Source organism: Epargyreus clarus, unplaced genomic scaffold (assembly GCF_041222505.1).
Source record: "Epargyreus clarus isolate Ecla_fem2 unplaced genomic scaffold, WU_Ecla_fem_2.2 ptg000009l, whole genome shotgun sequence".
Classification (NCBI taxonomy): domain Eukaryota; kingdom Metazoa; phylum Arthropoda; class Insecta; order Lepidoptera; family Hesperiidae; genus Epargyreus; species Epargyreus clarus.
The window spans coordinates 3,887,345-4,031,523 of NW_027332217.1; the positions used below are offsets into that span (position 1 = coordinate 3,887,345).

General features: G+C 34.7%; 4 protein-coding genes and 1 long non-coding RNA gene across 7 annotated transcripts; 4 read left to right on the plus strand and 1 right to left on the minus strand.

The window, feature by feature from the left end:
• The first annotated feature begins 2,424 nt into the window (after positions 1-2,424).
• On the plus strand, positions 2,425-7,750 carry LOC140744643 (uncharacterized). Its single transcript, XM_073076262.1, has 5 exons — positions 2,425-2,546; positions 3,420-3,470; positions 4,257-4,343; positions 4,554-4,787; positions 7,658-7,750. Exons 1-5 carry the CDS (start codon positions 2,508-2,510, stop codon positions 7,685-7,687), a joined length of 441 nt encoding a protein of 146 aa, XP_072932363.1. The 5' UTR covers positions 2,425-2,507; the 3' UTR covers positions 7,688-7,750.
• A 10,644-nt stretch (positions 7,751-18,394) lies between these two features.
• LOC140744784 (uncharacterized) lies at positions 18,395-20,501 on the plus strand. Its single transcript, XM_073076443.1, has 4 exons — positions 18,395-18,466; positions 18,997-19,116; positions 19,263-19,487; positions 20,271-20,501. Exons 2-4 carry the CDS (start codon positions 19,030-19,032, stop codon positions 20,358-20,360), a joined length of 402 nt encoding a protein of 133 aa, XP_072932544.1. The 5' UTR covers positions 18,395-18,466; positions 18,997-19,029; the 3' UTR covers positions 20,361-20,501.
• A 1,244-nt stretch (positions 20,502-21,745) lies between these two features.
• LOC140744786 (uncharacterized) lies at positions 21,746-23,606 on the plus strand. Of its 2 annotated transcripts, XM_073076446.1 has the most exons (5): positions 21,746-21,881; positions 21,981-22,046; positions 22,467-22,598; positions 22,936-23,169; positions 23,466-23,606. In XM_073076446.1, the coding sequence occupies exons 1-5, from the start codon at positions 21,834-21,836 to the stop codon at positions 23,550-23,552; spliced, it is 567 nt and encodes a 188-aa protein (XP_072932547.1). In that variant the 5' UTR covers positions 21,746-21,833; the 3' UTR covers positions 23,553-23,606. The 2 variants fall into 2 exon arrangements, with proteins under 2 accessions (XP_072932547.1, XP_072932548.1); XM_073076447.1 differs by lacking the exon at positions 21,981-22,046 and having other exon boundaries at positions 21,776-21,881.
• On the minus strand, positions 23,590-119,066 carry LOC140744785 (uncharacterized). 2 transcript variants are annotated; one of them, XM_073076444.1, is made up of 5 exons: positions 118,858-119,066; positions 57,028-57,072; positions 28,729-28,824; positions 24,958-28,291; positions 23,590-24,767 (listed from the first exon to the last, which is right to left on the minus strand). In XM_073076444.1, the coding sequence occupies exons 3-5, from the start codon at positions 28,812-28,814 to the stop codon at positions 23,937-23,939; spliced, it is 4,251 nt and encodes a 1,416-aa protein (XP_072932545.1). In that variant the 5' UTR covers positions 28,815-28,824; positions 57,028-57,072; positions 118,858-119,066; the 3' UTR covers positions 23,590-23,936. The 2 variants fall into 2 exon arrangements, with proteins under 2 accessions (XP_072932545.1, XP_072932546.1); XM_073076445.1 differs by lacking the exon at positions 57,028-57,072.
• On the plus strand, positions 106,702-112,595 carry LOC140744783 (uncharacterized). Its single transcript, XR_012102584.1, has 3 exons — positions 106,702-110,175; positions 110,269-112,049; positions 112,390-112,595. It is a non-coding gene; the product is annotated as an uncharacterized LOC140744783 (long non-coding RNA).
• Positions 119,067-144,179: the final 25,113 nt, after the last annotated feature.

Below are 144,179 nucleotides of genomic sequence, written 5' to 3' on the forward strand. Positions count from 1 at the left end.
AGTTCTTAATTTCTCAGAAAATATTTAGGGTTTATCGATGCTGAGTAGTATACGTCCAGGCGACCTACTTATTACCGACTACGGTAAGGACGGATTAAGGTAATGTTTTCCGAGATTATGTTTGTATGTATCACTCATTCCTTAATATGCCTAAGTCGCTTACGAATTTCAAATATGGGGTGTCCTTTTCTAAATTATGGAATGTTGTTACCATAATAAATGATGATAGTATTATCAATAAGCTATCACAAAGCTTTTGGGCGATGTTCAATATTTTAGAGCACTCTCTACGACACTACTCGAACTTTCCATGAAACAAGGATTTCGAGCTTTATCTGCTTTACTTTCAAAACAAAGCTTAAAAGCTCGCATCCCGTTCAGCTCGGAAAGTGCACAAATGTTTTTATTTCATACCTCCGAACTCCATTTTGTATCACTCAGCCGGTTAGTCTATATATATATACTACCTTTAACTCACCGGATAGTAGCCATTTTAAGTTTTCACCTTTAAAATTACAATGACGTTAGTGCTAATAAAATACATCTGTGAAGAAGTCTTTTTGAATCAGGCGTTGTTGCTTTCACTTACGTAATACAAAAGGTGCGATGGTATTTGCGGTTTGAGTACATGTCATAAAATAATATAAAATATTTCATAGCACAATTTATTATAAATAAAAATAATAGCAAAACTTTTTAAAACAAACAGACAAACTATTCATTCATTTTATAGCCAATGGCTATTACCGGGTACCAGGCGAGCATAATGCAAAAGATGTAAGTTTAAACGTGTATCGCTATAGTCGCTAAGCGTGGGTATGCAAATGGGCCTTTGTATTGGAGGAAAGTTTTAATGGCCCACCTAACACTAGTTTAAAAAGTTCTCTTATTCTCAGATACTTCGCGAATTTCATCACGGCATCGTTATTTTATACTGCGCTTAGATGCTACAATACAATAAGTATACTTTTATGAATTTAGTACAAACAACCTATATTTTTTAACTTTTTCAAAGGCAGCGTTATTCGATTTTAAATTAGTTCATAGACATTTTATTGCACTCAAAACAACTCAAGTTTAAGGCTAACATAATTATTCTAGGAGTACTATAACTGTTAAAGGGAACAGTTATGTGGCGAGGGTATCATGAACACTTGTAACCCAAACACATAGTTGCGATATAGTCCGCGTAAAACTGCTAGTCCTCTCTGAATATAGAAATGAATCGCGTTGCCATAGCAAATTGTATGAATACACCTGCTAGCAACAACTTTATAGCGGACTAGCGTTGTGATTAATCCCAGATAAAAAAATATTTCTGAGGTCGACCACATATGCGTTGATACTCCTGAGTTCTAAGTTGAAACGCTTCAGAAAACTTTCTCCTTACAACACCCTACCAGAATACAGCAACGCTAAGACTGCTGTTATGGGGCAGAAATAGATAAGGCGGTGGAGCATCCGGAGTCAAACCACAAAGGGTTTCCACCATCACCTGTATTATATCATATTATATACTACCACCATGCTACCATGGAGTTGGTAAACAAGGTGCCTAACTGCTACTCCCAAAACGTAAATAAGTACATTAATATAATTCTTAAAACTAATAAATTAATAACAATGTTATTAAACTTTCCTTGTACGTCAATATCAATGTCAGACCTATATTCCGAGAATGTTGCACTCTGACTCCGAGATACTGTTGTTTATAACGATATCAGTTAATGCACTTCACGAAGGCACGTGATTCAAGAGAATAAATGCTTTAAATGTTAGTAAATAAACATTATCAAAGGGGCCTTCGTGAAATGAACTACTAGTTTACTTTTTACTACGAATGTTGTAGGGATGTGCCTTACTTACAAATTTTAACGAAATCAACCTAGCAAATGAAATATAACATACAGTAAAATAATTTAAATAATTTAATTGTGTTATCATTTAGCTTATGAATATTATATATTAAATACATTTGCATTTTGCGCCAATTAGAAAATGTATTGACATCTCAATATTCTATTATTTTATTATTTTGTATTGTTCATAATAATTATGAGCTTGATAATTAAAAACAATTATCTACGCGGTTCAATTCATATAAAAATATTCCACAAAATAGCTACTGATATAAGTCAACCAATATTTACTTGCACATTACTCAAATAAAATGAATATATTGTTAAACACCTATATATTTCTCAATATTTAATAATACGAATATAAACGATCTACTAAGTAGTGTCCTTTTACTCGTATCTTTATATTCAAGTCAACTGTACTTTCCAATATCCTGAAAATCAAATAGCGCATATCAATTAAAATCTACGATTAATGTATGTTTAAGAGTTATTCTTAACTTTTATGATTCAAAATTTATATTAAATCTAATCCTGAATTCCCTGCATCGTGAACCCTAGTACGTGTATAAATAATAGTGGTGATATGTTCCTTTCTGTTTATTTACCGAGACCTCAAGTGAGACTATCGAAAGGGGATCGTACAAAATGTTTCGATTATTATTTTTCATCTCATTGTTTATTTTGGTAAGTGTTTGTATCATAATTTTTTGTTCAATATATTTTTGTACATTTTCTTGATAACTTTATAAACATACGTGATTTTGTATACTTTCTCGATCAGTTTATTTTTGCGTGAGTGATAATAATAATATATTAATGTTAACTTGCAATTAAATGCATTCGTATCATTAATTACAGAGTTATCAATGTCAAATTATATATTGTTTAATAGATCTACATCTCTCTTCCCTTTATTAAATTAATAAGATTAAATACTGTATCGTTTTTAATATTTTAACATTATATTTATTTATATATTTTTACAAATTTACTTCGCTAGAAGTTTGTTTCTACCTGTATTAACGAAATACTTCGCCGAGGTGTAAAATGTTACTCGTAGTTTTGGATTTTACTTATTGGTATGTGCGTGCATAAGATTCGAACCTCGGACCTCCCGATTGAGAGCGTGCTTCCAACTATTAATTTATCTTGTGTCTCACACAGTAAAACCACAGCAATGGTCTGTGAGTGAAACATTAACTGGGTTGCAGTATTAGCTTTATTATACATCATAAATATTAAGTCTATTTATTTAAATGTGCTTTAAGAGTTATTACTTATAGTATATATTTATTTATTTATTTAAACTTTATTGTAAACCGATACAAAGTGGTTACAAAGGGCGAACTTAATGCCTAGTGGCATTCTCCACCAGTTAACCCTTGTTGATAAAGAAATGTTGTGGTGGGTGTTACGTTAAAAAACAATGAAAAAAAAACAAATGCAAAAAAAAGAGAAATGAATATATATATACGAAAAATAAATACAAATATCTATCTATCTATATTAGTAGTAATAAAGATAAAAACATTTATAATTTTTATTTATCTTGTTCAGGGAACACATAGTGACCTCTTATTGCAAGAAAGAAGTAGAGGCGCTACATTGGTAAGTGTTAATTTATTATTAAATTAATAGTTAAATATAATAAGCTTCATCCAAATTGTTGTCTCTAATGTTGTCTTAATTATAAACAGGAATTATTAGGAATCAGGATTTTGGCTTCATGCAACACCGTCCAACAACTTAGGGTCAGTGTTAGACAATACATCATTTACCATTGCTATCGGCTTGCGACTAGGTTTACCTTTAATTCATCCACATTGTTGCCCTTGTGGAGTTCAGGTAGACCATTTGGGACACCACGGCCTATCTTGTCGTCGTAGCGCCGGTCGCCAATCGCGCCATGCTGCCCTCAATGATGTCATCCGCAGGGCTCTTGCTACCGTCAACGTACCGGCACAATTAGAGCCGAACGGTGTTGTACGAGACGATTATTAAATTAGAGAATTATTATAAAAACAAAAAAAAATCTTAAAAGTATACCTTTGCCACTACCACAATTAAGTCGAATCTAACGACACCTCATACTTTATTAAAAATTCGCCAAGTCATTTGGCACTCAACCAATTCTAATTTTGGTGTAAGTAGCGTCATCTGTTGACAAATTCTAAAGTTTTAACAAAGGATTGAAGGTGACTGCAGACGAAACCGTACTGTGAAGCTGTAAATCTAATAATTGACGATTAAAATCATGTGGTAAAAACCGTTACAGCAATATTATCTGATAATTAATATCGACTAATATATTTTTTTTCATTTTCAAATAAAATAAAATCTATAGATATTATAAAAAAAGTAATTTCACATATGTATTGTTAATTTTGTTTACAGAAACCAATATCAGCATGCTGTGATATCCCAGAATTAGGAGATAGTAAGCCCTTGGCTGAATGTTCAAACCCTAAACTGCCCGGCCCGGTAAGAACATAGAAAAACATTATTGTTCATTTAACTTTTTTTGGATTCTTCTGCATACGATTTCATGGGTACCATGGAATTAACTCTTATCAAAATTCATAATGTAAATATCTGTCAGCCTGGGAATCGAACCCAGAACCCTCTAAGGCCTATGGTGACCGTTAAACAACGCGGATCGTCAATTTAATAAAATCAATAAATCAATTTCAGTGCAACGACGTCCAATGCGTCTTCGAGAAATCGGGTTTCCTCACAGACCGTAAAACATTGAACGTAGAGGTGTACCGGAATCACTTGCGTAAATGGAAGGAGACTCATAAGGGCTGGGACCTCGCTATCGACAAGGCGATCACGGATTGCCTCCACAAGGACCTCCGACAGCACCTGGACTATCCGTGCAAAGCGTATGATGTCTTCACTTGTACCGGGATTGCTATGTTGAAGGTAAATAAGTTTATTCTTATTATTTAGTTCCTAGGAGTTAGAGAGCATCTTTTTTATGCGTCTGCATAGTCAAGTTTAGGTAGATCAACTCTTTCGTTGAGCGTTGTAATCATTGCAGTGATGCCATGAAGCCTAATATACTAAAATTTATGAGAAATTTCTTAGTCTTCAGGTACTCAGAAAAATCAATACTCAGCTAGGCCAGCTAATATCATGTAAAAGCAAAATTAAATTTAAATAAATATAGTTAAAAAAACTAAAAAACACGCTTTTATGATAAAATCAACTAAAAAGTAGAAAATAATTTTCAATCTAAGAATCAATTAAGGAACAGTAAATTGTATAATTGTGAAAAAGCGTGGAGTGCTCCACTTATTAATTTTCGAAAAGCACCCCACACTTTTTCCACAATTATACAATTTACTGTTTACAAATTATTGTGTAATAATCGTGTATTGTCATCGGTTTTTGATAATTCTTTAAAATTTTGAATTAAACTGAACGTTCAAAGTGGATAAAAATCGGGCTCAAAGATTCCGTTACTGTTACATACATACATACAAACGTACAACCCAAGCTAATAAAAGCGTGTTAAAAATAATTAGGAGATATTAATTCATTAATTTATGAAGGTTAATATTTTTGACATTATAATATATCACTTGTCAAGTCTTATCAAGGCACTAATGGGCAGTTTGTAAACATAAAAATCTTTCCTGCGATAATAAAGATTTCAGATACAAAGGTAATATTACTAGTGTAAACTGCAAATAACTGAAGATTCGATTAAATATACCCCTGAGAGTAATCCTGCCTTAGAGTGGCCTTACTCGGGTCCAATTCATAGCTCTCAATAATTCACAGGCGCTAAATGTTACCTTGCGGGTTTTGAGTAGACTCATTAATAAAGACTTGGTTTGACCTGTAAGTTCAATGTTGCCGTATATGATTTTAGACTAAAATTATCGCGGAATTGTGACATTTTCATATGTATGATAAGCGGTTTATTTTCTTTATTGGCGGTATTCGTTATGTTGTCACGAATGTTGCAACCAATTTCTTCAATGTCGATAACATTATGGTATAATTTTGTATGTAATATAAGATTTTGATAATTCCCTAATGTAAGTGTAAGTTTATGAAATTATATTCATGGCTTTCAACTGGCTTTATAAAGAAGCAAAATACCACACATGGGGAGAATAAATGTCAAACACTTACTACCGATTGGTAATAAGTCGGACTGTCTTATAATGAAAATCATCCATTAATTAATTATGAAACAGGATGAACATTTTTGAATGAAATTTTCTAAATATATACTTATTTATTCCTGTGATTCATAGCAAAGAATTAAGATTTAAGACAAATTTTAAAAGAAGAAAAGTTGAGAAAATACTGATATCTATTTTTTTTAGCGAGTTTTTTAAATTTAATATTATTCTTATATATGAAATTAATATTATTCTTATATAGAAACTCTTACCATTACCTTACCATCACCTTAGAAAGCTTATTATGTGTACTTGGAAATTATAAAGAAAAAATATAACAACAATTGTACTAATGCAAAATAATTAACATAATATTCAAGTTCAAGAGTTAGTATTCAAATTATTAATTTTCAGCTACACGGTGATAATTTCAGTTGGTAATCCCACATCCCAATATAAATGCTAATAGCAATCCTTTAAGGTCCGCGAAAGGAAATCTCACGTTGTTTAGATGCAAACGTGGAACACCCAGAATTAATGTGTAATTAAACATTAACATGAGACCATTTATGTATCATGCTATTTAATTATGAAACTGGGAAATGTTTTTTAGTTAATTGTATCAGGCGTTACTTTGCGGAAATCCATGCTATTAAGTTAGGATTAAAACTACTCCCCATCAAACCAGAACACAGCAGCTACCACCTTCAAATCATATATTATTAAATTTTAATAATTTCTTAATTAGTTTGTTATAATCTTATAATATAATTCGTTTTTACCGAGGATACCAAAAAGAAACGGATTTTCGCAATGTCTTAGAAGGGCCTTGGTTCCCTTATAAAAGTGATTAGGTCAGGTGTTACTATTCTACCTTATAACAGTGTTACGTTAAGCACCTTAGAAGTAAAAAGGTACTTACATACACCAAGACTTAATAGAGATTTGTGATGCCCAGTTAAAGAAGTCACATCGAAATAAATAAAAAATATATTGTTGCAACTTGACACTTCCTGTATGTAATTTACGTAAACGAGCATACAGCGAACACGATGGTAAATGACTTCCACCCATGGTCATTAAAATCAAATCAAATCAAATCAATTTTTTTTATTCAAAATAGGTTCTTTACAGAGCACTTTTTGAATGTCAAACTACCACCACTTCACAAGGTGTTTCGTTATGGAGAAGACGCGGCGAAAGAAACTCCATAACACACATCTTTAAAAAAAATGGATTTTACAATGTTAAACTTAACCTAATGGTACATGTGGAGCTGGAACTACTTCAGACCACACCGTTTTGTCAGTCAAATAATCACTTAGTTTATAGTACGCTTTTTTACATAGCGTTTGTTTAACGACATGTTTGAACTTTTTTTCTGTGAGATTCAAACCAACCAACTCCATTACTATGGGATAGATAATATACTTATCACTCTTGAAAAATTGGTCGCCACATATGTACGTCAGCCTCTTCTAAATAGGCGAATTCGATATGTTCCATATTTATCTATGTGGTAACAGCAGTTGATAAGTAAGTTTCAAGAAGATACACGCAGTGTTCCACTAAATTAAGACACCTAAGTCGTCGGGATTTGATTAAAATTCTACTACTAAAACGTTTCTATTATTAATATGTTATTATTTGTTACAGAAATGTCCACCAGAAGCCTGGAAGTGCTAACGAGAACGCTAATCGTCATTTGACTCTTCCGTATATTGTAACTGAATAAATATAACTACTTAATCGTTGAGTTAATGTACTAATCACCGGACTTGACCTACGTTGTCTGCGATGTGCATACAGGCGTCCCTATAAATATTAATTGCTGTATTGTCTAACGGCTTGATGGAGATCTAAGAAGGAATGCTGTTTAATTAACTCGTTGGCACAATAGCGATTAACAATAGAAAAGTTTTTGTTTTGCTATTTTGTTACGGCGGCCTTTCTTTATATTCTTCTTTATAGATACACTATAAGGCTAGGTTTTTAGTGTCTTTCTATTTGAATAACAATCTGAAAATATAAATATATTGATGGTAATTTAAATATTAACATTATCATTAATTACCTATGCTTTCACAGTCGGATATAAGTGTCCTCTCAAAAAAAGATATCAAGGAAATTATAAATTAAATTCAATGATGTACAGATCTAATTTCATGACAACATTATTTTTAGGATAGAATTTTACAAGCTATGTAGTATATAGAGACGTATTTAAGTTAGAAAAGACTCAAGTAATTTTTATATTAACGTTATATGAACCTTACCTATTTAAAAATAAAACAGAATATTCTTGCTATAAAATAGTACAAAGAGATGCTACGTTATGCTTTAAGGGTGTGATAACGGATCTCCCTGAGGGAGGTTAGCTAGATAAAGATCTAAAGAATAGCTCGCATTCAGTGTAATACAAGGAATTCCGAGTTAGTCCTCCGGATAACAACAAATCAATAGCAGATGTAAATACTATTAATGAGCGGCAGTTACTTATCTTTAGCATAGATAAGTATCGATATCTCACCGCCTTGTAATTGAAGGAAGCCATTAAATGACTTAAACAGCTGACAATTCTGTCAGCCGTTTAATGGTTGTCATGGTGTAATTTACGCGGAATAATGCCAAAATGTGCAGTTAAGACACGAAACCGAAGCAGAAGTGCGAAGAAATATCGTTTCATTCGTAAGCGATCTAAAAACTACATTTTTTTTAATTTTTTTCAAACACGAAAATAATTGACAGTGACAATTGTCAAAAGGTTACATTTTCTTGTTAGGAGCAAGTAATCTTTACTAATCTATGATCTTTAGGTGGACTACCTTACCGACACAGGATAATGTGGGATTCTTACTGCACTAAAACTCCTCCGGTGACCGTCCTTGGCATTGCGAAGAGGACTCCGGGATCTCCAATGGAACACAAAGGGATTCCTCTGAACGCGTTGCCCCTTCAGGCTCCACTCAGATGAGCACAAAATTCGCCACAGTTCATTTTGTACCTGGAAATACAAGTCCACCTTCCCGTTTATTAACTAAAATTAGCTAACTATAAAGCTTAGTAGATAGGTACTAAATATAACACTTAACCTACATATTCTAATACTTCGTTTAATGCCACACTAGCTACAAAATAAGCTTATTATGAAACTACAAAGAAGTGAAGTCTATAAATAATTATCTTATATTCCTCAGACATTCTCACATTTCATAGTTATTTATAAACGTGACATTGATTTTATTCAGTTTTCTCCATAGCCTCGTATCGTAGGAGCGGACGTCTTTTATTCAATAGTTATTATCCATTGTTGAAAAATAGGGCAATATACATAATGTTATGTGCACAAGAATTAGAATAAAGTGACCTAGGTATAGTGATCCATAAATTGCATTCAGACCTTGAATGACAAACGTGTTTTAATGTTATTGGAATGGCTGATGCAGTTCATCTGACAGTAATAAATTGAACATTATTCATATAGACACACTATTTTTTAGGCACATATACACTATTTAGCGGCAGTGATAGCTTAGTGGTTAAGAAACTCGGCTTCTTGATCGAGGGGTCTGAGGTTCCAATCCCAGGCACCTCTGATTTTCCAAAGTTATGTGCGTGTTACAAATGAATGATCACTTGCTTTAACGGTAAAGGAAAACAACGTGACGAAACCTGCATACCTGAAAATCTGTAAAAAAATATGATTATATAAAGTATACCAATTCGCACTTGTCCAGCTCGGTGGTCTATGGCCTAATCCTTTTCATTCTGAGAGGAGACCCGTGCCAAACAGTAGGGTAGTAATGGGTTGAGGATGATATATATTATTTGTTATCATGTGGACTATTTATGGTTTTACTGCAGATACGAGTACACCGTCACCACGCATGTTCCTAAGATGCAAGGTTAAACGCTGCTTTGAAAGGTGCAGTAAGTGCATTTTAACTTAGTTCTCAAGCGTAGTAACATGTCACTTCCCGACCCAAGGTCACCAAGGCTCTTTAGAGTTGGTTACATGTGTCCACTTACCATCGGGTATGCTTTTATCCTCATTTATTTTAACTGTGTAGGAAAAGATAGCGAGGAAACCTGCATCTACCAGAGTGATTAAAAAAAAACAGTTCGCAAAGGAACGTGAAGTCTACGTAAGTATACGAACTTCGGACACGGCGGACTATGAACTCCTCTCAGTATGAGAAGGAACAAGCCGAGGTTCCGGGTTCGATCCCCGGCTAGGTCATATGATGAATTTAGATATCTGTTCTGGGTCTAGTGTTTGTGTCGCCTTTGTGTCGTTTCATGGCATCTACGACATACAAAATTCTAGTGCCCCACACCCTGTATCTGTAAAAAACCGTCTTTTTAATGGTATACATTATATCATAAAAAATATATCTCATTGGCAAATTGCTAAAGCCAGCATGCACCATAAATGTGAAAACAAACATATATTGATGTAATTAGGTGCATATAGAGCCATTCATACTAAGCCTAATATCCAGGACAATGAACCTCAATTATTCCCTGAAGGTTCGAGAGGCACTTGACACTGATTCACGCACCGTGATGCCGCCTTGGACGCCAACAATTACACGCTTACCTACGCATACAGCCTTCGTTTGACTAAAAACTTATGTTGGTCTAGCTATTCGTGTCTAGTTATAGGCGTAGATATAGCTTTGTTAAGGGGGATCCAAAAATATCCAAAAATATATAAATATTGATATTTATCGGATATATGATATAATTGATGATAAGTCGATTTCTAAAATTTGTCCACCAGAATAATGTTGAGCATTTGAAGAATGATTTTTTCGTCGTCTGTTAGGGGTGGGAGAGCCCCCTTTCCATGACAGATATCATATTATTAGCTGTCGCTACAGCATTAGCGTTAGGAGAGTATATACGGATTTTGACAGAGTTAGTAGTAGTGGTCAATCCATATAGGATATTTTTAAATAGTGCAGCTTCTCAAGAATGCGACAAAAGCAGCCCTTCCAAGCAAGAACGCAATAATCGAACTTAGGCACCAATGGTGACACATCCATTTGTTGACTGCACCCGATACCCTTTAATATTGTAAGTCACTTACAATTTATATATAACGCAGGGATATGCACACTTCTATATGCATGCGCATATTATGTTAGAATAATTACAATGTTATATGAAAGATTGTATTTAAATCGTAACGAGTCCCACGCAGTTACACGATAGAGGACAACCGCCATACTTCTACCTCACATTATACAGCCCAAGGTTAAAATGTTGAACAATTTGTCCTTTACTATGACTTAGCTTATAATCCTTAACTTTGTAACATTTCCGACCATACACAATAAAATTGAGGAAAAGATGCAGCAAAGGTTGAACAATAAAATTTAAACTACCTGAAATAACGTCATAACAGTAACTAGTTTGATGCATATCGCATTAAATCAGCTCGAAATACCAACAAAACAAAAACATGATTTATAACCCGTGAAAATTATCACAATAAGTTTGCCTGTAAAACTCACAGTATGCCGTAAATAAGGAGGCAATTTGATACATATTTACGCTGTTTTTTAGGGTACCGTACTCAAAGGTTAAAAACAGAATCCTATTACCAAGTCTCTACTGTCTGTCCGTCTGTCACAGGGCTCTATCTCCTCAACCGTAACATATACCACCATAGACCACCTTCTAGCATTTGAGTCTTTCGATCTTTTATACTTAGCATATTTTTGATTTATTCTTGTTTTGTATATATTTTATATATCAGGATTATTGTTTATATGTTTTTTATATATTTATTATTGTTACTAGTATGTGTATATGTATGTGTATATATAATATATTACATTTTATTTTACTTTTGTGTAAATGCCTACCACATAATGTCGCCATCGCCCAGGGTTGACTGGCAGAGAATGCCATTAGGCATTAAGTCCCCCCTTGTTACCCTTAGTTTAAGGTGTTTCAAAATTAAATAAATAAATAAAATAAATATAGACACTTGAAATTTACAGAGTACATATAACGGTGGCCGCTATAATAATAAATACTAAACATAAAAAGTTGAAAATAAATAGGGGTCGCCATACAAGAAACCGCTATTTTTCGGCGTTTTACGATTTATCTATTGAACCACTATTTGCAGATCATTGAAATGTAATTCTCCTGTTATGACAACAAATACTAAAAATAAAATCTCAATAAAAAAAAATGATGCGAAACCCTCCGTTTGCTAGTTCAATTTACACTTGCTAATTTCTGCAGTATTTATGCCGTTTGTCCGTCCGTGTAAATGAACCGTTTATCTGATGGTAAGTGAACACTTCCGTTCATAGTTCTGTAATCATTCCTAAACAAGATTGAACCTACTTTATATATTGCTACCTTTGAGGACTACGTTGGGACTCCTTATGTACTTAGCCCTTACCACGCCAATCAAAACAACGTTTGACGTAGCTGTTATAAAGGAGAGTTCTTAAAAAAAGGTGGCCAATATCGTGGTGGTACATAGTAACTATTTATTAATCTGTGCCAATATTATGAAAGTATCGATACGCGCTTGGCCAGCGTGGTGGATTATATCCTAAGCCTCTCTAACATTGAGAGGAGACCCGTGCCCGAACTAATGGGACTTCAATGGGTTAACGATGAAGAATGGCTTGTGATGCGATATAAGACGAACCATGGGATGAACATATTAGCAGAATGTATATTGTTCGTAATGTTTAGTGTTATCAAATTCTATTTGGGGTTAATCAAATGATTACAAATAACAATAATATGGAGCAATGGCTTACATCGACTGGACATGCTCATTTAATACCTTTTTTATTTATTTTTTAAATGGGACTAACAGACGAGCATGAAGTCCACCCGATGGTAAGTGACTACTGCCGCTCATGGACATCTGTAAACAACCACAGATAGGATAGGATTACATATTCCTACCTGAGGTCGGCTACAGATGCGCCGCTACCTCTGATAACTGAGCTGGACCGCGTCGGAAAATGTATGCCTTACCACACCCTTCAAACCAGAAAACAGCAGCGCTTGGCACTAGTGTTAATAGGCAGAAATAGGTGTGGCTGTAGTGCCGCCGGAGTTGAACCACAAAGGATTATGCCACCTTAAAGTGCCACCCTTCTTCTAATTCATGAAAAAAATGCCAATCTCTAATTTGTTTATATAATCATACAAATTAATAAGTATATCAATTAGAAAATAGTATTGTCATCACTCCAAACTTCAAGTACTGTAGGACTACCATGAGTTTACAAAAGTATTACTCGCTAGCGACTGCGTAAAATAAATGTATGAAAAATTGTACAGCGCCTCTGGTGGTTACTCGTAGAACTAAAATCCGTAGTGACGTAACTCGATACGTAAAAAACCTATCGAAATCAAATCGCTAGCGAATGTCATTATGATCTATTGCCATACAAATTCGGTCCCATGAGTCATTAATTTGACAGACGTTGACAAGAAATACCGTAACGATAGTAGTTATGTTATTCACTAGACAAAATGACAATAGTTTTCTATTTACCATTTCTATAGTGGCGTTTCTATGCCAACTCATGGTAATGCTACTGATCCACTGTCGCAATTAGTGTAGTAACTACATTAGAATATAGATCACGTTTCGCCAGCAATAAGCGTTGCCTTAACGAGGATGCAGCTAATGACTCATTAACTGCGTCTCAGTTGTGCAAATACTACTGAAGGACTGCATTGTAAAATACAAAGATGCGGAACATAGAACATAATAATATAATTATAAGTGTAAACACATATTTTTTGTTTCGCTTTGTGTTACAGAGAGGTAACAATACTAGCGACAGTCCATGTCGTTGCCGATTGTTGCTGATTGTTACCATTTCTACCCAATAAAACAGTGTTACGCACTGCTGTGTTATGATTTGGAGGGTGTGGTAAGGGAGACATACTTTTTCGAGGCGTTCCAGCTTTGTCCTCTTGGGTAGCGGCGCATCTGTGGCCGACCTCAGGTAGGAATCTAATGCTGTCTGTGGTTGATTACAGATGTCAATGGGCATGAATAGCAACTTAAGACTAAGTAGACCGAAAAATGTTGTAAAAAGATAAGTAAGTACGTATGTTATTATCAAGTAAAGTCCACAAGTCAAAGCAAAAAAAATTCTTAGAAAATCCTCTTAGCTGTCTATTAAATATTTATAATTATAACTAAGTAGTAGAAAATCAATTTCCGTGACTTAATTAAATGCGACAAGAAATGTACCAACTTTTATACTCAAGTAAACTGTCAAGTAATTATTTCTCGGTAATGAAGAGCACGACTCGTATAATGATAGCTAATCTATTATTTACTTAAAATATAGAACTGTATACTTTCTATATACATACCTACTTGTAATATACCGTTGATATTTACACCTGTTATTCATATTATCAATTTATTCAATTGTTGCCTTCGATCACTAATAAGAACGTTGCCCACTAAAGATCAAAATAAATTTTCTAGTGGGCAGAAATAGTCAAATGTTCATCTTTGTCTAGATTATCATAATAAACGCTTTCTACACTCACAGCCCCACACTAGGATTCCCTGTATCGTGGGTGCCATGGACACACACAGACAAATACACAAACACTTAGACCCAGAAACAGACACCTAAATTCATCATTTAGATATCTGTCTGGCCGGGGATCGAACCCGAGACCCACTGCGCGTCAGACCGGTATGGTTACCACTCCGCCACCCGGGTCGTCATGGGGCCTAGATTACAATAACGGGGCTAATGGGTCTTAAGTTACAAGTCGGGAATGAAATAAAAAAACAATGCAATTTACCTGAACTACATGGTATAACTACATGGTGTAATGATTGTTCAAATGATTCACCATTTTAAAATTACCTATTTGCTACAATGGTGAAGGAAAATATCCTGAAGAACCTTAAATAACTGAGTTTTCCGTTTATATTCATAATGATGTATGACATTCAATAGTAAATGATCTCCTTTATATTCTTTGTTTTCTCTGAAAGAAGACTAATGTTCAGTAATTATACAATAATAAGATAATTTTAGTATCCAATGTGTTATTGAATAAGTTATTACTAAGTACATATTTTTATGGAATTAAATACAAACGAGTATGCACTCCACCTTTTTAATACGATTAAAGTAATAACAAGTAAGTAGCCACTGCCGCTCATACAAATATGTTATCAACCTCAAAACGAACGAATTGCTACCTGATCTCGGCCACAGATAACTTGTTACCTCAGAACGGAATTGACATGTCTCGCCTCTCTCTTAGTTGACCCTCCAAACCAGAATGAAGTAGATCGGAATCGAACCACGCAGAATTCTACTTTTGAACATAACTTGAAGATGACAGAATGCATTGTCATTCGACTCCAGAGGCACCATCCCTTGGTATAGTTTTTGCCTAATAACAGCAGTGTTAAGTGCTGCTATGTTACACTTTGAAGGGCGTTGTTATGGAGATATACTTATCCGAAGCGTTCCTTAGTCCTCAAGGATAGCAATGCATCTAAGGCCGACTTCAGATAAGAATTTTATCTCATCTCGTGTTGAGTCGTCCATGGGCGGCGGTAGTCACTTAGCGACAGGTGGATACTTGTTAGCTTAAAAAAAACATTTTAAACTACATTAAGTACAAAGTAATGCACATAATAACTACCATAAAAAGTCGACCACAAAGCGTGGTTTCACACCTATAATGGTTTATGAAGTATTGTGAGCAAATAATATACTTTTAATACAGGTAAATAGTACCCATGTTACTGTGGTTCTCATTGAAAATATAATCTTTTATCTATTATGAACAATTTTGCGTGGTTATAGAGATTTTAGCAACGATATAAGTGGTACATAATAATCAGGTATAAACGATACTACCTACTGGAATTTTCCTGTTTACTTTAATCTAGATATTTTAATATGTGCATTTTATTTATCAAACAGGTAGTTTATATATTCTCACTTGCTTACTGTTAACTATGTAAGAAAATTTACATATAAGTGTTCATATAAATCCAATTGCAGTTAAATGATCTCTTTAGCCCGCATACAAGTAACCGTTGGCCCGCGGGCCTGTACCCTTAGTATGAGTTTTTACGTTTTTACAAAAATGACTGTTTTTGTATTTGTTTACGTATTTCCCATACATTTCCAATCAGTTTTGATACAGTCCGCTGGGGGCACTGATTGAATGTATGGGCAAATACGTAAACAAATACAAAAGCAGTTATTTTTGTAAAAACTCATTCTAAGGGTATACAGGTGGCCCGCGTAGGAGTGTCAGCCTAGGATCCGGCCCGCGGTAGGATTTAGGGTGTGTTCAAATTTCGTATACTTATATAAAACTGGAATTATTGTCTTGTCGACTAATTTCCTGGGCAGCAAAATTGTACTCATGTACGTTTAGAAGACGGGCAAAAACATTTTGGTTTTGTTTCGTCGACTTATTTTTATAGAGCACCTATGTTATCCCTTATGCCAGGGGCGTATAGGCGATCAAAAACTTTTTGTCAACCTTTTTCATATGGTACAAATCTGTCAGTACCTTTCTTAAAAAAATAATAAGGTTGCCTAATATCGTTAGCCTATGGACGTCCATAATTAAAATACACTCAAAAACAAGAGTATAAGATGAAATTAATTACAAAAACGTTACCTCCCTCATTGATAAATTAGGAATGATGGCTTGATTGTAATAAAAGAAGTTTTGAAAATAAGTAACAGCATATCCTTTTATCTAAAATTATATACGGCACTACGCGAATTTCCTTTTCAATCGTCAGTCATAGATGAAAAGTTAAAGCACAAGTCTAATTAGGTACTTTATGTACACGAATACAGAAATTTTGAATGTTCGAATGAAATATATGTATTATTATTGTGTTTACTGAATGTTCATTTTAATTATGATAACGTGACTTCTGAGGAAACCATCTCAGGCCTCGGGAGTAGTAACTCATCAATGATCGGCTTTACGTACAACTTATGTTATATGTATATGAAGTTGGTTACAGATATCCGTGGACGGCAGTAACAGTAACTTACCATGATATGCTTACCATGATGCTTAAAAATAGTCTATATCACTCTTACAATTAAGAAGATAAAATACGTTGTCATTCTGGCTGTAGGGCATGCCAAAGAATGAGACATACATACAACTTGCAACGTACAACTCGAAAAAATATTCCCTCGGCAGTCAAGTAAAAAAATAACAGCAAAATACGAGTAGGCATAAAATCATTTCATATTGTGTTCCTCTCTACATTTGGTCTCTCTACATGTGATCTCTTCTTTGGTCACACCTTGATGGCTTCCCGTGCACTAGTCACGGACGCTGGTCGCAGTTATAAAACCTATTGTGGTCTACGTCACACCATCATTGCACCCTCGTTTCTCCTGAGATCAGCATCATGTTCGGATTCGGTGCTTTAGTTTTGATTGCTACTGTTTTTCAAGTGAGTAAATATTTTAGCTTAATGAATGTGGTTTAAAGCTTTTCCTTATTTCAATTTGTTTGTTTTTGGTAATTTAACACATACTTTTAAACATTTTCCGGAATTACTGTAGTGATTGTAGAATTTTAATTTTCTAGTTAAGATGATAGTTAAGTTTTATTGTTCCTCTCTAATAAAAATAATGTTGTAATCGGGTGAGCTTCCGTATCAGGCAGGCAGTGATAGCTTAGTAGTTAAGAAACTCGGCCTCTCGATCGAGGGGTCCAAGACTCAAATCCCAGGCACGCACCTCTTAATTTTCAAAGTCATGTGCGTATTAGAAATTATTATAATTATCACTTGCTAAACGGCGAAGGAAAACATCGTGAGGAAACCTGCATAACTGAGAGATTTATAAAAAAAAATCTCAAAGGTATGTGAAGTCTACCAATACGCACTTGGCCAGCGCGGTGGACTATGGCCTAATTCTTCTCATTATGAGAGGAGACCCGTGCCCAGCAGTGGGACAGTAAAAGGTTGATGATGATGATGATGATGAAGTTTCCGTATCGATGAAGCTTTACCATGCTCACTATAAATTATATACCATCAAATACTTGAAAGTCTAGCACGCTTTTGGCAGCACGTCTAGCACGCAGCAAGGGAACCTAGGACCATATGACAAAAAGAATAATCTTGGCAATGTGGGTCACATGAATGTCCTATGGGGCGTTTTTAATGGGTTTATCTATTCATTTGTTTTATGAATATAATTACTCATGAACCAGATTATTATTTAAAGATTATATTTGTATTTGTTCTATTAATATTATTTATACAATAAAATTCTTTTACTTCCAAAGATTTTCCTTGTAAATATAAAAAAATTCGCAACCTTTTGAAAGTAATTATTTAAACAGAAAATATATTTTCAGGTAATATCCGCACAACCACCACCGCCACCCAATATCCCAGCTCATTGTAGAGGACCACCGCCAGATGTAGTGAGTATCGATAAAAACTAGTCGATATCGATAAAGTCTAGACTCATAGCCCTACACTTGTCGTGGATATTTTAGACAGGTTTGAAAATATCATGCCTTAGAAACAGATATATAAAAAGAGCTCTCCTTCAAATCCGGCGATGCATTGGCGACTCCTCTGGTGTTGCAAATGTCCATAGGCGACGTCACTACTTACCATCAGGTAGCACGTCTGCTTTATCGTCAGGTTCAAATATAAAAAAAAAAGATATCTCAATCCATTCTTCGGATATTTACTGGGAATTGAACCCGGAACCCTGTATTTGGTTAAAGTATTTTAACCACAGTACCTTATAATCGTCACATTTAAGAATGTTATTAGCATACGTACGAGTATTTTGAGAATTTAATACTATAAATATCGAAAAGTAATTTATTTATATCAATATTATTTATGTAAATCTTAGGATCTTCGGGTAGATCTCAGAATTGACCGCGGTTCGAGATTTTACATTTGCTTACTTTACAATATATCACTATTAATTTAACAGGAAAATCCTCAAGAATGTTGCAAAATCCCATCGATGTTTGCTGATAAAGACCTCGAAGAATGCGGTATACCGAAGATTGAAGAAAAACCTGACTTCAGCAAGGTTCGAGGACCTCCTGATGTACGTATGATCTTCTACCTCCGATTACCCCGAAATAGATGTGACGCTGGTGCCTTGTCATTGTTTCTCATAATTACCACATATTTTCATTAAAATTAATTAGAATTTACACCCAAATTCAATTAATTATATTCCTAATTTTTCAGTGTACAAAACAAAAATGTATTTTGGGAAAATACAATTTGCTAAAAGATGAAAATATTGACTTTGATGCTGTGAGCACTTTCTTGGACAAATGGGCAGAGAAGAACCCAGCCTTCAAGCCGACCGTAGAAACTGCAAAGAGCAGATGCTTAGGAGAGCTGCCAGGACCACCCCAGATTTGTGAAGCCGACAAAATGGTGTTCTGTATTGGGACTACGATGTTTGTTGTGAGTACCATACATTATTCTTAGTCTACACTACACTAGGGCTACACTATACATACAATACATACATACATATACATACTATACATACAATAGGGATATGGTGTGGTAAGGGAGACGGACTTAGTCTTCAGAGGTAGCGGCGCATCTGTGGCCGACCTTAGTTAGGAATATCTAATCCTATCTGGGGTTACAGATGTGCATGGGCGGCAGTGACCCCTTACCATCACTAAGACTTTATTACATTACATGTAGTGCCATCTATCCACTAACTTCTATGTATTTTCAAGAGATAAAGCGCCATCTATCAACATTCTAAAAGTACTACTATTTCTATTCTATTTAGTACAAACATACAAACCTAGTGACTATTTGGAGATGATTTGATGTCTGCAATTTTGTCATACTGAAGTCAAACTTTTTATAAACTGATTTTGTGACGTATTATTCCCCCAAATACTTTTATGTATTATATTTTCAGTACATACAGCGCCATCTATTAACAAATTCTGAAAACGCGACTGTTTGTATTTAGCTTAATAGAAGGCGCTATTGACTATATGTAGTCTTCAATCTTATATTTTATATTTTAATGCTGAACATTTTTACAAATTTACTTCGAGAGACAGGGACTACCGATACATCAAATAACAGACAAGTCACCATTTGTTTCTAAAATACTGAAAACAGTTCGTTCTTCTTTCATAATTGTGATAAAAATATATAATACAACAAAATATAATACAATAAAAATATATAGTATAATAAAATAAATTTATTTTCCAGGAATGTCCAGCGTGGGAGGATAACGAAAACTGCACAAAACTAAAGAACCACGTGGAGTCCTGCAAAGCGGCCATTCCTAAACCTCTTTAAACATTGCATTTACTATAATTATTATAAATATTATTTCCTGTGCAAAGGCAGTGAAAGAAAAAATATACTATTATATGAATATTGGCAACATATAGTGTATGTAAATTTAAGTAGGTAACCATTAAAATGTTTTTGAAGTTATTTCGTTTTTATTTCTACTAAGCATTAGTACGATTTGTGAGTCATTTAGTAAGAGACAATCTTAAATCAATTCAATTCAATATTTTTGATAAATCTTTTATACCTAAATGCTAAGTACACAAAGGGTGATACTTAGTTCTTTCAAGTCTAAGTCTATGTACGTACGGGAGTCAGTCAGAATGTATAAACATACACAATACAGATAGAAACCACAAAAAAGAAGTGTTTGTAGTGTAGTTTTTAATGGATGCAGTCCACCTGATGGTAAGAGGCTACTGCCATCCATGAAAATCTGTGGCGGTGGTTTCTCTGGAGTCAAACCACATAGGGTCATAACATCTTTAATTGTAGCAGTAGTAACAATAACACTACGAAGTTACTATTTGGTAAATCGTATAATCACAATTTGAAATTTTGGATTGTTTTAAAAATTATTAAATGAAAGTGAAGTGAAGTGAAGAATGAAGTGCTTTAAAAATTCAAATATTAAATGATATAAATAAAATGTACCTATGTGCCAAGTATAAATCTCTGCGGCATATAATCTCTTACCCTCTCAGCTGGTACAGAATAATAATCAAAACAAATGAATGTTGTTATATCAGTTCATTCCGCCATCGGAAATACGGAACACTAATCAAGAAAATAAGGAAAGAAATGAATAACACAGGACAAACAGTTCGTATGTAGTATTTTCTAAACACAGTACCCTTACCAGGAGTTTTCAAAACATCCCACAATTTTTCGTTACGTTTGCTCAATCCATTATTATGTTCCATTTGCTTAGTAGACTGAGTAAACCTAACAATAAGTAAGTGCTCAAGCCTTTTTATCTACCTCACATGTTCGCAAAAAAGAGAGACAAAACATAAAGCGCCATTTTGTCAATCTAGACATTTAATGTTAAGTTACTGACACTATAGTTCTGATACAATCCGCCAGGGGCGCTGATTGGAAATTGTATGGGCAAATACGTAAATAAATACCAAAACAGTAATATTTGTCAAAACGTAAAAGCTCATGGTAAGGGTACTGATACAGAACAATAATCAAAACAAATGAATATTGTAACATCAGTTCATTTCTCCATCGGAAGTAGGCAACACTAAAAAAGAAAATAAGGAAAGATATGAATAACACAGGACAAACAGTTCGTATGTAGTATTTTCTAAACACAGTTCGAATTGCGAGGACGTAGGTGCCGTAAACCTATAATATACTGAAATCTACAAGTTACAGTTCCACTTTTACTCAAGAAGTATAGTGCAATGGTGCTGGTATACTTTTTTTAACCAGTGTTGAAATTATTCGTTAAAAAGCTAATAACGTAAGATGAAAAATATTGTGATTATAACAATATCATTAGCTGTTATTTCTTCGGTAAGTTTTTGTGTTAACATATATAGTATCAGAAAAATGAACATAATATCATACTTTAAATATTATAAACGTAATAAAAAAGAATTTTACTTTAATCAGGTGAATTGTCAATTTGAAAGACCATACATAAAGCCTGAAAAATGTTATGGTACAACAGAGCTACTGGTAAGTAAACAAACTCTTATATTATTTAATATCAAAATATAAAAAATAACTAACAATCATAAACTGATAATCATAAAAAACTGCGTCGTTTATAAGCTTCTTACAGATTAACTTATTTGATTGTTCCATTTAGAAATTATTTGATTTTGTTGCTTGGTTTACATAATTATAGAACTCTTTCCTTACCCTATTTTGCTCCAAAATAGACATTTACTTGTTCGTGTTTATTTATTTCCACTTAATTTTACCGTTTTTCATCCATTTATTGTGACTTCACTAGTTACTAAATATCCATAAATTGTAATCATTAATTTACATAGTATCAAATACTGTTATTTTGTGGTTAATTAATTTGTGTATGAAACGCACAAATAAAATGGAATGAAAATATTTAATGGCTACATTTTCTCAAAATTTCAGTCAAGACAATGCTGCATATTTCCACCGTTCTTCAAGCGAGAGATTGCCAAAGGATGCGGTGCTAGATTCGCTTTAATGTTTATCAACAACGGAGCCAATGTCACTGGTTACCGCCGGGAAACCAGCGATCCTGTTAGTAAAGGAGAAGTAGTAAGGAGTTAAGGTGGTAGAACCCTTTGTGATTCGACTCCGGCTGCACCACCGCCATATCTATTTCTGCCTCATAACAACAGTGTTAATCGCTGCTGTGTTCTGGTTTGAAGGGTGTGGTAAAGGAGACAAACTTTTCCGAGGCGATCCAACTTAGTCCTCAGGTGTAGCAGCACATCTGTGGCCGACCTTAGATAAGAATATCTAATACGATCTGAGGTTGATGACAGATGTACATGGACGACAGTAGCCACTTACCATCGGCATGCTCGTCTGCTACTCATATGTTATAAAAAAAATTAAAAATACTTTGTTACAGTGCGAACACTGGCAATGTGTTTTACAAGAATACGGTTTAATAAATGCTGAAAATAAACTGGACGATATCAAGTTTTTCACACATCTCGACGAATGGGTTAAGCTCAATCCAGACTTTGAAACCGTCATGATAAATGCGAAAATTCATTGCAAGCATATGTATAGGATATATATGCCCCTTACGGCTTGTGAATTTTATTTTCTTCAAAGCTGTATACGGAACTACATCAATGTGGTATGTGTTTGTACAAATTTGTATATTCAATATTCATATCTTAAAATTCTTTTGGAAGGCCAGAAGTGACTAAAATGAAAATATTAATAAAGTACTTAATTTTGTTACTTGCATTGTTTACCTAATATCATAATTTTATGTATTCTATTCCAAGCCAAGTTCCATGTTAAAAAAAGTTAAAAAATACTTTATAATACGCACATGATACTATCTTCATACGCCTGACAAAAATGTAAAATATATTTGTGCTAAATTAATAATATTTTTCTTTTATGATATTTTTATTACTTTTACAGTATTGTCCGGCCATAATTGATACCGTGGAGTGTAAAGAATTAACAGACTTTTACCAAGAGTGTCGAGAATTCTACGTGAATAAGTGAAGAGGAAATTAAAAATATTTGATATTAAAACATCAAATTTATTCTAAACTCGAAACTATATTAACGAATATTGACAATGAAATGAAATATGTTCTTCATGCACACTACATTACAGTTTATGCAGATATTCGACTTTATGTATCATTAGCGTTCCTTATAATTACACACGTTTCATTAACATTAGTATAGAGGTACGTAGCGCTGTACAATATACCGATGCATGTACTTGCTGAACTACTTCATACCAACACACTAACGAGTAATACTGTCACGTAAATGCTCTTTGCGATCCACTTTCAAATATCACACGCGCCAGTATATCTTATCACTTTCCTTTCAGGAATATAATTAACTAAACTAATCTAACAGTCTTTTCTAATGCCTTCATGGCAAAAGCCTAGGGTTGTACCGGCCGACGTATAAGATCATACCAGAGGGATTGTGTCTTACGAAGAACAGGAATGGTCTGTCGAACTTTAATCGTGCTGGCTGCGCATTTCTGGACGGCAGACGCGCCTGTCTCGGTCTAAGGTGCAGTGGCAAGTGCATTGCATCGCCAACATCGTGTGGATCATGGAATGCTCTTTGATAATCACGTGGCTCATCCCAGCCTGTAACCCATCTCGCTGTTCGTCTTCTCTGAGTTAAGTCGACTGTCTCCGGATATTCTTCTATATGGTGCTGTTCTGCGATTACGCCTTCTCCACAGGTAACAAACATTGTCGTTTGAATCATATCTGATAAGTACAGATCCTTGGATGGTCCGTTCAGACCTCCGAGATCAGCGTGTTCTGCATCAAATAAGTCTTTCAATCCCATTCTTCTCAGTGTCGAAGATACGTTGAAAATTGATTTGTGAGAGAATCTCGGGATTTGAAGCTCCAATCCAACACGAGGTAAAAGCGTACGTAACAGGCGATTCCAGGTAGGCGTAGTGGGATTTGAATCCAATAAACGTTTCTCAAGAGCCTCTAAATCTTCAGCATGAACCACATTACCTTGTTGGCCTGGCATTAGGAACAACGTGCTGATGACAGAGTTTGTGTTCCCTAAAGCAGCGGCTGTTGCATCTAAGACTGGGTCGTAGCCGGCTAGGAAGTTGCTTCTGTACACGACAGCAGGAACCGGCACCAATCTTCGTTGACGCACGTTGGGAGACACGACGAAGTACATCTCGCCATCTCTTCCCTCCACAGATGAGCTCGAACAATCAGTCTGGAAATTGACAACATATTTTTGTTAGCACCAATCTGTATACTTGAAGGTCTATACACAATTGTAATGCAAATAAAATATTATAATTTATGTTGATTTTAATTAATATTATTTTAGAATCAGCTACCTTTTCTTGTATACTTAGTTTAGATAATAATATATTTATTAATACAGTAAAATAAGTAAGTACCTGGAAAATATTTGCAGAGAAAGCTGCCAGAGGAGGATGCATAACAATGGTATTTGTCTTCATATATTCAATAATTTTACCCCAAGTATATCTCTTTACTAACAAATTGGTCCTTCTTCTAATGATATCACTGATTAATTTGAAATTTATTTCTTCGACATGTCCATTGTAGAAATGTTGAGACCTCTCTTTGTAGAAGGTTAAAATTTTTCCTTTACTTTTATCGCTATAAAGTTCTCTTATGAAGGCCGATATTGCTACACCTGAACCAGGACTTGTTTCAATGGAATCTGAAATATTTTTGAGTGTGAAATGAGGGTTAAATGTTACCATATCATCTAGTTTTAGTATTTCATTCATTTCTCCTGAGGTTGCCCCTCTTGCTCCCATAAACATCATAGCCAGCATTGATGTAATAGAATAAGGCGACAATACGAAACTCCGTTTTTTATCTATGTCTTGTACAATATCACCCCAGTACTGGAAAGCTAGCTCATTACATAGTTCGGTAAATTGAGCAATATCTTCGCCTAAATCTTTAGTAGTAACCTCTAATCCTTGATTTTCCTTCGAGAAGTCAAGAATAATATTTTTGTCCTCGTTTGTTTCAGGAGCAATTCCATCACTTTTGTGTTTGTCCTTGCCTATATCATTAGCCTTAGGTGGAGAAACAGTTGATATTAGTTTCCAAGAATTATTTCTTTCGTTGGCTAGTTCCTTGTCGTCGATATTTACTTTTTGAATTTTTTTCTTAAATTCATCCACCTTAGGATAAAGCAAAGGTTCTTTTTCCTTATAATTTGCATTTGATAACCTGTTTTTCTCTGAAGGAATCAATAATTTATTTTTCTCTGTATTATAAGGAATACTACCACTCTGTTGCCTGGTTGTTGAGCCTTTGACTGTAGTCGAATCCAGTTTTGGCAACGATTCGGTAGAGGTAGACCCTACTTTATCTTCAATGACAGTAGTGGAAAACGGTTCTGTTTTATTTTCAAGAGATACTATCTCAGGTTTCTTAGTATGATCTTGTTCAGGAACACTTTCTAATTTATTTATTTTATTTGGAGACTCAAGTACGTTGTTTTGATTTTTGTTTTTCAGATCAGCAACTTCAATATTTTTATTTTCCACCATACTTGGCTTACTGTTTGGACTATGGTCAGCGGTATTTGTTGGTAATGCTTGAATTTCATTTGTGTCATTAAGAGACAGTTTTATTTTATTCATATCATCAGTTATTGATGAAACAATTGGGACTTTCAACGTACTAGATTCAGATTTGATTATTGTAGCAGTTGTTGTTTCTATTTTAGTCATTGGTTTATTTGCGTTGTTATTCGTAACTATTTGAACATGTTCTTGTTTCATTAAGTCCGAATTTTTATCAGCACTAATTATTGACTCAGGTGCTGAATGAACTATCTGAGACAGTAAGTCTTCCATTGATTCAGATAAAATGGGGTCTATTGTCGTAGAAGTTGTAGTGGTAGTTGTAGTGGTACTCGTGGTAGTCGTAGACGTCGGTACACTTTGTGTTTGCGAAGATTCATACTTCACATTACTGTTTTTCACATCTTCATCTGTAACGGTTTTGTTGCCATTTTTTTCATGTGGATTGAGTGTTGATATTTTTATAAAATTATCGGAACCAGTACTGTTATTTTGGGTTTTATCTTGTTCATTATCAGCAGGTATTTCAATTTCTAAGTTTTCTTTGCTCTCTAAGCCAATATTGCTAATCTTTGTGGTCTCTAGTAAATTAGAAGACGTCGGCAGTGGTGCATAGTTTCCACCTAAATCCGAAGCTATTTGACTTATACTTTGGGCTACGTCAAAAATTGGTATATTAGGTTCATTATCTTTTTCATCATTTGGACTGTTTTCGCTTTGAATAGGTTCCTCATTCTTAATATACTGGTCGTTTGGTTGTTTATTAATTGTTATAAACTCTGTAGATGATACGGTAGTTGAAGGTGATACTGATTGTGTCGTTATTGTAGTGGAATTGATTTTATCATATTCCTGTTCATTATCCGCAGAAGTTAAGTACATGCTTGTACTAGTATACGGTTTTTCTGTGGTAGATGAGACCTTAGGAACTGAAGTTGTACTAGGCGATGGTGTTATACGCTTTGTAGTAGTAATAGTAGTAGGAGAAGTTATTTTAGTCGTGACTAAAGGTCTTCTTGTAGTTCTTTCCGTGATATAACTTGATGTGGAAACAGGAACAAAAGTGCTCACTTTTTCATATTGTACTGGTTTCCTTGAATCCAAACCAGCACCAAAGCGTAAAGGAATCGTATTAGGAACTTCACTACTCTCATTATTTACATGTGGTTTGGAAGTAGCTGGTCTTCTTGTTGGTACCGCATGTGTAGTTGATTTCTCAGTCGATGGTAAGATAGTAGTTGTAGTAGTAGAAGTTGTTGTTGTTGTTGTTCGCCTATATGGTGTCGGTGTGGTACGTAGGGGACGACTGGTTGTCGTCACAGGTTTACTTTTTGTTGTAGTTGTGGAAGTTGTTGGTTTAACCGTTGTAGTCGTTGTTGTGGTTGTTGTTCTTGGCTTTGTTGTTATTGTAGTGGTTGTAGTGGGTACACGTCTTCTAACAGGAGTTGTTGATCTTACTGTTGTTGTTGTAGTAGTCGTAGTAGTGGTTGGTTTTCTAGTGGTTGTTGTTGTTGTACTTGTAGTAGAAATTGTTGACCTATCTGGCATCTTCTCACTATCCGGTTTTTTATCGACTTTTTCATATGCTTCTGTCGTTGAACTATGAGGAATAAGATTAATGCCTTCTTTGCCAAGAGAATTTTCATCATAAAAATTAGAAGTATCCAATTCAATGGTTTCCGTTTCGGGGGTAATAAATGACTCTGAAGTTTTATCCGGTATGATATCAACACCAGTATTTCCGAATATTGACGGTAAGATTAAACTCCAGGAGTCTGAAACATCAGGAGTATCCAAAGGTGGCTGAGTATGAGGTCTGTTTTTATGAGCCTCCATTTGAGCTTTAAGAACATTTTGGACATTTGTGACCACATTATGCACTTTGGTGTAAGGCGGTTGGCTAAAATTGAAAGCAATGGTAGGTTGGTTATCATTCGCAAATGTTACTAAGCCTTCGGTTTCTTCGCCTGCGGCTACGATGGCTTGAATTTCCTCTAAAGTCATTAATCTTTTGACCAGTTCACCGGATTCGTCAAAGGTGTAGAATTCATATCTGTCTGGGGTAAGAAGATTTACTGGACTCCCAACGGTAGCTGGTACATTGGACGGTGGTGGCAGTTTGTTTCCAACGGCATCTGCGATGAACGGTAGCTTGGAGCGCCTGGAACGTGATAAGAGTATATATTAATTTACTAAAATGTTACTTTTCAAAGATTAATTATAAATATAGTAATACTGAAACCACATACGAGTAATATTCCAAGGAATATTTGTCAAGACTTTATCCTCCGAGTTTTAAGTGCTTTTAGAGTCGGAATAAAACTATAACATGTTGCGTAATCAACCTCATGCTAAGTGATCAATTTTTAAAAGCATCTTTAGCCAATATCAACACTTCATTCGTGTCGTTGCAGACACATTTTTAAGCGAAATACATTGTGCCGTTTCTAAAGATCAGAAAGGGGTATTCAGCATCGTTTCATAATTGTGCACATTTTTCAAGTTCACAAACTACTAGCGGATCTAGTTATTTAGATAGCACTGCACTCGTTTCTTATGTACCTACAACTTATTTTTAAGATTATCTTTTATAATTACCTATCCTGATTATCCTCGGCGAACGCCCACGCGGCTAGAATCAGCACGCACACAGGAACCCGCATCCTGCCCCATACACTCCTCATTCACCTGAAACTGGTTACAACGTTAATTAGCTACATATAAAGTATAGGTACATCTTTGTATAATTATAATAAGTGGACAGGTTAGCGAAAATACCAATTGAACATTGTATAATAAAAAGAGTATTAGTCGGTAAAATACGAGTATGTCATACTAGTTTTTGCCCGCGGCTTCGCCCGCGTTTAAAAGAAACTAATATAACATACTAACATACATAAAACTGAATATTCGTACCTTCAACTTTGCTAAAGATCATCACTTGATCAAATGCATAATTTACGTTTCAATTCTTACTAATATCAATTAAAATAATCGATGTTTTGGACCCAAAAGATCGATTCTCCGATTAATCGATCTTAGATCGCCATCCCTAGTTCCCGTGGGATTTCCGGGATAAAAACTATCCTATGTCCTTTCTCGGGCGTCAGACTATCTTTGTACAAAATTTCATTAAAATTGGTTCAGTGGTTTAGGCGTGAAGAAGAGACAACCAGACAGACAGACAGATAGACAGACAGAGTTACTTTCGGATTTATAATATTAGTAAGGATTACAATAACGCTTTTCAAACTCGCAAATCCACGAGCTTTTTTAAATGTGTTTTTTAATACTATAAGACATTTCGATGCAATAAGTATTTTACTCGTATAATATTTTAATTTTCGCTATAAAATCTTGAGTTAAAAGTGGTTTCAAGATCAATCTAAGTAAATAGACAAGAATGAAGGCTTTAAAATTTCAAATAAACACTGAACTTTTCATACTGTTTCAGTAGCGTACATATGTATACTACAATATAATATAAAACATAAAAAACTGCTATATTAACCCATTAACTATATTAATGAATTATAGGTACTTTAAGTAATAATGTAAGTGCTCAATCGGTCATATGATATCTGTTTTTATTTAAACCTAAAGTCTTGTCCGTTCATAACACGGTTACGGTATCACAGCGTAGTAAGTTCATAATTCGTATAAAACATATAACACCGTTAAACCCGGAAATATCAGGAGATAGTTCCAAACGTGAAGTTAAAAGTTGGCAAATGTCCAGCGAGACTTCTAAATTCTAGAAGCGTTGTCGACACCAAAAGATCACAGTTTCGCACGTCCAAAGAAACACTTGGCACGTTGGGTTTACACATAAGATTGTTCTAACGGATCTGGTTCGTAAAAAGAGAATAGAAACACAGCTCAGAAAACAGATATTTTGATTCTAAAAGTTGTTCACTACACAAATTGAAATGTAGAGTTTTTATGTTGGAGTAAATGGTGGCAAAACACTTTGGGGTTGTCTCCAGTAGCAACACTGAAACCCCTGCCAAATAAGCGGTAGGTACTAATTTTGACTTATTTAAAAGGTGTGAAGGGAAAGACATTTATACTAGGAATTCTAACTGTCCTGAAGTGTTACAATGTGTGGTTGACCTCGATAGGATTTTAATCATAGGATTAACAAACATATAGATGTGTTTGATAAACGGTTTATATCACAGTATTAAACCAAAAATTATAAAACGAAAGTACATAAACTCCAAGAATTAAGACTCATTTCTCAGCCATTCAAAAAGTATCTTTTTACGTGCTAGGTAAACGGCACACACTTCTCGTTAGTTCTACAAAAATACCTGGGCAGTTGGCCTAAATGTTTTAAACAGGTCGCTGAATTCGTAAGATCACCTGAACATGTCTTAAAGGTTCGTAAACGAGACACTCCGTAAAATACCTGCATGAAATAACTGACCTGTGTTCGTTATTCCAGGTTAAGATTTACGCTAGAATGGGAGCATTCCCGGGATATAATCTTGTCTTGAATACGAATTTTCATTTAAATTAAATGAAATATAGTTATCTTGTATAGGGCTGCGGAGGCTCTTACATTAACCTTAAAGTTAAAGAAACACGTGTTTATAAAATATCAAATTAAATGAAATTATAAGTCATAAACGAGAATGCACATAGGTATCATAGTTTTTTTTATAATATAGGAGTAGCAGACGAGCATGCAGTCCACCTGATGGTAAGCGCCTATCACTGCTGTTATTAGGTAGAAATAGGTGTGGCGGTAATTCCACCGGGTTTCGAACCACAAAGGGTTCTACCACCTTCAATATCATAGATATTTGTAATCAATTCCAAATAGGATGAAGTTCTATCTGATCCACACAACTTGATCCCGGAGACTAAGTTAAAACGCCTCGTTTAAATAATGGTTTGAGTGGTATGATAAGATATAATCTTAAACAACAACAGCACTTAATACGACAGAAATAGGTGTAGCAGTGATAATAAAACGAATTAAAAATCTACCAATCCACGCTAACTTTTTATCCATTGCATTTTTAAAACGGTTCAAACAATTCAAGATCCTGTTTTTAATGAAGATTATAAATACACGCCACCTGCTTTACTTAGAAGATCTAATAAACGTGTTATTATTAACTTGTTTCTAGCCCTAACGGTGTTCATACATAGTAATGTCATTTAATGTTTATTACAGATCATCAACCGATATTTTCTCGCATCAAGGAAGTGGTGAGAAAACGTAATAGTTAGGTGGATCGCCCATTGGCTACGGCCGATTAAGCAACTGTTAGGTTTAGTTATGAGAATTAAGTAAACGCGATCGTAAAAAGTGTCTCGGAGATGATTTAGGACCTTATACATGTGTTTTATTATAATATAAGAATAGCAGACGAGCATGCAGTCCACCTGATGGTAAGTGGCTACTGCCACCCATGGACATCTGCGGTCAACCCCAGATACGATTAAATTGCTAACTTAAGTCGGCTACAGATGCGCTTCTACCCCTGAAGACTAAGCTGGAATGCCTGAGAAAAGTGTGTCTCCTTTACCAAACCCTTCAAACCAGATCACAGCAGTGGACTGTTACTATTGCGCATCAGGTAGACTGCATGCTTGTTTGCTACCCCAATCGTATAATTCTTTTTCGGAATAAAATAAAACTAACTTGAATAAAATAGAATGATTCACATCGATCGTCGGTCGCTAAAACAACAAATTGAACGCCCAAGTGGCAGCGGTTTAAGCAAATGCTCAATAACGACGATAAGCGATAAGCGACAACGTAGCCTACACAATTATCGTTCAATTTATAGTAGCTCATGGGCAATTAATAGCCTGCCAATATTAACTTAAACGTTTTTGCAACGGATCGTCACCATGACACTTACCACAGTGAGAGAAAATGAAGGAAATTTATCAACTCATCTCAGACTTTCTTAAAGCTTCTCGTTTATATCGCAACTATAGGATGCCGTTGGTTTGGTTAGAAATATTTTGAACCAGCTTACAATGTTTGGCCCAAATAACACAATATTTGGTATCATACCAAATATTGTGTTATTAAATATTGTGTTATATTAATAAAAAAATGTTATAATATAAATTGTTATATGAGGCCAATAAACTGAACCCACTCTATAACTATAAGTTATTTATGGACATGTCTTTATGCAATCCATATGAAGGGTAATAATTCATAAATTTATTAATAAGTTTCTTAAGTCCAGCAGAGAGCCGCGGTCACAGCTAGTGTCGTATAATACGAAATGAATTAATTAGTTACCCTCACTAAGTCATTTTAGACCTTACCCTTTTCAGTCTAAGGCCCCTGAAGGGCAATATACTTAGGATTTAATACTCTGAAACTTGTTGCACTATTAAATAAATTATAAAAAGTACGATTTGATAAATAAAGTTTACTGTAAGTACGTATTAGAAATGTTAAAATCTTCAAGTTTTATTTCAAATATTATTTCTTTTAGCGCATAGTAGTAACATTTCTGATAATAAATTTCTTTATGTCTTCCCGAGTATACTGTAGTTAGGTACATAGATACAGAGCACAAACTTCTTTATTAACTTTCTTGTAAAAGTGATTAGGGATACGGATTGTATCCAGCTCCGTTTTAATAAGATGAAACTAAGAGGCGTTCGGATGTCCGTGCACTGAATAATTCCGACTCCATCGCAACTTTGTCCTGTTATGCAATCTTGCCGAATAAATTATTCAGTTCTATTCCGAAATGTCCCATTAATCAATTATATTATTTTAATTAAATGATTACCTTTTAATTTGGGGTACGAAAAAGAAACGAATTTTCAATTCAGTTACAAGTTTCGTTCAATAATGATTAATTATTTGAACGGAAATAATAATATAGTTTTACCCGATTTCAGAGCATAATATTTTTTTAATCGTATGTACTTACGTATATAGTCTTTTTTGGCAACCTTACAGCTACACGGCTTGACAGATTTTAACATACGAGTAATATAAGGTCACAGTATAAGAATCTATATATGTGTACCGTGATAAGGTGATTCCTCTAAATCGTGGGAGTAACATTAACTATTTTAATAACGAAATAAAACATAGAACCACAGAAATTCCGTCATATGTTCATAGTAATTTAAGAAATATGTGTCCTACTATTACAACCGTATAGTGTGTAACATTTAAAGGTTGACTAAGCACTCATTGCTTAAACGAATTGAAGGTGGTAGAACACTTTGTGGTTCGACTCCGGCGGCACCACCGCCACAACTATTTCTGCCTAATAACAGCAGTGTTAGGCGCTGCTGTGTTCTGGTTTGAAGGGTGTGGTAAGGGAGACATACTTTTCCGAGGCGTTCCAGCTTAGTCCTCAAGGGTAGCGGCGCATCTGTGGCCGACCTCAGGTAGGAATGTCTAATCTTATCTGGGGTTTATTACAAATGTCCATGGGCGGCAGTAAACACTTAACATCAGGTGGACTGCATGCTCGTCTGCTACTCCTATATTATATAAAAAAAAGTATCTTCGCCAAGCCGTAAGGCTGCAAGAGTCGATAGAAAGTTATTTTATTGTTTATCTTAATAAATAGAGACGTAAAGCTATTCAAATCGTCCGTGCTCGGAATAATTCCTACATCGGGCTTCCTTTTAACTCCCGTATAAATTATTCAGTTTTATGCGGAAATTTCTCGTCTATCAATTAGTTTTGATTCAATTATTTATATGAAGGATTCCTTAAGTTATAATCGAATTTTATAGTATTGCATAAATAAATAGAAAAGGATAATTTTGTATTGTACCTACTGTTAGAAGAAGTCGGTTAAAATCAGTTCAATTTATTTTCTGAGACAAGAAAACAGATAAGCATTACACAGGTATCCATAGGGATTATGTAATAATTTCTTAATAGAACAGTAGTTTACTAACTTAAGCAATCGATCATGCAGTCCATCTGATGGTAAGTAGCAACTGCCGCCCATGTACATTTATAATCAATTCCAAATATGATACCACCTTTTTTTTGTTTACTAGGGGTAATCCTTCAAAAGGTACCCGGTGCCGTGGGAGCGACATAGGGTTATGTGGGATTCTTACCGCACTAAAACCCCCCCGGTGGCCGTCTTCTACGTTGCCAAGAGGACTCCGGGAGACGTAGGAGACCTACGTAACTCAACCGGAGTCCTCTGAACGCGTTGTCCCTTCGGGCTCCACCCAGGTGAGCTCCAGGACTCGCCACACCGTCTGATGTTTACGACGGTATGCGACCACACACACCGCCGTCCTTCCCGGAGTTGCTTACCGGACGGCTCGACCTCCCAATCTTGCCGCCCGCAACCCCCGGAAGCCCCCTTTTAGTCGCCTCTTACGGCAGGCAGGATACCGTAGCCCTATTCTAGTCTCGGGACTACAGGTACAAAATATGATACCACCTGAGGTCGGCCATAAATGCGCAGTTACTCCTAAGACAAGTTAGAACGCCTCGTATAAGGACCTTGTTTACCATACCTTTCAAACTAAAGCACAGCAGCGCTTAACATAGTTTTTATAAGGTAGAAATAGCTATGGCGGTAGCGTCTCTAAATTTCAACCACGAATATTTGCAATATTCTTAATTCCTTTGTAACGAGTTGTGACGTTTTAATAAGTTGCGAAAAGCAAGCAATCGTTCTCAGAATGCCGCCCAATGCTAACTTTGTTTCATAATGTACGGAACCTTTTAGCTGTCGAATAAATTATTCAGTTGTATCCGGAATTTCCTCATTGTTAAATTAATTAGTTTGTAAGAAGGTTTTAATGGCTTATTTTACGGATTGGATTAGAATCGGATTTGTTTTAAAATTTTGATAACTAATTTTTTCTAACAATACACGAAGAAGTTTGTTAGGTCCATGTTAAGTTTAATAAAATAAAAATAATATTATCCATTATTTTCAATTATAATTGTTTTATATAACATTTGCTTGTGTTTGTTGAACAAATCTTCGTATTTTGTTAATAGGTAATTGTTGACTTTACATAAAAATCTTTAGGTATTTATTATATATCTTATAACCATACATATTAGAATGTATTTATTTAAACTTATTATGCATATGTATATATGTTAAGAAATCTATCTAGATTTATTATAACGATTCAATTGTTTGTATTTCTGTCAACTTTTTTACATAAACGAGTATTTTTGTCGGTTCCACAATATTTTGTTTCATTTATTTTGTGGTGTACGATTACTGTAACGTTACCATCTGTGTAATTGTAACATACTGTACATTGTCAGCAAATGAAAACAGGTTTCGTGTCAATTTACAATGGCAACATAATTATTGTCATTGTCTCTGGCAGGATAATCACTTTTTACGGAATTGAGAGGGCAAATGAGCGTAGTCTACCTGACAGTAAATGGTCACTTCATATTGACTCATATTAACCTTTAATAGGATAAACATTTGTTTGCCGTTATCAACAGATGTGTTGTTAAATCTCAGAATTAAGTTGGATGCTTAAACGAAATCTTATATATAAAATTATCGTGTCACAGTGTTAGTTACCGTAGGTACTCCTCCGAAGAATAGGGCTACTAGAATAGGGCTACGGTATCCCCTGCCTCTCGTAAGAGGCGACTAAAAGGGGGCTTCCGGGGTTGCGGGCGGCAAGAGTGGGAGCTCGAACCGTCTAGTATGCTACCCCGGGAAGGACGGCGGTATGTGTGGTCGCATACCGTCGTAATCACCAGATCTTGTGGGAGGAGCGAACGCTCCCCTAGGGCAGAGCCCGATTCGGGCATCGCGCTTGGAGGACTCCGGTTGTGTTCCGTTGGAGATCCCGGAGTTCTCCAACAAGCGCCGAGGACGGCCACCAGGGGGGTTTTAGTGCGGTAAAAATCCCACATAACCCGACGTCGCTCCCACGTCGGCGGGTACCTTTTGAAGGTTTCCCCCTCGAAAAGAAAAAAAAAAGGTACTCCTCCGAAACGGCTTTACCGTTTTTCACCAAATTTTATATGCATATTCGCTAGGTATGAGAATCGGCTACTATCTATTTTTCATACCCCTAAGTGATAAGGGTTTGTTCATCCTTAACATTTTTTTTATTTATAAGGCAACACAACGTTTGCCGGGTCAGCTAGTATTCATATAAATGTCTTTATATTAGCATATCGTCAAAAACAATACATAACAGCGTAATTAGGTAGATATTGGCGGTAATGCTTACAGAACAGAGCCATTAAGTGATCAAGTATGATTTAATAATATAATTTAGAAAATAAATAATAATTATATACGCTTAAACAAGCGGGGGAGCCTATACTTAAATAGATATATTCCACTTATCAAAATTCCCCAAATTACTAAAGGAACTAAAAAGTAATTTTATTTTAACCGAATACAGACAGTTAATACAATAATTGTTGAATAATTTAAAACGAAGAGCTTCATTAAACCGTTCGTCTTAATTGTTCTTCAGCACTAAATATGCAGGTAGAAGTTTAGTGTCGCCTATAAATTCACCTACCCAATTTTAGCTTCCGAGATAACATCTATTAATGAGGGTTTCTGAGAATATTTCATCAAATATGATGCTATTTTATTATTTTAACGTACTCGAAACGTTAATATCTGTGAAATATATATGTCGCTTTGTTATTATCGTGATGTTACCTAATTTAGGTATCAAATACTTGTTAACAATGATTAATATTTTAAAACAAATTAATACTAGATTTTAAAATCAACAAAGTGTAGAAATTACCAAATTTATATTTATTTGAAAAATAAGATATAGACACATAGATAGGTATACTACTAAGGAAGTAGCGCGAGTTGTGCTCAGGTTTGAAGAAAAATACACGTCGGGACTATGTTTTTGGGTAGATCCTCTTAAATATAATAAAAAATCACTAAATGACAGCCGATCTTAGTCTTATCCTTTTCTCTTATGACTCAGTAAAAACGAAACCTATCCCTTCTCCAAAAACATCAAGAGAAAACAATAATGATAAAATCGATCGTTACACAACGGTACTCAGATACGAAAGCACGTAGATTTGAAAACGAAATGTCGTGTTATGCGAAAGTGCAATGTGACGTAATGTTGCATTTGATGGATTGCCGATGAGACGCTGTTCTGGCAAATTTCACATGATCACTATCGCAATTCAGGGTATGTTCTTACAGAATGTGATCCAATTTTGTGATCATTTTTAGCTCATATGGACTTTACTGAAAAATATTTCTAGGCTACATTTTTTTAGATAGACTATCTTTTTTTTATGTTTCCGAGGTGGAAACCTTCAAAAGATACCCGGTGTCGTGGGTACGGGGTTATGTGAGATTCTTACAGCTGCGTACCCGGGGCCGCTGGCTGGGCGGTTCAAGCTCCCACTCTTGCCACCCCCAACCCCGGAAGCCCCCTTTCAGACGCCTCTTACGACAGGCAGGGGACACCGTAGCCCTATTCTGGTCCCGAGACTACAGGGACAATCGATAGGCTACCTATCGATTGCTGAACCCATTCCCAAAACCGGCAATAATATATGCGAAATTCACTTCATGACTGTGCTGCTTTATGAGTTGCGACTTATCACATGATTTTTGTGTAAAATAAGATAATTATGGTAGGTTTCGTGTGATTTAAATCACCAATCCCTCCCCAATTGATTTAAATAGAATATCACTGTTACTTGAATCTAAGATATATGTTGATTCATACTTATTACAACTTTTATGTAAGCGATCACGGATATCGATCACGGATTAATTGATACTACCTTTGAGGTCTAAATAATATAAATAAATCAGTCCTCAAAACACAACAGGACAACTACAGTGAGACAAAATCAGATGTGACGATGGAAATATATTAATACTCTAAAACATTCGGCTAGCCGTAACAAGAGACAATAAGCTATTTTAGAATTATATATAGTTTAGACAATAGAAAACAAATAGTATATACTCCTAGCCATTCATAACTATCGCAGTGATAGCCTAGTGGTTAAGAAACTTGGCCTCTCGATCGAGGGGTCCGAGGTTCAAATCCCAGGCACGCACCTGATTTTCAAAATTATGTGCGTATTACAAACTAATTATCACTTGCTTAAACAGTGAAGGAAAACATTATGACGAAACCTGCATACCTGAGAAATTAAAAAAAAAAGTCAAATGTATGTGGAGTCTACCAATACGCACCTGGCCAGCGCGGTGGACTATGGCCTTATCCTTTTAATTATGAGAGGAGACCCGTGCCCAGCAGTGGGACGATAATGGGTTGTTGATGATGATGATTCATAATTATTAGCAGAATCCTCTACCCAAAAGTACATAAAAAGACTTGCATCCAATACTCTACTACTATCTACTATTTTCGAATAGTAAAGCCAACATGCAGATGTGGTACGAGGCGAATTACGTAACATTAGCATTTTGATGGATGTCTGTCGATATCGGACGTGGCTTCGTGTCCACAGAGTATTACGAGGTCTGACGTTTATTTATTATGGATGGAGATATCTACGTAACAGGATCTATAGATTTTAGATTCGATTACTCATATACAATCGGACAGCGCAGATTATAACAACACACGGAGGATATATGGATTATTTATTCTATTTTAAATTGGTACGGAACCCAAGTTGTACCAAGTAACACACCTAGATGACCAAATACCATACATATAATAACTAAATGTCTAAGGTTCGCAGCAAAGCAAATGATATAAGAGAGGGAAAAGGTTTTAAGAATTTTGTAAATTAAAAAGCAATATTGCCTGTTTATTGTAATGAAAAAATCGAATATTAAGAGTTACATACCGGTACGCTAAAGCAGGTAGGACCTGTATCATTCTACCGAGAAGGTACCACCGTCACACCTATCTCTAGTGAAAAGTTTCAGGGAAAAGGTGACCATCTTAGACCTCAGGAGTGGCAATATATCCGTGAGGGAGGTGGTCACAAACGGTTGACAGTAACCACTTACCATTCGGTGGACTGCAAGCTCGTGAGTGGCAAAGCAACGAACCCCTGCTCTTTATGGAGCCTATGTTCATAGCACGTCATCAAACCAACGTAGAAAAAACAGGAATCCAAATTCAACATTTAGATGTCTTCCTGATTGGAGTTAGACCCGGAACCTTTGCGTGTTAAACCAGTCAGTTACGCAACACGGGTCATATCAAGTCACCTCACACGAATCGTCTGCAATACGATAATTGGATGAAATATGCAAACAAAGTAAATTCAAAACTTAAATAAACAAAACTCGAAGGTTCTTACTTCCTATTTAGTTTTGTATCATCATCAACCTATGGTCCCACTGTCCTCTCAGGGTACAGCTGGGTACCGCTGTCCTCTCAGAGTAAGACGGTTTAGGACATATTCCATTGCGCCTTTGTAGACGTTTTAAGTCACGTGAACACAAAATAATTTACCTATAGGTACATTTACAACCTATATCTACGTACCTATAGTATAGTATTTGCATAGTAGCCCGAGAGTGGTAAAATATGATACGTGAAGTCTAAGTATCAGTAAAATGTGTGTGGAAACTGCCACACTTGGTCAGCATAGTGGATCTCATTATAAGACGAAACAAATGCTCCACAATAGGAAACAATTGGTTGTTTTTTATGCTATAGGTAGGTACATAAAAACACACTTATTTAGTACTTAGAAGTTGTAAGGCATCTGCGATCAGCGTAAGGTCCCCAGTCCCGGTCCAGCGTCCCTTTTACTACTCGTATCATTACTCAGTCATTACAGGAGTCCGTGGAAGTAATCACTTACAATCAGGTGAACTGCATGCTTATTTCTTTAAAAAATCTTATAAAAATAAGCCGTTAGAGCAATAGGAAAGTAGTTGTCAACGATGATTATGAGTCATCTTGATGTCTCTATTAAAATGAGATGATTAGTTTGACACTCTCTACATAACGAGACACCACAAAAAGACCTTGACATAAACATCGGAATAGAACCTGTCCGTTACTGTTACAAATAACAAATAAAATGTTCCGAAATTCCGTTCAACGATCTATACCAGTTGTTCTCAAACTTTGCTGTGGGAATCTGTATTATATGTAAGGTATTTATTATGACTCGAGTTTGCCCCATCAATATGTGATCAAAAAATAAATGTATTTATAATTGCCTGTTTTTTTTTAATAAGTATAATGATTAACACATATCCAAGATTTTAGTAACGCAATATTTTAAAACCCATTACCTGTTAGCTATGTATGTACCAAATTAATGAAATTAATATTTACTTGTCCTAATGTACATAAAATATGCTGCGTAAATATGGTAGCGCGTACAATAAATTGCAAGTGTGCATAATTATAAATTGTTTATTACGTTAATTATAGAGCAGAGTTAATTATTGTTTTACGAATACCATTAATCGTGATCTCAATTGCACATTATGAAGTGGAAACAGTTTTTAAAAACAAGGAATTCAACGGCGTGAATAAAGAAAAGCAAACTAAGAACGGTTTTTTAACTTTTTGAAATTTCACTAGTCCTACAAAAACGAATCATATGTTATGTTAATATTCTTAAGTGCATTATAACTACATTCTAAAATATATCTGCGCAAAGATACAATAGTCACTGCCTATTTATTTATAGTTATTAAGGGAACCCTTAACATTTATTATTAGGTACACTTCAGAATTATTGTAATAACTATTTTTTTTTATTTTTGTACTAAAATTACCCAAAAGTTGGGTAACGCTGATCTAGTCTCACAGAAAGTAAACGCGAAGCGGGTAACGGTAAAAACGATCGCGGCTCGTGACAACGAAGGTCGACGACCTATCTCATTCTTGGTGTTTGCGGAAAAAATGATAATCGCGTATCACCATGTCCGCTAACCATTTACGTGTTTAGGTTTACCGTTACCCGAGATGTAGGACTGGGCTAAGGTTGGACAATCGCGACTTTTTAGGCAGCACTCACGTAATTTTTGTCATAAATATTATAAATTTGTCTTTTTTACAAGTTTATCTGGAACGAGCTGTGAAGCTACAGCTCTTCATACTCTTCTCAGAATCAGTATATTTATTTCAAGGTATCCTTTTTGCAATCACTATAATGTTTTTAATAGATAAAATAGCATGATTATATCAATGATAAATATTTTCTTTGATAAATTTATTTTTTTGCGTCCTCTTGGTATCCTAGATGCCAAATAATTATATGTATTTGTAATCCTCTCTATAAAGACACAAAAAACCCTCAGCTTTTTCTAAGATACACTTAAAATAATTATCTTAATAAATAAATTATCTTTATCTTTAAACCCTTGCAAGCAAAGACAAAAAAAAAACAATTGCAAACCATTCGTACAAGTCACAATTACCTATAAATTCATAAAATGGCAGTTATTTCAAATAAAAACGGATACTTAAATTCTATTTACGTTCACACATTACTCCCCCGACTACTTAAAGCATTATTTATGGCAATAGACCACATTAACGCATAAAGGTTCGATCGCAAACCCTTTTAATCTCAGCATCGTAAGTATTAACTGTTAATAAAGGTTTGATATCGGACAGTCCCATCGTATGTGGCTGTAAAGAGACCGTAATGATCCACTATCACATTACAAAAGCCATTGAGATTGTATCTCTTACGAGTCCTGCCGGCGACGTCGGCTCGTACTGTTATGGAGCATTTTATTGGACAGTGATTTTGAAAGTGTGTGCGTACACTTGTGGGGTTGCAAAGGGGTCGAGGGATCAAGATGCATCAGTCAAAAAACAATACATAATCCAAAAAATGTATCGTATTTGACTGATTCTAAATTTACTTATTAATCGTATTTGGTAACGCAATCGATGTTGAATTTGTTTAATTAAAGTGATTGAAAACGTCATCAATTACACTAAGATATATACTACTATATTACACTTTATGGGTGGTACCCCTTGTGGTTGTAATACAATGGTTTCATCGACACACTTACTTTTATAGCTGCTTTTATAATGCAGCTGTGTTCTGGTTTGAAGTAATAAAGACTTATGAGTAAGGCGACACTTTTTTTTTGTTTTTTTTTTTATTATATGAGAGTAGCAGACGAGCATGCAGTCCACCTGAAGGTAAGTGGCTACTGCCGCCCATGGACATCTATAATCAACCCCAGATAGTATTAAATATTCCTACCTGAGGTCGGCCACAGTTGCGCCGCTACCCCTGAGGACTCAGCTGGAACGCCTCGGAAAAGTCTATCTCCCTTACCACACCCTTCAAACCGGAACACAGCAGCGCCTAACACTGCTGTTATTAGGTAGAAATTGGTGTGGCGGTGGTGCCGCCGGAGTCGAACCACAAAGGGTTCTACCACCTTCGACACTCCAAATAAATCCTCAAGAATACCGACGCACCTGGGGCCAACAATAAAAACCAATACTATTTGGATTTGATTACTCGGGGTTTATTTTTTCTGATATACTTTTGTCTAGCAATGGGATAATATTGAGTACCAGTAAAGTTGTAACACGAAACTTTTAATTTTCATTTTAATCTTGCCATTTGAAACCGACCTCAGGTGTTACGTCTGCTTGAGGGAATAAAGAAACCTAATGTAAAAATACGAAATAACCTAAAAATACGAAAACGAAATGATGACTAGAATTCAAACTATAGGTATACATTTTTACAAAAGCAATTTTCAAATCTAAATTAAAATTAACGGCAATCTTCAATCTACATTTCAATGTTGAAAATGTACTCTTACAAGATATAACCACAATTCTGCGAAAGTAAACGACGTTCAGCTTTTAATAGCATTTCGAAATGGTCTCCAGCGCTAAGTTTATTAACCAAACATGAAAGTAATTAACGCCTACGACTTACTTCATAATTATTCATCTTACGTAAAATGACCTAAAATATAAGCGACAGATTCTCAAAGGTAACATAAATTGTAACTTAGGATTAAGAAGTTTTAGAAACACTGCCTAAAGTTCTCTATAATCTAAATTAATTAAATAAAGTTTTTCAAATAAAATATTACTCATACTGTTGGACGGACGGACAGCTTAATAACAGGTTACCTTTCGTCTACGGAACCCAAAATGCATACATATATTGCACTAGCAAACGTTTTGAAGGTGGTAGGAACCTTTTTAGTTTCACTTCGGAGGCACCACAACCACACCTTTTGCCTAATAATATCAGTGTTAAGCACTGCTGTATTACGTTTAGAAGGGAAACATACTAATCCGAGGTGTTCCAATTTACTCCATGATACTACATATGTGGCCGACATCAGGTAGTACTTACTTATCTGGGGCTTATACAGATGTCCATGGGCGGCATTAGTCTCTCTCCATGAAGTGGAGTGCATCCACACCGGCTACTTCTGTGTTTTAAAAACATAACTTACCGAAATAAAATGTTACACTAATGTAAGTTAAAGAATAAAATACGAGTATCAAAATCTTGTCCAAAACATTATCCTGTGTTCATAAAATTCAAGTCAACAGCTAGTTTTTGCGAAAATGTTTACAACTAGAAATGTGCATTACGTGTGTGTCGGATGTGAGTAAGTGAACTTTGTTTCTATTTTTCTAGAATTTAAGAGGATGACTCGTGCGGAATGCGAGAATTCCTTTTACTTAACGTTTGTTAGATAGTGACCGGTGGCGTGTAAACGTAAACAGTTTTAGGTTCGATTCCCGACAACTTTTTTATTTTATATTATGAAGTTTTTTTTTTCTATTTTAGTATTTATGCTTTTGTGTAAAGTAGAACGCTTTAGCAAAAATATTTTTGTTAGCGCATCAATGAAATAAATTGCACAAGTGAGGAACAGTTTTTTTTAACAAATTATTTTTGTTACTTTGTATTGCTTTTATAATTTAACCTAATGGATTGAATATGTCTGTTTTCTATAACTATAATCTTTACATGATATGTAGGTACAAATCCTTTAATACTAAAAGCCATGGAGTTTAACAAAAAACATGTTTCAAGTTGCTACATAAATTTTTAAATCATTCAATGTGCGGTTATTTCTCACCGAAACTCGTTTTTAGTACCCTTAGTATGAGTTCTAGCGGACTGTATCAGAACTGATTGGAAATGAAATGGAATTTCCGGATTTGGTGCTAGTTACACTAGCTGAAACCGAAACCGAATCTTCGGTCGGTCCCTATTATTAATTTATTTATATAAAAATCTGAAAATACCACTAAACATACTTAAGCCGTAGAGTACCATGTGGATGCGCAATAAGAATTTATTGACGGCGCAAGGCTCTTACGTCATAAAATTTTAAAAGTATCGCCGTGTGCATCGCGGTACTCTCCGCTCGTAACTAACTTTATACCTAGCTTATATGAGATTATCGTATGTGGAACACTTTTTAAGGTTCCGTAGCTACATAGCAAAAACGGAATGTGTAAGTATACGGCTGAATATCACAGACTTTTTACTTAGAGATTTATGTAAAAAATATAACAATACTACTAACAGATACTAACAGTAGTATGCAAGATGAGGTTATATGAAATAGTTAACAGACAACCAAGTAAATGTAAGTAAGCCCTGTGGCAGGTATGTACCCTTACCATGAGTTTTTACGTTTTGACAATTATGACAAATATGATTTCCTAGTTCTGACACAGTCCACTAGGGGTGCTAATTAGACTTTGTATGGGCAAATACGTAAACAAATACCAAAACAGTCATATTTGTCGAAACGTAAAAACTCCTGGTACGTATTCGTTTTGTACCCGAGGTCTGTGAAGTAAGCTTAATTTTAGTCAGAAATGTAACTAAAAGACCGCATTTTGCTTCAGGGCTCGTGACTATCCGGCATTACAGTAGAATCTCCAGAGAAAACTGGAAGATGCAAGACGATTTCTAAGCTAGGAGATGAATGCAACCTCGATCATTTTACATTTTATTTCTTAGTAAGTATAAAAAATAACCGCTTAAATTCTACTAATATTTAGAAATACCGTGAGTCAACCACAAATAGTTTTAATTTCGAGTACATTCTAGACTAAACTAAACTGTCATAAAACATGAAGATGGTAGAACCTTTTGTGGTTCGACTCCGGCGGCACCACCGCCACACATATTTCTGCCTATTAACAGTAGCGATAAACGCTACTGTGTTCTGGTTTGAAGGGTGTGGTAGGGGAGACGTCCTTTCTAGCTTAGTCCTCAGGGGTAGCGGCGCATCTGTGTCCGACCTCAGGTATGAATATCAAATCCTATCAGGGGATGATTACAGATGTCCATGGACGGTAGTAGCTACTTGCCATCAGGCTCGTCTATTACTGCTTTATTATTAAAAAAAAGCAACTTAACCGTATCTCAACAATAAACAGTACTACAATATTGTCATTGCAAACTGACACAGTTTCCCGCATATCACAGTAGGTTATTTACCATGCACGGCAATGACCTCTCGTTACCATACTCATTAGCAAAGAAAGCCTCCGAATCGTTAGTTGCTCGTACAACAATGACCGGAATTCCGATGGAAACTGTGACAACTCTATCAGATTTGTACTACATAAAGAATGACACGTTTATGAAAATAGACTTAAATAAATGCTGTTAAGTTTTAGTTGTAAAATAATGTATCTGTATAGTTGTTATAAATTTAAGTGTCTTTATTTCAAAATATGAAACTATAAAGACCCTAATAGATATGTGTACTACATAATGAATGACATGGTTATGAAAATGAAGGGTCTTGTAGGTTTGAAGGTGGTAAAACTTTGACATATACCTACCTGCAGTGACTCCTTCACACTTAGGGACATCTGCTGTATTACGTAAAATACATTCACCTATTTATATTAGGGAATTACATCTTAGCTGAAAGGTAGAACTAGTACAGTACCCTTACCATGAGTTTTTACGTTTTGACAAATATAATTGTTTTGGTATTTGTTTGCGTATTATAATATAAATAAAACCGGTTTTCAAATTTCAATGACAAAAATATCTTATTTTTCAAAGATGTAGTTATTTTAAAAGTCATTTAGTAGTCATTTTAAAATTTCAGTCATTTAGTAGTCATTTTAAAATTTATAAGTATTTTCCCCTAAGCTGCTTATACTCGTTTACGCAAAAAATAAAGCAAAACACAATATTTTGCTACTGGATATGACGTGAAACTCATCATAGTAATGAGACACGGACTTTAGCGCGATCCACGACTCATTAGCAGTTGGGATCACAAAGCTCTGTTAAATAACGAAATGCCCATATCACTGTATTCTAACTCTTGACACCAACATACCCAAATGTTGTTAATAAGGATTTTTTGCAAGAAACTCCTGATATAAAAAGGTTTCATGATATAAAATTATTGTCTTCTCATTTGCTTATTTAGTTTAAACATGTGTGTGAAAAATTATAAGAATTTCTTAATAAAAGCAGTTTTTCCAATGACACACAATATATGTGTATCGATTACACCCAGACCCTAAAACAAAACACGTGTAATAATTACGTTCATTCCAAATATTACGTAAATGTCTACAGAACTCATTGTCGTAATGATACACACGCTCTAACGAGCAGTAACGACTCATTAGTCCATTCTGGACCACAACGCACTCCAAATAACGAAATGCCCACATCGCTGTATTTTGACAACGATTCTCATGTCCCTAACATGCCTAAATGTTGTCATTATTATAAAATTTTCGCAAAAATAATCCTAGATGAACATGTATTTCCTGTAACTTATTTGGTTGTGAAATCAAACTCGTCTTGAAGGTCTTGAAGTCATGTAATAATATAGTCACATAAACGGTACAGAGTAACGATATAACAATTATACGTAAGTAAGTTCACACTAGTGATTAAAAGTATTATAACTACACAAGTATCTCCGTTATTCGACTGCTCTTGCTGAAGTCTCCGACCAGAATGTCGCTCTCTGTTAATTCGAGCGCCGCCAAGGTGTCGTCCCCACTTCACCTACCCGCATCTGTTTTTAAACTGTAGTATCAAATGAGTCACTTATTACTTTAATGTAACGTTATAAAAATGTGATATCGTTAATATCCAAGCTTCTTATTAACGACGATAACATTCGGCCGTCCTGCTCACACGTTCGTCCTCGATCGTGTATGGTCTGATGCAAGAGCTGCAAAAGAAAACCAGTTGTTTAATGCCTAAGTCCAGAAGAGTTACACATTTTCTTGTAATACCGACTCGCACGTAAGAGGCCCGAAATGTTTATCAAAAACATGGCTTTAACTATACGCATTTTCTTGCAATACCGACTCGCATGTAAAAGGCCCGAACTGTTGATCCAAACCAAGGCTTAAACTAGGTGATGTTCATATAGAATCACACTAGTTGTGTATTACCTAGGTTATAAATCTGCCCCAACAGTGTTCACCACGGATTTCTGTTGCAGGCATAGTTCATAAGGACTCTTTACATAAATGTCATATGCGCGACAGGTATTGAAGCGAATGCATTAGACCATTGTTAAATATTAAAAAACACGGTTATAACTAGGTGATGTTCATATAGGATCACTCTAGTCATGTATCACCGCAGTTTTTATACCTTGCTTACGATAACATTCGGCCAGTGCTCAACTCAAATTTACTCTAAAAATGCAATATTCACTTAATGTCTTCAAGGTACTCAATGCCTAATGCCTAACCTAACCCAACCATATGAATCACCAAGAGACACCCGCGAACATCACACTGCTCGAGGCATCTGCACTAATCCATTTTAACTCCAGATAAATAAAAATCAAACCACAAAGTTTCCTACACCTACAGTAATGACAACATCTAGCTGCCCACTTTATTTATGCCTGGATTCTAAGTCTAATAGTTAAATCTCCAACAACTATTGATTCGATAAAGTTACGCATCAGAATAACGACGTTTATCTTATTAGTGCATTTCGGAATGCTCAACAACCTGTTCAATAACTGTTATACTGATAGATAGATAGATCTATAGTTGGCCACTAAATGAATCTGTGAGACTCAAAATACTATTATAACATTATTTTATTACTACTTAGTACTTCTTTTAATTATTACAATGTTATTTTATACAAATAGTTGCCTTTCCAACGTACGTCTTTTATCAACTGATGAAGCAGTATCAAAATAATAATATATCGTTTATATTTGAAATGAATTATATCAAAGTTAAAGACTAAATAATGGTAAACCAAGAATTCCACACAATATAACACGTAATAAGTTGTATGAACCCATTTTTTTTTTACGTTATTTATCACAAATTCAAATTATTTCTTTCAAAGTAGGGCTACATAACCCACTTTTGAAAGTCAGAAAGAAATTTCATTACATTAAATTGAATTTATATTCAGTTATAATAATACATACTATTACATGAATTTCAAAATTTAATTAACAAAGCTTAACGGACCCATGCGTTCACGTCAGCGACATACTTGTCAATTGTGCAATAAGCTTAACTACTTAACTTTTTTTTTATTTCACCAAAAGTTTTAAATTAAGATTCCCATAAGGAAATTATGGTTTGGGCTATTTTATTGTAAAAGTTATGCATTATACTAAGAAAGATTTGCTAGACAAATATCAAATAATGTTATGGAAAGAATAAACACATTAAAATGGTCCGATAATCTAAACGGAGTTTAAACAGAGCTTGTCTTACATTGAGTTGCTTGGAAGCGGATTTTTTTTTCCGTAGTTATCAAACGGATAGTGTTATTGAATACATACTCGTAAACTACCTACCAAGAAAAATGACTTCAGAAACCGGCCATTATTTAACTATACTTATTTGTGTCTACAACTGATAAAAGATTTTTTTTTAAACACGCTTTTATTTTTGCCACGCTTTTATTAATTTGACCTGTATGTATGTAACGGAATATTTGAATTCGATTTTTACCTACTTTGAACGGTCGGATTTATTTAAAAACTTTGAAATACTTTGACATGACATGATTTTAATAATCTTGTCCAATTCTAATTTTGTCTCATCACGATCGTCAGATTTAAAACTATAACTGTTTTACATAACATGTGGCTCCTTATCAATCACAACCTAAAATTTCTATGACCTGAAAAAGGTCTATTAAAGTTGATCATGATTTTATACCAGCCAGCCAAACAAACAGTTAGTCAAACTATCTTATGATACACCTTATTACCGAACAATTCATATTCATTATATATATTTCAAACGCCTCGGCTTCACCTGACTTTTATATAGTTTGTAATAAAAATTATATTAGTGCGTAATATCTGTATAGATTATATTAATATAATATGTATCATTTACAACCAACACTCTCAAGGAGACGCTCGATGTTTCTATAGAGAAAACCTAGACATGACGCAATTGTGAACCGTATGAAATTTATATGAAAAGTAAATTATTGTATAAGAAAATCCCATCGAAATGTACCTATGGTTTTATTTGATTACATTATTAAACAACATTATTATTCATTTGGCTATGATATACATATAATAAGAATGATATCTTCACGTGTTTACATCGAATATATTTGAAAAAGAAAAAATTTTGTCTGTCGGTTTGTATGTTTGAAAATGCATTAAAACCAAAACTACGAAGTTGATGTCAAAAGTATACATTTTTTTTTAAAAACATTACATGACCAGGTAATGGAGAATTCCAAATTACCAACGTACTCCGTGATCTTGACAGAGGGCATTGTATAATTCAAATTATATTTTGAATCCACATGAACAAAGTCGCAGGCAAGACTCGTTTTAAAAATGCAATTCAAATTATATTTTGAATCCACATGAACAAAGTCGCAGGCAAGACTCGTTTTAAAAATGCAATTCAAATTATATTCTGAATCCACATGAACAAAGTCGCAGGCAAGACTCATTTTAAATATGGTATACAAAAGACTATCTAAATTTATGTAGGCTTCAGTGACCGTTTCTCACTTAATACGTATAATAACTTAATTGCTGTAACTTGTAAATAGAACTAAGCTCAAGTTATAAAAGCATCAATTTATTATTATTATTATTATTTTACTTATAATAATTTATTCTCAATCCCATACAAAGTGGATCCCGTTTATCATTTCGTAAGTGGCTCACATAATTGATAATATCGATAGTCTAAGCGCCTCAACGTTTAAGGTACAAACTTCATTTACCAGTATTTGATAGTGCCCAAATTTCAAACCAAAAGGACGTGTAATGTGTCAAATTCAAATTCAAATTTAAAGGTTTAAAATTACGAGATGTAAAGAAATATTAATACAAAACGAAACGTTGCATACTAAATTTAAAACAGACATTTAATATTTAAGACCGCTGCGCATAAGTTTCTCAGTTTTCTCATAGATCATTAACTAATGTGCATTTATACTTTATGGGAGTCAAAACACAGTAGTACACAGTACTGCGTGAGTTCGCCTAGAATTGATGGAAAGCTAAATTTGGCAACGTACGTATGCTTCTTTCATAACAATTACGTATCAAGTATATGAAATCAAAAGGAAACTTTCATTGATTTATAAAATGAAAATGTGAACAATGTAGATGTGAATTTTCAATGTATAAGTTTATTTTTAAATATAGTCAATTAATATCCAAAAAAAAAAACAATAAACCTTAAACTCATTTACCATTTCCCTCGTGGGTACACTCAGCCACTCAATACCGTGGTCGTGATACTTATTTGCAGGCAGTTAAATATGTACCACGTAGATATTATACATTTCTGTACAATTATGAATAATCACAATTTTGCAACTTAATAAACGTGTCACTTATATCAAGTAGGTATACTGTACTCTGTAACTGCGTTTGTTGCTACCGCATAGTCCCTTCCATACAATAATAACAAACGCATATACGTAAACCCAGTTTGAAACATTAAAAGTTATCAAAAATAAATTCAAATCTAACCTGTATGCAATTTCTGGCGTACATTAGCCTATATTAACAACCATTAGGTTCCCACGTCTATAAAGCCTGACATTTAAGATTAAAGATCCTTAAAATATTTTCATAAGTACGTGTATTTCTATATATTTCAAAGGTGTAACTTTAGAACAATTAGGATTTACTTTTTATACCACAGACTTTAACCAAATGGACAGATTTACCACAAGAACTGCCTTGCAAAATTACTTTTAGACACTTCTTCACAGAAAATGCACTTATTTTGAAGTAAACACCTCAGTATACAATGTTAACAAGTAATTTGATAAGAGTAAAGTTTGTTCACAAAATTTATGTATATCATTTTCAGAGGGTATTAACATTTCATTGAATTACTAGTCTCAATCTATCCATTTTCTTAATTCAAATGAGTTTGCCCTTACATCAACGACATTTATCTACCCCCATTTTTACTTATTCTACCAAGATGAATTCACATATGACAAAATAATGTTTTAACTCACGGTTTTTATTCCTGTGTCAAGTATGTTCGTACTTACGAATCGCCGTCCATGATTGTGAGCTGGTTCTTGTACACTTCTGATGAAATCAAACTCGTCTTGAAGGTCTTGAAGTCATGTAATAATATAGTCACATAAACGGTACAGAGTAACGATATAACAATTATACGTAAGTAAGTTCACACTAGTGATTAAAAGTATTATAACTACACAAGTATCTCCGTTATTCGACTGCTCTTGCTGAAGTCTCCGACCAGAATGTCGCTCTCTGTTAATTCGAGCGCCGCCAAGGTGTCGTCCCCACTTCACCTACCCGCATCTGTTTTTAAACTGTAGTATCAAATGAGTCACTTATTACTTTAATGTAACGTTATAAAAATGTGATATCGTTAATATCCAAGCTTCTTATTAACGACGATAACAGTTGTTTGTTTGTATGAATTAAATATGTATTTGTGTCTATAATAAAATATGCGTAATAATTACGTTCATTTCAAATATTATGTAGAGGTCTACAGAACTCATTGACGTAACTATGCACATGCTGTAACGAGCAGAAACGACTCATTAGTCCATTCGGGACCACAACACGCTCCAAATAACGAAATGCCCACATTGTTGTATTTTGACAATTCTCATGTCGCTTATATGCCTAAATGTTGTAATAATTACGGAATTTTCGCAAGAAATTCCTGATATAAAATAGATTTTCTGTAATTTATTTGGTTGTTTGTTTGTATGAAAATGTTATTTTTGTATGTATCTATAGTAAAATATGCGTAATAATGACCTTAATTACAAATATTATGTAGAGGTCTACAGAACTCATTGTCGTAATGATGCACACGCTCTAACGAGCTTAAAGCTCAGTAGTCCATTCGGGACTACAACGCGCTCCAAATAACGAAATGCCCACGTTGTTATATCATGTCCTAAACATGCTCAAATGTTGTCATTATTATGAAATTTTCGCAAAAATATCCTGATAGAACGTGTATTTCCTGTAACTTATTTGTTTGTTGGTTTGTATGAATTAAATATGTATATTTTGTGTCTATAATAAAATATGCGTAATAATTACGTTCATTTCAAATATTATGTAGAGGTCTACAGAACTCATTTTCGTAATGATGCACATGCTGTAACGAGCAGAAACGACTCATTAGTCCATTCTGGACCACAACACGTTTCAAATAACGAAATGCCCACATCGCTGTATTTTGAGAACAAATTTGGTAACGCTATTATTGTTCTTGTCTGGATTTAGAACTTAAACAATTTTCGGATATTATAAATATTTCGTGTATTACAAAATATAAGAAGTTTCATTATTTTTTGTTAATTTTCTCGTAACTGCTAAATGTAATGTTGCGTGTTTATAACACCCAGAACTAGGACAACAAAACAAAACAGAATAATTATGTTCAACACCAAATAATACGTGGTCTACGGAACTCATTATAGTAATGAGTGAGTACGCTGTAACGAGCAGTAACGCGATCCACGGCTCATTAGTGCACTCCGGACCACAAAACGTGGTCCAAATAACGAAAACCATATCGTTATATTTTGCCAACGATATTCGTATCATCGGTATCGCTTATATGTTGACCAAGATTATTTCCCAACTAATTCCTGATATGACAGATACTTCACATTTAAAGAAAACGAAATTTAATTGAATCTGGTTAATTCTAGTAACAAGCTGTGTTTTCTGTGGATTTAGGATACCCAGAATTAGAAAAGAACAGAACATAATTGTGTAAAATATGTCAAATACCAAATAATACGTGGTAAAGGCTCTACTGAACTCGTTATAGTAATGAGGCACACGCTTTAACAAGCAGTAATGCGATCCATGGCTCATTAGTTCACTCCGGACCACAAAATGTTGTCCAAATAACAAAAACCATATCGTTATGTTTTGACAACAATATTCGTATAACCGATATTGTTGTTGTCGTGACTTAGGAAATTTCGCAACAAATTCCCAATTATTATAGGCATTATTTGAACTTGTGTTTTTAACGAATAATACGTCGTACCTATACTGTAAATATATAATGCATAAAGTTAAATAAAATGAAATAAGTAACGAATGTAAATAAATATACTGTAATACATATGGAATATGGATTATATTACACAGTTATTCTCTTTGTTGCATATATCTATAACACTCAAATGCGGCACAGTGTAAAACCATTTAATTTAAATTTAAGTAATAATTACGTCTAAAACATACAAAATGGCCATATTAGTTGACAACAATTTCAGTGTCAGTAAAATCGGCGTTATAGTGTTAAATAATTGTGGAACAAATTCCCGATATTGACAACATCCGCTCCGGGTGATGTCAAAGGCTATACTGGTTTAACACGGAGGGTTGCAGGTTCAATCCCCGTTCAAGATCAGATCTAAACGATTAATATTTCCGTCGGTGTGGATGTTTCTGTATCCGTATATGTATGTATTTATATTTACAGTACAGGAAAGTAACTCATACTTTGACCAGAAAGTGTTTCATAGAAGATTTTTGGTAAGTCAGTTTACTGAATTCGGCGTTAACATATTTATCTGACTAACTCAAAAAAAAACGATAGTGTTTTATATCACAACCGAAAACGCAAATTAACTAAATAAAATATACTTTAAGGCATTTAACTTACTCCTATACTCGTACTACAGATATCCGTGGTACAATATTATTGGAAATTTTCTAAAGAGGTACAGGAGATTCTCGCGATAGTAAGACATGACCTGTCGGCACGCCGCTCCTGCAGGTCAATCAAATTACAGTGCGGCAACCGATAACCGTCCTTCCTATAGGTATATACTAAGATAGGTTGTATTCTGATAGGTACTAGATATATTTAACGTTTTTTAGAAAGCATATTTCTTGTGTCTTAAAATCCTTATATTTTCTGGATTGTGACAAAGACGAATATACAAACACTCAAACTCAGAGAATTCGTAAAATATCTGTCTGGCTGGGAATCGAACCCAGAACCCATTGTGTATCATACCGGTATGGTGACTACTCTACCACGGAGGTCGTCAAAGAATACTATTTAAGAACACTCATTAAAAACAGTAATTGCAAAAAAGACCTCATAATCAATTTGGAAAATATTCATGCTATTTTTCCTTCTTCAGGCTCTTAATATGATGTATACAGTTGGTATTAAAATAGTAGAGATGATGAAAGATATCGAATACTGGTTATTAGATAGAAAACAATAACAAAATATCTCACGAAAGTACGTCAGCATTGCCACCCTTGGAGGTCAATCAAATTACGACCCTGTCTCGCGACCCCTTCCTTTCCAAAAATAGCAAACCATCCCCTTTCCTGTTACGCTACTCGAATACTTCGGAATTTAAATCTACTCTTTAGATTTGATGGATAAAACAGATTTAAAATATTACACTCCTTACGCCTGTTTGGTATATTCAATTTAAGATCATCGTTCACATTTTACTGACCCACTGCTGGGCACGGGTCTTCTCTTAGAATGAGAAGAGTCCTAGGCCATGGTCTTTCGCGCTAACCAAGTGCGTATTTGTGACTTTACACACCTTTGATAATATTTTTGAAGCTTCCTTCACGGTGTCTTTCGTCACCACATTTAACAATACATATTTAGATATTTTCTATTACAGACATTACTTTGACAAATCAGAAGCCTGGGATTCGAACCTCGGACCTCTGATAAGAGACGAGTTACAACTACTAGGCTATAACTGTTTATAATTAAGTATTCGTATTATCAAATTAAGATCAGGTAATAATCAATATTAAGCAATATGGCGTCATGCAATATGGCTGCCTAACTTTGACATTAACAAATATAATATGGCTTCAGGTAGAATGTAGCTACAAATTCTACGTAATATCGCGTACAGGCGAACTACCTCTGAGAGGTAAATTGGACAGCATGACTGCGTTGCCACAGAATATATAATATCCAGCTCACCAGTAATCCTACACCTTCAGAGAACACAAGAAAAGCATAATAGATGGGCTAGGGCTTTCCTGTAACATTATTATTGGATGTCTCACAGCATATAAAATGAACAATAACTTTATTGTTTTAGAATAGTCATTGATTGGGGTTAAAAAATACCACCTTAATCCCACATTTTCTGATACTTCCGAAGCTTTAGGAAAGCAAAAGCTGACCGGACCCTTTAGTCTTTTGGGGAATTTATAGAGAAACTTATAAAGGTTCGCAAATTAAAAAAATAGAGTGGTCGTAAAACCTGTCGTGGTTAGCGTCTGGAGGCACCACCGCCACAGCTATTTATATCTACTAACAGTTTTAAGCGCTGCTATGCTAAATTGAAGAGTGTAGCAAGGGACCTATCTAAAGAGTTTCATCTTAGTTCTCAATGGTAGCAACGTATCTGTGGACAAGTTCTTTTTTTATAATATAGGAGTAGCAGACGAGCATGCAGTCCACCTGATGATAAGTGGCTACTGCCGCCGATAGACATCTGTAATCAACCCCAGATAGGATTAGATATTCCTACCTGAGGTCGGACACAGATGCGCCGCTACCCCTGAGGACTAGCTGAAACGCCTCGGAAAAGTCTGTCTCCCTTACCACACCCTTCAAGCCGGAATACAGCAGCGCCTAACACTGTCGTTATTAGGCAGAAATAGGTGTGGCGGTGGTGCCGCCGGAGTCGAACTACAAAGGGTTCTACCACCTTCAAGTTCATCTAAGACCCTGATATACTCTGATATCTGGGATTGATTACAATCAATACCTGTTTGTTGCATTTAATATACGATTACTCTTGAAGACTCTTTAATCTTGAGAAAAATATTCATCGATCTTGCTAAATATATGAAAAATGTATCAAGCATACTGTAGAGATATACTATGTGAATGTGAGTACATCCGAGCATATTTTAGTAACGCATTCACATTCAGATTTCTCTCGAGGCTTGCAGAATAAAATATTTCGTTTACGGATTCTCAGGTACTTTTGTGCATAATATGAATCCCAAATCGTACCAATGTTGACTATGCATGACAAATACCCATGAAGGCAATTTTTCTAGAACGTCTCGTTTAAGAAAATCTACCGCATTACCTCAAATTTAGAGGTAGAACCCTTTACGGTTCCACTCCGGCGGCACCACCGCCACATTCTACCTAATAACAGCAGTCTTGAGCGCTGCTTTGTTCTGGTTTGAAGAGTGTAGTAAGGAAGACATACTTTTCTTAAGCAGCTTAGTACTCAGGGGCAGCGGCGTATCTATGGCCGATCTCAGGTAGGAATATCAAAGCCTATGTGAGGTTGATTACAGATGTCCATGGCGGTAGCCATCAGGATTTCATGCTCGTCTTCTATTCCTATATTATAAAAAAGTCTAAAAAAAACATTTTCCCATATAGCATGCGAAACATCAATCATACAATTCAAATTCAAAAATGAAAAATGCATTGATGATATTTGCGCAACAACTGTTAATTACCACGCGTGACATAAAAATAACAAACCTGTTATGTTTTGTATATTTGATTTTTATGGCGTTTGAGCTTTATCTGAAACAAGAAAAAAATACCTTTAATATTGGAAAACGATATTTGAACACAATACTTATATTTTTTATATTTTGATTTACAGATAGCTATTGCTTACGTAAATTATTTTTACTTCTTCTGTTACATTGTTCTTTCTCTCTGTACCTTCTTGTCTGACCTGTTACAAATTTAATATAACTTTTCGTTATACTTCTTAAATGTTTAAGTACCTACATATAACAATATTTTTTGATATATAGATTATTACAATATTTACTTTTTTGGTATGCCCATGTTTAAAAAGTACAACATTTTAGAACTAATAATTTAAATGTAATAAGATATCGTCAACATATATTAATACTAGTTTTTGCCCTCGGCTTCGCCCGCGTTAATAAACATAACATACTAACATACATAAAACTGAAAATTCGTACCTTCAACTTTGCTAAAGATCATCACTTGATCAAATGCATAGTTTACGATTCAATCCTTACTAATATCAATTAAAATAATCGATGTTTTGGGTCCAAAAGATCGATTCTGCGATTAATTGATCTTAGATCGCCATCCCTAGTTTCCGTGGGATTTCCGGGATAAAAACTATCCTATGTCCTTTCTCAGGTCTCAGACTATCTTAGTACAAAATTTCATTAAAATCGGTTCAGTGGTTTAAGCGTGAAGAAAAGACAACCAGACAGACAGAGAGACAGAGTTACTTTCGAATTTATAATATTAGTAAGGAGTAAGGATAAGGATAAGGATTTTAGCAGAACAATCAACTTTTCTTAATTCAAATCGCATTGCGAAATTCATTTACTAAGAAACAACAACATGAAATTTACTTCACTACCTTACACGAACCATGTATACATTGTTCGACAAATTGAAATTTGCTGCACACAATACAATGTATAGTTTACTGCGCAACTTCAAAAGCTATTGCAAATTACGTAGCAGAAAGTGCCGAGAGATGAAATGCCGCTTTCCCGTCATATCTTTATTATTGAGGCTTAGGTTGGATTAAAGTCATATAATCGTTTTTAAAGGCAAATCATTTAATGAAGAATGCAAAAGAAATTTGTTTTTTTTTTCTATTCAAACATGTGTTTAGTTGTATGAAAGAGAGAATAATAAAGTGCATGTTTGCGTGTTCCTATGTGTGTGTGTAAAGGTCTGTTTAGGCGACACTTGATACTTTATATTCTTAATATTCTATTGCATTATATTCTTAATATTTAGGTTTTTTAAGCTTTATTCATTGGCATATTAATACATCTTATTCAAATCATTTTAAATCTAATTTATCTTTAATTTGTGGTGATAATGGTATTTAAACTTTTATTTGCGATTTAATTAGGTCTACAAAATTACCTACTTCCTAAAGTATATTTAAGTAGAAAGCAGATTATATTTTATCGAATGATTCTATCATGTTGTGACGATATTGAGTGCCTACTTCCGGAACGATAGATCATTTTGATCAGACCAAGATATGTTCCACAGATAGCTGCTAATAGGCGATCGATATCAATAATATACTATTGTATCAGTAATTAAACTTGGGTAATCATCTCTATTTAATCTTAGTGCAAGTCTTTCGTTATCTGATCAAATTAGACAATAACTTTGTTGTTAAACAAATTATCTCGAACCAAATGTGTACAGGAGAGAGTTGCAAAAGTAATTATTTTTATAAATAAATAATATGTTTCTTTTTAAAATTGATAATCAAACATTTGTAGTCACTGCCCTTGGAAATATGAGATCTACTACAAATAGATTTGCGAAATCTACCTGTTGGCGATGCAGGCTGCTGGTTTTATATATTTTTACCTTTTTATACTATTTTTGTATTTTTTAAAGAAATATATTGGATGTCACTTCTGACTACTAAGACATAATAGAACGTTTTTTGTTTGTCCGACTTCCTAAATTAGTTAATAAACCTCGATATAGTTCAATAAGGCCTTTGCCTTAAGCATCGCATGCGAGCCTCCGGAGCCTTACACTACCTAAAGCATTGCTACGTTTAGAACTAAGTCGGGACGTCAAATGTAATTGTTACGTCCTACAAATAAAAACTAGAATACAGCAGCGTCTAACTCTGTTTTTATAAAATAGAAATAGATATGGCGATAGGTATTGTCAAACTACGCAGAGTTTTACGACCTTTAAACCTGAAATAACAATTGTGTCCATGACTTAGATATGTCTTTTACCTTTTTAGGGGGAAACCTTCAAAAGGTACCCGACGACGTGGGAGCGACGCCGGGTTATGTGGGATTTTTACCGCACTAAAACACCCCCGGTGGCCGTCCTCGGCGCTTGGTGGAGAACTCCGGGATCTCCGATGTAACACAACCGGAAGATATGTCTTTTACCTAACTTTAAGTTTTTAATTTATATATCCGATGCTATTAATACCAATATTATTATATCATTTCCGATGCTATGCTACAATTAAAAAAAAATCACGATTTACCGTATTCCTATATAAAATTCATTGTTTTAATTAATTACATGTCTGTCTTAGAAGAGTCTTGAAAACTGCTTAACTGATTTACGGAAAGTTTCCCAGGGAAGTATTTTTATCGCTGAGGGGCACGAGATAAAGTTTAAGTCGAGAGGAACTTATCCGTAATGAAAATTGAAGAAACATTCTTCATTTATCATTTACAGTTTACCTCAATTGTAACGACCTGCGTGATAGAGTCACGATACCGGTCTGACACATAGAGAGCTCCAGGTTCGATCCCCGGTCAGACAGATATCTTAATGATGAATTTAGATTTATGTTCTGAGTCTGGGTGTTTGTGTATTCGTCTATATGTGTCCATAGCACCCACGACACAGGGAATCCTAGTGTGGTGGCTTTAAATGTTTAAAGCGTCTATTTTTCTTCTTTAGTTATACGATTATTCAAAGTCTCTCGCTTTATCATACTTAAAGATAAATAAAATGAATCATTTTACTTTATCTAAGCGAAGCTTGAACATGAAATTCCACTTTCATTTGTGCCATTCATTCAGGTTTTTGCGACAGATCTAATCGTTTTTGTCATTAGAAATGAAACCGCAGATTGACTGACAGTCTTGCTTTATTTTATCTGACCGTGAACTGACGGCTTTAAATTCTTGCACAAAATAATGTATTATTCCTAAGAACCACATTTATATAGAATGAGCTATATGTACCATATATACACACAAACACAAGGGCGAACACTCAGACCAGGAACAAAATCTAAATTAATTATTTATTTTAAAATCTGACTGGTCATTTTCAGCAGCAAGACTATTCCCTCACATACATATGAACAGCCAAATCAAGATTTTATTTTAAGCTTATAATATCGCCATATCGCCATATTTATTTGCATTATAATAATTATAATGCCCCACGGCGCCTCGAAACAATCAAGCTACCTCGAAGCAGGCGATTGGCAAAGCTTCTTAAACTATTTAAGGTTTAATAACGAAATACGGCTCAAGTTGAGGAATGGATTTCACGAACTGTGTAATTTTCCCTTCTAGCTTTAATTGAGTAATAAAGATTGTTTCAGGATGAATCTGTAAGTAATCTGGGTAGGTGACAGTCAACTTTGATTTCAAAGTATTTAGATTATGATAGACATTTTCCAATATAATTTAAAGTTGTCAGAAGTGTGGTAGTGCGGTAGGGAAACCACGTTAACGCCTATACCAGCTTTGTATGTTTGAAAGTGTCAGAAACGTGTGTGATTGTACGGCAGAGAAACTACGTTTAAACCTATACCGGCGTTATAACTAAAGTATTAAGCGCTAAATTCTACTTTGAAGCAAAGTCAGAGACGCTCACACGAATCGTCCTAGGTTAGACGTTAAGAGAAGTCCATAATTAACTTCAAGTAAGGCTCCAAACTTATTTGCGATCAATTACAGAGATCCATCGTCTACACTCACTTATCATCAACCCATTACTGTCCCACTGCTGGGCACGGGTCTCCTCTCATAATGAGAAGGATTAGGTCATAGTCCATCGCGCTCGCCAAGTGCGTATTGGTAGACTTCACATAACTTCGAGTTTTTTTTTTATAAATGTCTCAGGTATGCAAGTTTCCCCACGATGTTTTCCTTCACCGTTTAGCAAGTGATAATTAATTTCTAATACGCACATAACTTTAAAAAATCAGAGGTGCGTGACTGGGATTTGAACCTCGGACCCCTCGATCGAGAAGGCCGAGTTTGTTAACCACTAGGCTATCACTCACATTTCACATATCATTCACTTCTTAACATCAGATCAATTGCATACTCGTTTGCTAGTTCAAGTTCATACAATATCATGCTCATTACAAACGTAAGACTTAGAACAATCTAAGTACGTGCCAGGAAATCCAAGGTACAATTTATACAAGTTATTATACGAGCGACATTAAAATATCATCAACTGTAACCCAACATCCAGATATTTCTTGCTACAAGACACTAAAGTTACGAACTGAAGTTAGGACAACAAAAACGCCGTGAGGGTCTCAAACAAACAAAACTATAGAATCCACGCCAAGCCATGCCCGAAGCCCATTAGGAGCGTAGACGGAACCCATTCCGCTTAGGGTTGTCACGACCATAAATTATAAAATCATTATCATTTCTATTCTACTACTCGGCACGGATCTCCCTTTAAAGTGTATATAGTTTAGGCAATTGTATAGTAGATTTCAAACACCTTTGAACTGTTTTAACGAAATCTTAAGCATGTAGGTTTCCTCTGGTCGATCCTCTGGTTCCTTGCAAGCGATAATTAATTTATATTTAATAAAATTAAATTATTTATTTTACAGTTTAATTATAAATAAACCACCTGTTAAAATAGCAATATTTATTTGTTAGTAATTATATTTTTCACTTAGTTATTGACTATTGGGTTTTAAAAGTACCTGCACACTAATAACACTATTTTGTAAGGTATTCTAGCCACGGAATTGAAACTGTGAAAGAAACTTAATCTTTTCTTAAGAATATTTCTTTATTTAAATTATTTATTACCGTGCTTGTTTTACTGCTGATAAACTCATCCACAACTTGTCCGACAGATTAAACACGCCGTCTATTAAGTAAATTGTTGATAGGCTATCGGGCAGTTTATCGGCAAGTGGTGAGACCGGTCGTTTATGAATAATCACTTATTTTAATCTCTACTCAGTTATTAATCAAACACTCTATCACAAACACCGATAAACACCGTATTCTACTTAGCAAAGTTGAATGGGCTAAACTTTTACAATCTGTAGTATTATAGAAAAAGTGTGGAGACTTCTTAATGATTTATGGTCATTGCGGTATCAGGAAATCAATCATTCCAAAATCGTTTTACAGTTGTACTTGAAGCGTATGAAGTATGAACACAGTTTACAGTCTTAACTGAAGTGGCTCATAGGCTACCTTTAGACTAAATTAAAACGCCTCGTATAATGTCTCTGTGCTACATCTTTCAAAAGATAACACAGTAATACTTTTAAGAGGAATGGTTGAATGAATGAATTCACACATACGATACTGTATGTATTATCTTATTTTGTTTTGAAATTTAAGGAACCACTCTGCCCCTATTGGGAATGGCCTGTAATGGTAGTTGTAGATGACGTTTTTATAACTATGCTGTTGTATGGTTAAAGAATTAGATAATAATGAAGCTTCTCCACAAACTTGTTCTTAAATTTAATTGTTAATATTTGACTCTATAATTAGTCTAAAAAGTCAAATATCCGGTTCAAACCGGCTCCGCGACACCCCTAATCCTTCGTCCTAACAGTCCATTGTATGCGACGTACGTTCGTCAGTTAAGTTCACGCCGACAGGGCTCGCTAATGACCTCTTTGTCAGTCATCTGTCTGACCACCTTCAGTAACTGCGTCAGGTAACATAAACATAACTAAGGACCTTGCATATGGAAGTATTTTTATAATTGAGGGATCATAAGCAATCCATAATGACAACTGCTTTTGCCACAACATTATTTGTTACAATTTAAATTAAGAAGTTTTCTAAAAAATATTTCATTTTTCTTTGATTTTGTTTACCATAAATTGTAACGTTTATAGTTATATAAATATCCGGTTCAAACCGGCTACATGCCAGCCCTAATCCTTCGTCCTAACAGTCCATTGTATGCGACGTACGTTCGTCAGTTAAGTTCACGCTCCGACAGGGTCCGCTAATGATCTCTTTGTCAGTCATCTGTCTGACCGCTGTCAGTAACTGCGTCAGGTAACGTGAGCATAACTCAGGACCTTGCATATGGAAGCCGTTTTATAATTGAGGGTTCGTAAGACACTCGATAATGAAGACCGTTTATAATAAATACTCGTATAATAAGAAGGTGATAAAACCATTTGTGGTTCGACTCCAGCGGCACCACCACCACACCTACTTTTTCGAGGCGTTCCAGGTTAGTCCTCAGGGGTAGCGGCACGGACGACCTCAGGAAGGAATATATAATCCTATCTGGGCTTCATTACGGGTACATAGGTGGTAGTAGCCACTTACCATCAGGTGGACTGCATGCTCGTCTGCTACTCCTATATTTTAAAAACCTTTAGTTGCATACAATTATTCTTTACAATTTAAATATAGAAGATTTTAAAAAAATATGCTTCAAAATTAGCTCTCTTTTAAAGCTAGCAATGTATTTGTGAACTTGTTTCTTTTCGCAAGTGAATGTGACTTGCTATTAATTGTTACGTTTATAGTGCGGCGACACCACAACATCTATTTGTGGCTTATAATAATAGTATTAAATGCTACTGTGATCTAGTTTTCAAGTTTCTAGTAAGGCAGAGACATTTATACACGGCGTTCAAACTTATCTTTGAGGGTAGCAAAGGTGTATCTCTTACTTAGATACGAGAGACTTCAATCTTATTTGATGGTTTACATGTGTCTATGGGCAGACATGGCTAACTTAAATTTTACAAAAAAAGAAATAAAACAAATCTGTTAGTCTTATTGCTATAAATAAAGATAGGGGTAGCAATGGTAGACTATCGCTTACTTAGATAGATACGAGACACTTTTAATTGGTGTTAATAACATGTGGCCATGGCCAACCGTAATAGGAATTAGAAATTAATTATCACTTGCTTAAACGGTGAAGGAAAACATCGTGAGGAATACCTGAGAGATTTATAAAAAAAAAATCTTAAAGGTATGTGAAGTCTAACAATACGCACTTGGCCAGCGCGGTAGACTATGGCCTAATTCTTTTCATTCTGAGAGGAGACCCGTCCCCAGCAGTGGGACAATAATGGGGTGCTGATGATGATGGACAACCGTGACCACTCGCCAACTGTAACTAGAATTTTCCAAAAAAGGAAAAATATAGATTTGTCAGCCTTATCGTTATAAATAGAAAACTCACAGTCCACATTCCACTTTTACACTTAACTAGTAAGTTGTACGAGTACATACCATAGTTCTCCAACGCGATTCCCTTAAGGTTTAACTATCTGAGCCTTCAAACTACGTTTCTAATCTATCCTTACGACGATATATTAAAAACGTGATCTCTCTCCGGTCGGAGTAGGCCACGATGTTCACTCAGCGATTTCACTTCCTCTTACTGTAATTTAACAGGAATATACGATCGGATAAAGAGAACACCTACTTTCTTTAGCTCCCTATGTACTTCTGCTTCGTACTTTATTTAATGGGATCAAAACATTAAATATTTTTGAAGGTGGTAGAACCCTCTGGGTTTCGACTCCGGAGGCCGCCGCCACACCTATTCTGCCTTATAACAGCAGTGTTAAGCGCTGCTGTGTTCTAGTTTTAAGGGTGTGGTAAAGGAGATATACTTTTCCGGCACGTTAGAGCTTAGTCCTTAGTGGTAGCAGCGCGTTTGTGAGATCTCACTTGTCTAGTCTCATCTGAAGGTATCAGTACGAATCTAATCTTACCTGGAATTAATTATAAATCTCCATGCATGCTCGTCTGCTACTCTCATATTATAAAAAAGTTGACAGTTTTTATATCAAAATTATTGAAGACCACAAAAACTTTTATTTTTCTGTCCACAGTTCTTACAGAATCTCTGCATTTTACAATTAGTCAAGAGCTAAGCCTCTTATGGCTTAAGTACCTTTACAAAGTTGAAGCTTCGCTTTGAACAATTGGACGTTAAGTTAGACTTAAACCGACGTTTGAATAGGGATGGCGATTCTTTTCGAAAAAAACGATTCTTGAATCGATTCGAATCGAAGAGTAATAAATCGATTCACGATAAAATCGAGGCCCAAAGAATCGACTCTCAAAAAATCGATCTTCGATCTTTTCAGCTAAAAAAGCGAAGAATCGAAAAAAAAGGTCATCAGGACCAAACAAGCACTGAAATACGTATCCGTCAGCAAAAATGACTAACACATTCAACCAACTTCGCAAAGCTTCACTAAATCGATTACAGGAGATCGATTATAAAATCGATTTTTTTGGCCCAAAAGATCGATTCTTCTATTAGTCGATCTCAGATCGCCATCCCTACGTTTGAAGTGGCCCAATAAAGTCGGTTCACCGTAAAAGCGTTTCAACTAGCCATTGAAATACTTTCTTATGGGCTTTGCCTTACAGATGCACGCAATTTATCTATAACATTTATGAACTGGAACAATGGTATCTGATATGGCGAATGAAACCCATTTGAAACCTGTGGCAATAAAAAAATTGCTGTCAAAAACTTTACAACAAAAATGTTCGCTAAACAGGGACGTTAGTTTTACTCGTTATTAAAAATATACATACTTAAGATTTGGTAAAAAAAGAAATTCAATATTCAGCCGTTTAAGTTATTTTTGATTGCTTCAATAACGAAACCTAATTGTCAAATAACCAAATCGTTTGATAATTTTCTAGCATTATGAAAATTTCGCACAATGTCCTTATCTCTTCCTTCAATTACAACTATTATTTATAAACAAAATAATTTATAATTTTAGTGATGGATCAGTTAAATTCAGAGCTTTGAAGAGACTCAGTTCAACAAATCTATCCCAAGACCCAGACATTAAGCATTTGAATTAAACAAAGTACACTTCGCACAGTCATAGAAGATAGGTATTGTTCTACTAATGAATCGATATTGTATCGAAGTGTCGACAAAACAATGGCCCAGGTCAACAAATAAATTGGAATGAGTGTTGAAAGTTGTTTTGTTCGTCTTCCGACGTCCGACGACATCATTCCGGTATTTTATGTTAGCTGTCACATGTACAGTCAGCACCAAAAGTAGAGGAACATATTACGGTTCCAATATCTATATACCCAAGCGTTCATAATAACTGAATACAACTAGCACCATTAGATAAACGTCGTAAAGTTTCAAAAGTAGATGAACACTACAGAGTCAAAAGTAGCTGTACAATGACATATTATATTAGTGGGGTTAGCATTATTTAATATAGGAGTAGCAGACGAGCATGCAGTCCACCTGATGAGAAGTGTTTACTGTTGTCCATGGACATCTGTAAACAATCCCAGATAGTATTAGATATTCCTACCTGAGGTCGGCCATAGATGCGGCGCTACTCTTGAGGTCTAAGCTGAAATTCCTCGGAAAAATGTCAAATCAAATCAAATCAAATCATTTTTACACATATTGGTGTTCAGCTTCATCTAATTTGGACCCTTTATGATGTTCATCTAATTATGATACGAGTGGCTACTGCCAACCATAGACATCTGTAATCCATCCCTGATAAGAAGCAGCGCTTAACACTGGTGTTATTAGGCAATAGATGACGGTGGTGCCGCCAGAGTCTAGCTAAACAGTCGAGAAATGTAAGTGATGAATTTAATTCCAGTTCTGGGGTATCTATGTACTCTTATATATGTTTCTAATGCATTAACGCCACGGGGTATAATAATGTGCAGATTTAAACGAAATGAACATCATTTTCATTTTGCCCGCGGGATACGAGTTACCTTTTAATAGTTAATTAAAACCGTTATTAAATAGCATCAATCATACTATTCGTTCTTTTCAGGCTTTTATTTCGTAAGCTTGAATGAAACTATTTTGATAAAGAAATGTTTTGGGTCGCTTAGAAAAACAATCTACTTTAATCATTAATTATTATTCAACGAATTTTACGTAAAGATTGAACTTTATTATTATGAAGTGCGTAGTAAAAAATATCAAAAGATACGAGTTTAACATATCCATTTAATTCTAAACATTTATCTGCTTTCAATTGTAGACTTTTATATGAAAGACTATCCATCAATAGATATTTTCTCTATAAAAACTGCATATCAAAACAATTTATATCTAGCGAACTCCCGCGAGCTCTATCAATGCCTTTGAAATTTTACAGAAGCACTCAGCGTTAGTTAGAGCAGTGATAGCCTAGTGGTTAAGAAACTCGGCCTCTCGATCGAAGGGTCCGAGGTTCAAATCCCAGGCACGCTCTGATTTTTACAAAAATTATGTGCGTATTAGAAATAAATTATCACTTGCTAAACGGTGAAGGAAAACATCGTGAGGAAACCTGCATATCTAAAAGATTTATAAAAAAAATCTCCAAAATACGCACTTGGCCAGCACGGGGCACTATGGCCTAATCCTTCTCATTATAAGAGGAGACCCGTGCCCAGCAGTGGGACAATAATGGGTTGACGATGATGATGATGACTCAACGTTAAACTACTATTAAAACTATAATGACAAATTCTCAATGAAGCATTTTCTTTCTTTCCGCGTCGTTTCAAGTAAAAGATAAAATACAGCGATTGCAGACGGCTTAAACATACAAAAGACAGTGGAACTACTAAGAGGGAGGATTAAAATTCATACTTTCCTGTTTAAATTACCTTCTCAACTGAAAAGTTACCCGCCTTTGGCTAAGCGGTATTGAATACGAATAATGTTCCGTTTGCATAATGAAAATTCAAAGCCTTAATTATTATTTTATCTTTTGGAACGAATCTTTAAGGAAACTTGGTCTGCAAGCAAACTCTGTTTACCCCTTTTTATCTAATAATTGCAAACGAACTTGCAGTAAACTTTACGTTAAATGGCTTTTGAAAAATGGTTAAATAGACACACCGCACAGCATAGTAACCACGCATATTTCTAATGTGGAGCAGTTTTGTGGTTCGATGGGTTTGGATGTCTGATTTACATATGAGGCAAAAATCAGCCTCATATGTAACATGGTTCAGGAGTGGCAACGCCTGTGATAGGCTTCAAGAAGTACCAGTTTTATATGGAGTTGGTCACAGATATCCACGTTCAGAAATTTCATTTTCTATAAACTTGTATAAACCTGCATCAGTTAAGCGCTGCAGTGTTCTGGTTTGAAGGGAGACACACTTTTCCGAAGCTTAGTCCTCAGGGGTAGCGACGCATCTGTGACCGACTTCAGGTCCATCCATCCATCAGCCTTTTTAAGTCCACTGCTGGACATAGGCCTCCCCTAATTTGCGCCACTTCACGCGGACCCGTGTCCCTTGAAGCCAACAGTTTCCCGCCGTCTTCTTCAGGTCATTGGTCCACCTGGTCGGGACTTCAGCTAGGAATATCTAATCCAATCTGGAGTTGATTACAGATGGCCATGGGCGGTAATAGCCACTTACCATCAGGTGGACTGCATGCTCATCAGCTACTCGTATATTATAAAATAATAAAGATAATAATACACTCAGTTATTATGCTAAATCTTCATAAATCAAATTCTCGGAATTATTCCATTGATACCGTCTACAGTGACGTATTCGATTGCCAACTTACGATAAGCTTTCGATAGCAATCGCATTCAATTGAAAGAGCTTTCAGTAAACAGGAAATGCACGTTATGATTTAATCGCAGGAAGCTGATGACGTGAAGCTTAATAACTTAGTTATAAATTTAATATCAATTAAGCTTTAACATATCACTTATTTGTATCTATTCTAACAACTAAGATATGGGTAACATAAATTGATGAATTAATTTGAATAGAATTAGAAGATTTATTTGTACAAGTTATATACATGAAATTTAAAGTAAAAAAAGTAATAAATTAAACTATAAACTAAAAAAAAAGAAATTATTTACAAATTTAAAAATTATAAGTGAAATAAGCCATCTAAAATTGCCGTGTGAGGCATGGTTCCCAAAACGCTGGCGGCGTTACCTTGCTGCACGGCAAGACTTAACCTTTGTGCAAAGTAGCCGCCAGCTTTTTCGTCACCGGAAGCAGTCACAAGCCTGGTCAACATATCTGACATGAATTTTTTCACATCAGATTTAAAGATATAAATATTTATTTTTGTGTCACTGTAATAAACCAAATATGCTTTAATAAATTGGTCGGTAATTTATCTTAACTTTGACAACAAAAATCGTAACTATTTTACACAGAAATAAAATAATAATATTGTACTCTCAGCATAAGAGAAGACGAGAAAAAATAGTACTATACTAAATATAAGGTGTCTAAAAGACATTAAAACTTTTTTAACTAAGACAAACTTTTTAATGTAATAATTTTAAGAGTTTGAATGGGGACCGTGTGTGGCTCTACTTTATTCTAAATATCTTACTCTCAAAGGTAGGAAGTAATCTACAGTTTATGAAATAAAGCTTACTTTCTTGCTTACTTTAAGATACTTGCGAGAAAATACAACCGCAAAAGTCTGTTCTTTCGAAGATTCTAGCGCTTTTAAATTAAAGCAATAAATCTTTTAAAATTATCTACCTTATTACTTTAAGAACTTTCTTAACTGCGCTGCAATGTCTAGTAAGTCGGCCAAAATAATTACGCTATAATTAACCGTCTAATAGGTACTGTAATAGTGCCATAAAGTCTGGATAATATTGGCGTTCCATAGAAAGCTTCATCGCTTAAAGTAATTATAAAGTATAGAGCGAGCCTACTTAGGTACGAACACTAGGCACACGACAGAACACCATCACTGCACGCGACATGACTGACTGACCTACACACTGACCGGACTGATCAGCTGACGAAGATGCCGAGAAACCGTTGGATTAACAAGAGAATTATTATAAAAACAAAAAGCACAACTGCTTAAAAATATAGCCTATGCCTATGCACAGGATATATATTTTTAGTAGGATTGGATTGGACACCTCATATAAAAACCTACAAGTCATTTGCCAAGCTGCCAAAGAATGAATGTACATTGTACATGTATATGCTCGAAAAACATTACCCTCCGCAGTATGGATGAATGATTGCACAAACCAACGATTCCTACCAACGTATTGACACGCACTCTCTGCTAATTATTATTCTAAATTTAAACGTAAATTAAATTTTTTTGAAGACCAGTACTAATTTATAACGGAACAGAAATTAATGAACATTTATTTATGATCTACGCCGTACGATTTTAATATCTTCAAATTATTTTTAGTCGAAGGCGAGCTTACAGTTGATTAAAAGCTAGCTTAAGCTCTCGACGGGCATATGAATTATATTCGAACATAACTTATCGGTGAACCTGATAAATAAAAGGTGAAGCATAAAAAGTGAATGAAGCCATTAAAAATATTAAAGTGATTTATTTGCAGTTTTTAAATAAAAATGTGTTGGCATAATGCAGAAAAAAGGTTCTGCAGTTTATAAATAGGTACAGCCATTCAATTGTAGTAGTAATAGACTGAATATGAAAAGAAAAATTAATCAAGGAATTACTTGAATTACCAATTGGTAAATCGAGTTGAAATATATGTCATTTGTCAATAATCAATAATGTTAGTGTTAAGCGGCATGAATGTTGTCAAATTGTCAGGTACAATATTTTTCTTAAACTACTACCGGATCGGAACGTGACCTCTACTGAGAAGATCCGGTAAGAAACTCAGTGGGTTTGCCTTTTTTTTAAAATAATAAATTTAATGCCTTTTTTAATGCCATCATTTTTACATATAATTAATAAATTAATATGAAAATCTTAACAATGTTTTCTCTATAATTTATTCTCTGCAATTAAGAGTTTTTAAGAATTGTCTTGAGTAGAAAATATGAGTAGTAATATCTAAAGTCATATTGTATGAAAGATGCATGCTTATTGAATATTCTTCATACTTTTAAAGAATGCATTCTTTCAATTTTCAAACAAAATTGGTTAGCTATATATAACCAAGAGTCTCAATGTTGAATAGCTTAATTAAAACTCGGTCATTGCAAATGTATTGTATGAATGCCAACAAAAATAGCTTGATGCTACTTGACAAGCAAATTGGTCGTCAGTGTCACCAATGCGGTCCGTTAGCTTTGTTCTGATGTGGGCTACTGGCCACTGTGACAGGTTATTATCAAGGGAGATTATGTCATCCAAATACGATATACGATACATACCAACTTTTATAACATATTTCTATTTTTCATTACATTGATAGATTGAAATAGTAATGCAGCCTACCTAATAGGCCATAGCTGTCCATGGATATATGTAACCAACTACATATTGACATGAGGTTCTACCTAAAGACGATCACTCATGCGTTGCCAGTTCTTAGAACTGAGACAGTCGCCTCGTATATATGTTAGCCGGCATTTACACGTTTTCAACAAGGTGAGGTAATCTTTGGCCGAACCATACTGTTTCTACCATTTTTTAAATACGAAGTGTATAAATTTTTCAAACAAAATTAATTAATTGATCATAATCTAGACTATCAATTTCAAAGGCTTTATAAATCCTTGATCTCTATTACAAATGAAAAAACCATAATTAGTAATGTGGACAGAAATAGGTGGATTCTACTTGACAAGCAAATTGGTCGTCAGTGTCACGAATGCGGTCCGTTACCTTTGTTCTGGCTTTGTTCGGGCTACTGGTCACTGTGACAGGTTATTATCAAGGGAGATTATGTCATCTACATAGAGTAGAGTATTGTCAGTACATACGTTTTTTTTATTTATAAAAAGTAGCAAACTAACACTTCACTTGATTTCTCCCTATTAACAATGGCGTTAAATACAGATGTTTTTTTTAATAATCCACCTGATGGTAAGTAGCTACCGCCGCCCATGGATATCTATAATAGCCCAGATAAGATAAGAATTCCTACCTGAGGTCGCCCACTATGCGCTGCTACCCCTGAGGCCCATGCTGGTATACCTCGAATAAGTACGTCTCCCTTACCACTGCCGTTATTAGGCATAAATAGGCGTGGTTGAGAACTCTCTGTGGTTCGAATCCGGCCGAACCGGCCGAACCGAGTTCTACATACTTCAATCTCACAAAAATATAATTATGCCCCAGTGAGATACAAATGGGTTGATGATGTAGTATGCTGTCAGTGTCAGATCATAAAGGGAAGTGAGGCTTTTTGTTCTGAATATAGGCCGCTTGACGACTGCGTTGCGACAGGTTACGACCACAGGGAGTACGCTGTTCTGATAATGGTTTTAGTAGTGAATAAATGGTAGAAGCTTCCTTTATGTGTTTCGATGTTTTATTTTTAACCCGTTGCTGCGTGGATTTAATTAATTATATATTGAGCCATAGCTTAAGAAGGGTTACTTAACTATTCGATAGTAGATATCACATTATGAAAGTGGAAAACCTTTTGTGGTTCGACTCCAAAGGCGCCACACATATTTCTGCCTAATAACAGCAGGGTTAACCGTAACTATGTTATGGTTTAAAGGGTGTCATACGGGAGACACTTCTCCGAAGCATTCCAGCTTAGTCCTCAGGGCTAGCAGCACATCTGTGGCCAACCTCAGGTAGGAATCTAATCTTACCTGAGATTGATTGCAGAGGGCTTTACCACATTTAAACCAGCACGCTGAACAAGTGCGACATATTGGTAGATATCACAAACCTTTGACATTTTTTTCATCTCAGATAGATTCCCTCATGATGCTTTCCTTCGCAAATAATGTAGAATACTTGGTACTAATGTATACTTAACGTATCATAGAAGTCAGACGTTTACCTATTTGAGTAAACCATTAAAATATACTTTGAGAGTCATAATAACCCAACCATTAAGTTGTAATGACGATTATATATGTATAAAGAAAATTTGGTCAAGTGTGAGTCGCCCCCATGGGAGGTTCGATACCACCAAAGTTTTAGTCTTTTTATATTTTAGTCTTTGTGTTCATAGCAGCCATAGAAGTGAATGCATTGTGAAAATTTGAATTATACATACATACTCGTATATCTATTACAGTTCAATATATAAAGCTAAAAATAGCCGTTTCTTGCGTGGCGACCCCCATATATTTTTAAGCATTTTTTTTTTAATTTATACTATAGCGATCACATACTCTGGAAAAATTAAGTGTCTATCTATTACGGTTCAAGAAACAGAGTCCTGTGACAGACGGACAGACAAGAGGCAGACGGAGGCTTAGTAATAGGGTGCCGTTTTTACTATTTGGCTACGGAACCCTAAAAAACAGTTGATCAACTTCGTGGTACTTTTACTATTGTTTACATTACACGGTCTCCGGTCTAAACTTTTATTGTTATTCGCATAATTATATTCAGACGCTCGGACTAAATAGGTTTTAAACATTGTAGAACTCTATGCATAACAATGGTTCTAAGCATACTAAAGGAGGTACTATATATTTTTTTAAAGTATACGAAGATTTTATTTATTATTTCGTTATAATACTATTCTGTTATATCTCATACAAACAATAATGCGATTTTAAGTAAATCCAAATCTACTTATTGCGATTTAAAAAACGCAATTATTTATTGATATATAAAACATTATTAAATAAATTAAGATGGTAGAACCCTCTGTTGTTCGACTCTGGCGGCACCACCGCCAGACCTATTTCTGCCTAATAACATAATTGTTAGGCGCCACTGTGTTCCGTTTTGAAGGGTGTGGTAAGGGAGAGATAGTTTTCTGTGCGCATCTGTGGCCGATCTCAGGTAAGAATATCTAATCCTATCTGGGGTTGATTACAGATGATTACAGATGGGGTCCATAGGTGGCAGTAGCCACTTACCAACAGGTGGATTGCATTCTAGTCTGCTTCTCCTATATTATAAAAATATGTTAACTGTGATAAGATTAATTATTATTATATCAATGTGATAAAATTAATTTATTAGCATATCATGTCCTATCAACCTTTTTACTGAGACAAAAGTGGAATAAACTTATCATAATATCATCGTAATAAAATGAAATTGTTAATCAGATTACTGTCAACTTCAAACCTTCACGAATCTTGATACAAAAAACTGCGTAAAGCAATATAATTTCGTCATATAAATATCCAATTCCCCTCAATCTCATCATGTCCTATTGAAATGAACTAGGTCTAGTCCACTTTGTACCATAAATCATCACGTATTACCGTTACGTACCGCACCCTTATAACTCATAACCAGCAATAAAGGGACTTAACAGGTTTAGAGCACTAGTTTATTAATTGAACAGTTACAAATCATTATAAATGGGAGAACGAAATACTATTCGTCTTGTAAATTATAACAGCAGTAGCACTACCATGAGTTGGCATGGAAACGCCACTATAGAAATTGTAAATAGAAAACTATTGTCATTTTGCTAGTGAATAACATAACTACTATCGTTACGGTATTTCTTGACAACGTCTGTCAAATTAATGACTCATGGGACCGAATTTGTATGGCAATAGATCATAATGACATTCGCTAGCGATTTGATTTCGATAGGTCTTTTACGTTACGAGTGGCTCACACTACGGAATTTAGTTCTACGAGTAACCACCAGAGGCGCTGTACAATTTTTCATACATTTATTTTACGCAGTCGCTAGCGAGTAATACTTTTTTAAACTTATGATAGTGCTACAGTAGCATTACCATGAGTTGGCATAGAAACGCCACTACAGAAATGGTAAATAGAAAACTATTGGCATTTTGCTAGTGAATAACATAACTACTATCGTTACGGTATTTCTTGACAACGTCTGTCAAATTAATGACTCATGGGACCGAATTTGTATGGCAATAGATCATAATGACATTCGCTAGCGATTTGATTTCGATAGGTTTTTTACGTATCGAGTTACGTCACTACGGATTTTAGTTCTACGAGTAACCACCAGAGGCGCTGTACAATTTTTCATACATTTATTTTACGCAGTCGCTAGCGAGTAATACTTATGTAAACTCATGGTAGTCCTACAGGTGATGTATGGTATTCGTTAATTAGGTACGAGTATATGATTCAATAACTTTATGTTAATGTCCACGTTTAGGTTAATTTCGAAATTGATTTTACTGCATTTGTTTTATATCATGTACCTTAGTATTATTTGTCCTATGAAGTAGATAATGTGTGATCAAAATAGTATTGGAGTCCCAGTTAAGATTGGTCACAAACGTAATGCGCGTGTAATAAAAAATATACTTCAATATACTCCTGAAACAAAAAACTTTTTATAAACCAAATATAGTAATGACGTCAATAACGCCGCAACCGAACTATAAGGTTTCGTTGTCGTTGACAATTTGCGTTGCGGAGCGACTATTATATCGATCTGACGTGGAAAGGTTCGATCCCCGGCCTGACAGGGGTATTAATTACCAAAGCTTTTGTAGTATTAATTATAAAATTATGTGCTCAACAAAAATACATCACCTATTAACATCCAGCTCTTAATCACGGGTCTCATTCAAATGAACATAATAATGCGGACTTTGTACAGAAAAAATACACTTTATAGAGAGATTTTCTACCGTCAAGATATGAGATTTTAACCCTCTTTCTTACATTTTGCGAACGAAAGCTTATACAGTAAAGTTAGCTTCGCTACGTGAAAAGCATTTCTGAAGTCTTTGACGGTAACACGGCTGAGGCGTACACGCTTCTGTATAAAAATCAGGACACCGGTAACTGTTGACTTTAACGTGTTCACACTCTTAAACGATGTTTGAAAGAAATTGCTTTTGATTTTAAATGTCCCTTTTTGATTCAACTAAGGTAACAAATGCACCACATCTTTTTCTATCTTTTAATAGCAGTGTTTAGTGCTGCTATGTTCTGGTTGTAAGGGAGAGACAACACATGGCATTAAATAACAGCAGTGTTAAGCGTTGCTATGTTCCCGGTATTCCCGGAGCGCTATGACATGGGGCTCTTCAAAAAAGGTGCAAAAAGAGCTCTCATACAAAGCCGACGCATTGGCGACTCCTCTGGTGTTGCAAATGTCCATAGGCGGCGTTGACTACTTTCCATCAGGTAGCACGTCTGCCTAATCGTTAGGTTAACTATAAAAAAAATCGGTATGGTAAGAGAGCAAGTGGACATCATGCTCGTTTGATTCTTCAGTGTTATAAAATGCAGTTTCAATTTATACTTCAGACCCCTGTGAAGTGGATCGAGAAGGGTCGCGCAGGTATATCAGATTTTTGTTTTTACTCTCGTGTGTGTCTCACGCGACATACGTGGTTTGCAAGTAATTACTGATCGGAGAGGTTTTATTCGCAGTGGCCATATCTAATCGCGGTACTACGCTCTAAACAAACCGATGTTAAAAAAACATATTACTCAGGGAACGATGCTACTAGCGTACCCATGGTCCCGACAAAGGGAGTCCAAAGAAACACCATGGGGTTTTAGCCGATAGAGGTCACCCTCCTATTATAATGTTTACTCATTTTAAGATTTTCGTTTTACTTTTGCAGTAACCGAAAGAAAAATATGAACCACTTTTGACACAGAATATAAACGTCGTGGGAAACTTAATACAGCCTAAAAAGTGTCAAATATATTATCCTTACGTTATTATGAATTGTTATTACAGTCGCAAAGAAACAGAATTACGTTATGAAATAATATTATTGCCCTAATACCTTACCAAATTTAATCGTACCCTTAGCGTTCATGAATAATAAGGGGTTAAGTCACTCAATTATTTCGTAAGGTAATAGCTACATGTATTATTAAAGTGATTCCATTTTATTATATTAATAAAGCCAAGTAATTGCTATTGGCGGTATATGTATCATTGTTTATGTTTTGCTATAACAGAGCGGAACGTAAAACTTTTACTGTTAAGTAGTCGTTATGAAATAGTTTTTAGGGTTCCATACTTCCATACATAAGAGTAAAAACGGAAGTGTAAAATAAATAGAGGTCGCCTTACAATAAACCGCTATTTATTTCTTCAGAAATGCTATTTATATTTTACTTAGTCGATTGGTCCGTAATTGGTAGATAGTTCAAAGTTTTACAATGCATTTATTTCTATGGTTGTTATGTTAACAAATACTGGAAATATTATTATTATAAAAAAAATGGTACGGAACCCTCCGTGTATGAGTTCGACTTGGCCAATTATTTTATATCATCTCCTAAAGTTACATTCTTGATAATATTACATTACAATTGTTATTTCTTTTTTACGTTCCTCGCTTTTTCTCTCTTTCTTTCTATCATACATCTCCACGGATATCAATATAAAAAACCTTTTTTACCCTTTTTATTTCCAGAAGACATCCATGCCCAGAAGTGGAACTTAACAATATGACGCCACTCGTATCTCTATTGCACTCGAAACATCCAAACATTCAATGGACAAAAGATACAATGCCCTCTTATTTAATTTCAGTAAAACCAAGCCCATTGTTGAATGTCGAGTGACATCGATGCAAGCAAATACCCCTGTATTGTTTACAGAATGCTGTATACTCTGTTTAAATATTCAGTTTGTAGAACCACTGAAGCGTCATGTATTTTTTAAAATAGCAATTGTTAGAAAAAGATACGAATTATTTTATTATACTCATAATACTATTTAATTAATTATTTTGTGTTATTTTCCTGATGTTATTTTTATAATAATAGATTCTCATTTAAATAATCATTGGCTGGATGATTGTATGAGTTCGGGTAAAAAAGAAAAAGAACGCGTCTTGACGTTGGAGTTGTATTTTGAGCGGGAATAATAAAAGTTGTAAATTCGTTGATGAAATTGTTTTATTCTTTCACAATGAAACATATTCCACTTAACGACAATAACGACAACTTTCATGGCTTAAACTATTGTGTATTTAACCAGCTTTTGTTATAGAATTTAAGTTTTATCGTTACAACTGTACTTGGGAATCTTGGTTCAACACACTCGGCAAATTGTTTGTTCTTAAACCGGATTCGAAACCGAGTTATGTTTTTATTTGTGTGCAAACTTTAAGGCATACAGTGCACATTTTAACTGGTATAGTCCGCGTAAAACTGATAGTCCGCTCTGAATTTAGAAATGAATCGCGTCGCCATAGCAATTTTTATGACTACACCTGCTCGTAATAACTTCACAGCGCCAAACTGCTAGTCCGCTAGCAGATTGGCGCTGACTATACTTTGATAATAAGTGAGTAGTACACGTCCTTTTAAACCAGCCTTATATTATTTGTTTGTTGCTAAATACATGAAAGATAAGCAATAAAAAATCGAAAATTTAATTTTTTTTGGATAGGTTAACATAATTTGGGATGTCTCCGTAAGTTTATGTAAGCCTAAAGTAGAAGAGTCCCACTTCTTTGTAATTCTACCATTTGTGTTTTAGGTCTATATTCTGATTGGATATTCAAACGAAAAAACGAGAGCAACACATTTAAATATAAATGTATATAGTATATAGTAACAGGTACTCACTTTTAATTTCTTTATCGCCGATATATTAAGGCGAGTGTGGCCCGTTATATATTTAAATGTCTCAATTTCGCCATATATATATTGGTCTAAAATATCAAAAAGGGCAAAAACAATTGAACGGTTATAGAAGTTAACATTTATTTTCAAACATTACATTAGATAAAACTGGTTAATTGGAGACACATAATATAACCAAAAGCATAGACGTGTTCTTTACAAATTTAACCTCCAATTTCAAAAACTATTGGCAACAAATAGTTTATTCTTCGTCGGCAATATTTCAATAAACGCAATATTGCCATCGACCGTTTCCATACCGGAATTTATATGCAAAATTGTCAGTTCAGAGTATTACGTGTCTCTACAATTTTGTGCAATATTTATATTTCCAAATTTCAGAGTAAACTATTGATGTAACAGCAGATATATAATTAATATGAACAATGGTTGAGTTACTAAGCGACAACTTTTGGCGTAATACTTTGGCGTTTCGGTACTTTTTGTGAACTTATTACCTACTTCATCTGATATTTACTCGTATTTATTACTAAGTCACTTGAAATATTATGAATCACAGTATTAATACACCCATATTAAGACATTACCAACTCGGCAGTCGCACCAACCATCAAGTGGGCTTGCTATTACTTCTACACTATAAAAATTTGAGACTATTTTACGTACAATGTTTATAGTTCCAAAAGTTTCAGAGTAAACAAATACTTTACCGTCTTCGCGCCAGTAAGCATAATAATACTATCGACAGCTTCCATCCATATTGAAATTTATATGCGATACTGTCGGGACAGAGTACACATGTCTCTCGTATGCTACACTGATCCTTGAATATTCTTTCTGAAATTCAAATTGAAATAACAAATAATGTTTACTCACTGCTGTACACTAGAATGTTATTTGGAGTGATAGTGTTCCATTTCCATACAGTACACAAGAATGACATAAACATGCGCACCCAGAAGAACAACTATTTACATCAATTAAACTGTCTGACCTGAGATCGAACTTGGGACTATGTATTACACCGGTATACCAACCACTGTGCTAAGCGCATCGTCGTTTGTTAGACGTTGCAAAGAACACTATCTGGCTCGACAGTAGAAAATATAATAAATGAGGTCTTATGCCGATTTTATTATTTAAACACCAAATATTCTAAAAATACATACTCCCTGTTTTAACGAGATCTCCAATATGACATTTACCGAGAGAACTTTATGTATCTCTAAGCGCAAAGCAAATTGGACCACGGAACCCACAAACCGATTCGGTCACTTCCTCACGTAACACTCGTTGACGTCAAATAATGTTGTGACGTCGTCAAGTGACGTCAAATAATGTCGCGTCGTAATTACGTGTTCAGTGAATAAACCCTCTATAAATACATATATATTTTTTTGAAAATACCCTTAAGCATTTTTATCAGAAATTCTGCAGGAATTCTTAACATATTCTTGAAAAAAGCATGTTTTCGATTCCCCTAAAGTATATTTTCATGCAATTAATTATAAAATGAGACTTCACAAAAAATATTTAGACACTTAATGCTCTGAAAATACATGTTCCCTAATTTAACAAGACGTAAAATATAACATATTCACTGAGAGAGCACGTGTTCTAAGCTCTCAGAGCAAATTGGACCACGGAAGCCACAAACCGATTCGGTCACTTCCTCACGGAACACTCGTTCACGTCAAATGATGTCGCGTCGCTTTACGTGTTTAGTGAACTTCCCTCTTGTAGAAATACGTACATAATTTTTTATAGAGCCCTTAGATATTATTTCTGAAAAAAAAGGAAGATTTCACTTCCAATATTTTTTTAATGTTTACACACCCACTACCCATTCATATTTTTTTGGGAAATTGGGACACTTCCAGTAAAGTATTTTTAAGCGTAAGTAAGTCATGTCAAAATTTTTCAATTTGGTAATCAACACAAATCAAAGAAGAGAGTCAACACAAATCAAATATTATAAATTATTCGTATATCTGAATAGTCCCGAGGTAAAACTACCTTTATTTATGATTGGACTATGGAGGCATAACCTCCATAAATATTTCATGCATATTCGCGTTGTATGGTCTGTTTTATTGCTGATAGTAAATATTCATATTAAGACTGACGAATTAAAATTCTGAGCAATGGCAATATAATGAATGAGTTTTAAAATTTCACTGGAATACGATTTTATTCAGGTAGATATTTCAAGTTCTTTACTGCCGATTTTTATGCAGCACTAGATTTTTCGGACAAATAAAATAAAATAAACTCTATTCAACTTTGTTTTCTATTCAAAAAGGTTATCTATATATTTGCAACCCCAATAATAGTTTTTAAAATTTAAGAATCGAATTATTTTTTCCTTAAATGAACAAATAAACTTTAGAAACATGCTGCAATTTTTGTCATTATAAAACGAGCGATAATGTTTTCGTGTTATCGCAACCTAGAAGCCATAGTGACTGGTTGTAAAGACTTCTTTACGCCTTTTGATGAGTCTCATGCCATCGCTCCGGGAATGCCTTAGGAGGAAGGTAGTTCCATTCCATTATCATTCCATTCTTGCATGTGCGAAGTAAAAACAAACGCATATACGGCTAGAATATTTTGAGTATGTATAAAGAAGTGAAATACATTAATGTGAGTTTTGTCGGTAAAGTGCGTACACTTATAGGTATTGATACTGATAGATATATTTATGTCTTTCTTTAATAATTATGTGATTAAAATATTTATTATAAGTTTAATAATAATATGTAGATGTAAATAGGAATAATATACTATAATAGGCATAGAGCGCGTCGGAGTCGTGCCGTGACAATTTTTTTTTAATAAAATAAATAACATAAGTTATAAACATTTTTTCGTAATGGATATTAATTTGGATTAGTTCCATTCAGAATTCAAAGAGCCAATTCGATTTTATATAATGAAAACACGATGACGATTAAAAAATTTAAAACCCATGTTTTTCGTTTATTAAAACTTAATAATAAATATGTGTCTGATTATATAAAAAAAACTACTTTCATTCACGCTAAGAAAACAATGTATCTCAAATGTATAAGAAAATCAACAAATAAAGAAAGAGTTTCTCAACAAATCTAACTTAAAATCCCTTAGGGCTTTCCTTAGAGCAGAGGAACAAAGATACAAATAGCCCGATGTCGATTTACCACAACGAGCACGGAGATTACTTTTACAACCTCTGTTTATCTGCAGCGAATGTTTATGGGAATCAAACAAATGTTTTCTATTTCTTTTTATCTCGTCATGTATCCTAAGTATAGGGTATGTAATAGTATTTTTGTACTCGTACAATGCGGATGGGTATAAGGAGATTTGTAGATCGTAACAGTTTCTCTCAGGAATGGTTCATTTTATTTTAACTATTATAATACAAGAACGTACATAGTATAAAGTTTGTAATTATTTAATAATACTTGAGTATTCTATCATTCTAATTGCTCATATGGAAAGATAGGATTTTTTTAAACATATTCTCTTATAAAATATTATTTACTACTTCAACACCTGAAATAAAACAAACTGTATGTGAAAGTATGAAGTGATCTTTCATTAATTAAGAATTATTGCGTATCCTAAATCGCGCTATGAGAGTTTTCTTACGCTTACAACTGAAAACTGAAGTATTGCTGTTATTCATATTCAACCTATACAATGTTTTTCTTACCAAAGGTTAACATTTGACTATAGGTAACGCGCATTAATTATCAATTTTCAATCTTTGGTAGACAAGAATTGGATAGATTGTCTATTTATAACGGGCGTTAGTAAGCACGATTGATAAGCAAGAATACCTTTGTTAAAAATTGTTAAAAATTGCAAATATTTTTAAAACACAACATACGAGTATCTATCTCTTTTTCATGGTGCTTCAAACGTGTCCTAAAAAAAAAATAGACTACACAGAAATTGTACTAGAGCCTTCATATTTATTTCACACACTTTGATTGACACGAGAAACAACCGTTATTCTAGAACAATGGATTTCGAATTTGAAACTTAGACTTTTTTCGTAACAATTCGAGTACATTTTGAAGCTAGTAAAACCCCCTGGTTTTACTAGCTTTACAATGTTTTATGTACTCGAATTGTTACGAAAAAAGTTTTGCAGTAATTGAACCACTTCCGACAACTTTCCCGTAAATATATCTAATTTGCCTGAAAATTAAAACCACGATTTGCATCCAAAATATCTAAAGCACCTGCTCAAAACCAAAAAACCGTGACCGAGGCCTCATACGTAATCCTCATACGTAATGAATGTTATCCGTTATTTCAATTAATACTACAGTTCATTAGCACGAAGATACGTTCAATCAAGTTAGTGTGTTATATCCCCGAGGACATAATGTATGGCACACTCGGATTTGAATCCCTGATTTGGCTCCAGAGACACGATTGCCACACTTATTTCCTAATAACAGCGGCGTTAAGCAGCGCAGTCTTCCTTGAAATCATATGGGGCGGAAGCATTTCAACTTGATCTTTAACGGTAGCAAAACAGAGCTCGGTAATCTACAGCTGGCCGAGGACTTTTATTGTATCAGGTTTTGATTTCTAATGTCCATGGGTGGCAATAGCCGCTTACCATCAGGAGGAATGCATGATTGTTTTCTGCTTCAATATTATAAAACAAAATTTAAAACCTAGCATTCCAAAAAAAATCTTTGTTTCGTTATTCGGTTACCCGGTGTTAGCTTGCGGTGTATAAAAATAGAATAACTGAATGGTATTGAAATCTCTGGTCCGTGCTAGCAGCTGTGAGCACGGTCGAGAAACCCAATACAGTTGTTTGCACGCCTGTGGGTTCCATCAATCGATTGCGAACCGTAAATTATAGTTCATTCTTACTCTCGGTGGGTTTTCATCTCAATATTAAATAATAATACCTAAAAAATGTACCTAAAACGGACGAGATTAAATATTAATGAAACTTAACAATGAATTACAATGTACCTAAAATAATTAAGAAGACTGCAATTACCTTTCAGCTTTTTCCTGCAGTTACCAGTCCCGCGGTAATTACCAGCCCTTTCCTTTGGGAAATCGGTTAAACGAATTTCATAATTAAGACGTGTGTGACCAGGGATCAAATCCGGAACTCTTTGCTTGCCAAAAAGTTCGTGTAACCCACAAGGATCCGTATTAAAATATAAGCTATTATTCCCTTCCATGTTCATTGGCCTTTTTACACCAACATTGTAACAAACGTTGTGACCAACATCAGCAAATGTTACAACTTATTCTAGTGAGAATAAGAAAAAGAAATATAACATATACGTTGAAATCGATTGTTAGTATGTCCAATGTCCATGCACGGAAGTATTTGCCAGATGGACTGCTTTCTTATTTGCTTCTTCTGCTCCAAAAAAGACAAAAGAAAAGCTACTCGGAAGTACACATAGAGAATGTGCAAACACTGCAACATATGTGTCAGTAAGATGCGTCTGTAAACACAGGTGTTACTAGTATGCTAAGCATTAACATTCTTGTAGGATTTTGTAACTTCCTTGATAGTCCGGTAGTATACATTTTGGCATCTAATATAGAATAATAGGTCCCATGTTTAAATCACACGTACTTCATAGTTTTAGAAGAAATTGAACCGTTAAAAAACTTTAAAGAACACAAAACCACTTTAATGGTTAAAATGTTGTACCATTAAGTTATTTAATAGAAGTTAGGGAAACTCATACTCAGTAGTGAAAATAAAATAAGTAGCAACCATATTTGAAACTTATTACAGATTTTAATTAGTTGTAGTAGTACTGATTTTAAAGTTACAGTTTTGCAGTAATTGAACCAGTCCCGACAACTTTCCCGTAAATATATCTAATTTATCTGAAAATTAAAACCACGTTTCGCCTCCAAAATATTTAAAACACCTGCTCAAAACCAAAAAAAACGCGACCGAGGCTCGCATTCCTCATACGTAATGAATAGTATCCGTTATTTCAATTAATACCACAGTTCATTAGCACGAAGATACGTTCAATCAAGTTAGTGTGTTATATCCCCGAGGACATAAACTATGGCACACGTTCCCTCGGCTAATCGCATACAAATATTGATATGGCCATCTGACCTATAAACTTACTAACTGACAAAGCTAGTCTGCTTTATAAATAACACAAGATTTCTACTCTATTATAGTTTCACTACCAAGGAATAGAAAGAAAGCTACTGTAATAAATTAGGTGCCATAACCTCCTTCAGGCTGTTTTTACACCTTCTCACAAACATGACTATGTTATTCACGCAAACGTTATTCACTTAACATGGTCATCCATATAACGAAATAAATTTATTCCTAACTTAGCATATTTTTTGCTGACACCAAAGGACCAATCTTTCTCAGTGATTTCTAAATACTGGGCTCAGGTCGCAGCCAGGGTTTAGGCTACAGTTCACCGCGATGGCCGTATGCGAATTATGAGACTTCACACATCTTTGATAACTTTTTAAAAATACCCTCGGGCGTGTAGATTTCCTCACGATGTTCTCCTTCACCGTTATAGCAAGTGACAAATATTTTTAATATGAAAATAAATTTGATAAGTTAGTAGTGTCCTGGGACGTGAACATTGGACCCTCGATTACGAGGTCGACTTTCAACCACTAGGCTTTCGCTATTTAACTTACTTGGTGGTAGTATTTACCTTACTTACTTTATTGGCAAAATGCCCATGTCTAGTATACATAACGTAACGTACTAATTGTTCCTCGGGTCATTAACACCATTACATCCTGCTCTCCTTCCACGACTTGCAGGAAGTGTGTTGTCTCCCGAGGGATACGTGCACGCCTCGCGTCGCCTGGCATACTAATATGTGATATAAAGCCACAAATGACCTATTATCCTCATTATTGATACTTATAGTGTCCGTTGCTACCTTGCACCTATAATAATTGGATTAAAGAAAATTTCTGTTTATAGCCTAAAAAGTTTAAGTTTGAATTGTGCTTAAATATGAAAAATATGAATGTTACAGTAAACAACTTATTATTTTTTCTTAAAATTTGCCATAAAAGCATATCCATAAAATTAATCCTCACTTAATTTATGTCTTATAAAACACTTCTGTTAAGAGTTTACGTATATCAATTTTATTACATTGTCAATGTTTTCATGTAATTAAAATTGGAGCACTTCAATTAGGGCCATTCCAAGAACTGAGACCCGTAATCTATGTAAGCCCAATAAATAATTCAGTTTATACTTATAACAAGAACATCAAAATTCAAAGGAGTGTTTTAAGTTTTCTTGGCGTTTCAAACAAATTTTCAAACATAAGCTCGTTTACTCCTGGGATTATAACGGCTACCTTCCTACTCGTACGTCTCAAATTTCCGACTTCGAAACCTACAAAATCCATATAACTCCGAAACTCGATTACTCGTAACGAGCATAATGCTTTCCCTTCAGATCCGAATAACTTGGCAACACTTAACGCAATTTTGACATTAGGGTACGAGCAGACATGATACTTTTAGCATCGATTATCGACGATTTATTATCGCGATAAAAAGTTGCATGCGTTTGAACACTGGTTGCAGATTTTTTAGACGCTCGGCAGTAACTGAAATGAACGTGATGCAGTATCAATGCAATCGCCAAAACGCGTATTTTCGATACCGTGACCGAACGCCACAATAACTGAAACCCTCTGTCGATGGTTGTGGTAAGGAAGAAATGCTTGTTCCTTCAACTAAGTTCAATGTATCACCTCAGTCCAACTAACACATTCCAACTTAGTCCTCAGTGGTAGGAACGCTTTTTATTGGCAATTTTAGGTAGGAATCTTTATCTTACCGGGGATTGATTACAGATGTACATGGGCAGCAGTACTTACCATTAAGTCAACTATTTATTGCTACTTCAATATTATAAAGAAATATAAAAAAACGAGCTTTTGCCCGCGGCTTCGCTCGCGTTACGAAGTAATATTATTAATTGGGGGTAGAATTGATCATAATCCTTTCTAAGCGGATGCCTCCTTTCTACCTGCATGCCAAATTTCAGCCCGATCCGTCAAGTGGTTTGGGCTGTGCCTTGATAGATCACTATGTCAGTCAGTCACCTTTGAGTTATATATATTTAGATGACGTGTTGCATCAATTTACGCGAATCGCCGATACTAAAAGTAGCAAGTGTGCTACACCCGTTTCTTGTATGTGGCAACTCTACGCGTTCAACTTAACAAAGTTAAGGGTATTTGTGGTAAATATTTTAATGTTAATTTGTTCTGTTTGTGGAAGTTTTAATCATCTTTTCATGAATACGAAAACAAGGCTTTGACTTAAGGCCGGCGTATGAAAATTGCGTAGTTAGTTGGTGTAATGTGGACTATTTGCAAGTCTAATGTAATGGGTAGTAGTGGAAATAGCTACATAAATCCCGGTAAGGATTGCTTAGGGAGTGAGGATTTTTTTCTTTAAAGTATGTAGCACATTAGCATGTCTTCTATAACTATTAAGCGCGCTATAGTCCATGTAGGTAAACTAAATTCCATTGGGAATTTCATGTTTTGATCAAATTGTCTGCTGCCGTTTATATTTTCCCCAGCCACCTGCAGAAACTATCTTGGGGAACAGTAGAATTCTTGAAAATTATCCGGGTAAGGAAAGACATCATGAAACCCGTAACGCATGTCGGGAATTCAAGTGAGCTATGGAGCAAAATAATCTCTTTGAAAACTAAGGTGGAATGCCTCAGGTTCCATAAAACATCTATATTCAACACGCAGCTTTGTTCGTATTATTCGGTGCAACTTATTCATAAAAGTTAATAATTTACATAACGTAGTTTTCAAGTTACTAACTAATTAGTGGTTCATTTCATAATTAATGAAGTATTTTGCATAAGAAAAGACGTGGCGAGATAATTCCCAGTCTCACAGTAAAGTACTTATAACTTGGTTTGATTTGTTTAAGCTAAAGTACTCATAATTAGGAATGAAGTGATTTAGTTTTTCTTTGCTATTATGGCGACATATTGGTACTCGAGTAGTAATAATGTTGGCTTCGTCAACCCATTACTGTGACATTGCTGGGCACGGATCTCGTCTCAAAGTGAGAGGGATTTAGGCTATAGTCCACCGTGCTGGCCAAGTGCGGATTAGTACATCACACACCCTTTGGGAACTTGTTTGAGAAAAAAACTTAAAAAAGTTAAATGTTAATAGTTATAAGTAAAATGTAGAGTCTGTTCTACGGAAAAAAGCTTGATAATAAATACTAAATTCCAAATCTAATGTTAACTCAATAACGCTAAAAGCATTGGAGGCCAACAAACGAAAACTCTCGAAGCCTCGATAGATATATAATACAATAATAAAACTTATGCTCATGACCACAGACCTGTATTTGTATTCTTATGATCCTTCTTTATACGGAAGCAAAGCGTTTTATGAAGAATTATTCCCCAAGAATCAAAGATAAGCCGCAGCTTCAAACTAAACGCCCCTTTATCCGTATTTCTCGCGTGACGTCACAAATGTGATTTTCCTGGAAAATGTTTCTGCTCTCATATTGCCCTTAACGTCTCGCTTGGAGAAAAGAAAATGGATGAACAAAAAGATAACAAAAGAAAACAGCGCGAGAAGACCGCTAAGCAGTTGGAAGCGACGTTCGCAATAACTGAATTTCCTTAACTTCAAGAATTGTTCTTTAAACGTGAACATAAACAAGGCAATCTTGTTTTTGCTGAAAGAAAATTTATGTAATTGTGTGTTACACGACAAACGATGGCATCACTGCTAAACCTATTTAAAATTGCAGTGTTAAATTTAATGCAAATCTGTTTGAGTATGATTGTTGATCACAACTTTTCTTCGTATCTCTGCCATTGATATGACATGGCATATTCACATGAGGAGACGCAACTCAATTTTCTGGAGTAGCCGACCCCTCTATGGCTGACCATCGGTAAAATCTAATCTTCATCATCATCATCATCATCAACCTATTACCGTCCCACTGCTGGGCACGGGTCTCCTCTCAGAATGAGAAGGATTAGGCCATAGTCCACCGCGCTGGCCAAGTGCGTATTGATAGACTTCACATTCTCTTAGAGTTTTTTTTTATAAATCGCTCAGGTATGCAGGTTTCCTCACGATGTTTTCCTTCACCGTTTAAGCAAGTGATAATTAATTTCTAATACGCACATAAATTTGAAAATCAGAGGTGCGTGCCTGGGATTTGAACCTCGGACCCCTCGATCGAGAGGCCGCGTTTCTTAACCACTAGGCCATCTCTGCTTTAAATCTAATCTTAATTGGACTTAATTTCAGAATAAGATACTAAGATATGTATGACTGAACTGTGGATTCTATGAGCAATAAGAAAACGCACAGCACATAACAGCAATTAATTACAGACGAGCGATTATGCGACTATTATGCCTAACAATCGATTTATTGACTGCTGTGTAGAACACCGTTATAAAAATCAATAAACAATTGCTCCACCATAAACGCCTTATACAATGCAAAGAGGGTGCGAAAACTCGTTAATTAAACTAACAGTTATGGTTTTAACATAACTGTTAAAGCTAGTAACTAGTTTACATGATGGTGCAATTAACTACCGTCAGCGAGTATACGATAAAATATCTTAAGTGGTATTGCCACATCTTAAATGATCGACGGTTATTTCGTTTTCAATAACTGTTATGGTGGTTGTACCCTATGTGGTTCAAATATCGAGGCACCACCGCCACATTGATTTGTGTCTTATAATAGCTGCGTTGAAAGATGTGGTAAGGGAGATGTTATTGCTCGAGGCGTTCCATCTTAGTTCTAAGGAGTAGAGGTGCATTTGTGGGCGACCTCAGGTAGGAATGTAATCTTATCTAGAGTCGATCGAAGTCGACAATATATACACGGTAGAAGCCACTAAGTATATGATGGACAAAGTGCTAATTTGCTACTATTATATTATACGTAATTATAGTTTAAAAACTAAAAACCACCTTAATATCGCACAAGGAAAATCGTTAATCCTGATTCCTGACGATCCTGATGAGGAGAATGGGATAAAAAGATCAAAATCGTGTATTGTCGTCGGATATTAATAATTGTTCAAATTTTTAAATTAATTGGACCATTCAAACTGGGTAAAAATCGAGTTCAAAGATTCCGTTACATACATACATAGATACAACCCAAGCTAATAAAAGCGTGGTAAAAGATACTTAACGTAACATGAACGGCACGCCTCATAATGTTTATAAGCATTAACAAATATCTCTTTGACTTTTTTACATATACAAAATAGAAAAACCAGTACAAACTAGGTATCATTGCCTCATCACTCGTTTCGCTATCAACATGCCAGTTATTCGTTAATCGCTACCGTGGAGCAAAGTGCCTGATGGATGGACGCAGCTTCCCACGGCCAGTCGGCAATTTAGATAGCGTTACCCCGAAATTCTCTGTGAAACGGCCTGTATCTCAATGTGAATATTTATTACCGACCGTATTTATTTAGTATACTTTTTGTATGCAGTTAAAACTACAACAATTATTCATCGTTCTGTTGATGTATGGAAAGTCTTATGTATTTGCACGTTATGCTGCAGTATTTAATACCAAATTGGATCATTGGCATATATAGATCAAACGCAAGTTTAAAATCTAGTACAAGTATGTGTATAAGAGAGAAATAAGTCATTATATGTCTTAAAAGAAAAGATATTGAAAAAAAAACCTTTAAAGATATTTTTAATTCAAAGGTTCTTTTTGTGGATTAAAAGTGGCGGTATCACCGTAACACGAAACCGATTTAGTTATGTAGATCCGTGGTTTTATTTCATAGGTTATGGTGAGGAGTTACATACATAGTGTTTTTTAACCCTTTCTATATACATCCTAAAGTGTAGCAAGTTATAATGACTGATCACTCAACGCTGCTGAGATTACAGATTACCATGCGCGAGAGAGACTATCATCAGTACCCTTACCATGAGTTTTCAAAACATCCCACAATTTTACGTTACGTTTACTAAATCTATTATTCTGTTCCGTTTGCTTCAGTAGACTGAGTAAACGTAATAATAAGTAAGTGCTCAAGTCTTTTTGTCTGACACTATAGTTCTGATACAATCCGCTAGAGGCGCTGATTGGAAATTGTATGGGCAATTACGTAAACAAATACCAAAACAGTCATATTTGTCAAAACGTAAAAACTCATGGTAAGGGTACAGATCGACATGCTCGCATGCTGCCTCAATTACATTAAATCCCATTGACCAATCAAGCACTATACGAGTATGTCTCGATACACAATCAAACAATCTGTGTAGCATAATTTGTACTGATTACCAGTATTAGAAGATATAATGCGGACATAATTCCTCATAAGCTTTTTTGTTTTGAGTCGTATTCCGAGATAATTCAACTTCACAAACAACTGTACTCCAGTATTATCAAAGTAACCACAAACAGATACAATTTTTATTCTCCAAGTCATTACAGATCTCTACGTGTTTCCATTACCCGAGCGATGCATGCATAAACCACGGAGATTTTGTTTTTCATTTCAACTTTATTTACGAAGTCTCGTATCTCAGTAAGTACTAGATTAAAGTCGAGTCAACTCAACCGATTACAAGATATTATATTTGATTACATGTTTGAATAGTAATGCTCTCTACATGATACGTTTTGCGACTAAAAGATAGTTTATATGTCTGACTTGTCAGGGATAGAATTCGGTATTCTCTACGTAATTGGTTAGTATATAGCCTTAGGCCTACCAATAAAAATGTTTTTGAAAAGACGAAATTGCTTTAAGAATTCAAGTAGGATAAATAGGGAACTAAGACCATAACCGGCGATCGACTATCGGCGACTGAAAGACTATCCGTGTGGCGAAGAGATTGCCATACCTTTCTAACACTCAATGGGTCTCGGGTTTGATTCCTTGCCTGATTAACTTTTATTCCTGTTCTGGGTCTAGATTACTTATCTATTCATCTTTGTGTGTGTCCATAAAACCCACATCACTAAGATCCTAGTATGGAGTTATAAGTGTAGAAATCGTTACAAAAAGCATTATTCGTTTTTGAAGTAAACCCATTTTCCCTATTTCCCTGTTTTACCCCATTTCCTTATCACGGAATTCTCATATCAATAACAGTATTAGTACCAGTAACGGGGCACGGGACGGGAAACTTCATGTGTTCGCTTTTATGAGGGAGTTCCCACAGGACGACCCGAACCGGAGGAGATATAAAGAGGACGGGACCTACGGAACATCTAGGGAAGTTACATAGAATTTAATGTATACAAAAATATACAGGGATACTATAACGTACCCTTATTAAAGTTGATATGGAATTTCGTGTTATGCTGATTCATTGTGTATTCGTCGTCAATTCATTTCTGTAGCACTTCTGGGCACAGTACCCTTACCGTGAGTTTTCAAAATATCCCACAATTTTACGTTACGTTTACTCAATCCATTATTCTGTTCCGTTTGCTTCAGTAGACTGAGTAAACGTAACAATAAGTAAGTGCTCAAGGATTTTTGTCTGCCTCACATGTTCGCAAAAAAGAGAGACAAAACATAAATCGCCATTTAGTCAATTTAGACATTTAATGTTACGTTACTGACACTATAGTTCTGATACAAACCGCTAGGGGCGCTGATTGGAATTTGTATGGGCAAATACGTAAACAAATACCAAAACAGTCATATTCGTCAAAACGTAAAAACTCATGGTAAGGGTACAGGTCTTCTCTCAGAGAGAGAGAGAGAGAGAGAGATTTAGGCCATGGTCCATCGCGCTGGCCAATCGTAAATTGGTAGATTTTACATACCTTACGCATTGTTTTTAAGAACTCTTAGACGTACAAATTTCCTTCGTCATTTAAGCTGTTGCTATAATTTATTTCTAAAACACACATAATTTTGAAAAATCAGAGATGTGTGTTTTGGATTCGAGCTTCGGAGCCCCAATAGAGAGACAGAGTCTAAAATTATTATCTCTGTGTATTTATTCATATAAGACTTTATCTCTTTGTAACTTTTAACTTACATATTTGTTTACATTTACGCAATTATGAGTATTCACAAAAATCTCACATGAATTTTACAGGAACAGTCCCTATTTCATACAAGACATGAAAGTGAATTGTTTCGTATTTGTAGAAAGGAAATGGCAGCATATTCGACACATTACAACGCCAATGTAAAGCTTTAACGTTCAATTTTAAGAACGTGGTACGCCAGAAATACTAATACGAACATTGAATATGAAGCATTCCGAGTTAGTCTATACAACCAACTATGCCTCTATGGTGGGCCCCATAGAGGATTTAGGGCTCTGAAATCATATTTGAGGTTAAATGTTTTTTGCAGTGTTAAATGTTAGTTTGCAGTCCAGCTAAAGGTCGGTAAGATCTATCTGCAGCTGATCACATATGTATGTTACCACTGCTGAGGACTAAAATAGTCGCTTCATGTTTTTTTTTATAATATAGGAGTAGCAGACGAGCATGCAGTCCACCTGATGGTAAGTGGCTACTGCAGTCCATGGACATCTGTTATCAACCCCAGATAGGATTAGATATTCCTACCTGAGGTCGGCTACAGATGCGCCGCTACCCCTGAGGACAAAGCTGGAATGCCTTTTAAAAGTATTTCTCCCTTACCACACCCTTCAAAACGGAACACAGCAACGCCTAACACTCATAATATTAGGCAAAAATTGGTGTGGCGGTGGTGCCGCCGGAGTCCTACCACAAAGGGTTCTACCACCTTCAAAACCTGCATAAGTCTATTTATATCCATGGGTGTCAGTGACCTCTTAATGTTTTCTATTTCAGTTATATAATAATTATAGTTCAAAAAACTAAAAAACACGCTTTTATGATAAAATCAACTAAAAAGTAGAAAATAATTTTCAATCTAAGAATCAATTAAGGAACAGTAAATAGTATAATTGTGGAAAAAGTGTGGGGTGCTTTTCGAACCTGATAAATGGAGCACTCCACACTTTTTCCACAATTATACTATTTACTGTTCCTTAATTGATTCTTAGATTGAAAATTATTTTCTACTTTTGAGTTGATTTTATCATAAAAGCGTGTTTTTTAGTTTTTTGAACTATAATTATTTATTAATTTTTAGTATTTCTCGTTATAGCGACCACCATTATTCATCGTTTGTAAAAAAATCAAGTGTCTATCTATTACGATTTAAGAGATAAATCCCAACGACAGACGAACAGACCGCAGAGGGTTTCGTTTTAACCTTTGAGTACGGAATCCTAAAAATCATTCTACAAGAGCGCATTATAGATATGTTTCAGAACATTTGAGTTATAGGGAAATAACATTATTATTTTCTAAACTAAAAATCACGATATAAAAGTTACGCCTATTGAAACTAAATAGCAATAATTATTTGCAATCTAAAGTTGCGATGGACTTTGCTGAAGGTGTTTGAAAAATCTCGCCTCGAAAATCTTTAATCTAGAGGATGTTGATAAGGACAATGGTACAAAACTATTAATGTTTAAAATATTGAATTGTCATCGGTCCTTAATAAGTATGCCAAATTTCGAGTTAATCCGACGTTTTGAAGGGGGTTAAAATCATGTTCAAAAATTCCGTTACATACTAACATACCAACATACATACGTCTGAAGCTAATAAAAGCGTGTTAAAAAGGCAAACAGTCTTCCCTTGTTATACCAACTATCTTCTTACACTCCGTACTAACTTAATAAAACAAACGTTTTATCTATAGCCGGGAAGAGATGTTGTTCTACTCTGAACACTAAGATGGATTCAGTCGGTAACTTAAACTTGACAACTTACTTGAACTAAAATGCTCGACACATAAACTGCATAGAGTGAATTAACTTAAGCGGTCCGTAGAATAAAGTATTACATGAAATTCTTTCTGCAAAGTATTAAAAATGTGCCTAGGTTTTTAAAATTGTTTGAAAAGACATTTAAAAAATAAAAGCAAATAATTTATACATTAAATAAAATCCATTTATGAAAAAAAAATGATCCGTGGTTTTGTTTATGGTCAAATTAACTATGCATCTACACTCGTATTTGTCATACCACACTAGCTACACACACAAATACACACTTCCTACAAAATACAACAACTGTTTTAGACATTATATCTAGGATTAAGTCCCCAAACGTCTACCATTGTGCCTTATGAATTCATAATAAACAAAGTGCGTACATAAAAAATGAATTTAAGTTACTTTGAAGTCAAAGTACAGCTAAAGTTAATTATAATTAGTATACAGCGTCATAAAACAATGTTTAGAGTCCACAGTAATTTAACTTTAACATTTTATTTCTTAACGGTACAAGCAATATGACACAAAGCACAAATTGTTGCGTATATGTCAGCCGTATCGCTTAATTAGCTGTTTAATTAACAGCCTAGTCTCCTCACTAAACGGCGCCGTTAAAGTAGTTTTCTAAATAATATTCCTTTGATATTTATATTAAGTGCCTGGCTGTAAAGGAACTTCGCTGAATCAATTATATATCCATGTCTATTGAACCAAATTTCTTGTTCACTTAGATTAATTAATTAATTTAACTTGTTCAATGAGATCTCAAGCAAGTTTGTTCTAATCAACTTACTCACACAATCTGTTTTTTATGCCGCAAGTTTTAGTTATTCAATTAAAATGTCCAACATACACGTACTGTTTGTGTTTCACCTTATGTTTATATCGGCTCACTGCTGTACACACCGCACGCACATCCATCTTACGCCACAGCTTCCAGCAGAGTGAGGGGGGGACCCTGCCCCGCTCATACCATACCATTGTTCGCGACGTGTACACGTGAGACGACAGAACCTTCATATTATTTCTCATACACTACAATACACTTACATGACTAAAATAATCCTTCATAAATTTTATTAATAAATGCTAATTACATTATTTATCAATCCGTTACTATCGCTAAATCAAATATTCATTAGATAAAGACATTTTAGTATTCATTTTAAATAATTACAGAGTTCCTTAAGCTTAAGGTTAATAAACTATACATTGAAAGAACACGGAGTACTGCTGTTTCGTGTCTACTCATTTCCATTAAACAAAGCGTTTTGTTTTTGCACAGTCCTACACAAAGCTCTGTAGTTCCGTTGAAACTTAAACGAACGGACGAAATTACATTCCCCTGTTTTAGTTATTTGGAAATTAAAAATTGCACATTAAATTTCTTGCTCTCGTAGCTTAATTAAAATATAATTTCATTAAAATTTTAATTATATACTTTTTATTTTATACATCGCAAAATATTTCTCTTGTTCTATACACAGAAACATCGAATAAATAACCTATTTGCAGTCTACCTTCTTTTTAATTACGTTTAGTAATAAAGACTCAGAAAGCCCGTGTTTATTCCGAGGATAAAAAGTATCCCTCTCACAGGCTATTCTTAGAACGCATCGTATCCCACTTGCAAGACTTGTTTAAGACATCACGCAAGGATTTCATAGACGTTATCTATCTATCTAAGTTACTAACTACTCTACTTGTAAATCATCTGTTATAATACAGAGTGTCTGCCTTTATTCCAACGATAAAAGTATCCCTCTCGCAGGCTATTATTAAGACGAATCGTATTCCAATTAGACTTGTTTGGGACATCACGCAAGGATCTCACAAATAACAACTGAGTTCCTAACTACTCTACTTGTAACTCGTCTGTTGTACCAATTTATAAAACTTTATAACATTTATGACAAGCGTTAAAGTCTTCACCTTTAATTAATTCCAATCTGTACGTCAATATGCTAAAGAATGATTTATGACGACCTGCGTGGCAGAGCGGTCACCATACCGGTCTGACGCGTAGAGGGTTTCTGATTCGATCCCCGGCCAGATAGATAAGTAGATTATGAATTTAGATTTCTATATGTGTCCATGGCACCCACGACATAGGGCATCCTCGTGAAGGGCTGTGAGTGTAGAAAACGTCTAGAGTCTAGAATCATGTTTTATATAAACTTCAATTTGATGCTACAGTAACAGAGTATAACTGTCTGTAAATAACAATTCAATTCAGGCTTCCGAAACATTGAATTGAATTTACTAGTTATTTGGTTTCATTGGTGTTCATTTCAGCGTGCAAATATTAGGGTTAACCATACCGTTTTGTAGAATACACGGAAATTCGCGAAATTCAAACATTTCATTCCGAAACATAGTGTTTAAAATTTGCGTATTAACCCTATCAATCAATTATAATTTAATGTGTTACTACAATGACTCGACTCGCTTTTGGATGTGTACTTACAACACCATGAAATGGTTCGCATCGTTGACCTACTTACATTATTGTTGCCATTTCACAATTATAACAACGTTAACAGGTTGCAAAGTCGCAACATAACTTTGAAGGTGGTAGAACCCTTTGTGGTACGGCTCCAGCGGTACCGCCCCCACACCTATTTCTATCTAATAACAGCAGTGTTAGGCGCTGCTGTCTTCCGGTTTCAAGGGCGTGCTAAGGGAGACAGTAGCGGCGCATCTGTGGCCGACCTCAGGTAGGAATATCTAATCCTATCTGGGATTGATTACAGATGTCCATGGGCGGCAGTAGGCACTTACCATCAGGTGCTGCATGCTCGTCTGCTACTCTTATATTTTAACAATACGTTAACAGGTTGCAAAGTCGCAACATAACTTCTGGTTTAAAACTACCTTGGTAACCCTTTGGTATCGTTCCTTACGAGGTTCCATATACTGGTTATGATCAGACATTGACAAAAAAATGTATTGACAAAAAAAATCCATCACAGGTAGTACACAGTTTTTTTACACTCCAAATAGGTGGACTTCAAACCTGAGGTACATGAGGTTGGCCACTAATGCTTTGATTACTTGAAGAATAACTGACATAGCTTCTTAAAAATTATCTGCCTTACCACACCCATAACATCAGCATTGGACACTGTGTTATAAGCTTACAACAATAAAATATTCACACTGTAAAATATTACTAATTTCTGTCCATTAAGACGCGGAAAATGTCCGTCGATCTATGCTGACACATATGACAGTTGAAACATTAGTCTCATTCTTGTTTTATCCCTCTTTAAAGCTAATTTACATAAAAATACCTAAATCGAAACATTTCGATAAAGACTCCCGTTACGTACAGCGATTTTGTCCCTACATTACCGATTTTTACAAATTGACAACAATATCGTAAATTTTTATAACTCGCAGACATCTGATTGTGGGGTGAATCTTTTTAATAATTCAAGCACGAGCATGGCATTCAAATAACTCACCCCAGGTATTCAGAGTATAAATTATGCAATACGTCTTCCAGAACGGTGATAACAAATCCTTCTTTGACCTCGCTTCTTACATTGTAAGTTGAGAAGAATCTGGACCTGCTTAGCATAGTAATAAAGGTGCTCTACTTCAGTGAAGTGATCCGAGGGAAAGTAAGTCAATAAGTAATGTAGAACGTGCTGGGGACGCCATGTGAACGGGACTTCAGAATTGACAAAACGCACCGGTCACATTCACATAGATGAGGTAATTAAATAAACTCCTAATACTCATTGATGTTGTATATTAATTTATGAGTATCCAACTTGCTTATTAGAAGTCAAATTAGTTAGTTAAAAGTTAGTGCACCTAAATAATGAATTAATTACTTAATGACCATATAAACCAATGATAAACGGCTCACGGTCAACAAAATCAACATAAAAACTTTGGACTATAATTTGCGCGAAATTGCAAATATTTTGCTTTTTCGCGTTTTCCTAAGCTAAAAAACGGGTGAACGATATTCGGGGTCTATTCATTTAGTCCATCTGCAAGATTATCACTCGAACCAACAATACCGCTCGTTGTACAACAAGAACAAAACTCAACGCCCATTTAACTTGGTGCTAAGGAACTCGGACTATTTTTATCTCGTTCTTCGATGTAAAAAACGCCGTGATTCGATTATCTCGATTATTGAACCGACGCGGCCATTTTATAAGCTTTCAACACTGCATCTTCGGAATCGGTAAACTTAAGTATCGGAAATCAATTTAAGTGTTTAAATTGCAAATATTTACTCTTATTTTACGCTTCAATACCTTGTAAGTTAATATTTAACTTAATTATAACGAAATTGATTTAAAAAGTTGTTTTTGTTTGGTTGTCAGCCCTATTGTAAGCAAGTCTCTACTTACTATAATGTGCTTATAAAGTGTAGATGTGTATTTTTCTGTCTATCTTTGGATCGGAACCAGCCCGACCACTTTTATGGCCGTTTTACTGTTCGCGATTTAACTCGGAACATAAACTCAGGCAGCAAATAACGCGGTGTAACAACAATGTTTGTGTTGTTATTTGTATTGTGTCTTCAGTTTTCGTATGATAATAAATCTTATCATCCTATAATAGTAATGAAAAATGTCCATTACTGTCTCCCGGCTTGGCAAGGGTCATCTCTCAAAATAAAGGTTCCTACATAACGAGTATTGTAGAGTTATGAATATGAGGGTTATAAATAATGTGTTTGTGTAAAATAAATAAAAATATGTAGTGTTGTCGATTACGATAGACACACATCAATACAAGTACAATACCCAGACCCAGAAAATCAATCAAACTATATCTTGTTTATTAGACAGAGGATTTAATCCGAAACTCTGAGTTTCACACCAATTTAGCAAAGTGGAGGGAAATGTCCAAAATAACTGTAATCCCACCGAAAAAAAAACAGAATTTTACGTATTACAAAATATTTCACATTGAAATATGGAATGCTAAGCTTCCATTTGATTTTACAATCAACAAATCAAACAACGGCAGCTTTGAAATAGAAAATAGAATTAACAAACGGGTTTTTTCATCAAAAGCGAACGCTAACAAAATAATGTATTTACACAGAGCATTTATATATACACGCTAAAGGATAAGTGCATTAAATATGTAAAAGGCTTAACTGAAGCTTATTCCACTTTGTGTTTGTTTATGTGGGCTTAACAAAAAGCCACTGTTGGAATTACAAGTTAAGTGATAATGTAATTAAGCATGTACGAATATGAGAAGTTAAACTTCTTTTATCATTTTGACAGATTAATACATAATTTCCATAAACACATAAACTGCCCCTAACTCTTTTTAAATACTGCCTTTTTTTGTGACGTTGTACCTCCCTCAAAATTTCCGTCTTCTTTTTCTTTTATGCGCTTAAAACTCTGTTAAAAATGAGACTTTTATAACTTGTTTCGCTGTAGAAATTGCTAAGGATCATGCAGACCAGCTGATGTTGGCTGATCATAGATGCATCACTGCTCATAAGGGAAAAGTTGGGACGCCTTAGACTTACGACACATCTTCTTTACGACACATGGACGCTATATGTTACACTCGTGAATAGTAAAACATATCTCCTTTTATGTACCTTTTAGAAGTTATACTTCTTTTGCATTCAAGTGATATTCTAACACATATGTGAACATCGTCACACAAAAAGACAAAATAAAATCTGCCGTTCTATAAATTATATTTTTAGTATCTTTTGAACGTATACTTTATCAGGCATTAGGACATAAGTTGGGAATATATTTATAATTACCATAATACTTATTTATGTCATAGAAGTCTAACTTCTAAAGCATCTGTGTACATAAATATTTATGCACTCACATTTTATACGCAAAAAATATGCAAATAAGCGTTATTTTTTACTAACCAACAGCAGCCAGATATTTTAAAATATATTGGTAAAAACAGCAATATTTCATAAAAGAGAGGCCATTGGGAGTCTTATAACTTGTGTTATCGGCAGCTGTCGCGCAGTTGTAGAACAAATATTCCAGCTTTAGGGAGCTTAAAATTAACTTTATCCATTTAAAAATACGTAAATTTACCGAACAGTAGTTCGTTCATAAATATGTTCTCAAAATTGTGTGTAGTTCATGGCCCAATCCATTTTTAAGTAGCTAATATGTTCTTTCTAAAGTATGTGTTTGGCCCCAATTCCGATTTACTTCCAATTTATTCAGTTACCCTGCACCACTTTAATGAGCCTGTGCATAGATATAGAAAAACGAGTTAGCATCTTAACAAGTGTTTCAAAATTATCTGCATTAAAAACTGCAATTAAAATTATTCATCGTAATATTTGTAAAATTGGGGATGTCAGCGAGCGAGCAAGTTCTCAGAATAAAAGGTGTCGAGTTTCTCAACTACCAAAATAATATTTCTGAGGAATAAATGATAGTTTTACCTCAGAAATAAGTTTAGCAAACAAGTTACTAGACGAAAACAATTTTGTGCTCTACTCCAAATATTCCCATCACGAATTTCCCAAGGTAATCCAAGAAAAATGATCTTTTAAAATCACATCTCGTGCCGCTAAAGCCCAGACTTAATGGATACCGTAATAACTGTTCTGTGTTATTAAAAATAAAATGTCATTTGTTATACGAGGAGGATTTATCTCTTTTCAGGCTCTTATTATTAAATTGATTTCAGCTATCCTATATACATATAAACGTGTAATGCTTTTAGCAGTAAGATCTTCGTGTAAACAAAGCATTAATTGCCTGTTTAACTATAAATGCCATAATAATATCTCAATGTTAGGGGTGTACCAAATATGATCAATCTTTTCCCATCACACTGCTTGACATAAAGTTTCCCCAAGCCAAATAAAATTAAGGGTATAGTCCACTACTAAGGTCTAAATCATATTCGTGCCTATATATTACCTTTAAAGACGGATTTAAATTCAGAACTAAATGATTAATGAGTCTGCTTAACTTAAATCAACTTGGTATCTGCTGTACTAGTCTTCACACAAAAATCAAGTAACGTATGCATTTCTATCACATAATAAAAAGGGTGTTCTCCTGCCGCGCGTTTTTACACGCGCACACGCGTCCTACTCGCACACGTGCCACTCGCATACCATCGTTACATTTTTTTTATAATATAGAAGTAGCAGACGAGCATACAGTCCACCTGATGGTAAGTGGCTACTGCCGCCCATGGACATCTGTAATCAATCCCAGATAGGATTAGATATTCCTTTCTGAGGTCGGCCACAGATGCGCCGCCACTCCTGAGGACTATGCTGGAACGCCTCGGAAAAGTCTGTGTCCCTTACCACACCCTTCAAACCGGAACACAACAGCACCTAACACTGCTGTTATTAGGTAGAAATAGGAGTAGCGGTTGTACCGCCGGAGTCGAACCACAAAGGGTTTTACCACCTTCATCGTTACATAAGCACATTACTCACTAAGCACAGGTTGCGATAAAGTTTCTATGATCCGATTCATCATACATGATTGTGGATGTGTCACGCGTGCAGATATCCACACGCGCGACAAAAACCGCGACTGAGTAATATCGCGATCAAAATCATAGCAAATTGAGAAACAGATTTTCCGAGTTTTCTCCCATTTCAATTCCTTCATTCCTATTAAAGTAAAGTCTAGAGAGAGACCTACCAAATTCGTATGATCTAACGAACGACGTGAACAGGAAATGTTTGAACGCAGTCCAATCGACCCGCAGTTTCAATTTCCTTCGCTGGAAATTTGCCTATTCGATAGACCCCGAATGTATAGGTAATTCTTCAACCGAACAAATCACAGTATCTCTGTGTATTCTAGGAATTGGATAGTAATGCGTTGATTTTGATATATAGGTAAAGAAGGCCAAACGTAACTCTGATTTGAAGTGAATGCTATCGCCTATATATTACAACCGCCTCTATACAGTACAGTAGGACTACCATGAGTTTACAAAAGTATTACTCGCTAGCGACTGCGTAAAATAAATGTATGAAAAATTGTATAGCGCCTCTGGTGGTTACTCGTAGAACTAAAATCCGTAGTGACGTAACTCGATACGTAAAAAACCTATCGAAATCAAATCGCTAGCGAATGTCATTATGATCTATTGCCATACAAATTCGGTCCCATGAGTCATTAATTTGACAGATGTTGTCAAGAAATACCGTAACGATAGTAGTTATGTTATTCACTAGCAAAATGACAATAGTTTTCTATTTACCATTTCTATAGTGGCGTTTCTATGCCAACTCATGGTAATGCTACAGAAGTACTATTTGAAATCGATAGTAAATGTACTGGTACCTACATAGGCTTACGTTCTTCATTGATCGATCGAGCAGGAATATTATATTGCTTTTACTTTGCCCCATGATATATGCAAGCTCACAAGGGCAATTCATAGTCTGGCAAAATTCGAATGACCATAAACCGATAAAATGAACCACAAAGTAACTAAAAAATTAAAATTTAAACTTATTCATCAATTCGTATAAAAATGTACTGGTACTGCTGACTAAGTAAGGGCGTTATTACAATAAAATGCTAAATAGTTCGTATTTCTCTTACTCGGATATGTTTTTATATTATGCTTAATCTACTATTTCATCCGTAAACATAGTGGACATAGTAATAAGAAAGATCCTATCATTTAGGTCAGTCAGTCAGCTCAAATCGATTAGTATCACATGACAGGGAATTTCTCTTTAATATACGCATAGTTACTAGTACTTACTATGTAGTAAGTTAAGTAAAGAAAGTAGCTAACATTAGTTTATTACTTTGCGCATTAAATTAAAGAGCATTTTCTACTACACCATTTAAAATTTTAAGTAAAAATCATAGATTAGTAAAGATACTTCGCCGCCTTGAAATTGAATGAAGCCACAAACAGCTTATTATAGTAAGTTCTTTTTTTGAATTCTTGACAAATAAAAACAATTTTAGAGAAAATTTACGAATAAATAACTAATACTGCGTAATTAACATAATAAATAAATAATTTATAATAATAATTTCAAATATTTTAGGGACATTTTAGCACGGAGACGTGGCAAAACTTTTTTACGCAACTATTTCAATTCTCAAAACTGGGTACATTTTCTTGTTAGCAGTGAGTAATCTTTACTAATCTATGGTAAAAATATACAATAACTAAAAAGTTGCTTATAACCATTTATGAATAGCAACAGAAATATAAATATATAACAAGGGCATATTTTTTAAGGATAAAAGATAAATTCAAAGAAAATTGTAAAGATAAATTACAACACGACGTTGTAAGATGCATGACTCCCAAAACACGAGTCATTGACATTGTATAATTTATCGCGACATCGCGTAAACTTAGACTGTTAAAAATATAAAGAATACGCATCATACAAAAAGTTTCTGGTTACTTCAGTAGCCTTTTTAGAATGTCCCCCTTTTAATATTAGGTAAACTTTCATATAAATTCTACTAGTACATCTTCGAAGACTAGTTCAAAACAAATTGGTTAAGTAAAGGATCACGCAGTTAAAATATCAATATCACTCTTTACAGTATACACAGCACAAATATGTCTAAATAATGCGATATTGATCAATATTGAGAAGAAAATAACATACTATTTTCTCATAAGAAAAATGTTCAGATTTTCTTCTCAGTACCTTGTGTCAATTCTGAATACATGTCACCTTTACTCGTGTCAACAATTCAGTGTATGACATGAGGCGTCACCTGCAAATTTTCTATATTCCAAGCGACAGAATAACTGTAACATTTGGAACAGTTATAAATCTCAGCCGTAACCCGTACTTGCATAACTTAATGCGAACTTGACAAATCTTCGTGTACTACGTTTGTTGACCTGATTTTTGCAGAAACTGCATTGCAGCGAACTGCAGCTCATGCAGGTTTGAATGAACTAAACCGCAGGGGTGTATTCAGATTATCCGGTTACTGACGTTTCACGCACTGTGTAATAACATGTCAGAATTTTAGCGCTGTTTGTGGGCGGTGAATCTAGTAGTAGGTTAGGTATTTTATGAATTCAACTATTATTATTTATCTCAACCCAGTTTCAAATTCGTATCAAAAAATCTAAAATTGAAAAATAATGTGTGTATGGATGAGCATGGTAGAAATGGAACTAGTTTTAAATATTAAAAAACAAATCCCACTTTAACCCCCATAGCTAAAAGGATTGTCTACCAAGATACTAATGGTACCAATTACCACGATTGATTTAAATACTTTACGTACCCTAGAAGAGTTCTTATTAAAATATATTTGTACCGAAATTTCATTAATAATAATTTAAGAGTTCTTGATTTATTAATAACGTGCTTCAGTAATATTTCTCATCTAAATGAATGATCTGATACAAACTTCCTATCTATATAAGCGTCCTTATGAATTTCTCTCCCAACCACTTAATAACGCTCAAGTCCTTAACACATCCTTGCTAATTTATCAAAGCGTACCTCATATAATATTTGGGTTTGACAAACGTACACCGTACATCTTCATCACGTATCTGACCCTCGTTAGACGTCAGATCACAAAGCGAGCTCATATGTACTGTTTCCTGACGCAATTAAATATCACGGAATTAGGCGTCTGGACTCAAAACATAGGGAAATAACTTTATGCTTGAGACTTTAAGATTCCTAAATGAATCCAGCGAACTATTTGGACATTATGGACATGACATTCGATATATTTATTTTTATCAATATGTAGATTGTATGCGTGTTTAGATGTAACGACCACATTTTAAAGGACTGAAAATGACATTTGTTCTTTGTTCATTGAAATTTAAGTAATAAAAGTAGCAAAAGAAAATGGCATGTGGCATACGTCACCCTTGAACTGGCCAGTCCAAGGGTGGATTGGTCCCCTAAATTTTTGCTACACCTGAGGACTAAGATCTAGGCTTGCTCTACCATTGTGTACTTATTTATGCATTAAGATCATTGATTGTTCTAACGAAGAGATACCAAAATTACGGAGAAGCTGACCTTAAGAAATGTCATGAGAAGTCACAAAGCGAATATTAAATGACCCAATTAATGGATCCACTAAGTATACATTACAGATTAGAGCACTTAGAAATTATAAAGGCCTTAGCACACTGCTACTTTTAGGATATCGATTCGCGTATTGGCTTTTACGTCTATACCGGTTTACGTTTAAGCGACTTGCTGCGTTTGAATGCTATATCGAAAACGCGTGTTTAAGCTTCATAAATGATACATAAATAAGTGATACATAAATGCATCACGATTTTCATATCCAGTTGCTAAAAGTAGCTACGGCAAGCGCTCAAACGTGTGTAGTGTTTGATCGCTGTGTCTAGATTCTGACAGACAACTCAATCATCTATCAATTATTATGCTAGCTATGGGTATTATGTGTAGCATTTGCTACATCTACATTCCGAATGTTGGGACCAAATATCCACTTTTATAAAAATATATAATTAATTTAAAAAATCAAAAACCCGACTGCACCAAAAAGGCTGAAGTAAAATTTCCAAAGGCAGTGAAATAGGCATTTCATTATTTTTATCCAGAAATCTGTCTGCTTCAAAAACAAAAGATGTTCAAACAATATTATCCTATTTTCTCCTCGTAGTGCTCATTTACGCTATATAAAGAACCTATGTCTAAAATTCCAGCACGCTTAAGTTCAGCGGTTTCCCTTTGCGTTGATCTCTGGCACAGCAACTCACTCATTTAGTCAGACAATCATCTCGATGTGTATATACGAGTATATATGTACTAGCTGACCCGGCAAACGTTGTGTTGCCATATAAATAAAAAAATGTTAAGGATGAACAACCCTTATCACTTACGAGTAGGTGTAAAAAAAAAATAGATAGTGGCCGATTCTCAGACCTACTGAATATGTATATAAAATTTGGTGAAAATCGGTGAAGCCGTTTCGGAGGAGTACGGTAACTAACACGAGAATTTTATATATAAGATATATTATATAATGTATGTGTAATATCCTCTTAATTTCCTTTATTTTGACACCCTACTCGATAGGTTTGGTTAACTTTTTTAAAACGCGTTACTATTTCGCGAAAAAAATCACTATTTACGGTCTATAAAATATATAACTTCAGTAAATCAAAGTTTCGGTCATCTGGAGGCACGGCAGTGCCTCCGCCAAGTCGAGCCAAAAGAAGCGGCACGGCCGTACCATACTTTTCCCGAAGCAATTCGGCCCATTTTTGACCCCCTGTAACTTCGTTGCATATGAAGCTAGAAGCCTGAATTTTCAGGAGCCAAGCAAGCATTGTATAGACACGGTACATTTCAAATTTCATGCAATTTGAACCAGTAGTTTAAGAATTACAAGTAGTTAAAGTTCGTAATTTTGTCACTCACTCACTGACTGACTGACCGATCATCAAAAGTTTAAGGCACTTCCAGCAGACATAGAACGTTGAAATTGAGGGTACAATTAGTGTTTAGTATATAACTCATGGAAAAACTAAAATATTTTGCAATTTCTGTCCAGTTATCTAGATACACCAACTACATTAAATAACTTTGTATCCTATATAAGTTATATAGGATTACAAAGTTACATTTGCAGTTAATGAATCTGTGTTTCTGTCCGCGAAATGTACGAGTAGTAGGGGAGCCCATGATGTTAAATGGGTAGAAACTCGAGCGTCAATAGGACGTATACGATTGTGTAGATTACACGTTAGAGTGAAGAGAAGGTTGTGTGATATTTTTCGATTCACCGTGGAAATAGCTTCTAGATGATTCGAAAAATGTAAAAAGCAGAGTCAGACATACTCAAGGCGCGGAAGGTTAGTGATAGAGTATATATCTCTGATGCCGGAAATATGTTTATCTGCTGGTTTGCATAGGGGGACAGCCATACGAGAGGTAAAAATGGAAAAAAAGTAACCAGCACATTAGATTTTCAAAGGGGATATGAAGTTACCCCAGATGAGTCCCCCATTCGAAAGACTGACGATTCGATTCGAAAGACTGTCAGTGACTCTTCGAAAATGCAAAAAAAAACGTTATCTTGACACACTCGAGGGCGTAAGATTATTATACAGGAAATTCCAGCTGATGTTTTATGTTGCAGCTGACGATTTAGTGGAGGGGTTTTTTATATTGACGATTTGAAAAAAAAAACAGAATGAGAATATATAAAGAATAATGTATTTTCCATAAAATTTGCCTTTTCCTTTAGTTTGTTGTACACCATTACTTTCCAGGGATCCATGCTAATAAATGGCGCTATCAGATAGTGCATATTTTCTAGCATTATTTCCTTTGTATTAAAAAAAATACCGCACTCGAGTATGTCCAGGTATAGATTTTTTGCAACCTTATTACTCCCTAACGCCGCCCTCAAACCATCAGATTATAAATTTATTGTTTTCAGCATGTAATTAAGCTACTATAGATAATACGATTTTTTATTAATAGTCTGATGGACTTCCCTGGTTGAACCCCCCAAATGGATAGTTTAAGATACTCTATAGGATGTAAGGTATCTCCCATATCTTAATCTGCCGCGTTCGAGTCACTCTCGAAATCCCGTCTTGGGCTCCCCTACTATTATAGGCGACGTCAATTGTTTTTATTCTCGAGATAAAAGACGTTTTCAATTCCAACTTCAATTTAAATTCAATTCAAATAATGGGTGAAGTGCGAATCGAACTCGTACGTACACTGAGGGTTCCGTACCACAAAAATATTTGTTTATTTTATTTTTATTTTTACTAATTGATGTTATAGCAGCCATATAATGCATTGTGAACATTTCAAATGAAAAACGCTAAAAAATAGCAGGTCCTTATATGTTTGTCTCTGTAGTTCCTGGACTAAAAAAGGGTTACGATATCCCGTGCCTGTCGTAAGAAGCGACTACAAGGGGGCTTCCGAAGTTGGGAGTGGCAACAGGGAGCTCGAACCGTCCAATAAGTGTCCCCGGGAAGGACGGCGGTATGTGTAGTCGCATACCGTCGTGAACACCGGATAGTTTAGGAGGAGCGAAAACTGTTCTCCCAGGGCAGAGCTCGATCGAGGCATCGCGCTTAAAGGACTTCTGTTACGTTCAGTCGGAGATCCCGGAGTTCTCCAACAAACGTTGAGGACGGCCACCGGAGGATTTTAGTGCGGCTAAAGTCCCACATAACCCGGCGTCACTCCCACGTCGTCGAGTACCTTTTCAAGATTTCCTCCTTATAAAGAAAAAGAAGGTCCTTGTATGGCAACTCTCCTTTATTTGAAAGTTTTTCTTTTTACTTTTAGTACATATTGTTAAAGCGGCCACCATTATACATATTCCGTAAAAAAAATAAATTTCTATGTATTAAGGTTCCAGAAATAGAGCTCTATGTCAGACAAACGAACGGACAGCTTAGAAATAGGGTTCCGTTTTAAACTTTAGGTATGGAACCCTAAAAAGTTATATAATATCAAAAACATTCCGAATTTCTGACAAATGTCATGAGAAAAAAACTAGATGTTACGGCTAATGTGCCTAAATCAGTTAAAACGCAGATTAGCTTGTCCATTACCTAAAGTACAAAACGAGATTGTATCAATTTTCACCCCTTGACGTCGACCCGTGCATGCCATGATGCGTCGTCGTGTCATGAATTTACGACAAACATTGTATATTTTCACGAAACAATATCGCTTTGCGGCACGATGTCGCTATGTGTCACGATACGTCGTCGTGTCGTAAAAAGGCATGTGTTTTAGCCCTAAGAACAAGTCTGAAAAGATGTTTCGAATTTTAACTACATAGTTAATCTGCATATTTTCTAGCTAATCTTAAGTCTAGTTAATGTGTATGCTAACGTATTCTACAATCTAACGGTAACATACACAATATACAATAACTGTCGTGAGGTTTAGCAACTGTCACCGCATTATAAAATAATAATAAGTTTGTTTCCAAGGAAACAAGTGTTTAGGCAAAGGAGATGTTTCATTTTCGGCCATCTTATGTACATTATAACTAAAAAACACGAATAATTTGCATAATTGAAGAAAAATACACATATATTTTGATAACCTAAAGTATTCGTGTTTAAAAATATTTAAAATAAGCAATCCTCATTGAAATATTAAATATGGCGGAATACTGTCAATGTCAAGTTTTCAAAACTGTCGATGTCGGGAACCTATGTGTACCCCACACATAGGTTACTATACTCTTTGGATGTCGGTAATTCTGTATTTCGCTGTTTTTGTCGTAAAGTTATTGTTACCTTAGTACTTTACAACCTGGCTTTTGTTTTGGGTATCCCCTCATTATTTCTGAACTTAATTAATTATTTATAATAATAATAACAAAACCACCTTTTAAATAGTATCTGGTTTTATAGATGTAAGTGACATGTCAAATTAAAAAAGAAGAAGTTGTCAATTTGATATGCGTAAAAGTGGATATATACATATTATAATAGTGGACTCCAATGTAAACGTTGAATAAATATGTAGGTACTGATGAGAAGATTCCATTTTAATCCTGAATATGTTTCTGCTCTGTGCTGCTTACGATTATTGTGATTCTACCTTACTTGTTTACCCAGCTTATGTTTTATGGACTCTTGTGATTTTCGTGCGATCGCTGTGGATTGTGTTGACAAGGATTCAATATCATCAGGTAAAATATACATCAGTTGTTGTATTAATCGTGAAATAATCGTAAATAATTTTAAACTACAGAAGCTAATCTTTTTACATTTCTCTTTTTTAGATAATTACATTAGCAAGACATGGACATTCTTGGGATGACAAAATAATCAGTTATTATTGCAACTGCATCGCTGGGCAACGAACCGTACTCGTAGGTAGTTGCGCTCACATTATGCCCATTGTTTGATGTTTGGGCTGAGCTCGTCACAGGATGAAAATATTGATAAGGGAAGATATTTAAAATGAATAAATAATGTATTTAAGTGAAGAGTAAGTAAAATATGATCAAATGTGTACTTAAAGTTGTTTTATTTACACACTTAAATGTTTTAACTAAAATAAATTGGTATAGAAGTACATATTTTGGTATGTTTGTTTTAAGTCAAGATTTATGAAAGTAAATATAATTAATGTTTATCAAATATAGGCCTTGTTTCTCAATTCACACAATACAATGTTTATATATCTACGCCCATTCGCGTAAAAAAATATATTAAAAAGTATATAATGTATATAGTAAGTTAAAATAGAATGACAGATGACATTATTACGGTAATCACTACCGCCATGATGTTTTTCCACTGTTGTGTTGCAAGTTTAAGTGTAAATCATTGTTTTTTAACAATTAAACGAACATGATTTGAAGAAAATTAACCCCCTTCTTTGCAAGTTTTCTTAATTTTTAATATAGTCTACAAAAGGTGGCCGGGAGCCCATACATTTTGAAACATCTCCTTTCGGCCTTATTGAGCATAAATAAATGTCTATGAAAATATTTTTTATATGTAAGCACATAAAAAATTATAATGTTCACAATAGAAAATCCCTAATAACTTCTAAACGGATTACCCTAATTACACAATTCCTTTTGCCCTATCCGTTTTAGACATAAACCTACCAAATGGCATTAAAGACAAACCAATATATATACGAACAAAAAATCATGTTTTCAACTTACGTAATATTAGGTACGTAACATTTCAACGCAATATTACAAAAATTTAGTTAAGTTCGTTTCAAATGATTCGAAATAGGAAACTGTTATATAAATCGAGCTTAGATATCCACTTTATAACATATTCTTGCCATGATCACCAAAAATATCAGCTCCTAGTGGCTTGATAATTGATAGCTATAAAAAAACGAAAATCCACAGTTTAACGTTGAATTTAAACAACCGTCCATTGCACAATTAGGGTATTTTATTTTGCTCCATTGCTTGTACAAAACAGTTACAAACGCGTGTCAGAAATGAACTGACAGTCGCGCACGTATGCGCTCGAGTCCCCCCGAGATAACGAGTCGGTAAGTGGTGTCTACGTGTGCGTTACTTCAGCCCACTTTGTATGAAGATTTACTTCTGTTAGTTTTTATTTTGTGTTAGTACCTACCCGGAAAATACGTGGAAATTATTATAAGAAACCTTTTTAATATAAATAATTTTAAGTATGAATTTGTTAGCGGTGAGTAAACTTACTGAAAAAGGATTTACTGTTAATTTTGAAAAACGGTTGCACTATTAGTAACTCTATGGATATTATCATCGCAACTGGCCACAACGTAAATGGTATATATAAATTTAAACAATTTGTCAAATCACCGATATGTAATTTGACAATGTCAAATAAATATTGGCATAGAAGACTAGCCCATATTAATCCGGAATATATGCGAATTTTAAAGAATATTATGACTGGTCTTGATAATGTGAACATTACCGACGGATATGACGACTAGTAAGAAACCATTTCCAAACCTCTGAACGCGAACGAACGATATACTGGAGATCGTACATACAGATTTATGTAGTCCCATGGAAGCTAGTTCACTCAACGGTTCAAGGTACATGTTATTATTTATCGACTATTATTCTCGAATGACACGATGAATGTTTATTTTCTAAAACATAAGAGTGAGTCTTTAAGAAATTTAAAAAATATAAAGTGTTGAAAAAGGAACTAGCAAGTCGAACAAATGTATGAGATCAGATGGTGGGACGACATTTTGTAATAGAGCTTTCAATATTTTCTTATCAACAAATGGAATTCTACATTAGAAGGCGATACTGTATACCCCTAAACAAATTGTTGTGGTTGAAACAGCTAACAGAACTATTATTGTATATGCGACAAGTCTAAAACTGATGTTATCATTATTAAATAAATATTTCATTTCATTTCAGAAGTCAGAAGTCTATTATAAATTGAAACTAATTTGAGCAAGAGCAGTAAATACTGTGGTTTATATCAAAAACCGGAGTCCGACGAAGTCAGTGAAAGATTACCAATGATTTTTGTCGGATATTCAGAAGAAAGTAAGGGATGTCGATTATTTAATACGAAGACACGTTAAATCCCAATAAATAAATAAATAAATAAATCACAATCAGTAGAGATGTTTTAGAATGTTTTTCCTGAGGATAACGGGCATAATTTCAGTTGTCAAAATAGTAACTTTTTTAGATTTAATTTATTGTCATGTTCGAATGAAAGTGATGATGAATGGCAAGATTATTTACATAACTACAAAGACTACCTAAACAATTTAATTGCCTTTAAAAAATCTGTTGTTGAGATTCAACTAGTGGAAGGTACCGGAAAGGAAAAGAGTAGAAATATCTACAAAAAGGAATGAGATGCCATCAAAAACAATGCTTGTAAAAAAATCCAAGTCTCGCCATTCAATTCTTCTACCGTAAAAAGTCTTGAGATCTATGTAATACCAAGCCGGTAATGTATGCAGTCCCTACTTAAGAGACCTTCTGTCTTAAGGTATTATCTCACTATCTAACCTAACAACATCTTATGGGACCATACCAATTTTAAAAATATTTTATGTTCTAAATAAATTGACGTGGCAATCGTACTTGTGTGATGCGATATGATAAGATGAAAACACAATGTGACTTGCAGTACGATTGCCACGTTAATTTATTTAGAACATAAAATATTTTTAAAATTGGTATGGTCCCATGAGATGTTGTTAGGTTAGATAGTGAGATAATACCTTAAGACAGAAGGTCTCTTAAGTAGGGACTGCATACATTACCGGCTTGGTATTACATAGATCTCAAGACTTTTTACGGTAGAAGAATTGAATGGCGAGACTTGGATTTTTTTACAAGCATTGTTTTTGATGGCATTATTTTATCTCGTTAGAGGTAGCATTTCATTATTTTTATCCAACAAGCCTGATACAAAATATCATAGAGTTTGCTTCAAAATTGACGATTGTTCAAATGAATTATTAACCCTCTAAGGGGTTGCTTTTTGGGAGGGGGATAAATAAGTGCGTCCTTGTTCCTATCCAGAAAGCCAAACACAAAATTTTATAGTAGTTGCTTCAAAATTAAAGGATTTTAAAAAAACTGTTTTCCCCTATTTTACCCTCTTAAGGGTAGAATTTCCAAAAGACCTTTCTTAGTACTTATTCAAGCTATATAGAGAACCTGTGTGCAAAATTTCAGAACTGTAAAGTCCTTGGTTTAGGCTGTACGTTGATTTCTGAAAAATGAAAAAGTCATTTAGTTAGTCACTCAGTCAATCACCTTACTGTTTTATATATATACAAATATGTTTTTATAATCTCCGTTTAATTTCCTTTCATTTGATACCCTACTCGATAGGTTCGGTTAACTTTTTTTTTTAAATGTGTTACTATTTCGCGCCAAAAATCCGCCATTTTGATTTTTTTTTACTAACACCTATCTAAGGACACTCGGGTCATTGAGACAAATATAATGACACTTTAACTGTTGAAATTCATCCAGCCGTTTGTTAGATCGGATCAAATAAAGAAAGACAAACATACAAGATACGCGCGAAAAACATAACCCTTCCTTGGCAGTCGGGTAAAAATAAATCAAAATGTCAAACTGTCGCTGTGTCCATCTTATTTCGAACATTATAAAACAAGAAAAAATCAGTAATATTCTTTTTAAGAGTCAAAGACAAACCAAAGGCTAGAACTTCTTCTAAATATATAGAACTCCTTCTAAACACCGAAAAGCAACAAAATCGTCAATAAACGATGTTTAACACATCTGCTGGAGTCCTAAGCGTAGATCATTCAATACCAATTAATCACCGAAACTGCTTACGCAAGAAATAGTTGGTTTCTCCCTAATGATGACAATATAAAAACTTTCCATGATATGAGCGGATCTATCAAAAAAGTTCCTAAACTATGAGGTTGGACGTTTATATAGCAAAGTTTACTAATAAAATAATAATATCTTGTTTTAGTTAGCACTTAATAACAATTGTGATATGTGCCAAGTATTATATATAGCCATAATTGCTATGTATAATGATTATTTTATTATTTAATCGTTACCATCGGCCTTAGAGCACTTTCAAATTACTCGCTGTGTCGCGCGACTATAGCAGTGTAACCACGCGACATATAGCAGCTTTTGAAAACGCCCTTAGACACCTGTCATCAGCTCCAATTATAGAAGAAGTAAATCATACCTTTCTGAGAACTAAAAACTTCATTACTGACTAAAATAGAGGTACTAAATCTTGCTTTATGAAATAATTTAAAGTAAATTATACTAGTAGGTATATTGTAACTATAGTGTATATATTTCTTTTATCTGCGAAATTTTATCTTTTTTTATAATATAGGAGTATCAGACGAGCATGCAGTCCACCTGATGGTAAGTGGCTACTGCCGCCCATGGACATCTGTAATCAACCCCAGATAGGATTACATATTCCTACCTAAGGTCGGCCACAGATGCGCCGCTACCCCTGAGGACTAAGCTGGAACGCCTCGGAAAAGTCTATCTCCCTTACCACACCCTTCAAACCGGAAACGAAGCGCCTAACACTGCTGTTATTAGGTAGAAATAGGTGTGGCGGTGGTACCGCCGGAGTCGAACCACAAAGGGTTTTACCTTCAAATCCATTTCAATTATCTCCATTTAAACTCCTTTATCTGCGAAAATTTACACCTATATAAAATAGTAAACGACCCATAGAGTGTATAAAAACCATATACTCATTGGCATGTCATTTATTCATTTTGCACTCACGAGTGTGCTTGAGTTATTGATGTCGACTTATGACAGAAATACAACAGGGCATGCTGTGAAAATATTGCATGAGGTTAAAACCGAAAATCGGAAATGTCCGCATATTTAAATTAAGCTTTTTGGTCAAGACTGAAATATTCTGTGAATCCAGTAATAGGTATATCCAATGATGAAATAATATTGGTGCTACCCGTACTTTGTAAAGTGGCAACCCTATTATTTTAATCTTTACTGTCTCTAATTATACCTTACGTCGCTTTTTAACTCAATAGCGGTACTACTGTTTGTCCATTCTGTACGCACGAAATACGAAACATCGATCGAAGTTACGGATTATACGATATCCAGAATTTCCGACGGACGGAATTTACTACCTCAATGCACTTACGAATCTTCCTTTCCGACAGCACGAGGAATTAACATATTGACAGCTATTCATTACGCGCTATAGCTTTAATCTATTCGATAAAATGAAATTTAATAGTCGTTTCATCGGATCATACTATCAAATTTCATGACAGAGAAACAACGCAGAATATTTAGACGTTCCAAATCTTCGTTAAGGGGTATACTATACGTAATAATCTATTTCGTACGTTATTTATTAAACATTCACTCATTTTGAAAGAGGCAGAATTCTTTGAGGTTCCTTCCGGAGGGATCACCCCAGACCTAATTCTGACACAGCAACAGCAATGTTAAATGCTGTTTACGCTTTAAAAGGTGTAGTAAGGCGAGGCATTCCAACTTGGTCCTCAGGAAAAGCAATGCATCTGTGGTCAACCTCAAATACGATTCTAATCTTATCGGGAATCGATTACAGGTGGCACTGGTCTCTTAGTACTTTGTATGCTACTTCCATACAATAACTAAAAATAATTTCACAGAAACCGTTATAATTAATTGTATAATAACATGTGTTACGCACGCAGCATAACGAGTTACAAGTTCAAGTTTCTGCAACAACATTCATTCGGTCACGCTTCGGTGGAAGAGTAAATGAACTTTATATGCGTTTTTAATTCTTCATTGTAACATAAATTATGTAGTAAGTACTATTTAAAAAAAAGTCGTTTCTGCGGATCTGTGCCTACGTTTGTCATATCTGTACCTACGCTGTCTAACGCAAAATAGTTTTATTTTCGACGGGAATTAGATTATTTCGAGATAAAAATAAATTAGTATCAAAAGCCCTCAATATACAATTAGAGAATACAGAATACAGGTCAGTACAGGGAATAAGGAAGATAGGTTTAAAGTATCTTATATTTGGTAGAATGTTACCAAATAAAATAGTACCCTTCAGCTTATGTTCTACAGAACTTTAGTAGTATAAATGTAATCTATCATGTTTATAGCTGAAGATTAAATAACGCTTAAACTAATGGTTCTAACTACAAAAATGCAATTTGCACAGAAATTTCTTATACTAAATGAGTACTAAGAAAGGGTGCTAAATGGAGGGTAGACACTAGTAAACTATAACGACTAACGGATAAGTTGTAGTTGTATTTATAGTTAAGTTAAAGTTTCTCCATCAAGGCTATTCAGCGGAACAACTCTAAAGGTATGAAAGCACATGAATGTAACGAACTTTTGATCTCCCAAAGCTTTTAGAGTTTCAAAGCACATGTAGCTACGGAACCCAAATATGACCTCAATAAACCTAAGTGCATGTTTTGTTTAAAAGCATTTCGTGAGTTTTTCGAATTAAAAGTACTGCAAGGTTTTTGTGTACCAGGTGTATATTCGTTTAAATAAAAAGATTTTAAAATTCGTTTAACAACGTTTTTCAGTTTTACCAACCAGGTTAGCAAAGATGGAGAACCATTTATAGTTCGGCACCGGTAACACCACCACCTATTTCTGCCTAATAACAGCAGTGTTATGCGCTGTTGTGTTCTGGTTTGAAGCATGTGGTACAGGAGACATACTTATCCGAAGCGTTCCAATTGAGTTCATGGAGGTTGCAACGCACCTGTGGCCAACTTCAGGTAGTACTCTAATCTTATCTGAAGTCGATTATACATGTCCATGGACGGGAATAGCCACTTACCATCAAACATTGATATTTCTTTAGTATAAAAAGTCGCTGAATTAATTTAACGGACAAACTCGCTGTCAATGTCTCACACCAACTTGCACGTGAAAATTGCTTTCTGTCTCTCCCATTTTTTGCTTGTCAAAGTGATACGTACTAACTTAGCCACGAAATTGCTTCCTGTCTATTCCTTTTTCTTCGATCTTCAATCCAAATGACATATTAAGGATTTAACTTAAGAATCATTTAATTATGAACTTAATTGATTCCGTTTTTTTTATTTTTTTTCTTATAATATAAGAGTAGCAGACGAGCATGCAGTCCACCTGATGGTAAGTGGCTACTGCCACCCATGGACATCTGTAATCAACCCCAGATAGGATTAGATATTCCTACCTGAGGTCGGCCAAATATATTTATTCATAGCTATACTTAAAAGAGGGAATAGTTTTCTTCAGTATTTCATTTTCTATATTTCGTCTTCAATATTTTTGTCGCTTAACTTGAAATATTATATCGTTTTGTTTATTATATTTGGTTAGTAGTAAGTGTTATATTATTTTAAATTTATAATTGACATAAATGTACTTAACATCACATTTATTGCAATGTAATCGCTGAGCTATAATCCTATATGGACATACTTTGTAAAGCTCAAGCATCATTCCTCGAGGTTTACCTACCGTAACAATAAGTTATAGCTAAACATAAATCATGTTATGAGCTCACAATCGTCATTTATTATGAATACGCTACGCTACATATTTCAAAAGAATATTTATTAATAAATCTTTAGTAAATTCCATGAACAACTTCAATAAATTGAATGAATCTTAATTGAATCAAGCTTTGGAAAGCCTTTTTTAAGATTTAAAGTGGATTACTGTAATCGAGTGAGCTACAGATCCGCGCTCCATTTAATTTAATAGCGATTCAAATAAAAATAACCGAAAATCCACATTGAAACTGTAAGTACTGTAATATTATCTGTCGACAAATATTTTGTGGTATTTTAAAATATAAATAACACATTCATAACCGTTAATTAATTAATTTAATAACGCACATTTAAGTTGACAGACGCGCTTCTTAAGTTATTAGTAAGCCTGCAGTAATGAGATAAAGTGCCGCATAGATTAAATTTACAACGCAAAAATCGTAACTGTAAATTAAATTTTAAATAAATACTTCAACATATTCTAATTTCAACATTTTCTGAAAAAAATTCAAGTTCAAACATAAATGAATTTCGAAATTTTTAAATTGTATTTTTATTAATGTTTTTATATTTATTTATGATAACTTAAAATCTTAGTACAAATTAAAATTTTATTTCATAACAAACATTCCATTTATAAAATACAGAAACTTAAAACATTAAATTATTTTAAATCGTGCTTATCTCGAAGCGAATAAATAAAGTCATATAACGACGATGGAATGATATTACAAACCGAACCATTTCTGCCAGTGAAGACAAAGTAAGTATGAGAAATATAACCAACCACACAAAGTTACGGTCCCGTTCCAATATAAGTTGTAAAAATGTGGCGGTAACCCGCTAAACTTACCGGCTGTATCGCGATCTCTCGAACAACTCCGCTATACAACGTTCATTGCATTTAACATAAAAAATCGAGAAAATAAACGAACTAAATTATTTTAAATTAAGAATACTCTATGTATAGTAATTCATAAAAAGGCGCGGAAAAGCGATGTATGTAGACTGGTATCGCGCGCGAGCTTTGTCGAGTAAAGCCGGCAACAGACTGAGAGAAACGCTCGCTCGCTTCCTCTCCCCTCTAACTCCACTTTCGGTTATTCTCTCCCCGAGACTCACGGCTCCCGTAGCATCCAGCATCAACATGAGCCTAACTTCTTCAGTATTACCGAATCAAGTCACTGACCGCGTAATAGCGCGAATAAATAAGTGGGTAAACAAATACCAAGCGATTTGGATGCAACCGTTTTTTTTACCACTCGTCTGAGCTTCGGTCATTCAACTTTCATTCATAGACCAATACTGGTTTATTGCGTATCGCAAAAATGTAAACACACTTAATAAGCGGGTAATATGTAGAAATATGAACCGTTATATATTTCTAGTATAACTTTTATTTGTTTCATCTACACTTATTAAACTTTTAATGTGTTCAGATAACAAGAACATTTTATTAATTAAATTCTTTATATTGGTCACTATGTTAAATTATCATGGTTTTATGTTTATTAAAAGTTTATGTGTTATTTTACGATTTCAAAATGAAATATGTGACATAATTTATTTTAACACTGATATTATTAATGTCGTAAACATAATGAGTATGAGTATAATATTTAATGTAGAGAAAGCTCAAGTTGTCAACCTTTTCCCCTTATTTTCAAAATAATTTCCACAACTTATATAAATAAAAGCTTGAGTAAACTTACAAAGATGTTTTGGAAATAATACAATTAAGAATTATTAATTAATTAGTAACTTATAATTAAGAAAGTAAAGGGTAAGGTAGATTTGGACTTGAACGAAGATTGGTGATCTTGATCGCTCCCTTCGCCCTTTAAAGAAAATGACTAATGACCTCATTTTACCCGCAACCGCCCTTTCGTGTAACAAATGTCTCGGATTAATTTACACTGATTTAATGTACATAATGTGTATGTGTGTGTGTGTATATACATCATTACTATAATTTATATTATATGATGAGTCATCTTTTATCACTTTACTATCGAGACATATCAGGCAGGCTTAGTGACTCACGAAATCAAATTAAATTTAAATAATTAAATAAACAGCAATGAAATAAATAATAGATTTAAGAAATAAAAAAACTACTGTCTTTACTTGCTTGTTACAGTGTTTAACTGATTTTAATGAAATTTTTACATTAATCCTGTTAGAAGATGATTATATCTTGTATCGACCAAACCAATAATATTCTTAATCGTACCTTTATATAGGATCTAATGAACTTATGTAATACCAGAAATTATACATACGACTTACAATAATCCAATAATCATTATAAGTTCAAGTTTATCTAAAAGGAAAGTGAATTCTACTTAAAAGCCATACTAAACTCACACAGATCTAGATAGGTATACTTTCATTGACCATGGAGATTATACCAAAAACCTAATCTTACTACAAGACGATAGAAATGAGTAATGACCTATTTGCGGTTTAAGGACCGTTTCTTCGAAAGCAAATTTCTCCTAATGGTCTCACATGCATCACAAGTATTAGTATGGAATGAGCGACTCGTGCCCACGCATAGGTCGAGTGTTTGACCGCTCATATGCAAGACGCAAGTACTGTTCTAATGACAATGTTATGCTAAGGCTAATATAAGTATATGTTAGGTGTATTATAAACTAGCTTTCATGCTTTTAACATTCGATTACATTATTTAGATTTTTGTGAAGAAGAAATATGATATGTAACATGAAATATTATAAAAAGTATGTGCAAATCTATAGAGTTCACTTTGGCGCCTTTGACTGTTATTTGTTTAGTGATAATATATTCGTTTCACTATAGCTTAACTATAATTACAGCAGTTTCTGTCTTAGCAGAAATGAACCTAGTGCTGCTGTTTTCAGCTTAAAGGAGTGTTTATAAAATCGTGTCTTTGGCATAATTGTCTTTGACTTTTAAAATAATATCATTGATTTTATTTTCTTGTTCTAAAAGAGAAACTGCATTACTCACTCTCACTGAAATATGAATAAGAAACACAATATGACCTAAACATTCATTGAATGGAGTGAAAATTCCATAAATTTCTACAGAATACATCACAATACCATATTGGTATGGAGCACTTGCGCTCGAACGTGCCCACGCAAGAGAATGCTTGACCGATTGGCTGTATTTGTTATACTTACGTATATAAGGAAAACTCTTTGTATAAAAGGACCTTATTGACAGAGTACTGTCCCATTCCTGAGTACAGTACCCTTACCATGAGTTTTTACGTTTTGGTATTTGTTTACGTATTTGCCCATACAATTTCCAATCAGCGGCTCTAGCGGATTGTATCAGAACTATAGTGTCAGTAACGTAACATTAATTGTCTAAATTGACGCTTTATGTTTTGTCTCTCTTTTTTGCGAACATGTGAGGCAGATAAAAAGACTTGAGCACTTACTTATTGTAACGTTTACTCAGTGTACTGAAGCAAACGGAACAGAATATTGGATTGAGTAAACGTAACGTAAAATTGTAGGATATTTTGAAAATCATGGTAAGGGTACAGGGGAGTACAGGAAGAATAGCATATATCCAAATGTAGGCCATAGTCCGCTACATCCATCCAGTTTGAATAAATTAGACACACATTACTGGAAATTTTAATCACTAAAAATTCTTAGTAGATATCCTTACCATGCTGACCTTTACTGTTAAAGAAAGTAATGATCATTTCAAATGTACAGAAATAATGCAAAGCACGCCTGCGAAAATCCAACTGCTTCATGTTTAACCTTTGAACTGTTTACCTAAAGTAAACTACATAATTTCATCAATATTCCATATGAGTCTATAATTCAATTTGGATAAGTACATACATCTGAGCTTACTACACAATAACTTGCTCTAGTTTCCAAGTATAATCGTCTAGCATCAAGTTATACATAATGTCTACTACTATGTCTCTATTCTGCTCATCTTTGACTTTGCATACTTAATTAAAATAAATCTATATTTAGGGCCTTTTCTTCTCACGCGGGTTGTATTTAAATCCGCGTGCAGTCTCATTCACACGCGTGAGTTAACACGCTGCACTCTCTTGGCGTCCCGCCTGTGTGACACTAACATGACAGTAAAAGTATCTATGAAAGAAAAGAATGAAAGTAATGCCATTACGCATGTGGGCAAAAAAATCCAGTGAAAAGATATAATAGTAAGCTTAGTGAATTGCTGCTTCACTGTTGTTTAGCATAAAAGATAAAAAATGGTGCATGTAAGAGTATCTGTGAAACCATAGGCTGCGAGTGGTATACGCGCAGGACTAAAACCGCACGCATGAACCCGCATGGTAAGAAAAAACCCAGTAAAAGGTATATTAAAAGGGAAGTAACATTGCATTTCTCAATTAAAATTATCTTTCCAAAAATAGAAAAAAATAACAGTATGAACGCGTCCTGAAGCCAACTAACAATTTTGTTTACGCTTCAGACGAAGTTGTCTACATTGGAATCCGAAACTGTGACTGTTAGTATAAAAACAGTACCCCTAAAAGGAACCAAAAATAGAATGGGTCGATGTACTTACTTATGCAGTTTCCTGAAGCTTTATAAACTTTTCTTTAGTACCACCGGTTATTTTTGTATGTTTTATTTTGATTTACAAGCGTATTTGCATTGCAAACAATGATCAGCTTTGTGGTAAAGTCGTCACTGTACCAATCTAACACATACATAAATACTTCTTAATTCTATCCTCGGCAAAGTAGGACTTAACTGATAAATTGAGATTTCGTTTGAATATGAGTGTTTGTGTATTCGACTTTTTCTGTCCACGTATTCAACATTTTATAAATGAAAAGGAATCTGAAAGGTGCGTGAAGTCTACAAATCCAGACTTAGCCAGCTCCGTGGACTATTGTACGAGTACTCGTAAATAAATTACTATCACACTGCTGGGCACAGCTCTCCCTCAAAGTAAGAGGTTTCAAGTCCTAGTCCACCGCACTCACCAAATTTGGATTGGTAAGTTTCCTCACGATATTTCATTCTACAATTCAAACCTCAGGCCCTAGATTGGCCAAGTTTAAAATCGGTATAACGTGTCATATGTATGTAACAAAGAAATTGCGTCTTCTTAACTATTTAAATAGACTCATATAGTTCTTTGAGACAATTACATCCACTAAGCACGTCGTTCCTACTCGTGAAATGTATGTAAACGAGAAACTCGACACAGAATGTTCCATTACGCGTAATTCGCTGGTTTATTAGCTTGGCGCTAGATATCACTTGCTATTTAATTGTTATGTTATTTTCAGTGGTATTCATGTTCATTTTTTTTATAATATTGGGATAACAAATGAACACGCGTCCAACTGATGGTAAGTGCCTACTGCCGATCATGGACATTCGTAATCAACCCCAGATAAGAATACCATCCTACCTGAGGTCGACCACAGTCGTGCCGTTACCCCTAAGGACTAAGCTGGAACGCCTCGGATAAGTATGTCTCCCTTAACACACCCTTCAAACTAGAACACAGCAACGCTTAGCAATGCTGTTTTTAGGCAGAAACAGGTGTGACAGTAGTGCCTCCGAGTCGAACCACAAAGGGTTCTACCACTCTTAATAAATAGATTAATAGCAGATAAACATCTATAAAATGTGCCTACTTACTACTAATAAAAAGGTTCCAAATATCCTTCTAATAAAAAAACCTGTGTACCTTTAATCTGCAAAAGAATTGCACCCATAAATCTTCTGGAACAGCAAGGTATCCCGACTACTACGATCGTCACGTTTCCCGTGAAATGTATGTAAATGAGACTCTTCGTACAGACTGCTCCACTCCGTAACTCACTGCTTTATTAGTTGGGGCGTTTGCATCCTGATATCACTTCATTGGTATACAGAGCATCGTCTTTGAAAAGTAGAGTAGTCTGGTATGGTTAGACGGTTCAAGCGGGGAACTACCACCATTATCATCATCAACCCATTACTGTCCCACTGCTGGGCACCGGTCTCTTCTCATACCGCGCTTCATGTCCACCGCGCTGGCCAAGTGCGTATTGGTAGACTTCACATACCTTTGAGATCTTTATTTATAAATCTCTCAGATATGTAGGTTTCCTCACGACGTTTTCCTTCACCGTTTAGCAAGTGATAATTAATTTCTAATACTCACATAACTTGAAAAATCAGAGGTGCGTGGGATTCAAACCTCGGACCCCTCGATCGGGAAGCCGAGTTTCTTAACCACTAGGCTATCACTGCCTAAACTACCACCACTAAACTTTATTCTACCGTGAAACAGTTCTTATGTTTAGAAGGGCTGAATTACATTTAAACCGACCTTAGTCTTCAAGGGCTTCAAAAAGAACCCCCCTTCTGTATGAAGTTCATTTGCTAATCTTTATAGGTGGCAGTGACGACTTCAATATCCAAATCATCTCATCATTATTTTTTTTATAAAAAAAGCTAATTCTTCCTTATTGCGGTAGAAACCAGACTGCAGTATGAATACAATTAAAACTTTTATGCAAATCCTTTCCAAGACAGGTTCAGCTGCTTCCAAGATTATTCTGCTTGCTACTTGAGTATTAAGTGATTAAAAATAATATTCTTTGGTAAGTATTGACTCTTCTTATAATAAATACAAAATACAATGTATCAAAAACAAAAAGCAGAATCAACGTATGCCGTACATTTTGCCGTTCATTTTGTAATTTTTATACAATTCTCTACTTAATACTTCAAAGTTAACAAAGCTAGCATAATAGATTTATACTGTATTATTCTAAATACTTGTATAAATGTATATATAACGTAATAGTAAATCATCCTGAAATTCCTATAGATAGCAATTTTCGACTCTTACAAGTATCCTTCGAAAACAATAACCACACAGTGATTTGCGTGCATCTCGATAAACGTAAAATGATAAGCCGATTCCACGTAATTGACAGGCTTATAAGGTGCCAGCACCTCATCTAACCACTGATTTGTGATCCGGAAGACAGCAAGGCTATCATTTTAAAACGATTCGAGCTTTCATTGTTAAGGAAACTTAGCATACAATTTGCTTACTTTCAGAGTTAGATCAGACTTTAAACTCAGATATGATCTCAAATTAAGTATCGTGCTGCATAATGTAGTCTTTCTTTGTATACGATGTATTCTGAAATTTTTACATGAGTATAAAGTGAACAATGTGGATATTGGATTGTGAAAACAGATTACAAATAGTTAAAAATAAAAAGCTCTTCTCTCTTCTATCCCTCTGTCTCTTCCCAAAGACATATTATCCCATCCCAAACTCAGTAACAATCCCAGTAAGAAAAACAAGAGAGTAACTTTACACATTATTTTAAATCTATCTCCGGGTACATTTGTAAATCGTTCACGTAGGGGCAGTTGAACAGCTGGACCCTTCGACGAAATATGTGCCAAAAACTTCGCGATAATTGCTTTAAGGGACGGTCACAGGTCGTTATCATAAATAGCTCGAACTTTACCTCTAAATAAATAAATGTAGGTACGATTATGTATTTTGCTGTGATTTTTGATGCAAAAAGTTATTTTTAGAACAGTTTTTTCACCTTTTCCTGGGATGTTATGCTCCTTCCAGAATAGCTGTAAACTTTGGCAGACAAGGTTGCTAAATTTGATTAAATCAACTTACAATTATATTAATTGGTTACATTATGAGCTATGTTACAACAAATACAAAAAAGATGTTGAACAAAGGAGAATTGCTATGAAATTGGCTATAGCAATATAATAGCACTGGTTATTAAAGTGTCAGAGCTTAAATGAGTTAATCAAAGGGAGATCTGCTAAGCTACGTAATTGTGCCCGAGCGACCTTGCTCTAGTTATAGTTATATTGTAGGATATTCGCAACTTGTATATACATGTACCGTGTACGTAGGATATGCTGAAAGGATTCGACCGGAGAGGTGTCAGAAAAAGTGTGGCCTTATGTCTTATCAAATTTCTACAAAAATAAACATTTAACTAGATACCTTATTACGCGCAAGCTTATACAATCCACATGTCTATAATGTAATGTTGTCAGGAATATGTGTATGTGAATAATAAGAAACCAACATGTGCATTTTGAAGGTGGTAAGACGATCTGTGGATCGACTCTGGCGGCACCACCGCCACACCTATTTCTGTCTAATTACAGCAGTGTTAAGCGCTGTTGTGTTCTGGTTTAAAGGGTATGGTAAGGAAGACATACTTATCCGAGACATTCCAGCTAAACTCTCAGAAGCAGCGGCGCATTTGTAAGCGACATCAAGTAGGAATCTAATTTTATCTGGGGTTGATTACATATGTCAATGGCCAATTACCATTAGGTGGACTGCATGCTCGTCTACTGATAGAATCGTTCGGTCGGAGAAAAATCGCAAAAAAAATGGCCGTATAAATGATATTTAACAATACAACAAGTAACTAGATACATACATTTGTGTACCCATTTTTATGGAATTTTAAAAAGAAATAGGAATAAAAATGAATATTTTACTAGTTACCATATTACGTGTCTTACACGTTCTACATAACTATAATGTAATGTTAAATTGCAAATATCAACGTGTATGTTATAAGAAACAAACACGTGACATCCTTATCATAATAAAGGCATAGACCTAAAAAAGCAATTGCAATATTAAGTTTTGGTTGGGTCGTGAAAAGGTAACTTTATTTAGATTATATTTGTTTATCAACACGTGCCATGAATATCAATGACACTTCCCTGGCTTTTCATCTCGTTCCGGATAACAGAGGAAAAATAATATCTTTATTTACCTCAGATAATTATGTAGCACAGATTCATAAATGTTATATGTACGAGTATTTATATTATTCCACACCGGTCTGTCGCGCAGGGTTCCGGGTTCCACAGCTTCGATCCCCGGCCAGACACAATTAAATTATGAATTTAGATTTCTGTGTCTGGGTGTTGGTGTATTCGTCTATGTCACATAAAATAAAGAAAGTGATATTAATTTATAATCTGCACATAACTTCAAAAAATCAGAAACCTTGGATTTGAAGCTCGGACTCTTCGATGCAGCCTGCATTTCAACCATTAAACTATCACTTGAACCAAACTTGATGCCTGTTGCCTATATCTGTAATAAAAAGCTCCTGACCTCTTCTAAACTCTTACGTTACAATTTAACATCGGAAACTAAAACCGCAGCACAATGACTTACGGGACTTCACCACCGTTTACGCCGATTGGTCACTGACCATTTTTTCGTGGCCTAGCGGCGATCGACGGTACCGTAACGTCACGCTCGGCTTAGTAAGGGACTGACCAAATGGATAATTTTACTTATTATGTCCGATTGTGCGCGAGATTGGTTATCATATTTGTGGATGTGATTTTTTACTCACAATGCAAACATATTAATACGAATTAATGGAAACCACGATCATAATTTATTTTTAATATAAATGCTATAATAAATTAATTTAGTCGAAACTAAACTAAGTTAAGATTTAAATCAAAATTTAATTGATATCAAGCATTTTAAAAAACAAATAAATTATGTAAATAGGTTTGCATAATTCTGTAAATAAATATTACAAAACCTTTTAACGCATTTTTGCGAAAATAAATTGATTTATTACCTTACGTAAAGATAATCAGACATTATTTATTAATATTGTGTATGTTATTCCCTAGTGCTCTCATGAATCAATGTAACAGATTAAACCAGTTAAATAATAAAATACAATAATGTTATCTAAAATCTATAGAAATCATTTATTTCAGTTCCGTTTATCACTTCAATCAGTTATTTTGTGGAAGTATTTTAAAAGGGATAAAAAAGTACTCTGAAACAACACTTTAATTAACCCAATTTTCGAATGACAACGAAATAAAATTACCGTTCCTGAAAATTCAGCGTTACGAGTATAAAAGGGTATCAAATTTCGATGTTTCAAGAAAAGAAACTTCTATGATGTCTAGTGGTTCAAAATTTAACCTCTTAATCTGTAGGTTCAAGATTCAAATCCCAGGCACGCATTGATTGATGCATGAATTCTCGATTATATACAGGGTGAATTTTTCAAACGGGCCTTCAGGGCCAAATCCGAAATTATAAGGATTAGCGAAAAATGCTGAAAGGAGTAACGAGGCCGATTTTGATAAAAACTAAAACTGCATCATTACTTTTTTAAAATAACTTTTTCCCTAGCCGGGAATCGAACGAGTTCATTTTGATAAAAAATACACCCTCTATATTATTCCACTATATGATAGTGTTGCTTATAAGGATCAAAATCTGGAAAGTAACGATAAATGACAAACTAAAGGAAAAGCCTCAATTTTAAGAAAATACATATTTTTTCATATTAATTTGGCAGTTAAGTTCCCGCCATTCATCAATCTAAACATTTCGCGTATTAACAATTTTTTTGGCTCAATGTTTCAAATCATTCGAAACGGACGTTTTGTTCTCCAAGAATTTATATTTTTATGTCTGACTTAGTTAAGATTATTTTTAGGACCATTATAATAGATTTAACTTGCTATGGGCGGACTTCGTTTAATACAGATGTAAAGTTGACAATTTGCGAGAACTACTTTTTCGAGTCAAATCCGAGTGATTAGAGAGATAACAAAGAGTTATAGAAAACCATATTTAACGTTGAAACGAAGTTGTAAAGAACAAACAATAAGAATCTACTATTTAATCAGTTATCTATTTTTATTAAAAAATAAATCCTAAAAACGGCGGTAACTTATTTGCCAAACTATTACTTTCTCATACTAAGCCGTATGTCATGGTCATAACATCGAATAATTAGTTGATTAACCAACAAATTCTTCAATGGTATGACTTATGTAGGTTTCTAAAAAAATATACATAAATCATTTGTTATGTATAATCCTTAAGAATTAGTATGTCAATGTATGGAAAAATATGTATTTTCTTCAAAATTTTCCTTTTCCTTTAATTTGTCACATAACATTACTTCCCAGAATACTTTGATCCTTATAAGCGACACTATCAGATAGTGGAATAATATAGAGGGTGAATTTTGTTTTCAAAATGAACTCGTTCGATTCCCGGCTAGGGAAAAAGATATTTTAAGAAACGAATGATGCAGTTTTCGTTTTTATCAAAATTGGGCTCGTAACTCCTTTCAGCAGTTTTCGCTTATCCTTATAGTTTCGGATTTTACTTTGAAAAATTCACCCTGTATACGGATCGAAAATATTGTCACTTGGAAAAACACATACTAGATAGTTTAAATAAAACTCATAGGTGTATGAAGCCTAAAAAATCGCAATTGGAGATTTATAAGCTATATTATAGTGCCTAGTCCTATGCCCTTACTCTTAAGAAACCGTGCCCTTTGAGACAGTAAAGGGCTTACGACATCAGTTAACCAATTTTCAGTTTCCTTTAAGCCCTTTCTATCTTAAGCTACCTCACTTACTCAATCACCTATGTCAACATACTAAAAATAATTTCGCAGTAACTTTTGTAATCTTAAAATAATCTTAACACGTGCAACAAAAGCTCTCTGATTCTCACAATAGATATAATGTTAACCCACTGTTCTTATTGTGTCATTGCTCCTTACATAATTGTATGTCATAGGTCGCAATATCTCAAATTATGTTTAAGGTACTTGTTTGATCGCCAGCCTATGGTTCATGGAAGATTGGTATCATAAGGTTTAATTAGAATAATAGACCGTTTAAAAGGTGATCAAATCCTTTGTTAAAATATAAAAGTGTTAATTGCTGCCGCACTGTTGGAAGGGTGTGGTAAGGGAAAGACATTTCTTGTAGATCAACCCATGCCTAGAGATAAAAAAGTTATTGCCAACTGAAGTATACCATGATACGCAAGAAGGATTCCAATTTTTTATATATTTTATCGATTACAAATATCCATAGATGGAAGTGACTGAGTACTATCGTACTAAGTACTATAGTTTAGTCGGTCTCCATATTTTATGTCTTCTCGAATACGCGGATCTCTTTGGTATTTTTTTGACAATAGTTGGTTATTTGCTACGATTTCACTTTTCTTAATAGTCCTTTGGAATCTCATAGGAAAAGAACATTTCAGACCATAGTTTTCTAGGACCAACTTACGGATAAAATATTAACAATATTGACCTGACATCAAACATCAAGTAAGTCATCACGTATCGCTTCCTCGCTTTTAATGGAGCAATTAAGTAAATTTTTCATCGAAGTATCATTGCACATTTTGTTTTCGGTTTGATATAGCAATAACAAAATATGGTGTTACAGGCACATCGCATTGATCCATTTATATTGCTGGTTGTTAATACTTTACGTCACTCATTAAATACTTTTCTATTTTATATTTTAGAATGTGGAGTCTTGCTTTGAGTCATGAAATGTCAGCTGATATTTGCAATGTCTTATATAATGGAGATATGATAAAATAATAGTGGATAAAGATGTATTAATGTAAATGTTGATGATTATGGAAGAATATATTGTATTTCTGGAATTCCTTCTGAGCGTTTTAATAGCTCAGAAGTGGGATTACTGCAAAAATATACTGTTTTTGCAACGCCCACGGATGATGGATGCTCAAAGGTCATGTTATTTTTGCTATTTTTTGTAAACGATTTAAAGAAATAATGTAGAATACACGATAATTGAAATTATAGTCGAATGAATTTATGAAGTAAATTAATACTGAAAGAATGTTGAAATACATGAATATGTTAAGATGGTGAATATTCTGTTTTAAAATGTTCGATACAAGTTTAATCGTTTTTTCGCTTCAACAGATTTTTATTTTGTTTTGAATTACGTGATGTATTTTTGCATTTTTCATAAAAATCGAGGCGTCATAATTTCGCAAATTTCACATTTCACATGTAAATAAACATTTAAAGACATTGAACTATCTACACCCCAGCGAAATTGGAAGAATGTTTACCAACAATCGTTGCTTAGCAACTGATAAGGGGAATATAACAAAAGCCTTTTTTTCGTCGGTGCAACGTATTTAGAAATAATATTATAAAATTTTATTTGTTTTATATCAATATTGCTTCTTCTATTCGGCAAATTACGTCTGTTTTGAATTCAATATTGTGAATAGATATTTGAACTTGACTTTACTTTTAGTTTTCGCGATTAATCTTACAAATTTTAATTTTTAATTCGTATTCAAACGTATATTAAGTAAATTTATACGTCTTGTACTTAAAATGCCGTGTGAAATTATATTCTGATGATATAAATGCATACCAGTCTCATATTACAATGAATTGTAAATTGAAGATACTCACATTGTTATACAAACCAGCTGGTGCGGTGTGCATTATTGAATAGTTTCATAAATTAATTGAAATTGTATTTAAAACACCATAACAAAATCAGACCAAATGTTCTAACAACCTGACATTCCTATGGCATGGATTATTCTTAGGGTTATTACTACTAAACTTATTTGGATATTTTTTTTGTATTTGTCTGAGCGCAATAATATCAATGTTGTAAAAGTGCGTCGTATGTAATGAGGTTTAGAAATAGTGGTCATGGCGAAATAAAATATCATCCTTGACTTATTACCACCAATTCGAAATGGTGTCAGTATGAACCAGGTGATCGTTTTTTATGAAAATACTGATAAGGTCCTATTTACAGCCTTATATATTTAACTTTGAAATAAACCCCATAAACGATAAATAATGTAAAATTAATTAAACGAACAATTACATAGGATTCATGTGTAAGTTTCAGATAAAGGAAGACAAACAAAGTGAAGTTATCCATCCATAAATGCGCTTTAGATGGTCGTAGCCAACTGGAGAAGTTAAAAAAGCCAGCGATGATGAGCAACGAAGCCGAAGTATTTCCAGATGTAGTCCGAGAGTTTGTTATGACCAGCACCGCAGCCGAGGTATTTCCAGATATAGCCCGAGAACTTGTTATGATCAGTACCGCAGCCGAAATATTTCCAGATACAGTCCGAGAGCTTGTTATGATCAGCACTGCAGCCGAAGTGCCAGATATAGTCCGAGAGCTTGTTATGATCAGCACTGCAGCCGAAGTATTTCCACACATAGTCTGAGAACTTGTTATGATCAGCATCGCGGCCGAAGTTTCTTTAGAAAAGATCGCAAGCCATTCATTACGGGAAATGTGTTAAGTCCCAACGTATCTACGTGATAATGAAAGAAGAGGGAAATCGACAGACTATTCATTATTATAATTTAAGGTCGAATAATAATGAAAATCTTAATCAAGATTGCTTTTGTTAAAGAAAATCTGTTAAAGCAAAATGAACAACTCGTGTCTACGTTACTGCACTTGAATAATCACCTGAAACGAAAAGTATTCGCTCCTTACAGAAGTGATACTAAAAGTACAGTGCTTTATAAATCAAAATACCTACTCTTTTTCTACTGATTATTTTTGGAAGATTTTGCAAAAGTCCTTAAGAGATTATGGTTTCCTATTCCGCACAAAATAATGTTTCTGAAGAGTTTTATGAACGTGAAAATAAGAAGATAAAGAGATAGATAAGATAGATAAGAAATAAGAAGATAGATAAGAGAATATAGAGAAGAGATAAACACAGCAGCACGTTATCAAAAATAGACTAAAGGACAATTAGACTAACGAAGTAATATATAATAGATTAGATATATGAAATATGAAATATGTAGATTTATATGATATAAAATATGTAAGTAGTGAAAACATTTTAAGTTACAATTTTGTCAACGTGATCACAATAGTAAATCAGGAAAATCAAAATATAACCTAAGTTTGGAGTTGATACTGAATTCAAAGTGTACTTTATAACAAAGAATACCCCATACTTGGTACTTCACTTGCTCGAAATGGTAGAACATACAGAATTATACTCGTAGTATGTGTAATTAAACCTTTGCTGATCCTGTTTACTCTTTTAAGTGATAATTAACATTTAAAGACAATAGATAGTTTATATCTTTTTATTATTTCAAATAACATATTGTACTAAATGTTATATGAATGATGAGGTAGTAATGTTTTATTTGAATGGAGCATATAATTACATTTTACTTTTATAAGATGAGTACAAATAATGTTTATAATGATATTTACGATACGTGTATATAACATACGTATATATTCATGCAATTATTTTAATGAAATTTATGATATTGAATAATGAGAAGTAACAGTGTAAGGATATCTATACTGTCTACATATCACATGAGCTTGGTCCATGAGAGAGCATGTTCCATGCATGAGTGTTATGTGACAAATTTAGATATCTCTTAACTTAGTGATTAACCATAGGGATAGAATAGTGGTAGCGATATATAATTTGATAGCATAATAAAATACGTATGTTTATGTATATGTGTTCATTTTATTGATGTGAAATTGAAATGGAATTTAAGTTCAGACAAAAATGTAATTTTATGATCCTTTTTATTAAATAATATAGAAATAGTGATTTAACTTTAAATAATTGGAAGACCATATTTATACGAGTATAAAATAAGTGATGTAAACAGTTAACACGTTAAATTAATTGGCACAAATTACCTATATACCTTGACACAAATATCTTGCGATATTAGTTAACTTATTCCAAGACTAAATAGACGAATCAAACCCCAGGCCATATTACAAAGTCTACGGATATTGGGCTAATTAAAATATAGTAGGGTTTTAGATATATTTAACTGTACAAAATATTCATCATAGGCTTATGGAATATTTATTTTTAGAAGCAAGTGTTTTTATGATACAACTAATACGGATTAACAACAGATTAATTGAAAAAAAAAAAGATTTGATACTGATATCAGTCTATTTGGGGAAAGAAAGGAATGGTATTTATGTTACAGTTCTATGATAAAGATCGCGATTGTGATTTATGGACAAAATTATCAATAATTGACTCTTACGCATCACAGTCTCATTATGAGTAGACCATAGAAAGTTATTGTAAATATTTTCTATAAATAATGTGCGTAAGACAAAATTACTGACATGCACGCAAAACCCACTGAAATTCCCTGAGCAAATCGGAACTTACTTGCAATAATAAAAATTAATTCCAGCTAAATTATATTTTATCTGAAACATAAGAAGACTTAAAGTGAAAGTCAGTGCTAATGATGAAATAATTAAGAGAACTGTTTCCGAGTTATTTCAAGAAGGCGTTGATGGATATAAGGAGCCAGGACACAAGTTTTAAAAAAAAAAAAAGTTGAAGACATAGATTTTGTGTTCAAGGCGGAAATAATGATTTTAGTGGAATATTAGAAATAAACTTTACACCTTAAGATAGGGAAGAAAGATGGGGGTTTCCACGGATCTCTTTCCTTCGAAGAGTCAATCCATTGATAGAGGTACATCATACTCAACATCGATAGAGGCTTTTGTGACGTCAAGTGAACATTCTATATCTATTATGATAAAAATGAAGCAAACATACGATTAGGTAAAGGTCGATAATGAAACTGCAGAATGATGAACACAAATAGAATTGTTTAATTTTAATCGATTTTTGAAGGAGGTGGTTCTACGTTTGGCTATATATTGTTGGAGTTCATGCTGTACCGGCAAAATGTCAGAGGTTCATGTCAACTGTATATTTTAACGAGTCCGAGACGCCAATAAGTTAACACGCAGTAGATACTTCGTGAAAGTGTGTAGTCCAGACGGCATTATAAAGCTGACTGACGTGGGGAACGGGAAGGAACCGAGCGAATGCGTCTTGCGGAAATTGTTAGTAAAGATACGAGCGAAACGATCCAATAAGATATTTTGCTGGAAAGGAGTATGGGTCATATAAATTAAATGTGATTGCTAATGCTAATTCTAATAATGTGAAAAATCAAAAATAAAATAACCAACGGCTAAGATTTGGATTAAATGTGAAGATGCTGAAGGCTTGTATCTTCATCGAAAATAAAGTAAATTCAAGATATGTCACCAACGAAGAATCAACAAAATACTTAGATAAAAATTGTTGTGGCTCGAAATTGTTTAAGAGAAGAGAAGAAGCGGCATTTAAAAACTTTTAAAATAGATTTATGGGATCTAAGACTTCCTTGGATATGGAACCATTCTTTGGATATGAACTAAACTGGCAGGATTTTATTTTATTCAGGACCTATCAGAGTATGAGTTAGGTGTAATAATTACATATGCCATGAAGGACCGTTCTGAACAACACTAATTATGGCTTCACGCACTCTAGAGAATAATAATGTACGAATAAATTGACAAAGAAGCTTTTGTCTTTGGATTAAAGTAATCAGTATTAAGCAAGGATATTAATAGTTAATGCCGATTTTCTTAAATAGATGGACAATTCTTGCAACATCGATGGTTACCTTAGTGAGTGTTTTGAGGACATTCAAAGAACGAACAGCCGACAACAATTCGCTGAAAAATAGATTTATTAAAAATTATCGATGGAAATAGTAAAGATGAAAAAGTAATAGCTGAATACTTCTATATTACGGAAAGTCATGTAGGTCAAAGTCATTAAGATAGAGCAAATTATAAGTGAATGTAAGCTGCGTCAATGATGAGAAACAATCATCCGAAAAATTTAGAAAACATGAATCGTACTGGACAGACTTTGGAATATATTGATTTTGCTAAATTTTATATGAAGATCCATTTTTTGTACTGGTTGATAGCTACAACAAAAATAATCTCAGAGGGAATCACCTATTTGTGGTGTTGTACCACACATATATTTTTTTTAAATATTTGCCTTGGTCTTTCAATAAGTTTTAGTTTCAGAGAATGAACTACTTCTACCCCAATGTTACCTTCCGAAAGATGACAAAGGTAGGCAATGTAGGGAAGCGAAGAAGGGGAGCGTCCTGCACTAAAATGCAGATAGTCAGGGCATCTTAAGCCGTCTACCGAGCCACAAACGGACAACATCGTAAGATTGGCTTGATTGGATGAGAACAGTGCGAGATCGGGACTTGTGTAAGACTAATGGAAAAGCTGACATCCAGCAGTGGATGGCGAATTGAAGAGAAAAATAAACGAGCATTGGTTTGGAAGAATCTATTAAACAGGAATAATAATATTTCACAATCTTACGAGTACTGAGTCAAGCGGAGATTACCATTAATATTCTTCTACAAATAAAAAAAAAACAAATAAAAAAAAAACACCGGTTGAGATGCTAAATGGTCGAAAGTATTGTACTGCGATCTCAGATAGGTATACTTCGAGATGCACAATCAAATAACGCTGACCAGCAGTCAGAAGTTTGATGTATTAAATAACGAGGGGACTCGTTACTTTGTCGGATGGCCGAATGTTACAGGCACATCGCATTGATCCATTTATATTGCTGGTTGTTAATACTTTACGTCACTCATTAAATACTTTTCTATTTTATATTTTAGAATGTGGAGTCTTGCTTTGAGTCATGAAATGTCAGCTGATATTTGCAATGTCTTATATAATGGAGATATGATAAAATAATAGTGGATAAAGATGTATTAATGTAAATGTTGATGATTATGGAAGAATATATTGTATTTCTGGAATTCCTTCTGAGCGTTTTAATAATGGTAACATGTGAATGTCTTAATATTTTATTTATAATACTTATTATGGTCCTTTTATTAAAAACGTATAAACATAGAGCTTGTCTCTGTTTCCTCTATTTATTGACTACAATTCAATTCATTATGTTTAAGTTCTTGCCTCGTAATAAAAGTAGTAAACGTTCGACGAGATAAAGTCAACTATAATACTATAAAACTATATAACTATAAGTCAACTATATACGAGATAAAAGTTTCCTTTTAAAACTTAAAATTTCTGTTAAGACTGAACTTCCTGATAACTGAAATCAAATAAAAACTACTTCATGTTAGGTTAATGCTTATAAAGTAGTTTAAATAAGGGTATAACATGTAGATAAAATAATGCCGTTTATTTGCTTACATACATATATGAAATACATATAGCAAATCAAATCAAATCAAATCAAAATTTTTTATTCAAAATAGGTTCTTTACAGATCACTTTTTGAATGTCAAAGCAACTACCACCACTTCACAAGGTGTTTCGTTATGGAGAAGAAGCGGCGAAAGAAACTCCATAACACACATCTTTTAAAAAAAATGTTTTTGACAATGTTAACTTAACGTAATGGTACATGTGGAGCTGGAGCTAATTCAGACCACACCGTTTTGTCAGTCAAATAATCACTTACTTTATAGTACGCTTTTTTACATAGCGTTAGTTTAACGACATGTTTAAACTTTTTTTCTGTGAGATTCAAAATGTGGTCGGGTATTTTATTGTAGTAGCGAATACAGTTGCCCACGAAAGATCTAGCCACCTTACATAATCTATGTTTAGGAATTGCTAATTTATTTCTATTTCTGGTATTAAAGTTATGGTGGTAGCAATGCTTTAAATAAGATGTACGATTGTTTATTACGTACAGAGTTTCCAAGTCAGTGTTTCTTAAAGTTCAGTACGCGTAACCCCTTGGTTACGCCAGTTAATCGTAGGGGTACGAACCAAAATTTACATAATGTCAGCTGTTTAGCAAACTCGCGTAAGCAACTTGCTTTTTGGTGCATGCATGCCAAGTCACACAAGCCACAGGTTCACTCATTATATTAATTACTAACATAATATCTATTGCTCTTTATGTCTATACGAGTATGTGCTGTTTTTGAATAAAATCCCTTGTTTTGTTTTATATTAGCATTTTTTCTGGGCGCAAAAATAGGGGTACAAGAAGCTCTAAGTTTGAGAATCCCTTCCCTATGTCAATCAACTTGATCGACTCGAGGCTCCCATTGTCGACGTAAATTAGGCAATTTTGCAAATGGCGTCGTATACGCAACTCAAGGATTAATGTACCAATCGTACAGCCTTCTGGGCCTATTCAGAATGAAATATCGATTCTGCCACTTGATTTATTATTCTTTAGAATTCGAAAAGGAATCAATAAAGGTAATTAGGTTATGCTTCGCGATATTTCAAGATTGTTATGTTCTTACATAACGTGAAATATATTTCAGTTTAATTATTAGGAATGAAATCACGCTTAATTGGGTTGTGTTCTGCATAAAAAGGAGTTCTAATTTAAGCGTGCGTTGTATGCATTTATTCATAATTTTTAATTCCTTTAATTGACAGTAACTTTTCGCGGTTCTTTATAGCACTGAAAAAAGTTTCGATACAGTAAAATCTATACATAATACATTTTATTATATTACTTAGCTACAATTTCATATCTAAGCTATGCAAAATAAGTCTATATTTATCAAACACATAAGTAGCGTTACTTATATGTTTTTACCATTTCAATTAAAAATAAATAATAAACCAAATCAGATCCATGAACAATGAGAAAAATGCTTAATTTTAAAAATTGACCCGAATTCTCTCATTTTACAGACTTATCTGTAACGTTATAAAAATAACACATTAAAAGTTCCAGCAGGGCTATTTCTTTTATTGCTAAGCTTTATGGGCCGTAAAAAGTAAAAAACAGGTATTTAACGGGAAAATTACTCTCTGTTTTGCTATTTTTCACCTGTGGGGCCCAAATATTGTTCTAGAAACGAGCACTTTGAGTCACATTCGTTTTAACAGTTTATTTTTGTAGACATTTAATCTTGGGTCCAAAACAAAGAAATTGTCAAATATATTGTTCAAAGATTTCGTTCTCTATACTCAATGCCCTTCACTAGCAATATTAGTGGCTACTCACAAAAACACCCAGACCCAGAACGGAAAACTAAATTCCATGCAGCCATGCTTGCCTGGCTAGGTATCGAACCCAGAACATTGTTATAGACCGGCAGAGTTGTTTACTCAACACATTATAATTTCAAAGGTTTCGAAGTTATAGTAGTCGTATATTTTCAAATACATTGAAATATAATATGCATAAAGTAACTATAATATACTTTATTTATTTATATACCTGTATTATCTTATATTAAAATTCTCGTGTCACAGTGTTAGTTACCGTACTCCTCCGAAACGACTTTACCGATTTTCACCAAATATATGTATATTCAGTAGGTCTGAGAATCGGCTACTATCTATTTATCATACCCCTAAGTAATAAGGGTTTATCACCCTTAACATGTTTTTATTTATATGGCAACACAACGTTTGCCGGGTCAGCTACTATTATATATGTCTATTTTACAACCTAAAATACTTCCTTTAAATTTAATTTCATTTTTTAATAAATAATACCTACTTATTAACTAAAACAAATTTTAGTTTTCTGTTTGTAAAACTAAAGTGAAACATCCAAAGCTAATTAGGAGTTTCATACCAGCTCCTCCTCCTCAACTTAATAGCGTTTGTTTTGAAAGATGAAGTGCTAATTTACACCGGCTTCAACAATAAGAAATTAACTCACAATGGTACCTCGTTAAAATTTTTGTTAGTTCATAAAATTAGTCTTATAGCAGTGTTGCCATCGTAATGTAGAACGTTCGTGATTTAATTAAGTGTTTATGTCCATACCTATGTTTTGAGTAATAGTTTCTAAATTGTAAAGAGAATACCTAATTTTGAGGTTTTAAATTCAAGGTATTTAAGATTGTTTAGGTATTTAGGATATAACGAATTTGTTGAAGGTATTATATTTTTTTTTAATAATACTGAAAAGCAAACGAGTATGAGGTCCATCTGATAGTAAGTAGTCACTACCATGGGTTGTACCAGAAATTGATTACAGATGCATTGACACTTGTGAGGACTAATATGGTCATATGTAAGTCAGTCGGCATCCACATTCTGCCGCCGAAACGCAATCTATTTCTGTCTAATAACACCAGTGATAAGCGCTGTTGTGTTCTGGTTTGTAGGGTGTGGTAAGAGAGGCATACCTTGCAGAGGCCTTGATCCTCGGGGGCTGCGGCGCATCCGTGGCCGACCTCAGGTAGAAATCTAATCTTGTCTTCTGGAGTTGGAAGGAAGCAGTGGCTACTTACCATTAGCTGGACTACATGCTCGTCTGCTACTCCTATATTACAAAAAAGTATGCTTAAAAGACAAAAAAATAGTTAATTCATCTGACACGACTAGAATACGTCATGTGTTTTTATACGAGATGTGGCTCTCTCAAGTTACTATTAGATTAACCACAGTGGCAAATGGAAGAGAAATGAGCAACTAAAGCCAATCTCGAAACTTTTTCCGATATTGGCACCAAATGCGTTTACCAACCCGAGGGCCGGGATTGCCTGGAATCGTAATTAAACTGCTTTTCTTGGATTTGATGTGAAATAACGTAGAGGTTTTTCAGATTTGGTAATTACAAAACTTTAAGCATTCTTTAGGTAGTTATTTCTCAAACCATATAAGAAATTAATACTGTTGTATAATAAGTTGCTTATTTATTTCAAAAATAACTAATGATAGCTCAAAACTTAAAGAATATACGACACATAAATAAGTATGTACATATTATATTTTTAAATAAAGTGGTATATATCAGTCAGCCTACCACTTTATAGGTCTTTCTTATAATCTCTGATTTTCGTTCATTTAAATTCATTATCATCATTAAACTATGAAAGAAAACTTTTTGAAAAAACTTGTGTATAATATAGTTTTCAACCTGAGACTTCAACAAACTGATTTCCAAGTTATGAAGTCTACAAAAACCCTTGACCAGTACGATGACCTATGGTCTAATGCTTATTTCTAATAAAATACATTGGCAACTTCCAATTACTTCTGACCTTTACGCTACATACAAGTAGCTATAGTACAAAAGAAAATTCCAAACAAAACAAATTCTATCAAATCCCAGAGGAACATCGAGTAATTCGCAAAGCAATTCAGTATTTATAAACCGTTTTGTTTCTCGGAGGACACGAATCTGACGCGAGTGGACACCCATTTAAATAAAACACTTGCCGCTCCGTTGAATCCATTGTCGCTCTACGACAATGAAACTAAATGTATTAAAAGATTCAGTCCCCGTGAATTGTAGTGGAAATCTTTTTGCGAATTTAAAGGATTAGAATCTGATTTAAATATTAATTGAGTTAAGGCTTTTAAAGCAATCAATTAAATACGAAGCGCACATTTCTGTGGCCTGTGTAAATTCAGATACTCACATAAAGCAACTTCAATCGCGGTCAAAATATGGATGGGTAACCGCAAGTGGCTACCGGTGGTACCGCATTAATTACACCGATTCGTTTAAGAGCAATGTGGTAGAGTACGCTTCAGGCGTTTCCCAGTTGTGGGCCAGCGGTAGAGGTGGTAGAGAGGGCCGGCAGGTAGGTGGGTAGCGGTAGCGAAGGTTTCCCCACGCCCATCTCCTACCCCCATAACGGAGGCATTGGCGTAGGACACGGGGGTGTCCTACGTCAAAAAACCATTAAGCCTAGAGGTTGCGCGCGCGGTGTTCCCGCGTGCACCTCAAAGATGAGCGGATGGAGCAGCTCCAGCTCCATCCCGAACCGAGACGGGCCCGGACGTGGGCAAACGCCGTCGGGATCGCGGACGAGTGCTATTAGCGTACCCGTGGTCCCGACAAAAGGCATCTAGAGGAACACCGTGGGGTTTTAGCCGGTAGTAAAAAAAAAAAAAAAAGAAAAAAAAAAAAATAAATAAATAAAAGGTGGGTAGCGGTAGTGGTAAGATATACAAATGGTTTGCATGAAGACTATGATCGCCACGTCTTCCAAATCTATGCTAAGATGGACGAAGGTCATCAACTATTTTAAAGTCATCTGGCGATCGATTTGGACCCAACTAATAGCTAGTTAGAGTCACTAACGACCTTGCAGTCCACCTCTTACCAACCTCTAGCTCTAAATAGAACGGGTCCCATCTTAAATAATTGACTTTGCTGTAATACTCCTGAGAATTAAGCTAGAGCGCTTCAATTTAGTAAGTCTACGTTATAATATAGACCGTAAATTTAAGTCTTGGTTCATTCTGAAATTCAGTAGAACCACTATAGTTCGACTACCATAGTTACATCTACTCATAGTGTAATGAAGTTCTTGCGATTCACTGAAAGGGTGTGGATGTTTTTTAATTAGTTCTCAGAAGTGTGGCAACGTGTCCATGTGGTTCAACTCCGGCGGCACCACCGCCACACCTATTTCAGCTTAATAACAGCAGTGTTAGGCGCTACTGTGTTCCGTTTTGAAGGGTGTGGAGGCATACTTTTCCGAGGCGTTCCAGCTTAGTTCTCAGGGATAGCGGCGCATCTGTAGCCGACCTCAGGTGGGAATATCTAATTCTATCTGGGGTTGATTACAGGATGTCCATGGGCGGCAGTAGTTACTCACCGTCAGGTGGATCATGCTCGTCTGCCACTCCTATATTATAGAAAAAGAAAGAATATTTTTTCTATTTGGACTTTCTGTACACGGGAGGCAGTCGAACTGTAGTGTAAGTGACTTACTTTCATAACTTTCAATGTTATAAAAAATATTCCTTAATTTCACAAATTCATTTTTGAACGTAAAATATTTTCATGCATATCGACAATATTTTTGTATATTGAAAATGGGTTCGCCAATATTGAAAATACCTCTATATTATTTGACGTTAAAGTGAAACTCACAGTGTATTTACTCGTATATTTTAATAAAATGCTATTTTGAGATACCATGCGTGCAAAAACACCTGCATTCCTGACTGTATTCAATATCGAAAGTATTGCAAATCAGAATAACAAGATAAAACGACAACTCTTAAAGAAACTTTAAAATAGCATTCTTTGTTCTCGAAGAGACGGAGAGAGCTTAAAAAGAAATTAGCACACTGAGGATAGTGTGTACAATTTCAGATACTTAACGGCATTAGCATAGTGTAAAAGATATTTAAATGCACATTCTTAGCGCCTATTCACGTGTACCACAATGGCGATATATCACCACAACCACACTAGGCCACAACCACACCACACCCTAGAGACAACTGCGTGGGCATTTCTATTAAATTCGAAATTTTATTTACAAAAACCACATTTTCCTGTCAAAAAAATCTCTACCTAGCGTAGTAGACTATTGACCAAATCCCTCTCCCTGTTAGAGGAGATCCGTGCTCAGCAATGGCACAGTAAAAGGTTGCTGCCAACGGCGACATTTTGTTGTTCAAACCGAAGTTGACAACGTCACTGACTACGTCGCAGCACGACGACATCCCAAAGAGACTGCCACTCTATCGCATAGCCACGATTGTGGCCACAACGCAAATACCATAAGCCGCAGCGATACAGCGCACTATTATGTCGCTGTGATGTAGTGTAGTTGTCGTACGTGTGAATAGGCACTTAGATCAAGTGTTCGGACAATGCTAAGTCGGCCGGCCTGCTGGTGTCGTGTGTACTTTCTCTGGGACGAATCGTGGACAATCAACGGCTAATTATAAATGCGGCGCGTGAAATGCATGTGGAGATGCCGACGGTTGCTATGGGATTTGTTCTACTATCAGGGTTACCAGACCTAGATTATTGGAAAAGCTTTCAAGAATACGTAGTCTCTCGCTTGGGAGTAGGATTTTAAAGGTGGTAGAACTCTTTGTGGTTCGACACCACCGCCACACCTATTTCTGCCTAATAACAGCAGTGTTAGGCGCTGCTGTGTTCCGGTTTAAAGGGTGTGGTAAGGGAGACATACTTTTTCGAGGCGTTCCAGCTTAGTCCTCAGGGGTAGCGGCGCATTTGTGGCCGACCTCAGATAGGAATATCTAATCCTATCTGGGGCTGATTACAGATGTCCATGGGCGGCAGTAGCCACTTACCATCAGGTGGACTGCATGCCCGTCTGCTGCTCCTATGTTATAAAAAAAAAAAAAAAAGGATAGAAGCAATATCCTTGTCGTATAAATATCCGTCCTAGGTGGAAAATCTTAGGCCATATTTCCGTACTTTCCTTATATCGTTTTCTGTTATTTACTAACATATGTACACTATGACTATTAGAGACCAAAGTGAACAGGTATCTTCTTGGCAATTGTGCTATATCCCAGACAAATTTGTCTTACTTTTTTTTACTTTTATTAGGAACTTTACTTTAGGTATTTTAGGTACTTTAGTTTTCTTAAGGGTAAGGTAAGTGTAAGTAAATCTAACCTTTCTTAAGGGTAAGTAAATCTGCATTTAACAAGCTTTGTGTAGTTTTTAATTCTTCTCAATCTAAAAGGACTGTACACAAAATAGGATGATAAA

Bases quoted from the DNA above. Each gene is read 5' to 3' on its own strand.
- LOC140744786 (XM_073076446.1), top strand. From the start codon at position 21,834: ATGAAAAATATTGTGATTATAACAATATCATTAGCTGTTATTTCTTCG. The intron at 21,882-21,980 runs GTAAGTTTTTGT...TACTTTAATCAG, and splicing joins CATTAGCTGTTATTTCTTCG to GTGAATTGTCAATTTGAAAG. The intron at 22,047-22,466 runs GTAAGTAAACAA...TCAAAATTTCAG, and splicing joins ATGGTACAACAGAGCTACTG to TCAAGACAATGCTGCATATT.
- LOC140744643 (XM_073076262.1), top strand. From the start codon at position 2,508: ATGTTTCGATTATTATTTTTCATCTCATTGTTTATTTTG. The intron at 3,471-4,256 runs GTAAGTGTTAAT...TTTTGTTTACAG, and splicing joins GAAGTAGAGGCGCTACATTG to AAACCAATATCAGCATGCTG. The intron at 4,788-7,657 runs GTAAATAAGTTT...TATTTGTTACAG, and splicing joins CCGGGATTGCTATGTTGAAG to AAATGTCCACCAGAAGCCTG.
- LOC140744784 (XM_073076443.1), top strand. From the start codon at position 19,030: ATGTTTGCTGATAAAGACCTCGAAGAATGCGGTATACCGAAGATTGAA. The intron at 19,117-19,262 runs GTACGTATGATC...CTAATTTTTCAG, and splicing joins AGGTTCGAGGACCTCCTGAT to TGTACAAAACAAAAATGTAT. The intron at 19,488-20,270 runs GTGAGTACCATA...TTTATTTTCCAG, and splicing joins TTGGGACTACGATGTTTGTT to GAATGTCCAGCGTGGGAGGA.
- LOC140744785 (XM_073076445.1), bottom strand. From the start codon at position 28,814: ATGAGGAGTGTATGGGGCAGGATGCGGGTTCCTGTGTGCGTGCTGATT. The intron at 28,292-28,728 runs GTAATTATAAAA...ATCACGTTCCAG, and splicing joins GCCGAGGATAATCAGGATAG to GCGCTCCAAGCTACCGTTCA. The intron at 24,768-24,957 runs GTACTTACTTAT...GTCAATTTCCAG, and splicing joins TCTCTGCAAATATTTTCCAG to ACTGATTGTTCGAGCTCATC.